We start from the raw sequence: 144,179 nt of genomic DNA, 5'->3' as shown, positions 1-144,179 counted from the left end.
ACTTATAAATGCGGGCGATAGTTACGGCAGCCCCCCTGCCCTCAGCTCTCATCAGGCTAGCACATCTCCTAAGAAACCAAGGGCAGGAGAGGAGTAGATATTGCAAATTACATTATGGGACATGAAATTAATCCACCCTCCCGAAACATTTGGCCTTCACACAGTTTAACCTTGAAACTGCTTTTTACTCCCTTGCACGAGGGCTTGATAAACCCCCTACATAACATCCAAAAGAACGAGTCCGACATTACAACAATAGCTCTGCCAAGGTAATTATTCAATAGGATCCTTCACCGTGCTGATGATATGTTGTAATTTCATTTCACTTACGTCTGTTTCATAATATAATACACAATTGAGCAGGGGCACTTTAAGTCCCAAAAGACCACTTCCTCCTTAAGATAATAAAAGCCTTTTGTGCATGCCTTTGAGAAATCCTTGGTGGATTATGTGAGTATGGATTCGGGAGCACATCAATTAATATGCATTAAATGAAAGAGTATTAAGTTGTAAGAAAATAATTAATAACTATAATTGCTGTGCTGCTGCTTTGCCTGACAAAATCATACTTTAATGCTAACATAACTGACTTTGAAATCACCAACAGGGGCCAATGTACAAGAGTTACTTGACCTTTTACATGGCTGAAAGATAATGCATTTCCACTTTATTACATGGTCACCTCACTCTCCCCTGATACTTATGTGGAGTGGTGAAAGCACCAGCACAAAGTGACTGTTAGATCCAATCCAATAACTGCAGAACAATTCCTATCTGGTAGCCAACGCTAAAACCACATGAGGTTCAGCTCTACTAGTTTGAGCCAGAATAAAAATACATCTGTTTGTGTTAGAGAACAATGTAGATCTCTTAAGCAAGCCCTATTGCTGGATCTTGCCCCTTTGTACGGTACAGAGAATAGTGCTGGCACAGGGTTCCACTTTCCCGGTTGCCATAAGAAAGACATTCACAACTCCAATTATCCTTTACCCCTGCGTAGCTCCAGAAAACACAATCGCTGCCACTGTCAATGAAATTATAGCAATGGAGGAGTAAGCAATGACAAGGGGGGAATCTGGTGCCCTCCCCCCCCACACACACACACACACACTTCAATGTGCCAAAAAGTGAAGATGAAGAGTGCCTCAGGAGAACAGAGAAGCAAAGAAATGGGAATGACAAGCAAAATGTTTCTTTGAGATACATTTTTAATATACCATTTCTAAAGGTGAGATGAGTTTTGAAGCCATAAGACAGTAGCTACGGCTGAGTGATGGTGCCTGTAGTTGCTCTAAGTAGCGAAGATACTGAGTAGTTTCCACTGCAGCGCTCGGTTTCTGAACTTATTCGTTCTGACCAAGGGCAATCGGCTGCAAGAATTCCCATCTTGATCAGTTTACAGTCATACGCAGAGTTTGCGGGGGGGGCAGGGGGAGCACTGCCCCCCCGGTGGCTGAAACTGGGACATTGCACTGTTTCAAAAATGAGTGGAATAATTACGTCTGGCATGACCAGATCTTTTATAAATATTTTAAATAACACAAAACAACCAAATGGTGGTAGGTAATACATCTTATTTCATATAAAAAATAAAAAAAAAAGTTCACCTAAGACCATTGTCGACGCATACGCAGGACACAAAAAATGAAAATTACTGTTGCACTAGTCTGGACATCTTTCCGTGCCAACATTGCAATAAAAGGTTGCCTAAATGCCATGTAGCCTATATAAATTTGCTGTCAGCTTACTAATTGATTGCGTGTTTTGTGTAGATTTGGACTTTTATAGTCTATGTTTTATTCCACTTTGTTTAAACGGCGAAGTGGAGAGGCCTCGTTCACCCGTTTGGAGCTGGCTGGTGAATGTGACGCTCATATCGGCCTTGCTGGATACACCGTGACTCTGTTTGTGGATCTACTGATCGCTGTGGATTACTTTTTTTTCCATGTCATTGGATTACGGCAAAATACGGATCTTTTTTCTTAACGTGTCTTAACGTTTTATGGTGAGTTTGGAGAGGCATCTCAACAGACTGTAGGTCGAACACTGATTGTTCACTGTTACATTTTAGTTGAATTTGTCTATTGTGTTCCAAGACAGCCGTGCCGCGATTGGATTTCATAAAGGCGGATTGTTAAATTGTTACAATGTAATTTAAAATCTGCTTTAAAAATAAACATATACATTTATTTAGCATGTTTGTTTTGTCCATATGTGCTCGTGCTGTGTTCCCCAAGTGGTAGGCCAGGGCTCAGCTGCTACAATGAGTTTTTTTTTTTTTTGTTTTTTGCCCCCCCTGGCTCGAATGTCAACCTCCGCTTATGTTTACAGTTCTACCTCCATGGTTTTTTATCAAAATTGCCCCAGCTTTCAGCTAAATCAATCTTGCCTTTGGTTGGAGATAATGAGCATGTTCACCGGGCTTCAAATGAACACCGCCGCTCCCGGGTTCCTCAGCTCAATATAGTCACATCATGCAGACACTTTTGAGGAATGCAGAAAGAAGAAGTTTTAGCCTTCAGATACCAATTAAAAACACATATTCAAATGGACCTAAAAAAGGAGCACACTGAGGCATTCATTTACAGTGCAGCCCCATCACTCGCTATCAGATTCATCCCAATTGTTTTCAACTCTGACAAACAAACACTCTCATCAGAGTGGAAAGACTCAGAACAAAAGACTATCTCATCTCTGCAGGATCAAAGACTATATAGAGAGTTAGTGTGAGCACACACACAGATATACTAATTTTTACACAACACACACTCACTCTCATTCAAAAGGGCATTGGGGCAGGATTTACCAGCTCAGTAGCACTGTATGCATGCATAAGATGATCCTTATTAAAGACTATGGTGAATATTAGATCATTATCGTTATTATCTCTGCTGTGAGAAAGACTTGCTACAAAGGAAATAACTGCACAGGAGATAGAGATATTTTCTTCATCTGTTGCCTTTTTAATGCTGTAAATATTGGATTTAAATTGTATATCCATTAGGTATGTGATGTATGGTTACATTACTGTAATATGACTAAGGATTGCACTGCATCTTCTGCTTGTTTAGGTAAAGCAAACTAGGGTTGCAACGAATGATTACCTTAATTATCTATTAATGAATGTTTAAAATTGCTTAGCATTGAAAAAGTCAAAAGAAATTATGAAAAACTCCCTTCACAACTTTACACAGCCTAAGGTCACATCTTATTATTGCTTGTTATGTCCAACCAACTGCCCAAAATCAAAAGAAATATTAATTTAGCAATTATATGCAAGAGCGATAAGCAGCACATCCTCACATTAAATAGGTTGGAACGAGCAAATGTTCGGCATTTTAGCTTGATAAATGACTTAAACAGTTAATCAGTTAGCAAAATTGCAGATTCATTTCCTGCCAGTGCACTAATTTGAGCGCTAAAACATATTTAGAAGACAAACTTGAAATGAAAAAAGAGAAATTCAGGCAGCTCTTCAACCAGTCAGAATTTTATCCATGACATATTTGGTACCACAGCCCAGCGGGTGTGCAGGGACTCTGAAACATGCTCCGTCTCGCTTCCGCAGCACTTCCAGGGAAGCTGCTCCCATAAATCCCTCTTAATGGTTGCTGGTGAGGGAACTTTTTAACACAGAACTTAGCAGCCACTGTTATTCACTCGTAGAGCGAGAGTCTTGGGATGATGGATGGTAATAAATATTGCACGGGGCTAACAGAGGTTCCCTCAGAGACGTTCAATTGCCTTGAGTGATAGGGTGCTGCTCGGCAACACAGGAGAGGATGGCAGAGGGCAGGCTCTTCACGGGGTCGACTAACTGAGTCTGCTCAATTTCCTCTCTGGAAATACGACAGTGACCATTCTTAACGATAACACGGTTTCACAATGGGGGAAGGGAAGCGGAAAAAAGGGGGGTATCTGCAAAAAGTATGTCACTATCTCAACTTATGTATGGCAAGTTTGTTGGTTATGAATGAAGAATGTATTGTCTCAAAGAAAATAACGATCCTCTGTGGACCAGTAATGATTGGGAATGTACCTGGCATGTGAGGGAAAATGAACACTACTCAGTGTTATGACCAGTTCCCCGCTGCACTTGTGACTGGAACAGTTTAATGGACAAGGGAGCCCTGTTGTGCCGAGCTGCCCACCATCTTAACAGCTTCCTTGACAATGGCCGACAACAGAGCAGATGTCCAAGCTGCACACATCTGTAGTGGCCTTATATTCCTTTAGGCACACACACCCCCGTCCTCATCCAATACACCCATAAAACAGACAAAGAGCTGCTTTACCAAGGTCACCCCCTATTCAGCTTGCATGCATTGAAAACAAATGTTTTGTTATTATTGTTAACCTCACTATATTTTGACTAACAATTCAAGTTCTTATTTGTAACTCATTCACTTTGATTATATTATGATAACTTTTGTAGGTGTTACTCCAAGATAGAAATCATCTTTGTTGAAATGACTGATGATATTTTTGATGAGTGATAAAGATAACTCTAGTTCTTCGTTAATCCAACACGTGTCCTGTTGTCATATTTTCAGAGTAATCCGTGAATTAATTAGCCCAATAATGTGTAAGAACACTTTAGTATGTGCGATTAACAAGTTAACACAAAGCAATTAGCGGCTCATTTATACACTGTCGGCACCTAGCAGTGGCTGTACACATAATATGCACTTTCGTGACCATTTTTTAAGTTGACACAGTCAGCTAATGTGCTAAATCCCAATTTCAATATCAGCTCTGCAACTATAAATACGATTTTAACAAATGAGCTTGAGTAAAATGCAGCAAACCGCCCAAGAGTGGGAACTACAAAAATCAGTCCATTATTCTCCTCCAGTGGTTTTAAAGTCACATCCTGGGGGGGGGCATCCCAAGAAACATGAGGCTCAGTTTCACTTGCATTTCACTTACAACAAGAGACTGCAAAAGGATGAAGTTACTATATCCACACTTTATTTGCCCACATGCAGATCTGCAACTCTCCACACTAAACCACAAAATCCTTTCAGGGGATATTCCTCGAGGCAAAATGTCATCAAATGCAGGTGTTTGATCCACTAATCACTTGTGTGTCCCTGAGATAAAAAAAAGAAAAAAAAAAAAGAAGAAAAGTTTAGGGAGCCTATGATCTTCTGTAATTATGTGTGGCAGCTTCTTTAAAGTCTTCTAATTGTGGGGGGGGAGAATCATGTGAAAGGTCAGTGGCACTGTGATGCAGCTTGGACAGCAGATGTGCTCCATAGTAATTTGTTTAGTTTTTTTTCAAAAAGAAAAGATGCCCAGGCTAAGCAGCAGCAAGCGGCGCTGAAGATTACACAGGATGACGTCTTTCACCACACTATTTTGCCCAAAAAACTCAGTCAGCCTGGTCAAATGTGAGGTATTAGAGGCTTTAAGAACAAATACCCTCACTAGAAAGCATAAAGTCGCCCACACAACTCCACAAGCATTCAACAAACACTCTAATAATGCACTTCCTATTTTCTTTTAACCTACACACTCCGTGCGGGGTCTCGTTGTAAGCAAAAACAATACAGTCTCCGAGTCTTTGCCGAATACCCTTGCATGCATAAAGGGGAGGTACACGAATGGCAGCATTTGGAGGAAAAAAAAGAGGGCTATTCGTGTTAACATTGACAGTTACGCCAGGTTTTACGTGGTCAGAAATAATGTCCGTGTGTGTGTGTGTGTACAACCCACCCGACCATTCCCCATCTTCATGGCGCAGTAAGGTGGACACACATGGTCAGAGCTTGTATGCGGACCTGAAACCCGACGGCAGCCAGTCATAGCTAACTCTCCTTTAAAACACTACAAACTGAATTAAACGTGAAAAACTGTGTTGCTTTTGTAATGCAGTCTTACCTGGATGAATGACGTCTAATCGCAAGTTGAGAAGCCGACTTTTTAGGCACACGTCGGCGGCAGCATCATCCTCTTTGGGCAGAAATGTTTCATGTAAAGATTTGGAGTAATTCTGATTCCACCTTATTAATCCTCCGCGCGCTACAAAAGCGGCTTCTTTTAGCAGATGGGAAGAAACGGTCGGATAGAGAGGGGTGATAACCTTACAGGGAACAGGCTACAACGTGTTATACCCTACGCGTCCTTGTTTATTAAAATACGGCCGAGCGTGTTTGCGTAAACGCCGAGTAACCTAGGTGTCTGCCCAACTGTTTCACTGTTTTCTCTCCCCCCCCCCCCTCTCACTCTCTCTCCCCTCTCTCTTTGGCTGTAGTGTCTAACTCTCATTTTTTTAATCAAGGCGGGGTCTTGGGTCGTTTAAACCAATGACATAAACCAAGAAGAAGAAATACCCCTCCTGCTCCTCCACACACACACACACACACACACACACACACACACACACACACACACACACACACACACACACACACACACACACACACACACATTCTGCTATTAGGAGGTCAAATAGGAAATGTTGTTACTATTCTCACAAATGACCATGTCTTCCCCCCCCATCACCTCAAAGGGTCACTTCATCCAAATCACAAAAAAGACATCTCACTTATTTGGCCATTCAGATTCAGTTTTGGTTTCATGTGCTAGGGCATAGCAATCCTTCTTTTTGCTATATAGCAACACAATAAAATAGAGGGGGGTGAAGTTTTTGTTGTGGAACTCACAGCATTGATGGCATTGAAGACTAGAAAAAAACGATGTCCCTGTTACTGTGACTAATCCACAAATGTCCCTGTTTTTCTGTTTGATCAAAGACCTAGTCCCAATGAACACTGTTGACAGTGAGGTATGTGGAATATTCAGAGTAAGTAGGACACTGCTTGTGGAAAGATTTTTTACTGTTGAGTTTTAGTAAGTAAATTTAAAGCTGCGCTAATCAATATTTTTATGTGAACAATATGTCATATGACAATGTGTAACATGATGCAGTCTACGGAGCGCTTTAGTATCTTTAAAATCACTTTCGGTTTTATGGCCTTTTTATGGTGTGTTTTTTTCCTTTCTTTTGTAAAGATTATGTTTTTGACTTTTTTTGTTAGGTCACAGTAGAAATTCAGACAAGACATTTTGATGTAGAGAGACAGGCGACTTGAAACTAAATGAAACTAGGATCATCGTGATTACAGTATATTGTAGGCATTTTAACCAGTAGGCCATGAAACCCCAGCTTTACTGTCTTAGTTCAGTCCGTAAGCTCTCATAAGAATTGTTTTCAGATGATCCAGATGACAAAGACTTACATGCCTGGCACATGCAAAAAGTACAAAAAACAAACTTCCACTGATCTTTATTGTATTGGATGGTGGTCGAGGTTTTAGAGATGGATATTTGGATGGATCTGGGCAAATAGAACCAAAACTATCTGCGTGTGTCAACTATGTGTCGAGTTTAATACAGAATCTTTAATAGGCTTATAATGTCCCCACATGGAATTAGGTATGTGTCAGCGCAGCTCATGTCTGCAGTGAATCTACAATTTATGGTATTGCTTTAACATAATACTCAGATGTTAAGAGGCCTGTACAAGCCTGTGATATTTGTGTTTCACCCTTTTAGATTCTACAAATGATTATTGGTTCTGGATCACAGTGGGATGCTGCTGAATGAAAGCTCATAAAATAATAGTCACGTTAGTAAGCCTTGTAGAGATGTGCTTACATTTTACATGTTTGATAAGATCATAGAACGAACTGTACGTTAGGATTTATTTTGATTTCTCTACAGGGATTGTTCTGCAAGTAGTGTTTTGTCTTCTGTAAGGGCAGACAATTTGATTTAAGCAATGCTAAATATAGTTTGAATGTGTTATACTCTGTATATACAGTACATGCATGATTGATTTACATGATTGACCATACAGCAAAGCACGTGACCCCCAATGCTTTGTGAACACAAGGGGGTCACAGATGACATCACATGATTGATATTTACTGTCCTTTTTTAGAACTTGTTGCACAAAGAACACGCATTGATCCACATCATTACATTTATGCATGAAGGATTTGCCTCTGACATGCATTTGGAAAGGCAGACCTGAGACAGATTCAAGCAACCGCTGTGGGTTTCAACATTTAATTTTCTGCCTCATTTCTGCACTTTGCGTGGTCACTCTGTGACGTCAAGTAAATGGCAGCAGATTGTGTGATGTGCCAGTGATGGTGCTCTGAGTGCAATTATCTAAATTCCATTTTCCACTTTTCATTTCTATATTCTGCCTGGCCTCAATATGCTCCAGTATTGATCTGTCCATCACTGATTGTCCACCTCTCATCAGAAAGCTGGTTACGTGTGGGCTTGAGTGTGTATAGCACAATAGGCAATCCCTCAGTGGAATAATTCTCCCGAAAATGGATGTTTCAAAATTGTGTTCTTTTTAGAGTTTCTGTTTAGTTTGTCCATGCACCTATGTGTTCTCCTTTTCTTTTTGTCTGTCATGTAACCTTGTCTACGTACCTTTTGTCTGTTTGTAACCAAAACTGTAAAGCGTCTTTGAGTGTTTAGAAAAGCGCTATACAAAATAAATGTATTATTATTATTATTATTATTATTATTATTATTATGTTTGGGGTTGATTGTATATTGTTTAAAAATAAGAAGATGGGGGATTTCAGATGCTCTTTGTTCATATTAGGAATCAAGGAAAAAGATAGCTAGGATGTGAGGGCAAAAACATGTAGATGATCCTTAAGGCACCCACTTCTTATGCATTGCAAAAATGGTGCACATGTTGAGCAACACAAAAGCAGCTAATTTAATCTATGTGAAGAAAAGAAAAACTCCCACTGCTCATATGCTATCTGAGAATATTCTCTGTTTTCTTAAGTCAGATCTGGAGTGAAAATCAAAGCCAGCCATTATATTTTATCAAGTCTCTTATCATTTTTAACTAAAGAATCAGCATTTCCCCTGTTGTACTCTGAGGCAAATATCATGGAATTAATGAAGAGCATAAAGATTACAGATTTAAACAACATTGTCAATAAGCTAGAAAGTGCTTCTTTTTTTTTACATGCAAAACCATGACTGCGTGTGCCCTGCAGTCCACATTCAATTCACCGCTGCATCAACATAAAACATCCCAGTGGAGATTGAGAAGAAGTCTTGAGAATTGAAGGAATTTGTGCCATCCTATTAGAAGAGGAGGTATGGGGTCCAATGTAATGGCATATCAGACCTTCTCATGTTAAACTCTGACCCCGATCTCCATACTCACAAATTCACAGGCAGAGTTCACAGCGAGTCTCTGCTGAGAGCTGAGCAACACACACTATCCACACTGCGGTCTATGGAGACACACATCTATCAATCTCCAGATGAATTATTGAAAGCACATCACCCCCACCATGTTTCTTACATGGGATGGAATTAGGGGGCTATTCCAGAGTTAGGACCACGTTGCATTAGAATTCGAGGGGCAAATTTGTTCAAAAAGTTTTTCTCATGCTATGTGTGTGTGTGTGTGTGTGTGTGTGTGTGTGTGTGTGTGTGTGTGTGTGTGTGTGTGTGTGTGCGTGCGTTTGTCTCATCCCCTCTTACACCTCTGTTGCTTTCCCTGGGCACCTTTCTCCCACCCTGCAGGTTCTTATCCAAAGGATTTTCCTCCACATGCATTGCTCAGGCACTATTTTGATGCTACACTTTCCATTTCTTGGAACGTTTCAACAATTATTTGGTTGAAGTAGTAGAAAACATAAGATAAAATGTCACAGCATTATGGTCACAGAAACATGTAACATTTGTCTTTAAAAAAAATCAGCATCAGTCCTCTTCACCCCTGCCACAGCATGACCCGCCAATGGCCTTCACAATGTTGCAGCATTTGAGGTTGTTGTAGAGGTCGGAGTGCCACAATGACTTCATCTCCCTTGTTCAGCAGCTGAAACATGCCCTACATGCATGAAGGCTGCATACATGCACCCACACACGCACGAACGTGCGTGCATGCACGCACACACACACACACACACACACACACACACACACACACACACACACACACACACACACAGTCTACCCTTTTTTGATAATGAGGGGGCAGGGCCTCCTCATGCAGGGATAAATAGAGGTTGAACGGCTCAGACCCCCAATGGTTTTGCTTGAACCTGTGAAATAGGATTGACACCACAATCAAAATGAGCTCCCGCCATGTAGGAATAGCAGACTGAAGCCCCCCAGGAGGCTAAGTTGAATCAATTCTCCTAATGATGTTTGTAATTTAAGAGGCTAATGACATGCACTATGAACTGGAAGATTATGTCTAGGAGATGCATCTCAAAGTCAAGTGTTAGAATAAATGCCTCAGAGAATCACACACCTACACAGAATGTGTAAAGAAATGATAAAATCCCAGAGATACACTCAGGTTATTTTTTCCAGACTGTGGCCCACAGAAGACATTATACAACTGTTTTCACAATCTGAGATAAAGTCCCAATGACAATAAGTAAATGGACTGCCATGTTAATTTAGGGCAGTGCTCCTTTATAAGTCTGACTGCAGTCCAAATCTTATGTCTACATTTTTAGTATAAAAATAAATTTAGCCTGCAGGTTATGGTAACAGCAATTTGTGTTAAAGGTTATGAGGAGTAAATACTGTGGGATCTAACAGATGTTTTATATCCCCCCTAGATTTGGCCCAGAGTACTCTTGAGCTGCTAATTTTGTATTTACCCTTTGGGTGTACTGAAGCCTGCTTCCTGTGGGATGAGAATGTCTCTTATTGTACAAGATGTTAAGTGCCGTGTGTTTGTGGTGTTATGGATGAGCAAGTGTACATGTGCACGTGCACGAGTGTCCCTGCATTAGTGCGTGCATATCTGTCTTGTGTGTGGCAACAGTACCAAACATTTACAACCGCATAGGATGCATATGGCGACAGCACGCAGCATGATATGCATAGGCAACATGTTGATATGATTACTCCACAGGCTGCTCAGTGTTTTAGGCTGGTCATTAACAACCTATTGGAAGACTTTGTCAATAGGTGACAAGACAACAAGAAGCAACATTGCCCCCCCCCCATCCACTTGCCTTTCTTTTCTCTTATTAATATGGAAATGAGTCGCTCATTGTTGTTAGTAGGGAAGAAAACTGTCATGTCTTTGGTGACAAGCTCAATGGATGTGTTTGGATTGCAGGGCTTGCTGTTTTCTGAGAGCATGTCTTATCTTTGTTTAGGCAGCGAATCAAAAATGTAAACATCACTTCATTAGCATCTGTCAGGAAGCTTAACGGTATGATTTTTAATACATGGCTAAACCCTCTGAATAGGCAAACAGGCCCTGTTTTTCTGTCTCTTCTTTTATCTCCATTTTGTACAGTAGTTAATTTCTCAAATGGAAACTTACTTAATCCTCTGCGTTTGCTCGTGAAAGCCATGTTGTGTAGCTCTGCTTTCTCCCTCTGCTAGAACATTACCTACCAGAGTTGCTTTATTGTACTTTTCCTGCTGGTTGGTGGTCAGTTTTATAGTTTTTTTCTCATCTGCAGACCAAAAGAAATCATACATTATTTCTTCAGTGAGATGAAAAGCAGCTCCCAAAAGAATTTCTGCTTTGGATAAACAAATCACAAAATAAATAAAACATGCACTATTCTTAACCTTTAAGAGAGATCAAATAGACTTGTGTTCGAGCCAATCACTGGCACTATCAAAATCACACTTCATCCACTTCATTCATTACTGGGATTTGACCAAAAGCCGGAAAGATTAGATAAATGCAGCTACTTATTTTCAGTAAGTGTTTTGTTTATGTCCAGGTTTGCATGTTGCAGGGGTACATGCACGTCAGACCTCAGGGGAGTCATATTTTTCTGTCTCTCAAAAGGATTTGAACTCATCGTGGGCTCTGTAGGCGTCATCAGTGGGCTGTTTTTGCAGCTGCGATCTCGTGGAGTTCACCACTAAGCTGGAGCACCCCTCAAATTTGGTCACATTGGAGGCAAATATATGATAGAGGCCAAAGTTCTCCTAAAAAAACAGAGAGAAACAGTGACAGAGACGACAGAGGAGTACTGAGAGGATGTGATAGATTTGAGTGAGTAAATGTCAGTTGCTCCTCAGGGAGGTTATGTGGAACAAATTGCTGTAATTTTTAAAGCTTTGGGTCAATCTTTGAGTTTATCTTGAACCAACGGGACAAAGATCGGTGGCTGAGTGAGACGAGCAGTGTTGGGGAGTAACAGAATACATGTACCGGCGTTACGTATTTAGAATACAAATTATGAGTAACTGTATTCCGTTACAGTTACAATTTAAATAGTTGGTATTTAGAATACAGTTACATTGTTGAAATCAATGGATTACATGACGGTACTTCTCTGTTTCACGAGTTTATTCACTCTCGCAACTCCATGCATTTCCCAGAAGCCCCAATATGAAAACAAAAAAATGAGCTATTTGCGTGATCACTGATAGAGGTAAAGATGGAGCCGGAACCGGCACAACAGAGCCAGGGCAGGAATGCGTTTCTAACGAAATATAACTGTGCTTTTGCTTGCCAGCAACCAACCTCCTTTCAGCGTCCAAATTACTCCACCTCCAACCTGAAGAAGCATCTTAAAGTAAGTTTTTTTTTTATTAGCCAGGGGTAGTCGTCTGCTGTAGTTTTACTGGTCACCTTGCTATTTTATAGTTGACGTGCGACTTATGTGCTCCTCCTATGTGCTGATTTACTATCCCCAGAGCCATTGAAAGACTGTCTAGCCCCGTTTGACATGTTAGCTAACGTTAGCTAAAATTAGCTCATGGTAGCTTAGACTGCGGTTAGATTTTTGCAGTATGCAGTTCGGGACTACAAATCCAGAAATCTATCTGCTTGTTCAGGTACACATTCAGCCAGTTGGAACAGAAGAACACACCAGAATATGCCTGCTAGTAAGCTGTATGTGATGGCCGCATTCCTACTTATAAAATGCAATTCAACGTGGAAGTAATCCAAGTATTCCGAATACGTTACTCAGATTGAGTAACGTAATGGAATACGTTACAAATTACATTTTTGTGCATGTATTCTGTATTCTGTATTCTGTAACGGAATACGTTTTGAAAGTATCCTTCCCAACACTGGATACGAGTACACATGAGGTGAAGGTGACGGAAGTTTCCTGCACCAAGTTTATTTTCTGGATACCTTGGAGTATTAACACGCTTCATAGCTCAGGCAAAAAGAGAAGCCGTGTTCAAATGGACAGCCATCTTTATAGTTTGTTTGTAGTCAGTTTGCCATTTCTCTTGAACTTGGGTTCTGTTCCAGAAGTAAGAAAACCTCATTCAACTACACTGATACCTCAGTAGCATGTCGTGTGACTTGCTTCATACGTTTAGATAAGGATAGATAAATTAAAAAAAAACTATGTAAAATTGTTGTTTATTCAATATTTATCTTTTTTGAGCAACCTGTGACACACACCATTTACCACAATCCCTAGATGTGTTTGGCTAGACTATTAGCCTGTAGCATTCAGAACCATCCACCATGCGAAACTGACGGAAAAAAAACAGGATTTTTTTTAAATGATTAAAACTCATGGCCATAACACAAACACACATTATTGATAAATTATTCAGAACACTCCCATGTTTCTTGATAAACTTTAAGAATATTATTTAAAGATGTGTATGTTGTAGGTGTCTAACGATTTGTGTCTTATGCTATTTTGTATACAATTTTAGCTGCCAGCCAATGAGGAATTAGTGTTATCCGTGGCCAAGGTTAAAAGATTGATTATGAGGGGCAGGAGGTTACATACTTACACAACCAAAAGACAGATATAATTGTTGTCACAGTAATCAGATATCCATGGCTTTGTCACAATTTAACAAAGAATCGACGGCTTGGTCCACATTGATTAGCTGAAGCGACCATCCTGAGAAAAGAAGGCAACTCAGATGTAATTATGTATAAGAGTCCTCTCAGGTATTTTTTTTTCTCCTTTTGAATCACTTCAGACTTTTGCTGAATTCCTAATTGTCTACTCAGAAGTTGTTCCAATTGCTGAAGTGCATTTATGTGAAATGGGGGAGAAGAGGAGAGGATGAATGTGTGTAATGTTTTTGCATTTGTATTCCTCTATCCATCTCCCTTTTTTGTCAGAACAGTTTCATTTCCACGTCAGTGATTTATGTAGGGAGATAGGAGCGAGCCTGTTAATGGGATATTTTTTGTTGTTGCTCTCCTCATGAACAACAACATGTCAAAATAAAGATAAAAACCAAATCCAAATGCTTGGCGAGGGAACAAATTAGGTCTTGTGGCACTATGAAAAGAGCTTTTCCATCATGCTACTCTCAACTCATAAACATCCAAGCATGTTGGATTTGATGTGCGTCTTCTCATTTAAAAACACTGTGCTGTAATTGAAATGTATGCCTTTTTTTAAACTAGAACATTTTACCTTGAAAACACATAACCATTCCTGTTAAAGATGAAACAAACCATAATAGAATACAACACTATTTGTGGATATTGCCAACAACTAAATAGCACAGCAAAATACAATATATGGCTTTTATTCTGCAAAGTAGTCTCCCAAACAACTAAGGTACATTTTCTTTAGGTTATAAGGGTCCTAACATATTGTGATTTTAAATATTTTAATTTCTTACTCAATCTACATATCTTTGACTGTGTGTCTTAATTTATTAAGACAATGCTTAATAGGAATACAAAAGAAATAAGGATGAATAAGCCCTTTTTGGGCTAGATCAATCATGCTAAATGAAGCTTGAGTTCCTACAGGCAGGGATATAAATATTTTGGGTAGTTTTTTGGGTAGCGTGAGTTTATTTTGGATGAAGAGGAAGAAATCAAGCACTGGTTCCCCAGTCTGACTGTGAGGCTGCTGAGTTTTCCTGGAGGTGAAGTGGAGTGCCTCGGATGATCGCGGGTGGTGCTGATAGAAGTGGGTCGTCCACTAACCTCAGCCCCCTGGAGTACGGTGGGTCTGGGCCAGAGTGGAAGGGAGCGGTGTCCTGCAGAGACGCAGAGTCTGGTCTGAAGGTAATGGGCAGAAGGGAAAAAGAGCCTTGCCTGTGGCGTGGCACAAAATTAATTACTGACATCTTTCTGCTCCTCTGCCTCACAGTGAGAGTAGAGTCTGGAGGGCCAGATAACAAGGCCACAGAACCACAAACGCAAGCAAAATGGCCAAGAAATAAAAAGCTGTCTAGCAGAGTTAATATCATGCCATTTATGATGATTTGGCTGAACGTATGATGAGGTCCTTCTCATTTCAGTGTTAATGTCAGCCCAGACGGTGGAGCAGGGTGGTGGCAACGACTGGAACATTTTCTTTTATTTCTCAGCTCTCACTCTTCTCATTTTATGTTAACAGAACATGGTATGAGTCATTTTTTCTTCTTCTTTTCTTTCTTTGTGTTACAACACTCTTGGACCGGAGTGATGTATACAGGATGTGTACATGCTGGATACAGGATGATAGCATGTCAAAAGTGTCTGAAATCTGTATTTTTTCTGCCCCTAATACAACTATCTTCAAGCTAATACATGATAAAGCCTCCAATTATTCTGCTATATTATCTATTTTTGTGTCAAAGATTTGAAAAAAAATAGTGCTTTGTTTTCCTTATACTGCAAAAGTACAGAGTAAATAAATCATTGACCTGTACACCAACTTGTCACCAGTGTGTTATGGACCAAATTCAATATTTTACACTCAACATCTATGTTTTCTCCCTTTCCACCATGCATGTGCACATGTTCATCTAGGTAGTTCCGTGTCTGTGGGTGATCTAAGTTATTTCCTATATGAAGATGATTTAAATTTCCTCAGGGTTCAATAGTCCACCATCATGAAACTTGCCCTCTTTGAAGCTTGTTTGGTCTACTGCCCCCTGGGTTTGTATGTTGTGGTTACCGTGGTCAGGATGAAAATGTAAGACGATATGTCCAACCTTAAGAGCATTCTGAAGAGGAAGCACTCACTAATACAGCCAATCAATAAAGGAAAAGGTTCTCTTTAGACTCTGCTCAACTTAAGAAGTTTCTCTCGCAGATGTTTTAATACACGTTACATCTTCCAGTATATTGAAGGCAGCATAACTACAGACAACCAGTGAATCAGCAGAGACTTTTTCATCAAAACCAATCCAGAATAATATGTTTGAATGGGATACGACTAGCCGATATGGAGAAAAAAGGAGGCAGAAGAATGGGTGCATAATTAGGTCAAAGCATTAGGAAACTGTTGAGTTGCATTTTGATTCATCTCACCTTTCCCCATTTGAACATGTCACCTGCATGCAAATGATTCCCTTTCTTGTCTACCCGAGAGTGGGAAAAAAAACCTACTTGAATTCATTGATGCCATTGTCTGGTATTAGATACAATCAATCTGGTGAGTGGGTGGGGAAGCAGGATGAGGGGCCTGCGGAGATTAAACAGAAGCCTCACCATGGTTGTTCCAAAAACAAAATAAATCCATTCATCCAATTAGGAGCTGCGAAATATTCCACACACAAAAAAAACTGTTGGACGAGAGCTTCTCTGCTAATTTACTCTCCGCTTCGATCTGAATATCCTAATAGACTGGACAAGATTACAGGCCACATCCAAACCTGCAGGACTTAAAAACAAATAAGCCAGAGTGACTGGGTGGCACAACATATTTAAAGCAAGCCGAAAAGATGCAAAACTGGGTCCACAGAATCAGCTGTGCTTGCATAATAAATTCTTGCAATATGAACCACAGTTCACATAAGAAAACTGTTGCGATAATTATCCATTTGCTCACTTTTATGTGACACCATCTCATCATGCAATACGTTCTTCGCACTCACTGAGATTTTTCTATTCACCCTTTTGTGCACAAGACAGAAGATAAGGTTTGCACGATTACTCCCCCACAATCTGTCTTTCTGCCTTTGGAATAAAATGAGTTTAGCTGTTCAACTTTGATTAACACCCAGCGTTCCCCATCCTGCAGAGCAACTCCCTCTGTTTGATGAATCTGGCCCTGTTTGTTTCCCTGCTCCTCCTGGTGTGTGATGCATGACAGCCCTCCCCCTCAAAATGCAGCTTTAGTCCACACAGGGGAAAAGGGAGGCAGAGCAGGCAACGTTCCACACCCCTACCCCCCTCCCTCCTTTTCACAGAGCACCTCAAAAGCTTGTGGAATAGAAAGGAAAGGCGCAGAGATGAATGCCACTTTTTTGCAGAGGCAGGAAAGTATTTTTCAGTGGCCATCCGGTACCATCGTGCTGCATGTAGAAAAGCAAACAAGAAAGGCATGTGTACTGTACCTTGGAGCTCTGGATAAACTCGTAACCTTGCAGGTGAATTGGCCTCACAGACACACAATGGCACACAATATTAGACTCTCCACTCTGTCTTCTGCGGGCCATTTGATTTTATTTCACCCACGGTGGGCTTATCTGCTGCTACCTACCTGTCAAGGCTTTAATGGAAAGTGCTTTGGGATAAACATTGTTTATACAAGAAACCCTATTGAGACCTCTGTCTCATCTACAACGGTTTCATGTTCACAGGTATTTTTTTTAAATATGATAAAAATGAATTGATGAAAGTACACAATGATAAGGTAAATAAATACTTTCATACAAGTGACTTGTGTTCATGGAATCCATAAATAATGACAAATAGAACAATAGAGCATAGGCAAACACATAGGCAAACACGAAAAAAGAACCAATTTCATGTCAGTCACGGTTCATATAAATGCGTCACATGAAACAAGACTTTCACACCTTTTTGGAACTTGTTCAAAGTATCCAAGAAAAAACAATGATATTTACACAGTACAGATAGGCTAATAATGAGACTGTCCTTCTACCTGGAGAGCTTGCTACAGGGGGGTAGTGGTGTGTGTGTGAGGAGGGGGTCTTGGTGCACGATGAGCCTTCTGATGTCATGCTGCTGGTAATGTGTTCTGAAACAAGAGGGGAAATATTGCTGCGCTTTCACTGCAGTGTCAAGCCTCACACTGCAGGATAGATTTCGCTGACACGTCGTATCCTCTGGAAAAAGTCACAACTCAGTGCTATTATATGGGAAACAAGGTGATTACACTTACTGTACATTTGAGCAACAGTCACTAACTTTAACACTCTGACAGGGTGTCACATAAGCTACCGCTGAAATACAAAGAGGCAGTAAAGCAAGCTGCGGCTGTGTCTCTCCAAAGAGCAACGCCCCCTCTTCATGTAAAGGAGCCAAACAGAGCCACCATCCAGAAATCAATGAAGCTGTCCTCATAAAGCGATTGTTAAATTCAAGTTTGTGCAATTTGTTTTGTGATAACTCTGCAGGCTCATGCATGGAATCAATATGAAGGCCCGTGGCAAAGAAAAGAAAGGAGAGGGGGTTGAATGTGTATTGATTCGTACTCAGAAGCATTAAAAGTACAGAATACGGAAGTGTTAACCTTTGATTAGGTGCGTTCAGATCAGTTTTAAAGTTCATTTTATTATAATATTATTATTTATTATTATTATTATTATTATTATTATTATTATTATTATTATTACACTGAAGGGTGAATTTATTCTCCACAAGACAGAAAGAGTAAATGGCAGTAAGTAGAGTGTTATAATATTGCCATCCACTCATTTGCCCTGCAGCTTGCCCTTCTCAGACAACCACCCCACTGCTTTTTGAAACACATAAATCACATGAACAGACTCGGATGGTTGGCTAGTAATTGTGATCAAAAGAGGAACCTGCAGAGCTGGCCTTATAAAAGCTGAAAGAGCCGCCAACAACAACTTTCCAGGCAGGAGGTCATCGTCTAAATCTCCTGCTGAACTCACTTTTCCTGCTCCGGTTTGAATATAATAACGACCCCTTGACTTCATCCGTCTGCTAAAACGCTAAGTCATAAACACACTCCTAGAGAATGAATATAGAGCACCTCAAGCTTTCCATTATTTATGCACTATCAATATCCCCTGCTGCTATGTAACATCTCACATGCATTGTGTTTTTTTCTCAGTAACTTGAGATTCTTGGTCCCACAGTTTAACATTTTTTTGTAGCTACAGTTGATGTTGAAGTCTGATACACATATACACACAATCAGGTAAGTGTTGGTTCATATCTCCTCGGGTAGTAAAGCATTTGTTTTTCCTTCTGACATGGAATGTCAATTGTGAAGGATATAAGTCAATTAACCCAAAGCCACCTCGTCACTCCATTAAAAAAGAAAAAGAAAACCTGCAATGAGAAATAGCAGACAGCCCTCCCTTTCGTGGAAAATCATTACACAATCTGAGAGAGAATAGAATATTCTGTGCCCAGGCTTGCCTCCTGTTATTGCACCATTAATAACTTTTGCGGCTGCCAACGAGACAACACCAAGCTCGGTTGGAGAGGAGCTGACTAATGCAGTCAGTAAATTAAAACCATCGGTGTTCGTTTTCATAATACAGGCCGATCCCTGTTGTCAGAGTTCTTTTTACTTCTTCTTCGTCCTCTTTTTCTCTCATTGTCCTATCTAGTGCATCTATTTGTGTTGCACTTTTTGAAAGAACTACTGCATTTCTTCTCCCACAGAGCAAACAAACCCTTAAAACTGCATGAAACATCCAACTACTGTGTTTCACACTGCTGACTTGCTAACCTGACTGCAGGAATGAAAAGTTTTCAGTAGAGAAGTTGAAATTACAAGGATTGTCTGACAAAAACACATAAAATGTTTCTTCTTGAAAATGAATTAACATCACGCGACCCTGATACACATTTAATACACATTTATGTCAGGAATTACAATGAGGCGGCAAACAAAAACCCCAAGATAGTTAATCTTGCAATCAACTCCACATACTCATTAATTACTGTTTCTCAGTTGATCAAAGAACATTTTACAAAAGTTTTAACTTTGTAATTAAAAGCAAATGCCTATATCCCATTAGTTCAGTATGTTCGTACGTGCAATTTAATTATGTAGGCCGGGTCTCCAGCTTCATAATGATGTATGGTTGTTATAGAAACTAGCCTACACTTGCTGTAGCAAGGTCTTTCAAATAAAATAAGCCTGGTTTATAGAGCATATAAACAATAGGTATCAGGCTTATGTGACCTTCATGAATATTTGTGCACAGGTTGAAGAGAGGGAAAATATAATATATATGGATTATATATTAAATGCATTGCATTTTTTCCTGCTTCCCTTTTGCGTTATGTTGGTACGTGCATCACAAATTAAAGCAAAATAAACACTAGGAGTACAGCTGAATTTTGAGACCACAACTGAGACCACAACTCCTAAATCTGTGAAATTGGATAAATTTAACTTGCCTACCAAATAGGATTAAATTGTATTGGCTGCAGTTTGCTAAGAGGGGGGCATGTGTGAAAGGAAGGGATACGTATGTTACAGTATTAAAGAGGGCCCTGTATATTTCACCCAGGAAACACAGTGGTGAGGATCCAGTGGGAGTCAATGGGCTCAGGGAGGCTGAAGTGCAAGCTCAAGAGAGAAGGCTTAACAAAGGCTGTGTAGGAGGGATTCTGTACAGTGTGTGCTCATGAAGTGAAGCGTTGTCTCAAGTTTTCTCCCCAACTGCCAACCCACACGTGTAGTCACAAACCTACCACCCTAGATACACCTAATCACCATGAAATGGCCTGCCTTCCCTGAATGTCAGTAAACGGTGTAATTTTGCACATGTAGACAGTACGATAATGTGAACTTAACCTCGCTAAGTGCAAGAGTACGGTGGCCGACAGGGGCAAACGCCCTGCAACTTAAGAAAACACACACAAATAGACAAAACACAAGCAAATTAAGAAAACAACTTCATTAATTTGACAACACATGCGCAGCATTCAGCAAACGCGCTGCAAATACACACAACACAACCAAATACATAAACACACTGCAAATACACACAACACAACCAAATACATAAACACACTGCAAATACACACAACACAACCAAATACATAAACACGCTGCAAATATGAAACGATGCAAAAAGAAAAGCACACAAACCCTGAAAACAAAAAAGGCGCATTACTGAAGTATAGGCCTACTCAAGTGTAATATTGTGATTATACAACAACGATTACCAACAAAATAAGTGATCAATCTGTATTCATATTGTGGAGCAATTTGCTCTTGAAATACAAAAAACAGACAGGATGTATAGTCCCTCCCTGTTTAGTAAACCAGCCAATTTACCGTGGGATTTATCAATCTGAATAAATCCTGCTCGCACATATAAACACAAAACTGCTTTGCTAACTCCATCGTGTTGTAAGTAAGACATCTGCTGAAAAAGTTATTGTATTCATTAGCATGATTGCCGTACTGTTTAGTTCACAAACATAGCGGACCACACGCAGGCTTTTATTTTGAAAAGCCGAAGCTCGGGGACGGCACCAGCCGGGAGGGCATGAGACGGGAGCATAGACTGTATATTATTAATATGTTATGTTATTAATAATAATAATATTAATGTAATATACAGTCTATGGAGTTCTCCAGGCTGCAGCCATACCTGAAAAAGTAAGAGTGCTCTCTCTCCCCGTGGGGTCGAAAATCAAGCTGTTCCACTAGCTGCTCCCTCTAGAAGTCTGGAGAACTTCCGTTGTGTAATCTGGATGCTGCGTTTTTGTTGCATTTGTTTTCTGGGTTTGTGTACTTTTCTTTTTGCATCGTTTCATATTTGCAGCGCGTTTATGTATTTGGTTGTGTTGTGTGTATTTGCAGTGCGTTTATGTATTTGGTTGTGTTGTGTGTATTTGCAGTGTGTTTATGTATTTGGTTTGTTGTGTGTATTTGCAGCGCGTTTGCTGAATGCTGCGCACGTGTTGTCAAATTAATGAAGTTGTTTTCTTAATTTGCTTGTGTTTGGTCTATTTGGGTGTGTTTTCTTAAGTTGCAGGGCGTTTGCCCCTGTCGGCCACCGTACAAGAGGGCTCGAACTAAAGCACTTAAAAACACACATTAAAACGCACAAAGCAATAATATGTTCTACTCTTGCAGTACCTTGTGTGAGCGGTCTCAATAATGGGGGGTAGTTCTAGATCTTAGTTGGTGGTAATTTCCTTGTGCTTGTTGGCTGATGTTTGAAGGGGAATTAGATTTTTACAAATCAAAAAAGCATAAGGGAGTAACACTCAGCCAAAACAGTTGTATAATGTCTTCTGAGGCTCTAGAGGAGCTTTGTTAAAATAAGGGTTATCTCAGGGTTATCTTGGCTTAGGCTTGGAGACAAATTCTAATGGAGCCTGTGTAACAAACTGGGGACATGGAATTTCAAAAGCATTAGAAGGTCAAACAAAAAGACCACGTTGAGTTGCATTATGGGAAGAGTAGGATCCAGTGTTTTTGGAGCTTGACTCACACCATGAACTAAACATTAGAATATCTCGACCTCTGCTGCAACAATCTTGATCGCTCTTTTTAAAATGTGTTTCCTGTGAGTCTCCAAAGCAAAACCAGTGCTCTTTAAAAAGGTCAGCTAAATTATACCAACAACGTATTTTATAACTTTGTTTGTTTTGGTTTAATGGTCCCAGGATTTGAGATACCCGCCTTTGCACATAACCCAGTACAAGAGAGGTGAAGAGAATTTCATTTGTGCTGCTAAAATTTCATTTGAGAAACTCCCAGCAGTGTGTCTAACTAACGCATTAATCGTCATTTTCAGTTTCCTTTATGGATACCTGCTATTTTATAATTATAATTTGCATTTTTTCCTATAACGAGCACTGTGCTTTACTGTCTTGTCTTTGACTGATGTTCAAGTGTTTACACTCGTGCTCTGGTGTCTTTTTGAGAAAATATTAACTGTAAATAAGATATTAACTGAAAAACAAAGTTGCCAGCACATTTTATTTAGCCCTGAATAGTACTGCCTGCAGGCTTTCAGGCTGCAAACTGTAGAGCCCCATCAACCTTCAGCTATAATTTGGAGCAGCTTTTGTGTCACCTGTGGCAAAACATAGGGCAAAGAAAGCCTGTAAAGCACTCACTGCTGCTGCTAAAGCTTATTACTTTGGGAGTGCGACATTAACTGAAGTAGGCTCACATGAGTGTATCAACATCTTTATCAACTCAGATTTTCTCTCATATGGATAGATTTTGAATAGTTGGTTGAACCGACCCTTTAATCAATCCAGAACATTAACAACTCACATGCCTGACAACTTCAAAAAGGTACATTGACCAATATGTTTATTTTTTTAAGCCTATTCATTGCTAAACATTTACTTGATTCAGGCTTTCATTGCGGGAGTAAGCAGCAGCAGCAGCTAATCCAAGCATCATAATTTGTAACACTCCATGCTTATTAGGTAGTATCTCAGGCATTATGGGCTGAAGTAATTAACTTGAGCCACCCAAGGGTAAAGGTGTTCATGGTACATATGAGGGCTAAGCCAGTCAAACTGGGACTAATAATGAAATCAGATACAGTCCCTGTGTTGGGTCATGTGCTGCTCAGCCTGGTCATGGCTTTGCATGAAATGCCCTGCTGTCAATTAAAAACCCTGCATCAAATAGTGAAATAACCCACCAGTAATTACTTTGTGCTCTTTACAGGATCATAAAAAAGGATAATTTTGTGTAGTTCATTCAAGGAGCTGAAAAGTGCAAATATATAAATTGTATTTTCCTCAGTGTAATTTTCCAGTAACATGATTATTCTCACAATTAGCTAATGTTATTAGGAGATTCAAATCTCGACAAATGGACTTTGTCGGTTCCCTTCTTATGTTATGTCAAAAAGAACACCAGCATGGGCATTAACTTCCAAAAATAATGAGTTTCTCTCTTGACTTGATAATTGAAGATATAATGAGGGAGAGAGAAAAGACAGAGAGAATGCACGCGTGTGTGTGTGTGTGTGTGTGTGTGTGTGTGTGTGTGTGTGTGTGTGTGTGTGTGTGTGTGTGTGTGTGAACTGCCCCATATTTTTTTGTCATAGCCCTGGGGGCTGGGTACATACACCCCCAGCACTGCAACCTACTTTTTTTTACACCCCTCCCTGGAAAAAAAAGGCCCAAAATGTCCTGAGCCCAAATCCAATCTGTTTCTTGTGACACCATTGTCATTTCCTCTCTGTGCCAGCCCTGAGCGCAGCTCTGCCACTTCCCTAAATGTTTGTCTTCATGTTTTAATGTTGACTGTGACTCGTGAGTACATAAATTACTGCTCAGTAAACACGTAGACATGAAGTAAAAAGCAGATAAACAAATCATAAAACAAGGGGCAGCTGTAGTCATACAGTAGATGCATTTGAAATGTCCTTATCTTTGAGCAGCGTTGGAAATGATTATTGTATGCCTCCACATGCATTCTTTACTAATACACTTGCTGATGCTGAATGGCTTTTTGTTTAATATAAATGTTTTATCAGCTCAATTCATATGAGAGACATATAAAAGTAAAATGATGTTGCTTATTTTTTTAATTATTTCTGCCTACCCTTTCTTGGGGATTAACCTCCGTCGTCACTTATCACATCTTTATCTGCATTGGAAATTAAATTGAACAAGGGCACAGCATTAGGATGCAAATTGAAGACCTTCCAAAGAAAAGCATTCACATAATGATGGGGAGCAGAAAACCAAGGGGGCGTTTAGAAGAGTATTGAAGTTTTGCTTGGCTGCCTTTATGAGGCCCTAGTAACCATATTCGAGGACTTCTGTCAACATGTTGATAAAATATTAGTCTCATTTACAAATGTTGTCCTCTGAGAGAAAGTGTTGTTTCCAAACAAATATTGACTCATTTGAAATAATTGTTTGGGCCTCGAACTGCTAAATTTATTCCACCATCACACATCAACTCCTCCTGCAGCAGATGACACATTTTTTCACAAAATGAGACTTTCAGTGGTTGAATTTGCTACATTGTGTGTTTCAGACACAATGTAAAAACATATATATCATCTTTTATTATGGCTGATGTTTCTCATTTGTCTAGATGACGGTGCATCTGCTTACTTCTCCATTTGATTTCCTCTCTAGTAAAGTGTTCCACATGCGTCCATGTACAGATGGATATCTACATTAAAGTGTGATGAAGATATATCAGTTTTATGGATTGGTCGCAAATGTAATCTTGGCATCTTTTTTTAATGTTTGCAGTATGAAAGCTATCACTTTAAGTTTTGCACAAATATTGAGATACTGCAACTTTAAATATTAGCTTTGCAGAGCTCAGATAATGGGTTTGATGACATAATACTGATATGTAATTAAAGATACCAGTATAAATATGAACCCAGAGCTCTTTGGAAACAATTAACCACTGCCATTGAACAGTTACTGGCAGAACAGATTCCTCTAGTAACCTTATAATTTATATCTGAATCACTTTTTATGACAGGAAAAGACACGTCGCGTCATGAGGAATCCAATTGTAATCTAATTCAAATGAGGCTCAGTGCAGCAAGTTGTGATTTATTGTTCATAAATCTCTTTGTATACATGCAGCGCCTTATGTTTACCGCAGCTATCATGTCTATGTCAATCATGCCAGAGCCATGCTACTTTTAGAGTACAATAAGCTCGAAAGACATAAGAATCAGCAAGAGAAAGACTAAATATTTCCCTTCTTTCATCTGTTTTCTGTCTCCATCCATACCTCTCTGCAAGACGGTAACACAGTCAATCAAACACCGTCTTCTTGGATTCTTGGATACAAGCAAAACATGTTTATTGCTTTATAGTATGGATGGACTTTTATGCATCTGAATATACTGAAAGGCACCATTCTGCATGTTTTGGAACTGGCGTAAGAACATTCAAACTGAATTCAATCCTAGACCTTTTTTTCTCCTGCAGCAGCCTTGTACTGCTTTAACAGTCAAGAGAAGCAATTAAAAGCTGGCAGAGGGTTAACTTACACCCAGCGGAGCAAAATCGATGAGTGGCATCCTGCTTGAACTAATCACAGTACTGAGGGTGAAGCCAGCCAGCAGACATGAAAAGTACAGGAAGCAATGACAGGGCTAATGGTTTGGAAAATGCAGGTGATGAATGAAGAGAGAAGCTTGTGACTCTGTCTTTACCCTTTTTTATTTACCTTGCTTCTGGACATTATAATGGCTTAAGTCTGATACTAAAGATTCTTTTAGTTAACATGGCTTGAAGGACAGTTGGCTGTATTGATGGGTTAACATGCCCCTATGAACGTCAGATACTTTTATTTTATACTAATATTCATCACAGCCAATGAGAAGACTGACTACCTAAGGTAAACAAACTGGCAGTTGTTGTCATTTAGATACCATTTTCTTTAATCTCTTCTCTGTAAATTAATACTAACAGCCTGTGAATTACTTTTCCCCCCACCCACCACACAGAGTAGCATCAGCTATCATTTCGGAAGCAACGAGCAAGCTAATGAAACCTCTCAGCATTAACAAATAGGACCACTGAAAAAAGTTCTATTTGCTTCAGGTCATTGTTTGATCCGTAAAAGAAAGGGTGGGGGGAGATAAGGGCACAGGAAAGAAAAAAAATCTACATTTCCTATTGAAGACTGCACTCTTGGCAAAAGAGTAAACAATGCAGCTATGCATACAGCTTGGAGACTTCATGGAGCCATCGCCATGGCAACCCCATTTTCTAGTCATATCTTTAATGAAAAGGTAATGAGAGAAACATAACAGTCCCAACTTCATTACAAGAGTAAGATTCTGCAATAGAAAACTAAATCAGAGCGTCTGTCATTTGAGGGAGCAGCAGCAGCAGCAGCAGCAGCAGCAGGTCTGCTGTATATAAAAACAGACATTGAGCACAAAGGAAACATGCCCGGTCAGCTGCTGATCACAATTGTCTCATTTACTCAAACTATATTCCCAAATCTTAGCTATTCTGCATTTTACTTATACTTACAATAAAAATGCTAATCGATAATACCAGGTAAAAAGTGAAGTTTTTCTCTAATCCACTATGTTTCAGGGGGAATATTGTACTTCTTATTCCACTAGACTTATCTGACAGCTATAGTTACTTTGCACATTCAGATTTCATGTAGAAACCATATGATTTTTAAGAAATATGATGCATTGTTGAGGAGCGTCTTCCTCCGAGTCCTTATGCTTATGCCATTATGCTTTCTCGCCTCACAGATTTCCTTGGATTGGGGTGGCACCTAAATATTGTTTGCAGCTGCTGCCGTGGTCCTGCTCGATGGCCTGCTACGCCCTGTACTGCTACTACTATTAGTTCTAGTCATAGTTCTATTATCCTTATTGTTACTATAATTGCCACTGTTCATCATGCCAACTGCTATATTATTATGAATCATGTTTCTGTATATCTGTGTCCCAACCAAACCAAAACCAGCTGCAAACAAAACAATGACATCTTATCATATGACATATAACACTGACATATATTATATTACATAGTATATCTTTTAAGTTGACATGGCAAACACAAAAGTACACATCCAGCATACAGAGCAACATTAGCATTGATTTTGAGTCGTGTTTATGGCCAACTGATGAATGTTAGTCCAATAAAGACTCTCCGTCCAGCTCTGTTTTGCTCTCTCCACCAACTTATGAATGCAATATCTGGCTCATTAGCTGCTGAATGTTCCACTTTGTTCACTAGCTAGTCGCCAGAGCTTGTTTGCTGAAAACAAAGCTGACTGCTCCTGCTGAATAATTAGGTGACCAAAACAGTTAAGTTGCAGCTGTAAAACCAAAACAATGAGCTATAAGACGCTAAGGGGAACTGCGCAGTCTAGTGTGTGTTTGTGACTTCTTCGCTAAAAGCAAGCCCTTTCCCATTACACATTCATATGAACCATTACAGTAATATAAAAACATTGATTGATGCAGCATTAAGTAAAGGATCTGACTGCTTCTTCCAGCACTGTATAATCTATAATATAGTATATATAGTGCTAACCCTGTAAGTCTGAATAAAATTCATTGCTGAAACATTAATTTCAGGTACAGGCTGAGATGATTAAATGTACATTCAGTGAACAAACACACTTTAAGTCTAATAGTCCAGATCACATTTCTTTCTGCAGGAATACAGCTTGAACGTTGAACGTTCATCAACGTCTTTAGCTGTTGCTGCCATGCAACAGCTATGTGCTTTTTCTCAGGGCATTGTGTGTTAGCTCTCTTTACTGTCCCATTACACACATATTTGACAAAGATGATATTACATACGTGAGCAGAGGGGAGGGGTGGAACGACAATTTCAAACGATCAAATCCTCTTTGCATTTTTACACCAGGCTGGGGGATTGCCTCTTTGCATTTTACACATGGGAGAGAATCCTACATTCCTCTTGTTTGTTTAATTGGATATGACCTCTGGAAGGGGTCACCCTCCAGAAAAAAAGATGTGGCCCTCTTTCCCAGCCCTGTAAGGTAAATATGCGTCATGTTTGAATCTCACTGCAGCAGTTTACCTTGTCCTCCTCTCCTCATTACCACAGTAACCTTGTGATCTGGCCAATTTGCCAGTCGTAATGATGCATGATACTCTGAAAGTAATTTTCATTTGGAATGGGGCGATCCAGCTGCCAGGTATCAAAGTAGACTTTGGCTGCCTTCAGCGGTGCACTCAAGCCACACAAAGTCCTCCACTAGCCAGCCTTTTCTCACTTCCTCCCCCCACAGCCCTCAGACATTTTCCATGCATAATTAGGTAGAGTCCAAAGAGAATAGAAGAGATGTTTTTAAGATGAGGATTTTAAAGAAGCATAGCTTATGTTGTATTATTGTTTTTATGAGAAGGGTTTAAGCCAGGCACCGAGGGAGCCCCGACTAATCTCTGTCATAAGATCACCCAGATTTAGCATTTTGTCTCAATGTTGTGATTTCAGAGGAAATGATAAGTCATGGAAAAAATAAAAAATAATGGTAAGAATGACGCCATGGGCTGCATCCCAGATCTGCGACAAATACATTCAAGGATAATTGTGCGGAGGGACTGGAATCCTGTGTTTGCAAAAGCACATTAATGCCAAAGCCAAGACAGTCCAGGAAGGAAATAATGTACAGTGCAGCAGAGGGGTCTGTCTGCATGAATACATTCTTTCCTCATTGTCCTTTCAGACAGGAGGATCATTACTGGCTGGACACATGCTCTGGCAGCACCAGGCTTCATTATTATGCAGCAGTCGACACAGGTTTAACAAAGAGAAATTTTGTCCAACATTTGTTTATCTGAAAGAGCAGAGTCTGGCACAGCAATGCTGGAAGCAGCAGTAGGCCAAAGCGGACAGACACTCAAGTAAGTTGGTGGCAGCTCACAACCCTGCAGTAACCCCCCCACCCCCTAGCACCATCCCCTCTCTACCACCATCACCCTCTTATGCTGCACACAGGTGCACAACTTTTTCTACCTCGCACATCAAAGAGACAGCAGCAGAGTGAGAGATGTGAAGTGAAGTGCAGGGTGGCACATAGTTTCATCTTCAATTGTATCCTGTATTCAAAAGAAGATGCTATATTATTCATTTCTAGTATATTTGGATTTTATTATTCATAGGTGAACTATTTAGAATTTTGAAGGCCAGAGTAAAATCTAGCCAACAGAGGTTTGATTCAGATCAAAAGATTCTGTTTATCATTCATGAAAAACACTTAAGATATTTAGGAGAAAATTATTTTAGTTTTTGTTGATTCATGACCTGACCAAATGTGTTATTCAATGCCATGACCTTTTAGCAAAATAAGTCTAATGTGATGCACAAAATCACCAAGGTAAAGTACAATACCAGAGTTGACTTTCTTCTCTAAGGAGTGGGTGTGGCAGCTTTGAGTTATTGACAAGCTTTGTTGCAGGAAGAGGGTGGGGCGTTTGGCTCGTCCTTGACCTTCCTGTGAACCAAATACATCAGGAGTCTGTCGCTGAGGAGATTAAAATCATGCAACAATGGGACGTTGCAGGAGCAAAAAAGGCCAGGGTTTCCTAAATACACCAATCTAAAGCGGTCTGTCAGTTTTGTCTGCACACCGCGGTGGTTTAATCTTAAGGTGCAGAATATGCCATGTTTCCTGTCAGGGCAACAAAGAGGGTCATGTTGAGTGAGACTTTGTTTCTCTCTTGGAGGATTTATGGAGACTCAGGAGGAGATCAGAGATGTGTGTGCAGTGTATGTCTTTGAGGCATCATCACAATCAATCGTGATCATACATGCAGGGAGAGCTGTGAGTGCTGCACCCTTGTCTTGTTACAGACAGCAGGTGCAGATGGTTAAAGGCAGGTGCTCGGCAAAGAAAAAAAAGGAAAAGAAGAAGAAGAAAAAAAGAACAAGCACCTGGTCCCTCTGTTGTAGCAGTCTGGGGCTGCTCTCACTATGATTAGCTTTGTTTCTCCAACAGAGCACAGCGAGGAACAAGACCTACAACTTCATTAGGGTGGAGCACAGCACCCCTTCTTTTGCTTTTGTCCTACACTTGACTGCACTAAGTTAGAGGAAGACGGGGTGTCTGCGAAGATCAGGCTTTTATTAAGAGACGCAGCTCTGTCACTGGAGTGGCGCCTCTCCACAAGAAAAGAGCTATAATCTGATGCATGCTAGCTCTACCGAGTCACGATGGTACAAGCACCGAAAAAGCACTGGCCTGAATTCACAAAGACCTATGCAGAGAGTGAAAGAAAGACCTCAAGGGCTGACCTGACTAGCAGCAATAAGTTCAGTTTGGCTGGGATTCAGCATTCTGATCCGTTTCTAACTTTGTTGTTTGAGCTTCAGTGTGCAGGCAGTGAGTTTGAGAGCTCTGTATATAATAATCACCAACCCCTGCTTGTAGCGACCCATTTTAAGGATGCTATGGTGTATCTTCAAGGACGAGCAGAGGAAATGAGGCTAATAGTGTGTTTGTATTGTCAGAGCTCATATGCCCACAGATTTGCCTTATTCATGCACTTCATCTGCCAGCCAACCATTGAATAATTGAAGGAACTATCAGGCTAGGGGATCCAAAGCCCCTCAGAAATGTGTCATGCCCCTGAGCAAAAAGGAAAAAAAATGAGAAAGAGGGGCCTCTTTATTCAGACCTGTGTGTGTAAGGCCTCAAAACACAACCCAGTAGTGTTCCACCTACATACAAAAACACACATAGAAAGTTAAAACACAGAGGTTGATGATGCCACAAATGGCAAGCTTTGACTGGCAGAATATCAATAGCTCATAACAGCGGGAGCCCATGCATGTCAGATAAATTTATGATTCTCTCCGAATGCTGCTCTCCTATTTTCCTCTGCATCAGAATGGGTGTTTTTGGAGTAGCTAGATTTCACCATGCAGTTTGGCTAGTGTCCCTCATACAAAGAATGTGACTGACGCAACATTAATCTCCAAACAAAGAGACTGGCACAACTACTCCGCACAATTTCAGGGCTATGAGGTGGCAACGTCAGTCTCAATTTCTCACTGCTCCTTCACGAGCTGTTCCACTTTCTCCAATTCTCATTTAGATCAAACAAAACACTCCAGAAAGGAGGTGAAACGGTACCGTTTAAATCTGTGACACACATGCACACAGGGGACCTCCTTCTCATTTTCTAAACAGAGAGTCATGGCAAGAACTTTTAAATTTGCCATAATAAGGTGTGACCTACATGGGGGCGAGCCAAAGCTCAAACTCCAGCTTCCAGCAAGATTCCTGCCTATTGAGTATTCCAAAATGTAATGCATGGACATTAAGGAGGAGAGCTTCTACTCTAACGACATCTTTCTCTCACTTCCTCGAGCATAGGTTAGAATTCATACCACATCCTTCAAGGTGAAAAGCGTGTAATATTTATTTTACTGATGTACTGTTTGGCACATTAAAAAAAAACGGTTACCACACCAGCCAGAGGTTGTAACATAATATAATCTCGATGACAGTGACATATGAAATGCATCCCGTAGCTGACATTCATGAATAATGGCAGCTGTTTGGAAAAAAACAACTCTTGAGGTCTATTTTCAAATAGGTTTCAGCTGTGGTGCTGAAAAACAACTATCCTGCTGTTTATGTTGAACAGAAAGATGTCTGGGATGCATCTTTCATGAACACGGGATAGTGTAACATGTACATTTAAGAAAAACACATACACACTACAGGAAAGAGAAGACTTTAAGATTACGATTTGACTACACACTTACTGACAAATAAAGAAATGGGTAAATTGCAACATGTTTCGTCATGCATCACAGGATGGAAATGTGTTAGCTACATGATATTTTGATTGTAGAGCAAACGTGTCAACCTTTTTTGAAAGGTTCCCCCAGAATAGAATCATTCACTGTGTCCAGTGTCAGTGTGAAAGGGTATTCTCTGTGTGGGCTGGGGGCCTTGTTAAGGGTGGCAAGCAAGCATGTGGAGAGCACCAACAGGCAGTTCAGAGAGAGCTGAAGCCCTCACAAGACCAAGTGAGGACAGCATACCAGTGCTTTCCACAGGATTGTAGTTGTTGTTCCTACACTCCAAAAGACCTATAACATATCAAAAATGTCTTCCAGCCCAAATTAAAGCTGAAAGTGAAACCTGGACACACACACACACACACACACACACACACACACACACACACACACACACACACACACACACACACTGAGACTGGCATGTACCACAAAGTGTGACACCCTTCCCCCCAGTTAAGTAAGGGACTGTTCATACCCAACCATCATTCCCCCCCAAGTTAAACCCCATCTGTTCCTCTGGTAGAAAAGGGAAGAGAGAGGGAGGGTGGAGGAGAAAGAGGGGTGGGGGTGCTGAGATGACGGATCTGGAGACATCCATAGGAGAGAGATGAAGGAGCAGGAGGAGGAGGAAGGGACAGGGAGAGGAGCAGGGCCAGTCAATGATGATGGTGGTCGTGGTGGGTGAGAGGAGAAACAGGCAAGGCAGGAGGAGAAGGAACCCCAACGCTCGGCCACTTGACGAATTCCTTGTTTGGTGCTCCTGAATGTACAAGTGGTCTCATAAGCAGGTGCGTTTCTGTGGCCCAGAAGAGAATAAAAGATCGACTCATCAGATAAAGGCTATTTTGTTGACAGGTGGTAACAACACCATGCCATATTTTGTGTGCATTGAGATCAAGACTGCAAAAACAAGTCAATCAAACAAAACCGATATGAAACTTTTCATGTTTCCTCATTTTTGACAAAGCTTGCCACGGCACGTACGTTTCCTGTCACTTTCCCAGGCTTGAAACGGAGGCAGCGGCGGAGCAGTGACTTCTGTGTGGCCATGCGTGGGACGGCCTCATCCCTCCCCCCCTTGACCTGCAGCTGCCACTCAGACTGACATCACCAGAAAACCCCTTGTTTTGTCTCTAAAACTCTTCCACAACCAAAGGTCAAGGTTCAGTTTGCAGTGGGTAGGAGAGATTCCTCTAACACATTTGAAAGCAAATTAGTGGACCAGCTTATTGCGCCGATTGCTTGTGACATGACAAACATATCCTTATTTACACCCACACTATTTGCTCATCAGGTATTTAGTCAATACGTGAATGCTGCATTATGCATGAGGCTACACAATGCTTAATTACACTTGCATGATTTGGATTCGTAATTCAAATTAGTCTGTTTGATACATGGACTATTCTCAAGAGAAGACATGTAATTACTGTACTATTTCCATTTGGCATAGTGACTCTTGCTTACATGTGTAACCAAGGAACGATATAAAGTCAATAATACTTGTTCTGTCATCTAAAAACTGCTTTATACTGCAGACTTCTTCACGGTATAATGATGGCATGAAAGCTTGGGTTTGTGAATTCCAAATCCTATTTACCTCTCCTCAACATTAAAGGTCCTTAGTGAGGAGCACTTTGCTTGAAACTATTTGATGATAAAAGCTTTTGAAATATTGATTTGAATGTGAAATTGAGAGGCAGTCGTGAAGGGATCAGTCAGTGTTTTTTCCCTTTTAATCCAAACTTCTTTATATGAGGGCAAGTAGAGAAGCAGAAAGGGAGGAAGGGAGAGAGACACATGCGGGGGAACATCTGTGTGTGTATGAGTGTGATTCTTGTGAGAGCGCACGTGTATGCATTTGTGCAATCGTGGGTGTATGTCTGTGAGTGTGTGTGAAACTATGTGTATTCCCATGTGTATTTTATGTGCGTCTATTGCTGTGACTGAGGTGAGAGACTGCTTGATTTTTGAACCATTGTAAACAAGCCAGAGCCTTGTTAACAATGCCACTCAGAGTTAATGCGCAAAACAACTTTCCACTCAACATCCGCTTTTCAGGAAAGTTTGAATTCCTTGCTTATTCCTGCAGAATAAATGCTGATCCGCACTCTACCTCAGTATGCCAGCGGAATCTTTGGCATCAGCTACAAATTCCCTTTCAAACATAGTGAAATGTACTGAAACATAGCACATAGCGTGTGTATACCCAGGTAAATGTATTTCCATAACTTGTCATTTCAGGATAACGCACACACACACACACACACACACACACACACACACACGACAGCATTTCCACAGTAGGTCTCTGACAACTGGGGACACATACAGAATGCGGAAAGAATCCTCCCCTTTCTTATTCTGCTCTCAAAATACAACTAACATATTCACAAACACACAGAAATGCAACAATACAATGCAAGATACCTACCAATAAAAGCACAAAGATACCCCAAAAAACTACACATTAATAACCCAATATTGGTATTTGTATTATTGCATTCATAAGAATTTGGTCCAAAAACACATATTTCTCATTCTAAAGGTATATATATATATGTATATACTCAATACGTTGAAAAATGAGAACCAATGTGATATACAAAATAGACACTGACAATTATGGGTTAATACAGCAGTCCTGAGGACTAGTTGAACCACTTCTATGTGTTGAGGTTGCCCTCTACTGGCCTCTTTTTTCTGTGGCATAAAAGATTAGTTTACCTACTTGAAGGCACAAGATGGTGTATTCCTATGAAATGCTACATCCCTGGACTCCTGAAACACCACCTGTTTACCACAGCCTACAACCTCCTTTAGCTTAGCCACAGTAATTCTGTAAAGTGTCCTTAGGTTTCTTGAAAGGCGCTATATAAATAAAAAGTTATTATTATTATTACATTTACATTTTTATACAGCAATTACACCACACTTCACAGTATATATGCTAATCTATGGCCTGTCAATGTGCAGTGCAGTTTAGTGCAGATTGTGGTGTTTTTTATATATGGACATGTAAGTACTTGGAAGGGTACGTATAGAAGCATGTAAAAAAACAACACATGAATTGTAATATTTACTCCAATCTTTAGGATGTTGTCTTCTTATTACTGTTATTTTTATTTGTTAATGTTTTTATACTATAGTTTCATAGACTGTATGTATAGTTTGCATTTTTTTTTGCTTGCTAGTTATGTAATTGAAATAATCCAGAATATTAAAGGAGCTCTCTATAAAGCTCAGTTTACTGGGGAGTAGTACTTAGCCTGTTTAAACAGTTGTATGTCTTCTGTGTCTGAGGAACTTTGTCAAGTCTGAGGCTACCTTAGCTTGAAGACTACACATTTATAATCTGCCTGTGTTAAAACATAGGGGCATGGCGTTTGAGAGAGGTGGGCTTTAACAAGCAGAGAGGGTTGAACAAAAAGATATGTCCGAGCTGCATTGTGGGAAGTGTAGGATCCAGTGTTTTTGGAACATACAGGGACTAAAAGTTATAAAGATATCTCAACCCCTGCTGATTCAATTGTGTTCATTCTTTTTTAGATTTGTCTCCTGCAAGTCCCTGAACTTTATGGAAGTGCAATAATAAAACACTAGAGTACCCCTGAATTTGCCAATATGTTATCTGAGAAGGTTACATGGCATTTTGCCCATTCTGTTACTGCCTTATAATGAAACTTAAATTGTGTTAGACCCTTTTGACAGCAAGACACCAGGAAGATAAATGAGTTTGAATTCCAGTTGGTGGGTCATAATGAGTGAGGGATGAGGAAATATCAAGGTACACCAGAGTGGGGTAGGGGAATGGGATGCAGGAAGCTGTTGCATCCTCCATGGCTACTGATCAATACTCTTGAAGTAATGGAATTGTTTATTCCTTTTCCTGATGAGGTTGCCACTTCACTCACTCTGTTCCTACAAGGGCAGACAGGGCATAAAAGATTTTCACGGTGCTGTGTGAATATTATGACTAGTACAATTATCGTTACTCAACTCAAGTGTAGCCTATAATAAATTGAAACTATTCAACATCCTTCACAAGGTGTGAGGATAAAATGCCATAATTTCTAACATAGGGGAAGTTGTGGAAATGTTCTCTTTCTATGAACATATTCAAAGTGATATCCTTGAGTTCACTATTAAAGGTCCAGTGTGTAACGTGTTTAGTTGTTCATTATCAAAATCTGTGTTGCCCATTCACAAACTTGTCCTTTTTCATGAATATTTACCACCACCATCAATTCCAAGTATTCCTCTTGGCTTGAAATTTTACATTTGCATTTGCATGAACTGGAGTAGACGCTCCATATTCATACGCCATCTTGAAATACGTTAGTCGGGACATACAGGACATACAGCTCCGCCTTTTGCGTTTTCGCTGTCACATGATAAACTCACAGGTGCTGCTAATGCTGCTAATGGGTATCGTAGCTTCCCTGGCCCCGGCAAGTTTGAAGAAGGAAACATGGAGGACCACACGTATTCAAAATCCAAATTTCAGGAACAGGAGTCTTCTTTTTCGCCCAGAAAAAGAAAAAGGATATTGAAAAGAGCAAGAGGCCATCTTTTTGAAGCGTGAAGGCTACCGTAGCTGTAATACGTACTTTGAACTGCGTCGTGCGAGAGACTTGATTGCGATATATGATCTCAACGCTAGATGGGCCCTTTAAAGCCATAGTGCGCAACTATTCTATATTAATGAACGCCTGTTTCATTCAAGGCATTGCCAAGTGAGTTGATACGAAGCTAATTAAGCCACAAAACTCTCTCTGTATTGCTCAGTATGGCTAACTATGTTTACAAAATGGTGTAGTCCGGTGACTTTCTCACGCAGAAGCTTGAGTGATGTGTTTTACGTCCCCGCTGAGAAAGGACAATAGCGGACATAATAAAAATAAAAATTACAAGATAATGACCTTTTCTGAAGAGTCCATCATGTTTTTTCAATCCTACGTGTCCTTGTTGATTTGACGGGATAAACGCTACTAGCAACTGCATGGAGGAGGGGTGGGGTTGGTGCGTGATTACCAAAGGCTTGCATCATGTGGATGCGCCGACAGTGTTGCAGTGTTGCAGTGTTACTTAGAATTCCTCATGCGGTTGACAGAAACTACGCATCATAGCTTTAAGTCAACCCTGGAGATCGGGGTTACGGGACAACAATGTCGTTGAAAGACTGGAGCTCGCAGAGGATACATTTAAATGCAACACACCACTGCATCTACATGCAGTAGTTTGTTTAAGGGTAATTTATATGGCAAACAGGACCTTATTTCCCCATGCATGTGTGTCTAAGTGACTAATACGAACAAAAATCTTTGAAATTGGTCCAATATTGAGCAAGAAAAAAACGCAATTGTGCACCGTCAATGTACGTCAACTAAAAGTGCTCGTTTTTGCCACTGACAGTTACATTACGGAAAGATGAAGAAGTTGCCCTTATCCTGCCATGCTTTCTGATGCCAGGTCAACCTAGCTAATAGCATTAACGTTAGCTTACCTTCACTCTGTCTGCAACTCTCTACTGTTGGAATGGCATTTTTTCTTTAGGAAAATGTGCTTTAGTATAGGATTTCTTCTCCTCTTTGGCTAGCAGTAGTCATTAGAGGATGGATACGGTTCGGACAGACATTTAGAAATGATGTTCGGGTTCAGGTCAGACTCGGTCACATCGCATCACATTGAACATTTTAAATTTAAAACAGCTCATTATGTAGGTAGCCAATGGGTAGAGAGAGGTACAGAGAGGTAAAGACCTAGGCCCACAGAACCTCTTGTGTTATTTTTTGGGATTTTGTTCTATTAGCTTGGGCCATTTTTGGTAGGCCTATGTTAATTTAATTTCAATTGGCTATATGATTGGGCCTCTTGTGCGCGCCTGTGTTAACGTGCTCTTGTTGCCCTGTGTGTGCTGATGCGCTCATCTGTTGACATTTCCAAATGCCTTCCTACAGTTGCTTAATAAAAGCTTTCTACACAAACAAACGTACATGTGTCATTAGTATGAGAAAAAAAATGAGATTTTAACTGTGTCGGGCTTGGGTCGGGCTCGGACATAAATATCTTAATGCCTGTCGGGCTCGGGTCGGGTTCGGTTACTGCTCTGTTGAAAGCGGGCTGGGCTCTGACAGAAAAATGCGGCCCGATCCGCACTCTAGTAGTCATCACGCTCAAAATGGTCACTTCAGACCCTAAGGCGCAGTGTATGGACTGAAGTGTTAGAATCAATTTGTAGCTATATAGCACAACTAGTCGCAACGTCAGCCTGTCCGTATCCAAAGTAGGCCTAATGTCTATGGAAGCTGCTAAGTGCAGCTCAACAATTTTGTTGGGACAATTCAGAAATGCACAATTGAAAATCTTTTAGACAACACAAAGCTATGCTGTCTGTGGCCTACTCCAAAACAACAAACTCCCCGGACACCTCGCAAGATTTCAGAACGAGACTTCACCATCTTCCCATAGACACTTATAATGACAATCTGATTCTGTCAGAGGCAAAAACAAGCACTGTGTACACACTGACGAAGAGCATTTGCATTACATTGCAGCCCAATTCGCAGCCGAGGGTTACAGCGTTCTGGAATACATCCCTATGTTCTCCACACTGCTCTGAGACAGACATGACGCAACAGCACTGCAAGTTATTTTCTTGGCAGAGTTTAGGAGATTTTTTGTTAAATGAATGTGCTGTTTTGTCAGATTCTCCTGTTTCTCAAGTGCCTCCCATGTGAATTCCTGTGCAATGACACAGGTTTTTGAATCTCTCTGAGGCTTGGGCTCCATCAGCATGACTGATCTCATTTATCTTAGTCGCATCCAAAGAGGCCCAGGGTGTAGGGAAGGGAGCTTCAATAGCAATACTGTTAGTGCAAAAACACAGATCATTGAGCTTTGCAGTATGGCAGCCGGGGACTCGCATTGTATTTAGGATTTCTCTGTGTGGAGAACTCCAGGGTGCAGGAGATGTATGGTGCTTCATAATGAGATAAACAAACAGATCACAAGCCTCCACAGTACTGCAACATACTGGATTCAATATTAGTCTATCAATAATTCCTGCTGAGATGTCAACCACGCAGCAATGTACTGCAACATGGCATATTAGATTCAAACTAATCCGACTTCACGCTGAATTACAAGATGTTTATTCATTCTCTTGGAGGGATAATATGTCTGTAAAAATTGTAATAATAAAAAAGAAATCTCTAAAATTGTAAGTGGATTTGAACCAAGAAGCAAGACATGATGCCCATTGCAATGTAGTCACTCAAATTCTAAATATATCATGAAAATTACAAGGAATGTGTGATGGGTGCAGGGAATTAGAGGACCTAAATGCAGGGAGAGGCAGGCAGGCAGAAGAAGGGTTGAACGTGAAGATTTATTTTAACAAACACAGGATCAAACCAACGGAGTCCTGAGGCTTCAGCAGACACAAAACAAATCCAGAGAACTGACACGGGGAAGGAACACGAACACACACAAAATGGCAAGGCACGAACACAAGGGGTGTTTCTCAATCTCAAGAATGCAAAGAACGGACTTGTGTTCTTGGGGAGAACGTTCTTGCTGGTTGTTCTTGGAAGAATGAACTCGCAAGTTCACAAGCACAGAAAACACTGTTAAGAGTTTGAGACGATGCATGCGTGCGTGCGTGCGTGCGTGCGTGCGTGCGTGTGTGCTTGTGGAGTTTAACTCCGAAAAGGCAGTTAACCACAGGTTCCCGTTAATCTTATGATGGACATGTGTTTATTTAAACAAACGATCCGTCAACGGCGAAATAAAAGTGCCGAAATGAATGTTGGGATACAGGTGCTGCGAAGTTCATACAAGTTACCAACCAACGCATCCTCAGTAAAATAGGCGTGTCAAGAACATTTCCAGGAATCTTAATTGTTCTTGGTGAAATGCAAACTTGTGTTTTGGGACAGTACTTTGGCAACACGAGACACCGTTTCACAGGAACACAAGAACACAAGTCCATAGAAGAACACAGATTGAGAAACGCCCAAGGACTAAATACACTGGGTAACGAGGTAACGAGGGGCAGGTGACACAGCAGGTGAAACACATTAGGAGAGACAGAATAATCAAAAAAGGCGGGAAAACACAGGAAGTAAAACAAGACACAACAAGACAGAAAACTAGACTATCAAAATAAAACAGAAAACAGAACATAATACAAAACAGGGATCAGAAATATATAGAACGAAATACACAGAAAATATACACAATGAAATAAACACAGTCCACAGAATACATACAGAACAAATATACAACACAGGAGACAGCAACAGAAATAAACACACAGGCAAAAGAAATAGAACAAAATGCAAAGCAAAATACCGAAACCATAACAGAATGTTATCTGAAGAAGACAAGCACACATCTGCCGAAAAAGATGAACAAGGGCAGTTATTTGTATGCTGTTATTGCCTTCACAATAAGCTCATTCTGTACATACGTGAGCAGATTCATCATCTCTTGACATCCGTCTCTGTAACCCCACTTACCATGACATTTTGTTCCTTTGCTTGTAATTGATTTCTACTTCAATTTATTAATATAGCCTATGGAACGCCTGGAGCACAACGCTAGTTATCTGAGGCCCACCAGGAGCTTAATCTTCGAAGATGAGCTGAATTAATAAGAGTGTTCAAGTAACATATTGATTACAGAATCAATGTCTGCTTCTTTGCACCGTGCTCAAATGATTACTTCAATCTCAATTTGAATCGGGTCTTTTTGGATTGATAGTGTGTAAATCATTTACCATACACTTCTTAACAAGAAGGAATTCAAAGAAATGGATCACTGGTTAGATGTTTTCCACCAACTCCAGGTTTTTATTGATAAAGCTTATATTGTTTTCTTCCAGGTCAGACCAAAAGCTTGTTGCACTGCAGGGGATCAATCAGAGCATTGAATGGATTTTTGTAAAGGGGAGTATCATGGTTTTCCAACCCCTTGAGGCAAATTTGTGATTTGTGATATCGTGCTATAGAATTTAAATTGACTTGACTTTAATGAATTGACGTGATATTCTTTCCTGCCTGCAGGCAGCTATAGATTAGAGCTTCTGCAGGTGATTAAGAGGGAAGCGATAGTTTCATACATTCAGTGCAGATGTGCTGAGATCAGACAGTCAAGCTACAAGAGGCCATGGGACCACATGGACCTACACTTCTATCATCATCACAGGGCAACGAGTGGATCTGGTTATCATTTTGTATCCCTCCCAGCAACATATTGCGCAAATAAGAAACCTGAGGAATCTGGATCAATGTTTCCATCCATTGTGTGTAATATTTCTGATGATATATGTTTTAAACCATTACATAAAATGTCTTCTTCAATCTGTTACTTTACCCAGAATACATTTACATTTTTATTCATGCATAATAGTACAGATACCTTTACGCATCTTTCTTCGATATATATAGGTCCAATATATCCGACAAGAGAAGTCACTATAGTTCTCAATATGAAGTTGTATAAAGAATAAGTAACCATTCTATAAATAAGTATATTTTCAGTAATGCTCTAAATATCTTAATCATAAAAGGTCCTTTAGGACAGTTTTCATGCCAATATGCATTTGGCACCTCTATGTGAGAGACAGACAGAGCAGCTGATGTATTAACAACACCTCATTGAAAGTGAGCCAACAGAAAAGAAAAACAGTTGTTTTTGTCTAAGATCTTGAATTATGGAGAAATATAAAAAAGAGAAGACAATTGGTGTCTACACACATATGACAACATGTATACATACCACAACAGGTGAATATCAGTAGTCCATATCAGTACACATCAGTAGGGTTTAATGGATCTCTGCTTCAGCAAACTCAGCGGGTTAGTTTGAGTGCAGTGGGATGAACGTTGCAGATGTCGAACCAGTGCTGATCCACATCCTTGTGTGGCAGCAGGCCATTTCGTGGCAGAAAGGGCCGGCGCCAGCGATCACGGCTGCCCACCACCTGCCAAAAGCGGGTGCCCTTGAGTAGAAAGATGGCATTGTGGGTGTAGGAGAAGTAGGCAGAGTCAATGTTGCCATCTGGATGGTCTCCACTCACCACTGGAGGGAAAACATCTCTGATGTTTTTGGGGAAGCCTCTTGCCAAGCTGTTGGCTTCCACATTGAATGCATACACCTGTTTGAACAGATAATTGTTTTCCCTCTTATATAGAAATCAATTCAATTACAGCACACAAAGAAATCGCTGAGGAAGTGTAGCTGCTTTGTTTGCATTAATATGTTCCCTCATAATGCTGAGAAACAAGAAATTAGCTTGGACTTTGGTCTCACCAAGACTTTGCTTCTGTATACATATATAATACTTACTGTGTATTATGTTTGTGCCTTGTTGCCTCTTTGTTCCCATTGAGCACACAGTAGACTATACATGGCAGCTAAATAATATGCCCAGAAACCAACAAGTAGTCCAATGCTGTAATAATATGTGTGGGCAAATTCTTGACCAAATTCTTGACCAGTGCCATCAAACCTCTGATTGCAACCCAGATGCCTTCCTGTGTGAAACATAGTGTGTGCCTCAGGTTTTCTGTGTTTCAATTAATTTGTGGTAATTAGATTATCACAATGTAAGGAATTCTTAACAGATTTTGTTAGATTTTGACAGAGGCTCCCTTTACAAGACAGGGCCGCAAAATGATTAATAGTAAGGTAATAATGCAGGACTCACCTTAGTTGATATTCCCGAACAAATTGACAATTAATTAAACTGAATAACCAATTAAATTAAATAACCAAAACTTGTCACACAGTGAACATGGGGCTTTTGCGGTGGTCTGTGACACTATGGCAGTTGCCCACATTGCCTGGTCGGCGATCCAGCCTTGATTTAATCCCTTAAACTGTCACCTCACTGGCCTTCTCTCACACAATCCCCAAAGCTATTGTGATTTCTAACCTACCTCATCTAACTAATCTGTGTCATGTGTCAAAGGGAAGATAAGGATGGATTTCTTACAAGAGTGTTTTTGAAGAAGTAGATGCGAGAGTCCCTCCTGTCATAGAAGGCTGTGTCAATGGGACTGAACACCCCTGGGAAACCCTCAGAGATTAGCCTTGGATAGCGGTGGCCTTCAGGGTCCTGTCTGAACACCTGATCATTCTCATTGTCATACCTCCAGAACTGAGCACCTGTACACAAAAAACACCATGTACCAAATAGAGCTATATGACGAAAAGTGAACTACACAACATGTTTGTACATAAAGTATTAACTTATGTAGGCTTCTCTTTGGGGCTTACCTTTAAAGAAGTAAACAGCATCTTTTTTTCTGGACCACACATGCACATAAGCATCCACTCCATCCATGGGAATTCCACGCCAGCCAACCTGCAGTGCAACTGGATCTCCATAGCGCGTTCGGTTATTTCTGTTCTCATACAGCCAGTACCAGCCGTCTCGCAAGAAATAGGTGTTAAAGCGGATGACCACCTCCCCATAGGGCGTCTTCTCCTTTCTAATCCAATCAAATGCTGTGTTGAATCGACCTTTACATCCTCCTGGGTTCAAACAAAAGCATATAGAAAACAAATTGGTTTTGTGTCATTCTGTAAGTATGTAAATCAGGAGTGTCAAACTCAACTTCTCTAAGGGCCACACTGGAAAAAGAGAATCACATCGAGGGCCAGACATGTATAGTTTATTGACAATGAAAAACATTGAAAATAGCATCAGAAATGTCAGAAATAGCATAAAAAATTTCGGAAAAAGCACCAAAAATGTCCAACAAAAACGCCAAAAGTTTTGAAAAAAAAAAAGTGTAAATAACATTAAAAAAAGCCCACAAAATGTCAAAAATAGCGTCAAAAATGTCGAATAAAGCGCCAAGACTGAAAAAAAGTTATTGTGAACCTGAATTGATCTACGGGCCGGATCAAAGTTTGCTAGGGGCCGGATTTGGCCCGTGGGCCTTGACTTTGACACGTGATGTAAATAAACCTGAATCTATTTCTGTCTGTCTGTCTGTCTGTCTGAATCTATTTCTGTGTGCGTATGTGTGTGTGTGTGTGTGTGTGTGTGTGTGTGTGTGTGTGTGTGTGTGTGTGTGTGTGTGTGTGTGTGTGTGTGTGTGTGTGTGTATGTGTCCACTAGATGGTGCTGTAACCATGTACCATAGAGGTGCTGTATGGCCTTCCTGTCCATCCAGTCCATTTCAAAGCCTGACTCCTGGGGCAGATAGCTGGGCTGCATTATCGAGCCAGCTCTGTATGAGTGGGGGAGACCCAAAACATGGCCGATCTCATGAACTGCTACCTAATACATAGGAAATTAAGAAATCTTTTTAGAATGAAACCCCAGATTATTCTTTTCCATTATACACCTGATGATTCCTTTGACCATGCTTACTTTGAGAAGGCTGATCCCACTGCCAGCATTGGGAGCAGTAAAATGTTCGTCGTCATCGAAGTGTATATCACCCAGGAACCAGGCGTGGGCAAATTCTTGACCAGTGCCATCAAATCTCTGATTGCAACCCAGATGCCTTCCTGTGAAAAATATAGTCGCACAGAAGGAAAAAAAAATTATGCATTAATTTCTCAGTCAATTTGATAAAACATTATCAGCACAGTAATTCACACGACGGGCTGCTTTAATGTACCAAACCAACATATTCTCACACATCCTGCTGTATGGAAGGCTGATGATGGCCATTACAGCTAAAATATGTTGGTTCTTAACATTACATCCCCCCCGCAAGAATGAATTATAAAATGTGAATTGTGTATTTTCTGTAAATATCTGACTGAGTGAGTGAAAAACCTCTGTACTGTACTTTAGTTTTCGTATACAGTATAACTCCAAAGAGAAGTGATGCTATCTTGAAAACAGTAGGCTAGTAGTAAAAGATAACTAAAATATAATAATAATAATATAAAATAAAATAATTTTCACTAATTCCCTAAAAAAAATAATATTTTGCAATAAGTGTGTATGTATTGAGTCAGACCTACCTGTGCCAAAGCCTAGCCTGATATCAACATCCTCCAGTGGGGAACGTGTATCCTCCGCAAACTCCAGCGGAGACACTTCACTCCACATCCTGAAGGCCAGTCTGAAGATGTACCTCTGGTCTTCAATGGACAACTGACTGCTGTAGCCTTCTCCTATCAGCCTCCATTTCAACATCTTCTTAGAAAAGGCCATGTAACCTGTTTCACTCAAATCTCTCTTGTGCCTGCTTTTGGACACAAGAGTGGCGAGGTGACGTTTCCTGCGTCGCACTGCTTCGCTCCGATGGGCGTTCACGCTGATATTTACCATTTGACTGTCCATTTTGATATCATGTGAGCTGTTTAGAGAAGTGTTGTTTAAAATGTGATCAATTAAGTTCAAGTCTGTGTAATTCATGCTGGTGTCATTGGAAACACTTTCTGTGTCATTAACATTGAATATGTCGTCTTCAGAGGAGTTAGCAGTACCAAAGGAAGAGTCACTGATTGTGTTGTTACTATCAGTCTCACTGAAACTGTTTTCAGTATCTGAGGCACTGCTGTTCTCAGGTGCTACAGGGGTGTCCAGGTTAATCTCCTTGTCAGGGACTCCACACCTCGGTTTGTTCATTGCCACCTTGGTGGCCTCATCAAACACACCTGTGGCAGGCAGGCCTGATACTGTCTGAAACTCTTTAAGTGCTGAAATAAATGCTTGGCTCTCAGTTAGACTGTTGTGGTCATTGTGTTCGCCATCCTGAGGACCATCCCTCGAGTGATGCATTGATGTTCCTTCTTGGATCGTGTCTTGAAGATCATCCAGGAAGTCGTCATTAAAAGAGGCATCTGAATTTTCAAACTGGATCTCCTCCCAGTTCACCGGCTTAATGAATCCATATCTAGAGAGAAATAACTATAACAAGACATGAGTGACATTATATGGCTCCTTTAATCAATCATAAAATGAAGTTTTAAAAACAAAACAGAGCAATTGAAAAAAATGGTAAGATTTGTACCTCTGCTGTGTACTTGTCTGTTATAACCTCAGCTTGGTGAGAATTAAAGGGCTGCACATCAGAATGATCCCGATTGTGGAAAAGTTTCTCTGCATCAGCTGAGCTAATGCTCGTCCAAAGAAGCAAAATCATCAGCTGGATAAAAGTCAGCATCGTGGCATTGGTTATACAAGTAAGAAGCCACAGTGCTTTATAGGCAGATCCTGAGTTTCTCCACACCCATCTACAGGTGTGACTATATGGACGTATCCCACTTTCTTCAGCTTTGTGTGAAAAGTAAACCAGTCTTTACTGTCTCCAACTGCTCTATTTGACTGAATTGTATGGATGTGTTATACACGCTCCACTGGTTTTAAATGCATTGCTGTTGACCTGTGGAAAGAAGTTGAAACCTTAACTTTCATGTGGACAATAGGCCAGCCATGACTTCTGCTGACACCTGTTTTAAATAGGACACACACACACACAAGGACACACACACTTACACACACACTCTCTCACACACACACACACACACACACACACACACACACACACACACACACACACACACACACACACACACACTGGTTTACAATGCCACTGACCAAACCTTCCATATGAGCACACTGACCCAATTTTATTTTCAAAATATAAATAGATTCACTTACATTTTTTATGGCAAAAAAGCTAATTACCAAGTTAGCTGACATACAAACAAAACTAGTACTGTAAAAGTAAAACAGACAAATGACAATACATAATAATAAAAATAATAAGTATACAGAATACACCAATCATACAGAATACACCAAGAAAGAAGATAAAGTGGATGGACTTAAGAGCTCTCTGAGGGTGGTTACTGTAGAGCTTTGGCTATCGCTGCAGCCAGGTGTTCAGCTGTTGGCTTTTCTGCAGTACAGCTGACACACAGGCCTTCTGCTGTCATTTCGTCTTGTGTAGTAGGCCCTATGGCTGCAAACTGAAAACAAAGTAGTTAAAGTGACTGTCAGAGGCACTGAAGTACTACAGATTCATGCATTATTTTATGTGTGTGCCTACGAGGAGAAGGTACCTTTATTTGTGTCAGCTGTTCACCTGACAGCCTCTGTACCATTTCTAGGCAAAACTTCACTCCCGATGGACTGAAGAAAGCTATGCTGGCTGGAGTGCCCTGTAAAAGGCACAGACAAATGAACAGTTGCTACATTTAGAAAAGCCTTCTCTAAAATAGCAGAAGGAGTGGAGTTTTACCTGCTCTATGAAATAGGTCTTTAGATTTTTCTCGAGATCTGGATGTTCAGCTGTTTGATAGACAGTCAGGGTCTCTAGGGGCACTCCTGGAAACAAAGAAACAGATCCCCACAGTGATAAAGGTAGCACAATTATTATTTTATAATTAGTGTAGCCCCAGTGGGACTTTTATCACCTTGAGTCTTAATCCTGAGGCACAATAGGGGAGAATGCTTACCATTTTCCCTTAAAGCCGTAGGCAAGACTTCTCTTTTGATTGAGCCACAGGGGAAAAAAAGTGGTGAAATATTTTTGTCCTCTCCTATGATGAGAATTAAGTATAAGGCCATATCAGCAACAACAATTGTAAATTTCCCAATAAACTGAACTGTGAAGAATGTGTGAGTATAAAGTCATATCGTACGTTCAATGATAAGACGTGATAGCACATCTGCTGTCCCTGTGTCCTCGCCCAAAGGGTTCAGACCCAGATTCTGTACTGTGCAGGAAAAAACACAGAAAGGATTGGGATTATATTATGAGATATGGACTGTCGATATCAGCAACATGTTACTGAATAATTACACAAATGAATGATTTAGTAAACTGTTTCAATTACTAAATACACAACAACAACAAAGAGATCAAGTGTCACTAAAGAAAGAAGGTGAAGCACACGTCAGGAAGATGCCGCACCTCGCAGTAAACTGTCACTTGTGTACAACCTATTTTCAAATGACTGAGGGTAGTGACATCACTTCACACACTTCCGTCAGCACCAGGTGCCTGCCACACTGTTATAGAATTAGTATTAACATAACAAGGGTTCATAAAAAGCACAATTTAAAAAATAAAAAAAACATTTAAAGAGTTTTCATATGTGACAATAACTCACCTAATGCAGCAGTTGCCTTCCCAACCACATATATGGACTTGGTGTTCCATTTGTCTTTCACAGAGCTGTTCCATTCTGAAATAATAATTAGGTAAAGGATAACATTTAATCAAGGAAATTGTTCCAAATCTTATTTAGCAGTCCAGCAACACAGTACACAGCATTGATAGACATTTAACCAAACACATGCTTCCAGGGGATTTATTAACGAGGTACAGGGTGCAAAAAATATTATTATTATTATTTTGAAATGAAGTTCCTTTGCATCCTCTCACCTTCCCTTCTTTCTTCTGCTTCTAAGCACATCTTTACAGCCTCCACTGCTCTTGGACTGGTAAATATAAGACCTCCATGTTTTTCTGGTTGGAAAAGCTGAAATAGGAAGACATCTTAAACAACAGATACAAAAAAAGTATAATATGTAAATGAATAAAATAAATACTAATCAAATAGTGTAACAATGGAATTTACCTTGTCTGACAAGGTGTTTAATGAGACAAATTTAAAAGACAGAACAGGAATTAGAGTTGCTTTATGCCCATGTGATGCCAGTTCCTGTGGAATCAAAATAATACATTTCTGTCAAAATTTGCTGTGAAATGCAAAGCAAAAAAAGTGGAGTGCTGTAATGACATACGCTGAAAATACATACACAACACTGTTAAAACAAGTGCATCTACCTTAATGTAAGGATCAGGTCCAGACTCTCCATCTCTTGGCTCTTTGAGAAGCAGTATGTGCATCTTGACAAATACCTTAAAAAACAGAACAAGCCAGGATAAAATATGAATGCTGCTATCGAAAATAAAGCCAAGTCAGAAACTTAAACTGCACTGAGGACAGAGGGTGTGAGCTACACCCTAAAACTGTCATTTGCAACCTGCTGATAACAGTACTGTTGAGTCACGATTGTTGGACTGTATATGAGAAAAAAATGGAAAGCAATAATGCCACACTTTATCGTTAAATGCATGTATTGTGTAACGTTATATAGCTAGCATTAGCTAAGACGTGGCATGTCTTCTGTGTTATTGTTTACTTTAGCAAGACATACTGAATGACAGTTTAGCTAGCTCGTAACCATCCCCCTAAAACATTTCCGTAATGCCTAGCTAGTAATAATAAGCGGCTAATTTATCTGGCTTGTATGGTACATTTATATGAATTACAACGGATAATCAAAAAAGACAAAATATTACACGTAATTCATGTACCTTTAGTCCCTACCGCTGAGTGCATGACAACTTTCAGCCACGGCCAAGAAGGGGGGAGTATAACATTGAATAGATGAGAAGGACCCACAATTGTTAAAGTTAATTGTATACAATTTTATTTATTCCAACAAATATAGAATCAATAGGTAAACTATATAATGTAACTTATCCCTATTTATAACGGAAAAATAGTAGTTTAGGCACATATATATGCAATTTATAAACTATCCCTTTTATCTAAAATGGTTTATTCCATTTTCGCGACGGGCGACAAGCCAACATTGTGGCTCTTGAAGGTTGCTACAGCAAATGGCAAGTCGTGTACAGTGGGAGCCATAATGGCGGCTTCAGACTTTCAGTTTCCTACCTCTCAGTGAACTGAACTTTAACCGTTGCCCCGCCCACTCAGTTGACACTCGTGTTGCCTGTTTGCAAGCATGGCTTCTTCTGCTAAGAGGAGAGCAGTAGGTTTGGGTGAAAATCCTGAGGAAAGTGACAACAGCTCCGATGAGAATCCGGAGAAGGATGATGATTCCGGGGAGGAGGACAGCGAGGATTCAGAGGAGGAGATTAATGAGGTAAACAACAAACAATTCTTTGAATGTGAATTCTGTGCATGGCCTAGTTAGCTAGTTAGCTAACGTAAACTCAGCTGTCGGCTAACCGTAACAGGAACCACATTAGCATCAACGTTACTCTTGCTGTCAGCCAGGATTGAAAAGCTTAGTATTACTCACCTAACCTGAGTGAAACTAAAATAACTTCTTTACTCAAAAAGTAACGTTACATGAAACACTAACGTTACTTGATTAATATAAAAAAGGACATTCATTAAAAACTTTCTACACAGGCAGGTTTCTGTTTTGTTAACTGCTCTCTGCTTTGTTATTATTTCGCTTTCAGGAGGTCATGGTTGACTTCGAAGCCCACACCATTTCAGTCAACGACTTTAATGGCGTCAAGAAACTCTTACAGCAGGTTTGAGACTATATTCGTCTTTTGCATCTAAATTATCATGTTCACATGTCATGTGTTGGGTGGAAGCGTGGCCTCACTGATGTCACTTAACTGATATGTTTGGATACAGCTCTTCCTGAAGGCTCATGTAAATACATCAGAGATGACAGACCTCATCATTCAACAGAATCATGTTGGAAGTGTCATCAAGGTGAGTTGCTCCTTAGTTTAACTCCATCTCAGATTTTGCAGGTGACTTTTCTGCAGTATTGGCTCTAACGTGTATTCACTTGTCCCTTCACTTTGCTCCAGCAAGCTGAGGTGCCAGAAGACAGCGATGATGACGACCCAGATGAAGTGTTTGGCTTCATCTCTATGCTCAACCTTACAGAGAGAAAGGTAACCCCACTGGCACCAACCTTACAGACTAATTGGCTACTGGGGGCTCTGATAATGGAGGAAATTAACATACGCGCTGTTATTTTGATGTTGGCAGGATGTGCAATGTGTAGAGGAAGTAAAGGAGCTGATCATGGATCAGTGTGAGAAGAATGCTACACACAGTGTGACGGAGCAGCTAGAGCAGATCTTCAATGACACCAGCAAACCTGTGGGGCTACTGCTGAGTGAGCGCTTCATCAATGTGCCCCCACAGATCGCCCTCCCACTGCACACACAACTCCAGTTAGTTCTTCTCTGTCTTAATTGAATACTTGACCTAATGGTGGTTCGTAGAGGGAAAAATAAAACTTTGAAGATAGGTTAACTTACTTTTAATGAATGCATTTAAGTTTGGAATAGCTGAAGGAGTATCTGTAGTATGTCTGGGGTTTGAATAAAAAAAAAAAAATCATCCTTGTTCAGGATCAAAACTAAATCAGTCTTTTGAAAGTGTTGTGCAGGCAAATAAACAGAATTTCTGTCTGTCCTTCAGGGAAGAAATAGCTGAAGCTCAGAGGACGAATAAGCCCAGTGGGAGGTGTCACTATTGTCTGATGATCAGCAAGACCTGCAAAGAAGCAAGCAAGAGTATTCCAGCCAGAGGAGGAGCTCCCAAAGACGAATACATGTTTATCAATGCAGAGGAGGAGTTTTTCTATGAGGTAAAGTCAAGTAAATGCAAGCAGAGTCTAAGATGCTAAATACATGTTTGATAATATAAGAAAGTGCCACACATACAGTATTTGGATAACACTTTTTTGTTCTTTAGATGTGAACTAGCCCCATATAGCTTGGTTAAAATTATCTGATTAGCTGAAACACATGTCTGTATTCTCCTTACAGCAAGCCATCATGAAGTTCCACTACTCCGTCCAGGAAGAGGCAGACTCCTGTTTGAGCGGCAGGTGGTCGTTTGACGATGTACCCATGAAGCCTTTCAGGACAGTGATGCTGATACCAGCAGACAGAATGCCTGCTATTATGGCCAAACTCAAAGAATTCCTAACTGTGTGAACTCCACAATAAATTTAAGGCACCCACACTGAAGACCTTCAGGCTCATGGAAATGCTTCAATATTCTCGTAAGAGACTGTGAAAGAAAATGTTTTGGTACTGTCAGCTACAATAGTGCCAGTATTATAAACCTGACATTTACATTTTTTTATAGTAATTTTAGAGATGCAGCTTTTACAAATTTCCTGGTCTACAATGCAAAAGAAAACCTCCACATACCCTGCTTATACTGCAGAAATATACAACTGTTATATTATGTGACTAAAAATAGAAACACAGCACTAGGTCATGTTTTATAAAAGGGTTTTGTTTATAACAAGATTATCAACCAAGACAGTTAAATGATAAATCGTGTGTTAATGACAACAGCTGATATGTGGGAGCTTGGAATCCAGTATCAGCAGATGGAGGGAGAGAAGGGTGCATTTGCCATTAAGTCAGATTACTGAATGGTAAAGCTCTATAAATGTACTGAGTTGATAGTACCACATTTCCCCTTAAAAGGAACACGCCGACTTATTGGGACTTTAGCTTATTCACCGTAACCCCCAGTGTTAGACAAGTCGATAGATACCCTTCTCATCTCCGTGCGTGCTGTAACGCTGTCTGACGCTCCCAGCATTAGCTTAGCCTAGCACAGATCATGCAGGTAACTGGTTCCAACTAGCCGACTGCTCCGAATAAGTGACAAAATAACGCAAACATGTTCCTATTTACATTTGTTGTGATTTGTATAGTCACAGGGTGTACAAATAAGGTCACATGAGACAGCCATATTCTAACCGTATACTAAGTGGGAACTACATTATCAGAAAGTGGAAGCACTGCTACTTGGGCGGAGTGTTTAGCGCAACAAACGAAAAGCACAGTTACTTCCGTCAACAAAACGAATGTGAATAGCTAGTTAGTAGCGAACGTGACTGGTGATCATGGCATTATTTGTACACCCTGTGACTATACAAATCACAACATGTAAATAGGAACATGTTTGCGTTATTTTGTCACTTATTCGGAGCAGTCGGCTAGTTGGAACCAGTTACCTGCATGATCTGTGCTAGGTTAAGCTAATGCTGGGGGCGTCAGACAGCGTTACAGCACGCACGGAGATGAGAAGGGTATCTATCGACTTGTCTAACTCTGGGGGTTACGGTGAATAAGCTGAAGTCCCAATAAGTCGGCGTGTTCCTTTAACATAACTTGGTAGAAAGCGGATTTTCACAAATTTGATCTTTGATTTTTGACGTGAAATGGAAAATGGAGTATACAATTTTCATTTGTGAAAACAGGAGCAGTAACTTGAATTGTTGTGCCAATGCACCATTCTACCGAGGATTTTCTAGCATTTCTGTAGATTTCTTGCCGATTAATAAATGCTTTATACATCTGCAGTCCTTGACAATCATTTGCTTTCTTAATCTGGCAGCATGTCAACTCGTTCATACATTTTAAAACCAGACCTTTACTTATCACAGTAACCTGATGAAAAAGGTCTGAAAAGGACAGCTTTGCATAAGAAACGAGGGAAAAGAAGTACTTTGTACTTCTCTAGCAGCTTGTACATGCATCAAATTGTTGGACCATCTCTTTGAATCTGAATCTTCCTGGTTCTGTGCACAGGTGGTGTGATGTGGTGTTTTCTTCTGCTTTTAAAGTACAGCAACAGACAACATCCATCTGCAACCCCTTTGCTGCTCATTCTAAAAATCAAATCTAAAAAGCCATCAGGATACTCACATTTCCAGACAGAGTGCTGAAGGGGAGAGCAGAGCAGGGATGTAGGTAAGAAACAAAACTTCAGATACAAGTACTCAGGAAAATACAGTAGATGTACTGGCACAAGGGAGCTGCAACTGTTGTACTGGACCCGGTTTATAAAGATCTTTATGATTTACTACATTTTGTGATGTGCTGTCATGACATGAGTCAGCCTTTGCTCATGTATGCGTGGCCATCAAAACAACTTAAGCAATGTAATAAGTTAATATCACAGTTTGCATTTTTGATTTTTAGATCATTGAATCACACATCTGTCATAAGTCTGCGGCAACACTGCACAGCTACTATTGGCATCGCTGCTGACTGCGATGGCTTTTTGTTTCCCGTCTTCACGTTTTCTGGATCCGTCTGGGTCCAACATTTCTTGCAGTATGTCTTTGCTTTCACTAGGGGGTAGATTGTAGAAGAAGTACAGCGGTGCCATTTGAATGTACCTAAAATGACAAACAGTATTTTTATATTTATAAAAAAAAAAAAAAAAAAAAAACAGACACCTCCTGGGGAGATTTTAAGAGGATTAAAAATATTTGACTTAAAATGGGGACCAAATGGCTCAGTTTTTACTGTAATAACAAAAACAATCAAAAACACGTTTGTCTTACCAGTGTAGTGCATGAAAACATAAGCCATGAGTACTCAATTCTAATCTGCTTGCAAGCATGACATTTCTGATAGTGAGCTGGAAAAAGGGGTCGACTTACACTTGAGGGGAAATTTCAGAGACAGTTCTCATGCAGTTGTTGTCTGACAGGGTGTACTCGTGGAAAACAACCCACTCTGGCAGACCCATCTTCTGTGACTGAGCCCCGTAGCTGGAGAGCGGGTGCACCTGGGCCATGTGCTTGTGTGTCAGAATGAAGTAGTTTCCTGATCCGTCTACGTCCCGAGCGATCTATGAATGGGACAGACAATGCGATCTTCAATACAGTTGAAATACTGGAGGCAAATTCATCAAAACTGACATGTAGTTTCCATATATACCTGCATGAAGAAGCCGGCCAGCAGAGCTCTTTTGATGTTGTGGGTGTTGGTCTTGGTTCCAAAGGAGGGCTCAGAGATGGGAAGCTCGATCCTGTTCAGAGTGTCGGTCAACTCGGATCTAATGGCCTCAGCTGTCTTCAGGGCGGAATAATCCAGGAAATAGTCCTGGCACCACTTTTCAGCGGTGAAGTCTAAAAAACCCATACAGTGAAATTGGTCAAACTCAAACACTGGGCAGCAGTATGTACCTCATGAAACTCATCTGTTCAAACTTGGACACTCTTTAATTTTTTAAATAATCTCTCTTAAAATAATCTCTCTAGTAATGATTTGTCTGTTTTTAATTCCTTGTAAAAAAAAAAAAGAAAAGAAATGTAAAGCACTTTCAAAGTACCTCAGTGTATGGATTGTCCTTTATGAATATACAGTGAAGTGAAGAACAGATTCAGAAACACTGCTGTGAGGATGATCAGAATAGATTGGTTCTGTTCACTAACTGGGTCTTACATTGTTCTCTCTGGCTTTGTTTGAAGGCATTGTAGATGTTTATGAGGGTGAAGTGATCGCCTTCAGGGTGCTGGAACTTTCTGTGACACTGGACTGCCTCGTGGGTCATGCCAGCAGGTGGCTCTGGGAAGCAGCTTGACGCTAAATGAATAAGAAACAAAAGAGGTCAACATCATTACATTACATGTCATTTAGCTGATGCTTTTATCCAAAGCGACTTACAATTGCTATATATGTCAGAGGTCACACGCCTCTGGAGCAACTAGGGGTTATGTGTCTTGCTCAGGGACACATTGGTTGATATATCGCAGTGGGAATTGAACCCAGGTCTCCCACACCAAAGGGATGTGTCATATCCACTGTGCCATCACCACATCACTGAGATAAGCCACTCTTACCACAGACCATCTGATTGTGGGTCTGAGAAAAATTGCAGCTTTGTACATCTGCAAATGAGCTATTCCAATGTCCACCTGGTAAATCTACAAACCAATCAAAGGATCTTGTTAGGAACAAATCTTATTCTGATTGGAAACCTAAGTTGGAACGCATACGTACCAGACAGCATCGCTGCGATCGTTAACATCTCACTCACACAGTCAAACTCGCAGGATGCCAGCAGGGCTTTGGCCATCTGAGGGTCCAGTGGGATTTCAGACATTATGATGCCAATCTCAGACAAGTTGCCATCATCATCCAAAGCTGCGAGGTAATCCAGCTCCTCCATCGCCTGCATGAGCCCCTCGGGATCTGCAACAAGAAATGAAACAGCATGAGTTTGAGTCACTCACTATATGTGGAATTTATGTTATAAATGTTGGGAATTCCCACTAGGAGGCTCCCAATGCTTTCCAGTGGTAGTATCTAAAAAGGACACCATGGTAGACACTAAAAACAAGACAGGCTGCACACATTTTCACCAATTTATGTGGTCGCAATAATTTTAAAGTTGCTCTTATCACATGAAATCTCTACACTTATTTGCTTTAAGCTGTACAAATTCCACATAGCTCTTACACAAGAAAACATTAAAATATATGCATATTAGGTCAAGTAACTTCCATGCCACATTCTGCAAGAATATGGAGATATTACAGTATAGTTGGCCTCTACTTCCTCTTCATTGTACTTGGTCTGATGCTGCCCTAACAAGACACATAAAATGGTTAATGAGCTGGCCTCTTTTAGCCTGTTCTGTTCATGTTAGGGGTGGTTAGAGCTCAGACAATAGTAGCAGGGTCCTGTCATGTCAGCTAAATCATGGCTGACTGGGCCCAAACAGCTACACAGAGCAAATTCATTCGTGCTTCCTCTAGCCAAAAAAAAACCCTCCCGCATACACCTCTGTGGCTCTGTTTTAGGGTGGGAGAGAGACGTCATCTGTGGGAACCAGTAACCTGGGAATAAAAAATACTTGTTCAATGATAACCATATGGAGTGTCCACTAGCAGGCTACGTCACCTGGTCTGTCGATGAAATCACACTGTCCAAGGCCGGCTATCTCCATCCTTTTTAGGAATAAGACTGTTGGTGTAATGTTGGACTCCAAGATCTGTGGGGAGTTCTCTGAAGGAAGCTGGCTGTCTTCTGGATATAGGCAGAAACATTTACCTATAAGAAATAAATGGAACTAAATTCAGTAAAAAAATAAAATAAGCTACTTATTTGTGGTTTTACATGAAGTTATTTGATTAACTTATTAGTCTTCCTCCAGCATTGTTACAGTCAACATACCTGGATGTTTTTACCAGTTGGACATGGAAAAACATAAGAAACATTTTTTTGACCTTTTAGTATTGTCCAGCTAGCAGACCGTCAGACATACCTGTTGGTCCAGACAGCCGCCTGCGTATGTCTGCCTGACATTGACTGATGGGTTGAAGTACTTCCGAGTTAGCTCTTATTCTTGGATTGTATACCTACAAAGTCCAAACCACATGCCAATTAATATCAGTTTATTACTCATTTAAGGCAAGTACGTTTTGTTGGAAAGAAATGTACCATCTTTTTTTGGACTCCTGTGTCAATGACAAAGTTCACAGACTTGGTGGCCCACCAAATATCCTCCCCCTGTTTGGTAGAGAGGAAAACCATCCTGGACCTCTTGGAGCCTGGTTGGTCAGTGAGGGCAGGCAGTGGCCCTCCTTGGCGTGGACACAGGACCACAGGCACCATCTGACCCAGCTCGGCTCCCAGCCTGGTGCCTTCTCTCTGGAGGATGCTGTGGGCACAATGAACCTCCTGCAGAAGTTATTACAAGCAAAGTAAATTTGTTAAACCAGTCTCATCTTTGGTCCAATAAAAGCACTCTTAAAAACATGCAACAATCGCTTACCTCAGCTGAGGCAAAAAACACAACCACATCTCCATCCTCTTTGGTTCGATGGATCTCCAGCACCAGTCTCAGCGCTGAGAAGAAGTAGTCTTTGTTGCCGCAGTTGCTGTGGACCGCCTCAGCAGGAGACGAGGCTTCCAGACTGATGAGCGGGATGCTGCCGTGGTGACTCAGCAGCTTGTCGGTCACGGGTGGGATAGCGAGGACCACCACTCTGAGCTCAGGCCTCTGCAGCAGGATGTCCTTTAGGAGACCCAGTAGTATGTCTGTGCTTACTGTCCTCTCGTGGGCCTGGTCGATGATAATGACCCCGAAGTGTTCCAGAAAAGGGTCTGACATCATTTCTCTCAGCAGCATATCATCAGTGCAGTACCTGAGTGATAAACGCCATGAGAGGGGTTAATAGTGGAGCTATTATAAAGCAAGACTATGTAACTATGTTGCTGAACAGCGACCATTAAGTGGCAACTTCAGAATAATAGCTTCTACATTTCATCCATGACGTGACTGAGGAAGACCGGCAAAGGAAAGATTAAGAGTGACAGAGATAGTTTGTGGGTGATAGAAAAGTGTCATTCAAGTGTGCGGCTGTTAAACAGCTCAGTGATCAGACCTCAGAACAGTGTCGGAAGAGCAGCAGGTCTCCAGAGGGATGGTGTAGCCCACTTCATGGCCTATATTGACATCCATTTCATCTGCCACGCGCAAGGCCAGATCTACAGCCTGCTGTCTGTTGGTCTGTGTGCACACAACCATGCCGTGCTGGTACTGGGCAGACAGACAGAACTCTGCACACCACTGAGGGATCTGAAAGACAATCACTAAATGTTGTTCACCTTTTACATTTCATTGTATGTCTTTAGTGGACAGTGCTTCAGATTTCTCTGTCAAACTATTTTCCACAACTCCTTTTCTATTTACGTAACCTCACTTTTCAGTGGCAAGCATCCTTTTCATGATTGTACCAACAGCTTTTGTTAAAGCACACAGCAAAACAAACAGTGACAGGAGATATCCTATGGTATTATCGCTAATAATGCAAAATTGCTTTGACAGCATGAGGTGGCTCCAGCGGATCAGGGCTTAGCAGCAGGAGGTGCCCTAACACCCCTGCTGGAGCCTTTGTGAAGCATAGCTGTCAGGCTGGAGCACAGTGACACAACAGTATCTGCAGATGGACAGCCTGTTCACACAAGCTCACATTTTCATTCATGTCAAAGTGAGAAAAAAATAAATAAATCAAATGAAAAATCCACAGCATCAAAACTATTTTAAAAGAGAGAAGTTGTTGCTGTTCAGTAGATAAACATGGCGATGCTTGGCAGAAAAACAACTTCACATTTAAATCAAATCAAGGGGAGCAGACGTCTCAAATTTGCTGTTGACTGAATAGGCTGGATTGAGCATGTAGCAATAAACTGCATGCAATTCATACAAATTTGTTTGGGTAATGCTTGGTATTTGGATCCAGACTGGAAGGAAGTGAAGATGTCCCTGAGCACTGAACAAGTTGGAAAAGTAAAGTAAGATGCACCATTATGTAACTCTAACGCCCCAAGGCCATGGAAATTGAAACATCTAATTCCCTTGGAAATGAATCCAAATTGAATGTGAATTTCTCTTTAGTAGCCTAAAAATCTCTCTGAAAACACATTTGCCATAGTTTTCATCCTAGCTTCTTTCCTTATTAGATATTCATATTATTGACAGTCTTACCTGTGTACTCCTCCCAGTCTTTGCTGTCCCAGACACAATAACCAGTTGGTTGTTTACCAGAGCATCTTTAAAGTCGCACCTGACCTTCCACACTGGCAGACTATTTCTCTCTTTTAGTAATTTGTAGTAACGGGAGGAAAAGGGCAATCCATCGAACTGATTTAACTCCAGATCATCTCCGAAGCCAAATGAATCTTCCGCAGGACATTCCTCACTTCCAGGACAAATGTTTGGCTCCGCTGAATTATTTTCATCCGACATGACACATATAGTTCTCAAACCGGACGAGAGCCCACAAAGGTTTTCCTACCACTCTAGCTAAGGGTCCATTTCGTTTCTGTCGGAAATATTTAAAAAAAACTATCAGTCTACCACATATTCTATGTTCGCGAACTTGGACGGATTATGTGAGAAATGAGCAAAATTCCTCCACTCGGTTTCTTAATTGCTAAAATTATATTTATTAAGCTGTTAAAAGTTTGCAGTTGTTCTGGCTGGGGCTGGCTGACGCACAGTGCGCACCGGCGCGTAATTTCTTCCCAGCGTGGCTTTCACACGTGTTTTGATTTGCACAGGGCGTCAGTGCCCATTGTCATAATCGCCTGATTATCCAAAAAAATAATCACATGTAAAGTGGCAAGGACTGTGACGGTAATGTCCCCAAATAGCATTCTAAAAATATGCTTAAAAACACCTTCATTTTCTAATCTAATGTTTTAAAGAATGCCTGTGTTTTGTTTTTGTTTTTTTAAACTAGGCTACCTATTAATTCATGTGCAGTAGGCCTAGTCTCTAGAGTAGGCCTATCCAGTAGGATGCAGTTGTGTGGAAGCTCATTAACGCCATTTAAACATAAATAAATACACAATTACTACATTCCTATAAATATGACATGATAGTATCTCAAAATTATAAAATATTATGTCAGATTTATAAAGGAAAGTAATAAAAACATAAATAAAACTCAAGAGGTGGATTCTTTTTTTTAATATGGGCTTTCGTAAAACCATAAGTAGTATTTTAATTGATGGCTTTTTCATTAGATGTGAAACACTTAATACTTGAACTCATTCAAACACTTGAGTTCAGCCATTCCCCTTCAACAGGCTGCAGCTTCTCCACAAGGGGGGGGCTGTTGGGTCATTATCACTCCCCTTCGACACATGTTGAATTGAATACATTTCTAAATATCAATGAAGACTGCTAAAGCTCTTAACCATCAAACAAGCCTTAATGCAACTCTACTGTAAAAATAAAGCTTACATGTCTGATAGTAGCATGGAATAAACATATATGTAAATGATGTCAATCGCACCCAAGTGTAGTTCAAATATTCAGCACTAAACACAGAATTTAGGCAACATACATGCCAATTTTTGTAAATCGTTTTTAGACTTTGCATCCCAGCCAACTCCTTTTTTGGGACAAATAAAATCTGTCTGCAGCTGCGACCTTGTAATTAGATGATGTTGGCTGAGGCAGTTTTCAGGAGCTTCTCATCTGTGTGTTATCATGTAGGCCTACTCTTTTTTGAACATCCTTTTAATCACACACGCACACGCACGCACGCACACACACACACACACACACACTTGACTATCAGGTCAGCACCAGGGAATATGTGCAACAGTCCCACACCTGAATTGATTGAAGCAGTATCTGTGTCCCTTACAAAGACTTGTAAAGTAAAAATGTCAAATTGTTTTTAGGCTCAGATTGTTGACATTAGCCTCAGATGTCAGTGTTAAATGGAACAAAAAGCTATTTGAAACCCTGAAAATAAAGACTGCTTTAACATGTTAAATTGCACTTATTACTGTATTCAGTATTCAAGCTCCTGGTTGCAGTTTGGCTCAAGCATAAACGAAATGCCAGAGGCTCTTTGATACAAATAAATTGTGGTTTTAAAATGTGATACAGTATGAAATCTGTCTTTGTATTCTTACAAAATAGGAAGTGTGAAGTTGTCATCGATTGTGTGCATATAGACTGTGTTCTATTTTAACATTTAAAAAAAAAAAGGAAATAATTGTTCCTCTCACATAATAGATCTTTCACATGACGCCAGTCTCCCTGAAAACATGCATAAAAAAAGCACAAAGATCATTAACAAAAAGTATTTGAAAAACTGTTTTACTAATACTGCACGGGTGTTCAAAATACAATGACCAGACACAGACACTTTTTTCTTTACATATGATGTATCAAACAATCATTATAAAAAAAACATTCTCCATGGAAATGTGTTCACCTGTAACACAACATACAAGGAACATATGGACATAACTTACAGTCCGGTGACAGGACTCAAATACTGTCTATTATATTGGACATATAGCATAGCATTGAAAAAGCAAAATAAACAAAGCACTGAATGTAAAACTAGTGCATTATTAAAAAGATAACAGTATCAAAAGTAACAAAAGTCCAAAGTCAGTTTTCAGCCTAAATATTTGTGAACAAGAGCTGTGCTTAAAGGAAAAGTTGCTCAGTGTGAATGTATATATGCTGCATTGCAATCCAGTAAAACAATAATTCAGCAAAAATAATAAAACACTGTTCAGTAATTACCACAAATACAATTAATGTAGGCGTGTGTATCTGGCATGTATACTGGCTTTAAAAAAACCATCTCAACAGCCAAATAAAAAATGTTTTGGTTGAAACTTCATGTCAGTGGCAGAGAGAGATCTAGAAATCTGTCCTTGTCAAGTGACAGAAAGAAATGTTAAAAATCCACACATGAACACTGTAGCCAGACACTGGCTGTTTACATGTGAGTGCCTCCATGACGCCTGTGTGGAAAGTCCTTAGTGATTCTGTGATTTCATCATAGAGTTTCACACAGAGTCCTCGGTGTAGACAGGCACACAGGGAAATACTCAAAAACACACACGACCTTTAGCAGAGTGCTATTTCAGAGACGTTTACTCTCTCTGACGAATGAATGCTTCCTTGCTCTCAGCTCATTTTAGATCCATGTTCAGTTCATACCTCAGTACCCATATCCCTCAAGTGAGCCTTTTGGGTCTTGTTAATGAAAAGGAAATGGCAAATCAGTGACATTTCACAAATTGACTTGTTACCTGTCCGAAATATAAACGCAGAGGAAACAGACCTGAATTTCAGCGGTCTGTGAAAAAAACAGCTCCTCTTCCCCAATTGCAGAACACATTGCAGAACTGTTGCAGTAATACCACTTTTGCTTTTTCTGTAGTTGTTTCAAGCCTCATCAGATTGGCTCAAAGGTGCTACAGAGAGCATTACCCTTCAAGAAAAATGAACTACGTGTTGTCTGTTCTCATCTGTCATTGCACAATACTCCTTTTCAACTCTTCCTGTAGTATACGAACAAAACCATCATGTGAAGGGTTCCCTTCTTTAAAACACAATTCATAAAAACATTTCTGCAATTAGAATGTCACAGATTGGCTTTATTTTTTCTTTATTTTTTTAATCTCCCTTCACTGTCCTTGATAAAGACCAGTTGATGATAAATAACAAATTGTGAAAGTGATGCAAAGGACAAATTTAAGCTTCTAAGTTGCAACCGTGTAGTAAAAGTGTCTGGCACAGTGCACTGCGTGGCAATAAATACAGAATATAAATACTTTACATGTACCTGAGCACAGACTCGTAGCACCAGTTAGGGACAGAGCACCAAAGGGACACGGCAAGATCTCCTGATACAAAACTCAGAGGAGCCGCCTTCTTTTTAAGGTTTTCAGAGTTTTTATAGTGCAAATTCTTTAGTGTATTATCACAACATTGTCCCATCTGGCCAAAGTCTCAGCTGCTGTATTTCACGTTGGCGATTATGCAAGGCTTTGGTAGTGTTGGAGGTTGCTTGGGACTGGGTCTACAGGAGGGAGAAAAGTAATATGTAAAAAATATACAATTACTCTCAGTAAGTGATACCAGCTTCAGTAGGGTAAAAGAAAATATATTGTAGCATAGTATCACAATATGTTTCATGGCAATACTGTATCGATACACGGACGCCAAGTATCAATCTTTTTTTATATAAATTTCACATTTAACCTTTTGGTACTACATTAGATTAATAAGTCCACTCATTCAGTCCACTTGATGGAAAATTTAAGTGAGATGAACAAACCAGATACATTGTTTTTTTGTTGTTGGACAAAACAGATGTTGACAAAGTTTTGCTTTGGGGACATAATTTGAAGTTGGAAAAAAAGGTAATGGAAATGCAATATATCGCAGAATATTGCAATATGTTTAAAATCACAATAATATTGCGTTGTGACATAAGTATCGTGATAATATTGTATCATGGGGCCTCTGGTGATTCCCACCCCTACAGCGTTGTTTTTAAATATATCTGGCAGAGGTTGGAACTCACCTGTTGGGGTGTGGTACAGGGCGCACAGGTCTGGCTACGCCAGGTAATGGTGTAGGGCCGCAAACAGAAGAAGGCCCCTGGACTACAGAGGGACTTCCAACCAGACGAGAGCTCCTTGGATCAGCAGGAAGGGGTTTCTGAGGAGGACTGGGCTTCTCCAACTCCTGACAAAGAAGACATGCATGAAAATAATAACTGAGAATCTCCAGCAGGTGGCACTCACAGCTCAGGCCTGCTTGTCTGTGTTTTCCTCTTTCAGACATCAGGGCAGCCCTGCCCATGCAACTTGCCATGAGAGGAAGTGTCATGTGGTTTTAATCTTCCCTAGAAGACTGAGATCATGATGAAGTCCTGCTACCTAGCCCCCATCTGGTCTCCATTCACTTCCTCCTCTTCTCCTTGGTTGAAGAGAAGCCTCCTCAAACATCACAAAGTAAAGGAGCCAAACAACTGAACCTCAGACCCCACTCGCCCATACAATCAGGTCTGCAGACTCAAAAAAGTCAAATTTGACACCCAAATTAAAGCTGTATGCTGTCAGTGAAGTCTCTTATGCAGTGTCTCTTCTTTGCATCCATAAGGTCAAGTACTGCTACCAAGTCATCGCATTGACAGCCAGATATTAAAAACATATCAGAACAGTACTATTGGTAGTAAAGTGAAATGCAGGTAAATGAAAATAGCATGTGTGATAAGATGATTAATAGGCACAACATGTTACTTAGAAAAACTAAACCCACATCTCACAAAGTCAAAAAGCCTACATCAGGTGAAGCTCTCCCATTGGACAGCGCTAACATGTCCCCAGCAGAGAGCTTTCTCTGTGGGAGGAAAGAAAGGCTTTGTCAACGTCTCGGAGCTGCCAAACAGCTGCTAAAGATACTGTCGGTGAAGTCTGCTGCCAACAGGCATCACTTTCAGTTTCACACTTGACATTAAATAGGAGCAGCTGAGAAGGAAAATCTACTTCCTGAAGTCAAAACAGTGCCAAGAGCTGCTGCACTTCACCTGTTATACAGGTGCACGACAGCCAAGAAGCTTTGTAAAACTAAATGGAGTTTTTTTTTATTTTTTTATTAAATGGCTCTGGAAAGTGCATATTCTGAAGCAAAGCACCTAATATATATTTTTTTAGAAAACAATTTTCACAGATGAAAGTGTTCTGTTAAAGTGTTACCATGACTATGAATGAGCACTATCCCTGATAAATAGTGTGAAAAATAAGTACAGTAATAGAACATTTTGAAAACACATCTATCAGTGAATACTGAAGGAGAGTATTTTATGTGAGGCTCTTTATGTAATGCTGATATATTCCATCATATGCTGTCATAACATTTATTAGCTCCAAAACTGTTGATGTGTTTTAAAGCCAGACCTCCTCTGTGACCCCTCCAGTAATCTGGACAAGACTGGAATTATAAATGTCATTATCTGTTTAACACATCTCTAATTGACACTGGTGTGGCATAGTTTTGACCTCAGCTCCCCCGTGGTGTCATTTTGACTGTCCTTTGGCTTTTTTACAGTCAACTCAGGACTTGTTTCTGGCTTCTTTTTTTTTTTTTACGTATTTGCTAATTTGCACTTTCTTTTAGAGCTGAAACTAAGGCCACGTCCACACATACCAAAACAATCTTTTTTTTTTTTTAACCCGTCATCCCTGGATTCGTTTCAAGAATAGTTATGTCCAGACGGATCCACTTGTAAATGACTCAACACGCTACTTCATATTCCAGGCCTATAGGCGCCGCTGCTTCTGCTACAGAAATTCACCAAAACACGGAGAAGAGCATAGTTCACTTCCCATCATAACATGACTAGCTAGACTAACGTTCTCTTAATACATCCATGAACTAGCTATAATAACGTTCACCACTCCTCATTTTATAAAGGCCGCCGCAAGAAAACGTGTCTTTGTTTACATTGTATAATGTGCTGTTGGATTGCTTTTTATTTTGCAATTCTGTCTGCCATCGGACATGATTGCAGCGCGCTAGCTGGCAGAGCTAACGTTAGCGCGCTAACGTTAGCTCTGCTACCTAACATCGGCAGTCAAACAAACAAACAACAAAAAAGTGCGTTTTCAGGCAGTGCGTTTACTGGATCCGTGTGGACGACGGGCCCAAACGATGCAAAATGTGCTTTTGCATCAAAAAGCGTCTCTGTGTGGATGGCCCCTAATTCATTTTTTCATGGGTGATTCATCTCATCTAAAAAGGTCTAATGTTAAAAGTGGTCATCACAATTACCCAAAGTGACATCTTCAGATTACTTGTTCCTTGTTCACTCCAAAACCAAAAGGTATTCAATTTACAATGACATAAAACAGAAAAAAAACAGCACATCCACACATTTAAAAGCTGGAACCAGCGAATGCAGTTTCTGCTTGTAAAAAAATCACTTTAAAAACTGTAATGATTAAACTAATTAAATGAACTGATTAAACGACTTGTTCCCTCAAGCCTCCCTTTGTCTTTTGATGACTTTGTCTTTCTGTCTTTTTGATCCTCTCTGCCTCCCTTGTCTACAGTGCAAAAGTCAAACCAGATTAAAGCAAATAACAGTCTTTGAGAATCACTGAGTGAGAGGGATTTAACACCAGGATCTTCTGGCTTTCTCTTCCCCTCAACTTTGACAGCCAGCAATGTCATAACTAAACTCCATGGAATACCAGTGGCAGCAAATTTACCACCCTGTGATATTTGGACATACTTGCTCACTCCAGTTGCCATTTCATCTTCTCTGTCTCCCCCTCTGCAAGTCTGGCTCCATTTCCATTATTTATGTGGTGGTTTGTATTGTAGAATTGAAGCCTAGCTTGGATGACGCTACCTCCCTGGTTAACCTCGTTATTTTATGACACTGTGCATAACTGTCAACACGCATATACTTTAATAGGACACAAAAGAACCATGAAAACGCTCGACATCATGACACCCGTCTATAGGTGCAGTGAACAACATCATTTTTTGTATTATGGGCTGTAATAGTGAGTAAAAGCTCCCATGACCAAGCTGAGAAATTACAGTGAGTAACATCATCAAATAAAATGTTTCCAACTGAGGGAACAGGGAACTTACTCACCATGACCATCCTGCAAGAGTTATGGTGTGACGCACTGCGAAACGATGCCCCCCTTGGTACAACATGGATGTGAGGAGGAGGCAGCGGGGGTCTCGGCAGCCCGGGGCCAGGGGAGAGGGATAGGGTGAAAGAAAGAGGGACAGGGTGACTGAGGTGAACCGGAGGGCACTGGGGCAGTCTGTGTAGGCTGTGGGAGGGGTAGGGGGCTGGTGGTAGCACCGCCTTTGGTCCCCGGTGAGGAGGCTGCAGAAAGATGAAAGACAGAACCAGAAGAGTCAAGGGTATGCACTGTTTAAAAGATAAACCGTCTGCTTCCTATTAGAAACAGTCATGTTAACCTCCTCCTCTTTTTCTGCTGTTCTTCCTGATGCTGTCAACGATGTATAAATCAAACGCTCCCACTTGCCTGCCCACTATTCCCCTTAACTCCTCTTCAGGTAAGCTATCAAAGGGAAAAACCAATACTGTGCCATAAGCACCCGCGTGGCCTCATTCAAAGGTGGACACAGCTAAAAGAGCCCACACACACTCCCGTTGAGACAGATCAGACATAGAATAGAGCCAAAATATGAGTCTGCCTAGTATTAAGACCTGGCCACATGTGCACAATTTAAAAACACACAATGTAACACATACAAAAGCACGCACACATGCGCTCATGTGGTGGTTTAACACAGCCTGGGACAACTGGAAAATGACCTCACCTGCACTGTGCTTACATCAAACAGCCTTACATCCTTTCTCCTCTTACAGTTGACCCCAAATGAAAACCACATGCTCCTAACTAAAACACCAATCTCATGGTAATGCACAACAGCTTGACTCACTCGTGTGCCACCCTGCTGCACAAATGTCAATTCTGACACAGCTCCTCTTATTTCAGCACCCTTAACTCAATCGATCACAGGTCTCTTCCCATTACAAGGCACGTCACAGCAGTAATGGAGTAGTTAAGGCATAAAGTGATGTAGACACACAAGTCATTGCAGCAAAAAAATCCTGCTCGGTCTTACAATTATGTGTTACAGATAGACTTTATATCTCAAGGACGTAAGCTGCCGCATCAACATTCTTCGTGTAAAAAATGCGCAGATAAATCAATTTCTCTCTTAACAGGCAGCTGTTAACGACAAGACATGTATTCAAGTGCTGTAAACACACTGCTCGCCACATACTCCACTATCACTACCTCCTCACCATGTCCACATAGAGAGGGATGTTTTAATTGGATTTGAATGAGCTGCCATTTGTGTGAAAACATGTCAATCCTTCAGAAAATGATTTGTGCTAATGTGAGAGCTGCAGCATTCCAGGAAGAATATTACTAAAAAAAAGTCCCTCTGCAAACGATGCCTATCTGTTGTTTGTAATGGGCCTGTCAAGCTCAAGAAGTATGATTTAGTGACCTTGAAGATGGTGGCACTGTGTGGCAGAGGCGGGGCCGGTCGAGATGGAGACGTCGTGCTTAATGACCGAGGCTGGTTGGGAGTGGATGGTCCACTGATTGCAGCGTTTACTGATCTGGAATTTAAAGAGGAAATGATATATCTCTAATAAAACACTTTATTATATTTATCATATGTCAGTTACAATGGTAATGTATATTCAAATTATGAAATCAAAACTTATTATACTCAGCAATTTTCTTCACAGTGTGACCAATTATTAAAATGTTCCCACTCAGCTGCATCATGATAAAATGAAATGTTAAAATGATAATGGCAATTATGAGGTTAAAAAAAAGCACCTGTGCTTCTCAATTAGGTTCTTTTTACTTATGAAGAGCAGACCCAGCACTGTTTTTCTCTTGATGAAGATGATCAGAGCAGCTCCCAGGACAGTAAGGAGAGCCACCAGGATGCCCACTGTCAGATTCAGACTGTCTGCTCAGAAACACACATGGAAACAATAGGTAGGTTTAAAAGACAAAAGTCTTCTAGTACTGAACATGAAAGCCAGACTGCAGCTGTCAACATTTCTGCAGACTTCAATCGATTTTTTATGTAGTAATTCTCAGCAAATTTGATGCATTCTAAGGTTTCTTTAAAGCTTTTAACACTGGTATTTCCTACCACAAAACAAAAGTTTTGTGGAGAAAATCATAGTTTTAGGACTTGTTGTCATTTATATATTACTGTTGAAATGCTCATACATTCCATTCCTAAGACCTATAACATAACATGACTTACTTGCTAATCTGATGGGACCACTGTCCACACTCCCTCCAAAACCTGCCTTGTCACAGAAGGGAGGTGCCCAATGAGCCTCGCAGTGACAGTTCTTGTTGTTGTTGCACACCTGCAGTATATTAAAATGACAATTAACTGTTAGATGAGCCAGAAATGCTGTCGTGAGCTTGTCTTTTTCATGCTACTCTTGACTATTTGCCTAACACTACAGTCCTTTAATAGCTCTCATTGGGCTACAGTGCAAACAATTCAGCGTTTAATGATACAAATCAGAGACAAGCTGCAAGCCCTCACATTCTGGAATTTGGAATCAGTGAATGTTTGGGATTTTTATAAAAATTTTCTGTCTGAGTTTTTTCACCACTAGACACCACAGTCAACACTTATGATGCAGATGCTCTCTGTGCTGCATGGAGTAAGACAAAGTAAACCACCAGCCAGCACTCCTAGGTTCCACATGGCAAAGATGTCTGGTATAAAAACTAGAGCAGACATTTTGCCTTATACCACATTCTTCTCTCTCTCTCTCTCTCTCTCTCTCTCTCTCTCTCTCTCTCTCTCTCTCTCTCTCTCTCTCAGAGGATTCTCCAGCAGGGTAGTGTAGAGCAGGTGAGGGCTTCTTTCCAAGGCAACATCTTGATCTAATCTGTGCCTGTAGGGGTGCCCTATCTCCAAAAGGAGCAACAACATTTTATTTCTGAGTAAAACAGTCCTTAGAGCTTTATAGATATGTCTTAATTGGAACTGGACAAACAAATGTGACCGTATTATATCTGGAGACGTTTCATTTTAAGAGACCGTAAAAACAGTTTCCTCTGTAGCTTTGATGAAACTTTATCAGTCACAGTCAAAGCCTCTGGTACCTACCAGTGTATTTCATCGAAATACCACACATATTTTTTCTCAAACAGGATCAGCCGTAGACGTTTGATGGCTGGTATTTAAGAAAAATCCAATATCCATGCTCACCAGCTCAAAGTCAAACTGCGTGTCATTGCTCCTAGTGTTTGGCCAAATAAAGCCTGGCCTTCAGATTTCAACACAGTTTTTTGGGACAAGGACGAAAGTATGATGGATGGCACTTAAAGCTGAGCATAAATGAAGCCATTATATCTAATTGATTGAACCTTTCAGCATCCAAAATGATTGATTGCAAGGCATTGTAATGGCACCCTAGCCACCGTATACTGGTCATTTGAACAAATTACTGCCAAAATGAGCTTCTGTGTGAAGGAGGAATGGGGTATTAACAAAACAACTAATCTGGGTGGGGGACTAATTTGAGATAGACAGCTATCACATCAGGTCCTGACGTCACTGAAATAGGATGAAAGGTGCTGTACTCACCCCTTGACTGCTGCACTTGGCTGAGCACTCATGCACACCAAAGACACTGATATTCTGGCACCGACGATTCAGACACATCTGAAGCACACAAAGATATTAAACATTGACAGGCTGAACTAAAAAAGCAGATTCAGTAATATTCTAAACTCTTTAATATTTTAAAGGGAAAAGGCCAACAGATCCAGCTTTCTATTTCTTTTAATTTGCCACTGACAAACCACTTCAGCTATAAAACAGCAAAGCATGAAATATAATTAACACTGAGTTTTTCACGAATGTTTTAATGTGGCTTTTTAAAAGTTATATGATGTGGACTGTGAGCTCCTTTTAAGGCACCACACCCAAATATATCCAGGCTGAATGTGAAGATGAACTTGGCAGCACTGGGTACAGAGAGGAATGCCAGAACCCTTGACAGATGAGGGCAGAGGCTGGATCCTCTTTAAGGGTGGAGACTCAAAGAGAAAAACAGTAAATTAGACTAAATGGAGCCACAGTATCATTGAAGTGACCAATGTCTGACTTGATGACCATTGGAAGATGCCGAATAGACTGAATAATGGCACACACACCCTGAAGAACCTCTTAGAAAGTCTTAGTCATGGCCTGTCACTCCACATCACTTTTTCCACTCTTATTTCCCAGAATGTCTTTTTTTACAGATAGCTACCATTGCTATATAGCAGTGCTTAGAGGTATTCAAATCCTTCACCTAACTGTCCCATATTGTAAAAAGTGAGATTCCATGTCTTTTTTTTAATTATAAAGCAGGTCGAGGTGCTAAATAAATACTGCAAAAGTATCAAAATGTTCAATCCACAAAGAAATGCACACAGCTCATATTCAGAAACGGTGCCTTTAAACTGGACAAAATCAATTCTGTGCAGAAATGCAATCTAAAAAATTCCCTCTTTGTGGTGCTATCTCTAAACTGAAGCTCAACAAGTTATTACTGTCTGGGGAAACACAAAGAGATACTAAAAGGTTTTATTTTAAAGGGATAGGTTAAGTATTGAGAGAAGGAATGACTACAGCAACCAATAAGTCATTTAATGTACATATGGGCAGGTTGGTATTGTATTAAAACTGTATAAAATGTCCTTTAGGTAAAAGTAGCAATAAAAAATACTCCATTACAAATAAAGGTTTACAGTCAAAATTAGTAGAACAGAGCACAGAAGTCTTACCAACAAATGTACTAGTATCTATCTATATATCTATATATCAAATGTAGAGGAACTCAACATGTAGAATAACCCCTCTGATCTTAGACCTTTCTAACATTCTTGCTTGTCTTGATTTACATATTTTTTCAAATGTATTTGTTTCTATTGGGTATGTTTTCTTTATGTACTAGTTACTAGTTAGGACCAAATGCTTCCTCGTGGGAAACAGTTGGGTCTTTGTAAATTATAGAGTGTGGTCAAGACCTACTCTATTTGTAAAGTGTCTTGAGATAACTCTTGTTATGATTTGATACTATAAATAAAATTGAATTGAACTGAATTAGGTATAGTACTTCAATAAATGTACTGTTACTTTCCACCACTGCTGATGAGTCAGTTGTACGCTGGATTGATTTGTATGTTGCATGTGTGTCTCTACTGGCTGTATTTAACCGTCACAGGCTTCAGCACTCACCAGTCCATCTCCACACTTGGTCCCCGTCAGGACCAGGCCGGGGTCGGGCATGTCGTCACCCAAATAGACATGTGTGCCTCTGCACAGTATCCTTCCCCCTTCCTGCATGGGAATGTTTGTTTCTATGGAAACAGCGTTGGTACCAATTACTGGGCGGTTAGCTCCTCCTTGACACTGGATTTTGCCACATTTAGCATCTCTGTAAACAGAACGAACAACAGGGGGAATAACAATGGGATAATTAAATAAAATGTCAGTGTTGTCCCAAATGTGTATGGATGCAATTATTTTCTATTTCCATTTATGTTTCTCACTCTTGCTGTCCAATTAGGGAAAGTGCAGCAGAGGCAGTTTATTTTTGGCTGTTTTCAGACGACAACCTGAGAGATTTTATCTGCATTTCACCAAGTGACTATGTAACCGTCAATTAGGGCTTGCCTAGCCAAGATGAGAACCAATAAGTATTTACACTGGTTAATGTGTCAGTTATTTTTTGGATTAATAGTTTAGTCTTTAAAATGTCTGAAACATTATAAGGGAAAGTACATCCCAGGTTGTCTGAGCTTGAAATCATTTTTTTACTGGTAAAATACCTCAATATGTGCTATTTAAAATTATATAAAACAGAAATGCAGCAACTTCTCACATTTCAGAGGCTGGAACCAATTTGGCATTTTTTCTTTTTAAACAATTATTTGATCAATCAACAGATGTTTTATGTTTCAGCACAAGTCAAATTACATCCATTCTAGTCTCTAGCATTAAAAAAGTCCAGTCCATGTAAGAGTGTTCAGTTATAGAGTAGAGTAAGCACAGTATATGCCCCACAATGCATTCCACAACTGACATACAACGAAATGCATTTGTCAGTTTCTATGGGAACGTCAGGTTTTACCGTGCTTCACATTTGGCAAAGGAGCCTTTGGAGTCCTTGCCACAGTTGCCATAAGGGTCTCCTGCTGAGTTGACCCTTTGGAAGCAGATGCCTGGAGCTGCCTTTGCTCCTGCAAAACACAATGAAACACATTAAAAAGCTGGCGACCATCACTGAACCATTCACGCGTAGCCAGGAAAGGGGCCTTCCACATACCTTGGCCCCACAGTGTGATGCATTGCTGCTCGTGAGTCTGGCAGATGCCGTTATAACAGTAGCCGTCCACATTTTGGCAGGCATGGCCGTCGTGCAGGTAGACGTTGGAGGGGCAGTGAGGGCTGCCGCCAGTGCAGAACTCAGGCAGATCACAAGAGTTACTGGATTCACGGCATGGAGTGCCTGCTGGCTTCAGCTACACTCAAATGTTGACAGCAAGACAAAGACCCAGAGTGAAGCTTAGAGAAATATGCGGTGAGCTTTATGTCAAGATGTGCCTTAAAAAAACTATGTCATGGCTGGCTAATCAGGATACATCCTACCTGACAGTCCTGGCAGCACTGTCCATGTGCACAAACAGCATCCCCCTTCAGAGTGCAAGTAGTAGCATTGCAGCACGGATTCACACATTCCTTCAGATGGAAAATAATGGAAAAGGAAGGCAGGCACAAAAACGTAAGTGAGGGAGAACAAAAGTAAAGAATAACTCAGCACAAAAGAGATCATATTTCACCTCAGAGCAAATGCTCAGACTTTGTTATCAGAGGGGATGCAGCCCTGGCAGGGCTGTATTCCGTAGCCACTAAGAACCCTGGCAGAGGAAAGGAAACAGCAGTTTCTAGTTCTCTAAAAACAACGTTTCCATCTGACAGGACTTACAAGCTCATTCAGAGCCCTGGAACCATGAGCTGGACGGTGAAGGAAACAGAAAAATGAGGAGAAGAGAGAAGAAAAGAAGGACACAGCAAAAACAAACAAAACAGGTGAAATATTGTGTAATCTAGACAATTTGGTTAGAATCAAACAAGAAACTGCCAACAGGGTAGGCAAAATACTATTTGAACTAATATAGCAATCAAGCCATTACATCAGACACAATCTGTCCTTGAAATGAGTAAAAAAGACTTTGACACCAGAGATTCACAATGACGGTTCTTGAAACTAGACTTTTTTTAATTCAGCGTCATATTCTAAAACAGTACTACAAAGATTCTGAAAAGACCCACATTCTTTTGCTTATTCACGTTAGGCTGAGGACCTTCACCAGTTGTAACACAGAAATATTTTCACTACCCTCCCCCAACTAATTACACAACATCTGTGCAGGTAGGAGTAAGTAGTGAAGAGACTCACAGTCAAGAATCAAACCCATACATGCTACTCTGTCATAACATGAGGCTTACTCAACCTATTTCAGGAATTTTCTGAAAACAATTGTCATTTTCCTCAATACTAGTGTAGCAGTCTGCCCAAGTTAAAGCTGTAGTGCGTAGTTGCTGTCGCCCCCATGAGGAATTCTAAGTAATGACAACAACACTGTCGACGCATCCACATGATACAACTCTTCCGTGATCTCGCACGCGCCCCCCTCCCTGCCCTCCATGCAGTTGCTAGTATGCAAGAAGGACACGGAGGATTAAAAAAACATGATGGACTCTTCAGAAGAGGTATTTATCTTCACTCAAGCTTCTGCGCGGGAAAGTCGGCAGACAACACCATGTTCTAAACATAGCCATCCTAAAAATATAGAGAGGATCTCTATATTGATAGAGAGCTGATAGTCTTAATTAGCTTTGTAACAATTCATTTGGCAATGGCTTAAATGTAACGGACGCCCATTAATATCAAAAACGTATGCACTAAAGCTTTAAACCAGAGAGACACACATTTATCTGTATACCATCCCTGTAACATTTAGCATCTCAGTGTCTGTGTCATTTAGCCTTTATAATGAGCCATGCCCTGCACCAATCAGCAACTGTATGCCTTCTGATATGGATTGAAGCTAGCATTCAATCGAGGCTCAGCGCAGAAGATGTGTCTGCATATATGCTTGTGCATTGTATGATCTCACACTGAGGCAGGCTGACTGAATCCTGGAGGTTCAGCTCTCTCCGTTTTTCCATTAAGCAGCAGGCAGAACATACTGTACAGCCGAGTGCAGTGAGAGACTCAGGAGGAAGTAGATGGACGGAGCTGGCAGGGGACACAGCTGACATGATGGGCCTTCCAGAACTTCTTTCAGCCTGAAAACCATTAAGGGCCTTTCCCATGGTCCCCGAGGCCAAAAGAGGCAGAGAAGTCATGCTGAAAAGTAGCAGCCTGTGATTGTTAGGAATAGGAACCAGGCTTTTTAATGAGGCTTTTTAATGGTAGAGAGAGGTGCTGTCTGAGCACTCTGATCTGGCTTGGGCTGGCATGACGCTTCTCAACTCTGTGAAGAGCGTTATTATCGCTGCTGGCCCAGGCCTGCAGAGCTTACGTCAGTTCAAGTCAGACAAGTCCACTTTCAGAGTGACCCCGGCTAAACCCTGAGAGCACAAAAAGACTCGCTGAGCATAAAGGTGTAAACAAATCCCGAGAGACAACAAGGCATTCTCTCACGTAGGCTATATAATTATAATTATCTAATTCAAAATATCCTTCCAAATCATAATAGATGTCTCCATATTTCATAATTCTGTTATTGTCAGCCTGCCTATGCTGATTGTCAGCTGCATCATGATTAACTGTTTTATCATACCACAGTGGCAGCAGTTAGCAATGTGTGTCACCATTACGTATGTGCTTGCCAATGCAGATTCATTTAAATAATTCACCGGCTGACAGGGCGAAGCTGTCAGCGATGTTTCCTCTCAGTGAATTGTATCACGATCAGACAATCCTCCTCCCAAACACCTCCTCAGTGCACAGAATGAATAAATTTACACTCATATCTCTAAGCTTATTTTCTGAAGATAGTGTTTGAATTACGAGAGCTGTGCACCGTTAGCTTTGAAATCGAGGTGAACAATTTGTTTTTACTTTGGGAAATATTAGTTTGTGTCATGCTTCTGTCAGGAAAAAGCTACAGAAACACCCACTAGCGCTTCTGTTTATTTCATTTCTCAAATATGAAAAACATGATTAACAATGACTTATGGGTGGCAGTTAAGGCAGAGATTTCAATTTTGATAAAAGGGCTGTTAAACAAGAACGCTGACGAATTGTAGGAGGTCTATATAGTCTCACCTCAAGTTCTCCACAGTCACACTCCTCTCCCTCCTCCACGTAGCCGTTGCCACATTTTTGCCCACCGTAGAGAACCTTGACCTCAGGCATGTTGAACAGACACATCCCGACACCCTTTTCAAAACTGGCTGTCAGGTCCTTCTTGCTGCAGCTGCTGAACACTGTGGGGAACGGGTACCTGTGAGAAACATATTTTGTGAGTGACAAAGACAGAGAGAGAGGAGGAAGACAATTGAGATCCCCCACAAGAGGTCCTCTTCAGTCTGATGTAATCAGTGCTAATTGCTGCTAATCACAAAATCAATTACCCACTAGATCTCTGCAGCCCCTTCAAAGCTCCATTAGCATGCAAAAAGCACAGGGCCCCAGTGACGTCTCCCTCCATGGGGAGAAGGAGACCTGATAAGGCATATTTTATGAGACAGGGAATCATAAAAAACTCAAGCCAAAATGTGCTTCCTTCGCAAGACTTGCAACACCTATAAATTTGGGAGAAACGGGGGATGGTGTGTTTTTAATATTGTTTTTGGAGCGGACAGAGAGGGTGGTCTGCTCCATGGGGAAAGCACACAGCCCATTTCTCTGATAATATAGTGTCTAAGACTGTATTTTGTTCTCTCTGTCTTAATAAAAGAAAGCACCATATGAGGTTTTAATACCTCCGCCTACACCATAAAGGACAGCTTAACAAGGCCAGAATGGGTGAATCTGCAATGCAATATTCACACTTATATCTGTGCACACAGATTAGTTAATGTATGAGACAATATGTGGAAGATCCAGGTCAACTTAGATGCCGAAATGTTTCTTTTAACAGGCACAACACACTCAACAGATGGAAGTCAGTAGACGCAGTCAAACCGCATGTTTGCTCGTAAAACCTTTGTAGTCATTCATTTTAATGATTTTTTTATATGAAATGTGTCCAATTCAGAGTCGTTTACAATTCAGAGCAGCATGGAAAGTGCCTACAGAGTAAATCAAACACAGGCCATATATTCAGTCCATAATGTACTGTATTCTCCAAAATGACAGCAAGATAAATTGTCTAGTTAGCTTGTGAAGTGTTTCTGGTCTGGAACATGACAGGGTTGAAAAGGACAGCAAACATGTCATGGTTGTAGCACAATTGGTAATTCCTACACATCTATATAATAAGCATATTTCAAGAGGAGCTTGTGCATAAGGCCGATTCATACACAGCCTGAGCTGCTGTGGCATCAAGTGGTAACTGGGGTACCTCATATAACGGTCCTTGGCAGCCTGTAGAATGCAGCTCATTGAGGTGTTTCAAGTGATACATAAATTTAAATGTGGTTTCAATTTGTTTTCAGCTGAGCCTTAAAGTCAGACCTATTGGCTGTATTGATGCAGAAGCTGTTAAATAACCACTTTCTTCCTGGAGTTTTTCATCTCCGAGAAGGAGGCATTTCTATGTAGCTCAGTGTCGACACGTCTATCAAACAGGGTTTTTTCTCTGATTGGGTTTCACATCTGATACGGCTCTAAATATGTCATGACACTATGTGAATGTTTTGACATGACCTCATTCTCAGCTTGCCTTTGATTTCTGTCATGTGAGGAGGCGGCTTACATCAGCTCCTGCTGCTGACCCCCCTTCCCAAACACACAACCTGCTGCTCTCTAATGTCAATACTATCCAGAGGTTGTGTTAGGTGAAAGTGGAGTACCTCAAAGCAGATCTCTGCACACTCTGGATTAAAGCAAACGACCAGAGTGGATTTGTAATGACATTAAATGGCAAAAGGAAAGAGCAATAAGTAAAGCTGTAATAACAGCCATTATTGCGCCCTCTTTTTCCCTTCCTCCTCGCTGAGCACCTCAGGGGAATTTGCTATGATGAACAGCTGTCAAGGCTGCTGTTCAACAGGCAGGCCACTTCCTTAGCAACTGCTGTTGTTGATTTCCTCTTTGCCCCCAAAAGCCCGAGCCAAAATTGCTTGCTCAAGTTGCACACCCCCTGTTTTGCTGCATTCAACTCCATGAACTCAGCCCTGTTTTTCAGTTACAAGCCCATGCAATCCATGACAAACACTCACATCCCTGAGATACATGAGTGGCGCAGGATCCAGCTGTTCTTTATAAGAGGCAATACAGAAATAATTGGTCTACCCTGCAACAGTGTGGGGGTGGGAGAAGGAGTAATGGCTGTGAAAATGCAGACGCACCGATGAATTACAGTGGATGGTATTTAGCAGCTGCAGGCCCAAGGGTAAGTAAAGCAGTGCCAGGGCTAGTCACGGTGGGCACATCTGGGGCTCATGGCGAACTAAAGACTCTCTAGACAACCACTAGGGAGTCTGGACCACCACCTCAAAAGAAAATACCCACTCTGTGACCTTCTGGCTTCTTCTTATCCTGTTCTTGCTTAACAAAGGATGAGCGGTGTACACCTCTGCCTGGTCTCTATGACTGCTCTTTGTTCTGTCTCATACTGCTGCATTGTTTTCCACCTCATCGTGCGCCACTTCCACTATGGGATCAATTATTCTCTGTCCTCTGTGTTCTTTTGTCCATCTCTAACCTACAGTCAGTGGTTGACATTTGGCTCCTAAGCTTCAGAGGTAGTGCAGTTGATGGTTGATAAGAATGTAGCAATCACTTCAATTAAGCTGCAGTAATGGCCAGACAGGGCTTTAATTGATCTGTGGGAGGTCTGGTGAAAAGAAATAATTCCCAGATCTATTACAGACCCATATGATCTGCCCCACACTCTCATCTCAAAGCCCTGCTGCTACTATAAGGGGGTAGATGAACTGTGACAGTAAAGACTTAGAGAAGAAGTCATCAGTAATAACATAAAAAAAGAATTAAATGGAATCTCTGACAATTCACAACCAAAACTGCATACATTTCTTTTGGCTTTATTCCTTCTGTTCTGTCTCTACTTTGCATTGCCCAGCTGTTTGTCTGACCAACCTTTTCAATCTTTTTTTTTTTAAGATTATTTTTTGGGCATTTTTAGGCCTTTATTGACAGGGCAGCTGAAGAAATGAAAGGGGAGAGAGAGGGGGAATGACATGCAGCAAAGTAGGTTGGAGTCGAACCGAGGCCCGCTGCGTCGAGGAGTAAACCGCTATACATGAATCAGTTAGATCAAACTTTTCAATCTAATTTAAAGACTCCAGACTTTGGTCAGAGATCCAGAGAACCAGGAAAATTATATTATGTCAACATATTTTTGGCAATTTAAACTTTCTGCATTGCTAGATGACACTCCATTAAAATTATGTGGTTATTCAGTGTGTGTTTAGTGTTGAGCATGCATATCTAAAAAATCTTTTACAGGTGAAGGACTAAAAAACCAAATGAAACTAAAATACTAAATTACTACTTTTAATTACTATTATCTACTAAATTAAATGTATTGGGAGCAGTACAGTCTGCCTTCAGTAATGAAAAAAGATACATTTCTTGTTAAAATGTTGCAGACCATCATTGAATCCAAACCTATTTCACCTGCGATAAGAATACTCTTAAGGCGAAGTAGCACATTAATACACAGAGCCCTTTAACCCAAATTTTGCTGGGCAGGACTCTCTCCTCCTAGCCTGTCAGTCCTTGTGGTTCAGATCACACAGAACGCCGGGAAACCCATCCAGCACATCCTGCACAGCCAGTTCATGTCACATCTTTTCAGCCATAAAACACTGATCGGGCTATGAATCAGATCTGCCGGCCGTTCCAATGACGCATCTGCCAAAACATTTTTCCCCATCCTTGAGAACGTTTGAAGAGAAAATATAAATTGTGGAAACACTGATTGTGACCCTATCTTCATTCTGCTATCACAGTTTTATAAAATTTTTTGAAGACAGATCTTCTGGCACGAATGTGAATAAAGGTTCATTCAAACCTGACTGTGACAACTGTAACTATGACAACTATTTCATACTTGCTTCAGTACTTCAAAATCACAGGTGCTTCACAACACAAATAAATATTAATTTTATGGTTTCCTTATAGCATGTAGAGCCTACGCTCTGGGCGATGACATTAGGTAATATGATCTGTTGTGGCCTTTGGTGCCTGGCAGTCTGGCCTACATAGATACTGAAGAGCATTTTCACATTGATTTCCCTATGGACCCAATTAAACAAGGCATACTAGAAAGTTCCCGTTCTTCAGCGGGGCACAGGGCACATTTCCATGGCACTCTGATTCACTTCCTGTGATTCCTGATTATTTTATGACAAGGGAAATACATCAATCTCTGTCTGTCTGTGAGTGCGCCCAGCAGTCATCATTTGACTCAGGGCTTGATGATGGGCTGTGTTTATTTTCATGATATACATTTTATATACAGTATCATGGCATTTGTATGTCATCTGTATATATCTGGAAACGAGCTTCATGACACAATTCAGAACTTTTCTTCAGAAACTGCCGAACTGTGGTTTAGTCAGAATGCAATTTGCACTCTGACAAGAAGAAAATTCCTTCCTTTTACTTCTTTAAGACTAGAACTGGTGGCCGGGCTCCCTTCTGTCATGCTCACATGTCTCTCCGCCCGGAGTCCATTTACACTGAATACCTCACACAGGCACCAATATTGTTTCCTGGCAACTGTGGTAATAAGCCACACTTTATTGATGAAATAACTAAACAAGAGACTAAGCAAGAGAAGTGGACCAAGCATAGAACCCTGTGGAGTTCCTGATGTGTATGTGTGTATGTGTGTGTGTGTGTGTGTGTGTGTGTGTGTGTGTGTGTGTGTGTGTGTGTGTGTGTGTGTGTGTGTGTGTGTGTGTGTGTGTGTGTGTGTGCGTGCGTGCGGTTTAAGCAGTTTTAATCACAAAGGATGGAGACACCAGCCTGTTCTCATTTAGAGCTAATGGGGACATAGTGGGATGGATGGAGAGGGGGACGCGACAATTGACCGTGACCAATGTGAGCAGGAAACAAGCAGTGCTCTGTGCGGATATGCAGCTGGCACTGGAACATCTTGTAGTTTTACTGCACCGCACCACTTACCCCTAACCCCCCACCCGCACCCCAGTATAATCATGATGAACTGGATCCCATTATCTCCAGCAGCAAGGCCAGCAGAGCTTGATGGGTATAACATTAGTGACAATGAAGACATTCCTGTACTCTATTTGATTAAAATGAAAGATCAATCAAAACTGCAAAAACAAAACTTCTCAGTGAGTGAGTGTAGGCGAGTTACGCCAGTACTTTCAATTATTGAATGCAGGGGCCGGTAAACAACGGGGCTTTTGTACCAACTCATCCAAGTCCTGGCCTTGTGAAGAGGCATTTTGTATAATCAACATTGTGCTTTAAAAAGAGCTGGTCACCTGCCTGGAAACATGGCAGTCAATGCTATAAACTAATTACAGTAGCTGCCGGGTGATGAACAACGTTCAGGGGATTGCAGCAGAGCCTATGTGTGTGGCCACACGGCATTTAAAAGCATGGAACTATGAGGGGCTTGAGCTGGACTCATAGCAGATGTAGTACTGCCTCAGGCAGAGAGTGTATGGTGCTGACCTGGAATTAACCGAGGAAGCAGAATGAGGCAATCCAGAGTTCTTAAACATCCTTATTTAAATGTATTGCTTCCTTAATCCAGGATTAAATAGCAGAGCAGAAATATGGAGCAATAAGGAGGTGTAGAGGGGATTATTTTTTTAAACCAAGGGCTAGATCTTTTCTTTATTTTGTCAAATGGAATGAAAAAAGCACAGTCTCTGTGAAGAGCAGAACAAAAAACTATAACTATAAATATTCATATGTTATATATTTCTCACTAGCCTATGTTTGGTAACAAACTACATTTTTTCACATTTAGAGAGGTTCGTCACTGCTATATTTGACTTCAGACAGACTTCAGATATTTTAAGGGAGAGGTGATACATTTTCCCTACATAAAAACTGTATAATAGAGCTGCAGAGATTTTCCAAAATTAAAGTTGCATGTATGTAAGAATAGAATCACTCTAACTGGCTGTGAATAAAGAGGAAAAGGAGAGAGCCAGGGAGAGACAGGAAGAGAAAGAAACTTTCTTGCTATATAGCTCGTATTTCTTGCTCTTTATTTATGTGTTCATATTGTTGCCAAATTTAAGATAAAGTCCTCGACCAGGGATACCCTTAATCATGGTTAAATATAAATCTACATCTTACTGCTGTGTTGTTTTATGAGTCTATAATCAAGAATAGTGTTACCCTGTTTTTAATGGGTCTGGTCCAAACCAAATACAAAGGGATGTTTCCAACATAAACCCCAATCTGAGGCTCCCATAGACCACTAGACCTTGAGTTGGAACTGATACCCAATGCTTCCACCCTGAGCATCCCAATCCCTCTGCTCGGCCTAAGATGTTAAACATTACAATTCATAGTGAGCAGCTATAACTACACCTCTGTCTTGATATATTTTTAGATGCACGCTTTGACAACAGACACTTTCTGCTCTGTTTTTTAGTCTATTGCAGATCAGCTTTATTGTGTCAGGATAAGTCAAACTGTACCGTTTTGGCAATGCACTGCCACCGAACCATTGGTTTCCCATTCTGAATGAGTCATATTGCCTTAGGGCATTAGAACAGCTGTTGCATCTGACATAAACCCAACGGCCCAGCAGTTCAACAGCATTATTTGCTTACCGCTCGATAGACAATAAATAAAAAATGGAGAGCATGTGGAATAAGGTTTACATTATGATCACAAACTAGGCTCTTTTAAGCGACACTCACTGTATTTAATAAGTTACTGAGCTAATGCAAACTTAATGATGGCCTTAACAACATGATGATGCATTTCAGATGGTTTTGGAGTTAGACGTCATTTGTTAAGCCGTACCAAAAGCGGCCTAACTGCAGTGCACTGCAGCAGTGAATTACTGCACATGTCCCAAGGCTAATGAAGGCAGCTAGCTGAAATAAAACTCCCGCAATCTTGGATATTGCATTATGAAGTAAGGAGTCAGCTATCTTGAAGATCTATTGACTCTTAATTGTCGAGATAGAGGCTGTGACTCACCCGGTGGAGGGAGTCATGATGCAGCCTCCACGATCCACGGTCACCCTGCAGCCACACCCCCTCTCTGGGGTGTCATGGTTCATTCCAAAATTGTGTCCGAGCTCGTGGGCCAGAGTGACTGCAGCACCAAGGGGGTTGTCCGAATGGTCCTACAATAAAAAAGATCAATCATGTAGAAACTGAACTTGCCATTGCCTCTCACCAATATTTGGTCTAAAACCTCTTTACTTTATAAGTCCGATTTATCAAGTATATTTCTAGTCTGGACATGATGCTACAAGCAATGTCTTATGATAAAATTAGTTCAGTTTATAGCTCTGATGTAGCAAACAATAGCTAATTAAAAACAGACGTTTCTGATTACATTCTCTAAGGAACATAACAAATAATAAAAAATGTATTGCTAGCCAAATTGTTATTCCCCACAGGACTTACTGGAGCAACATTACTCAAAACAAGTGAGTGTAATTGCATATTGCTAAGATTAAACAAACAATGCTGTTGGATCTGTGCTTATCAGAGCATTTCCTCTGCTCGACATTCTGGCACTGAAATGAGAACTGAAACAGCAGACTGCGGGCTGTCACCTTCAGCTTGCTTGGCAAACTTTGACAGAGCCAGATGTGGTACTTCATCCGCACAAATAAAGACATGTGCCCTCCTCTGAGCAAAACTAGCAAATGGGTTGAGAGACAGAGAAAAACTCTCAAAGGACAGCTTGAAAATCACACAGCAAGCAAAGATAACAAAACAGATAATGCTCGAGGATGCACTGTGAAGAAGAAGCTACAGTGACACAGAGTGAAAGCTTTGTTGGCTGAGGTGCCGAGATTTCCCGCAAGGTGTGTCAAACATGAACACATGAAGAGGCCGGATAAATAAGCTATCAGCCCTTCATAAATGCAGAGCTGTGTGTCAGAACACCTTGCCTTTGGAATCTTCCGTCACTGTGCATTATTCAGTAGCGCTGTGCAAGTCGAGCTCAGACTGATGAACTGCTCTGCTGGGGGCTTTTGAAAATAACGGTCATCATCAGCTGTCAGCATAACTGCGCAGCCTGGACTCATGCAAAGAAAAGCCTCTGATTCTGTTTCCTGGAACAACCAAGACACCTTCACTGACTGATGAGGCTGAAGCACTATATGCCACTGTCTGTGTTTCGCCACACCAATGACATTAATGTCACATTCAGGGCTGGTAAATGGATATTCCAGATGGTTTGAGAATGGATGTTTAGGATTTTTTTTGAAATAATGAGACCCATAAGAGAAGTTGGCTAATAAGTTCAAAGGTACATTGTGAATGAAGGGAGACAACAGGGTCGTGATTTGCCCAGCAGAAGAGTCTGCGGTTGGAGGCTAATCCTTTATGTCTCTGACCTGATGTATGTAGAGCTCTATCATAATGACCAAGTCCTCACTTTACCATCTGGGAGGACAAAAGTAAAGAACCATCTGGGGACTAGCTGTAAGCCTTACCACCAGCCAGCCAGGCCACAAGACAAACAGCCACTCCGGGACATAAAGTATAAAATAATAGCATGACTTGCGCTAATACAACATGACTTGTGCACATAGTATAGGGTTGCAGTTCTGCAATGGGTGATTCAAGCGGGGATATGTGGTACCCTTAAATTCACTCATTTGTTGCACCTCATTAAGAAGCAAAGGTTTCCACTCGTGTAATCGATACACACTCTGATTTATCAGCACTAAGTGGAGGGTACTATGCATACCAACTTGGCTTTCCCTGGAAAAAGACTCAATGATGTGTGTGCCCTTAAGTTAATACAAGTTAATATCAACTCTGGAATCCTTAGCTCAACCCTTACACAAGAGACTCAGGGGAGAAATATGAGAGCATTATGTCAGACAGAAGGGAGGTGGAGAGTACCAGGCAAAGAGCGGAGGGCAGGAAGAGGGAAATGATAAAATAAGCTTGCTCTCCTTTCTGGAAGACAGAGACACACTAAATATTTCATTTGTACTCCTTTGCTTTAGGATGGATTAAAGGCACATGGAAAGAAAAGGTTTATGTACCATGACGATTCCTCCCGACTGCTCTGCTGTGCACATACTCATGATGGGTGCCATACCAATGGTGGTGCCCTGGAAATAAACCCCACTAAAGGGGAGAAAACAGAGGTTATCACATCATCAAACTTTAACTGTCAATCTCATAACTTGTTATGCAAATTAATGGACTGACTGACCACCTGAAAGACAAACTAATTCTAAAAACTCCTGCCCCATCTCCTTGTTAAACTCTGTTCCTCTAGCATATGTACAGTACATGAATAGGTTTAGCCTTTCTGTAAAAGTAAATACAAATATCTGAGTTGTTCTGTCCATATTCACTGGTAAACTGGTCTCTACATCTGTACTGGATAATAAACTTTACAAACAAAATATTTTTTTGAGAGAAAGATGTGTATTTTGTTAGCATTTAGACAGCAGTCTGCATTTTGTTAGCATCTCATGAGGATTTTGCAACTGTATCATGAGGTAGGAAATCCAATTTGTTTTTCCGGAAACAAAACCGTGTCTGTTCCACATGGTAGGGTACATTTGAGGGTAGCTCTAAAGAAGAAGAACAACAACTCATAATACAAAACATAATATTCAATTTAGCTTGGGGTAAATAAAAGACCACTCCAAAACTATTATGTACCATTCTCTTATTTTGTGCTCTCAAAATGTTTGGAATTAAATCATAACTCTCAATTAGTAACATGCATTGTGGAACACAACTATTACATGTGTATGCACCAATAGCAGATCTACCTGATTAGCTGGGCGTTGTCATGAGGCTTCTGAGGCAGCAGCTTGACTTTCCTCCAGTCTAGGAACTCGTGCAAGGTGGTGAACGGGTCCTGGGTGATGGGGCACTTGTCCACATCACTCCAAACCTCCAAGCCCACCAATGCCACACGGATATTCAGAGCCCTGTAGAACTTAAGGTTGAGGAGAGGTATAGGAGAGAGAGATGTGTTTTTAGCTTAAGGGCTTATGATCCGTCTCTCCGAACATTTCTGTTACTCTCCTCACTCTACATTACCTATTAAAACACAAATGCTATACAACGGCCGCTTAAAAATGACGAGGGGCTCTGAACAAATCCTCAAACATTAATCAATGAATGACTTTCCATATAAATAAATCATGTTTCGCTTTGGTTTTATGGTTTTGGTTTTATTATTTATTACAATGCCACCCACGGCATGTTTTATCAAAGAGGGCCTCTTCACAACATTTCTCAGCCAAGTTATGGAATTGATTATCCATTCATAATCCAATCAGCCTCTGCTCGCAGGTCGGTTAATACCCCACAGGCTTGATACGACCTCTAATAAATCACACGCCTATAGCACATTCCCACACTGTTGATTTGATTGTTACCTTGTCCACGTAATTGGCGATCTCAGCCAGTCGCTGCTTGACCTTCTCCATGTCCTTGCCTTGCTTCTGAAACTGAACAACACAGGCACAATAAAGCAAGGAGAAAAAGAGGTGATCCGCCCTCTGGAATGTTTATTATCATCAAAGGCATTATTTGGTACATATCAACACGGCGTCAGCTCGAGAAAAGTTTTCACAGGGTGTCATGTTAATTCCACTGGCGCTCATGCTGCCACTGCCATCATCAAAGAGCTCCTCAGTGGAGCTTTGGGAAATGAGATAACCTCAAACCACCTTGTCTTATATGCAGCATTTACTCACTGCTCTAAAGCACGTGATATACATGTCTCATGTCACTTTCTTCTCTTTGCCTTCTTTAAGGTCTTAAGTCTGAGATTTGAAATACTTCAAAGCACACATAAGGGAAGCCTATTTGTCAATAATGTTTGCAGAGAGATGTAGCTGGAGATGGACAGTGAAATGGATGAGGAAGTGGACTCATCAGAGGCAGAGCCCTCTTATCTATGTCTCAAAGGGATGGAGGGGCAGCTAAGTATGTGACCTCTGAGCCAATTTCCTGTGGAATTCAGAAGCAGAGGGTGAAGAGGTCGAGACGGTGCTTACCTCTCTGTTGTCGGCCACAATGATCAGCTCCACATATTTGGTCGTAGTCTGGACGTGGCGTTTATGCTGCCAGGGGTGAGTGAAAAGGGAATGGAAAGGGAATAGGTTGGTGACGAGGCGAGAAAGAGCATTAATAGAAGAGGAAATAGAGGGTGGTAATAACAAAGTTATAAACCAAGAGATGAAGAGAGATGAGGAGAAGAGAGAGGAGAAGAAGAAGGACATTAGGAGGACACACTTAATCGCAGCTTTCTGGAAAAGGGCAGCCTAAAATTAGCAGTTGGCCACGCAATATGGCTTTTCACCTGAACTACACTCTACACAAACCAAAGCAATCAGCTACACTTCACTTCTGACCCAATAAGAGCTGCTAAGTATGTTATCTGATATACCTACCTCAGATAACATTCTCTACTGGAACCAGCATATTAACTAATAAATCACTGTTTTTGGACAATGCTGCCTGCACTGTTGGCAGTATACATATACATATATTTTTTTTTCTCCAAAATTCAAAGAGCATGTTATCTACTCAGTATTGATTTATGTGACAACTTCACAGTGATTCTACAAGCATTGGAGTACAGTGGAGTTAAGCTAATGAGCATATGTTCAAATTGAAGCAAACGCAAAGGAGTTTTCAAATGTCATTTGTTGTATATTTATCTCTTTTGGTGTGGTCAAAGATAGTCACTGTCCAATCTCTTTGGAATTAGTTGCAATGAATTATGGCACCAACAAAAAAACACATGCTGATGCAAAGCAGGTATAATGTTTTTTCACGTTTATCTTAATTTAGCGTGTTGGAATTTACTAATTATCACTAAACACAAAGTACAGCTGAGCTTGATGGAAATGTCATTAGTTTTGCATGTATTTCGTCATAAACCAAATACTGGACAAACTAAGATTTTGACCTGATGATGGCTGGAAGAAAAGTACCATTAATGTTTCAACGAACCGACTGACATTGCCATGCAGCTATGCGGCCAGCATGGCTAAAAAATAAAATGATGAAAAAGATAATAAATAACAACAAATTTATAGAAAAATCAAAACAATTGAAAGAATGTATAGGGAAATAAAAGTAAAAGAGAGAGTATAGAGCTGACATTGTTTTGGGGCTCTTCCAAACCAAGACAAATACAACCTCTGGCCATGGAGCAGATGCTGCTCTCAGACTGTAACTCACTTCGACCACACAACGAGCTAGGATCTGTCTCACCTGCACACATGCACACAAGCTCGGTCTTTGCACAAATACACACGCAGATCAAATACTATCCTGCTGGTTAAGCGTTCGGCCTTCACTCCATGGCCCACTTTCAACCTGAGCTTCTTTATCCGTGCTGCTGGCCTGGCAGCCTGGATCCTCTTTGCTCTTATCTGCCTCCTCCATAGATAAGCCAGGATGGGCAAGTGTGCTCTAAATGTACCCTATGGTGATTACCAAGTCTCTTGGGGGCCACTGGAGACGACACACACACACACACACACACACACACACACACACTATGTTTAATCAACTCAGTGAAGAGCATCCCTGTTCCTGAATAGAATCCGATGAGTTAGAAATATATAGGTGAGACATATTTCACAACACATTTTTTCTTTGTCTCTATAAAACTAAAAATACAACTGGAAAATTGGAAATATTGGTTTCTGCATCCAACATAGTGGATGTGTAGAAAATAAATTGACTTTTAATATATCTTCAAATTGTATCAACAACCCCCAAAACCCTAAACTTCACATACATGTTGAACACAATATTCCCCCTCTTCTTCCCTCACTTCCTGTTTTACACACCACTTCTGCTTCAATATCAAATAATTAAGGTGAAGAAACACCACCTATCTGTGTATCTCTTTGCATTGACTTGATAAATCAGCCGTGTTCATTCTCTACTGTCATCTCCACCAGTCAGATAGAGATCACTGGAGTCTGTTTTCCACGTATCAGCGCTCGTCATCTTTAAATCCCTATTCCCTCTAAAGACAGAGACTCCCTGTGACCATGGTCCTCATGACTTATTCCTCTGCTCAGTGAGGTAGTAAGGGGCTGAGTGTAGGGTGTTGGATGGAGATGGGGTGGGGTTTTAATAAAGCAATCTTTTTAATTCTAGATGGACAGGTCCTGCTGAAGGCATGATGTACAAGGCTGCAGTCTGATCTCACTTTTGGAGCAAACGGTGTCACTTAACAGCTAATGTGCTTTTCACAGGCATTTATCAACCCTGGCTGTCCATACATTCTAGATCACGAATGGACACTGTTAGATCAGATGGAAGGAATGAGTGAATAATTCAACAAGTAGTAGCTTCTAAAAGATGCGAACAGGCCACTTGCCAATATTTACATTGCAAATTATCTTTTTAAGGAGGGTAAAGGTGAGTAATGTTTTATATTCTACACAGTTGGAATCACCTTTCATTAACATTTGAGTGACAAACACAAATCAAATTTACTTCCAGTGGATTATGGATGGTCTATCGTGAACCAGGTTTGATCAATTTGACCTGTTGAAGACCTGGTGGGGTCAAAGGCTTTTAAAATATATGTTCTCTCTGAGATTGCCCGAAGAACATTTCTTCTAAGTAGCAAACCTTGGAGATTTGTTAAAAAAAGGAAAGCCGACAACAAGCTGCAACTTGGCAGCCGGACTGGTTCAAGTCCGGCTGGGGACCTTTGTTGCATGTCATTCCCCATCTCTCTACTCTCAACATAGTAAAGTGCCCAACAGATACTTACAGAAAAGAAGTAAGACATCTTTAAGATAGATACGTTTTTCCAAATCACATTGTCAATATAGACAGGAGCTGTGGCTAAAATGCATAGTTTAATGATCCTTACCCTTGTGCCGAAAGCCTTGAACGGACTGCTGTCTGCATGTTCAATGGGGTAGGATATGTTAAATTCATGGCCACAGGTGCCAGGTGCAAAATTGAGGTGTTCAGCTGTGTAGATCCAGTGAGTCCCATCAGAGTGATCAGCAGATGGTTCCAGTACATAGGATTTGCCTTCAAGAGTTATGAAACCTCTGCAGAGAGAGGAAAGGTTAGACAAGGTGCCTCATCATATTCAATTCATTTTTTTTCCAGAATTCAAAGACTGGAATGGCACTGAAACGCATCGGATCAGCAAATAAAGAATGTCAATCTGACCTGGCTGAAATAAAAGGGATCCTGGCTAATGTGTCCTAAAGTAATCAAAAAATATGATAAATCATTGTGATGAGTGCACTAAAGAGCAGTATCTCCGAGTTTTTCCATTGATTCCGCTTTCTTAACTTCTCATGTTTAAACTGTGATTTAAAGTGACATCCTCATGCAGTGAGTCTGGATAAACTGTGAGATTCTCACAAACCTTGCGCAACATTCACAACCACATGAACTCATACTAAACCTCCCCAAAAGTCTGAGCATTGCCAACCCAAACAAAGAACAATTCGTGAGCTCTGTGCAAAAGTTCGGTGCATCTGTTGTCAGACAGGTTGCAGAAAAACTGAAATGAATATATATTAAGACCAAGGGCAAACACAAGGGCTTCACAATCAGACGGATCACTCCGCAGAGGGTGTCAACATTTGGCTGGTTTGTGAAAACATTCCTGAAGGTGTCCAATGATATTACTGCAACCATTACTCTGGTTTGACATCTGCGATTTCAGTGTTTTCAAATCTGAATTTCTTCACTTGTCTCAAGCCTTACAATATGTCAAGTTTACTGCTTTTCAACAGTATAAACAGGGTGTCATCTCAACGTATTAATGTAGCAAAATTCATTACTTACTGAGTCCTGTTGACGTGCCATTTCTCAGAGTTGTACACTTGAGACTTATGACTTGGCTTCAAGTCAGACTTAAAGGATAATTACTGTATATTACAACCTGGATCGGATTTCCATAGCTTTGATGACCATTTTAATGGTTTCGATGGCATTGTGCTAACCAAAATAATTGATCAGAGAGGTTGTACACAAGCCAACAGTTTAGCCACATTACCTGAACCACTTTGTTTGGAGGTTAAGCTGAAAGTGAGTACCAGAGATGGTACTGCTGGCAATAATCACTTGTAAATATATGTATAGGAAAAACTGTGTGCACGTGGTGCAGCTATGGAAAGTATTTGCTTTGGAAATGAGGGAGAAAGTGTCTGACACACTTACTTAATACCAGCACAGGTACTGAGGCTGACGTCCGAGTTGACATGACCCTCCACCTCACCGTGGTAGTAGCAGTTTGCCTGAGTGAGCACAGAGAAAAAGTATTTAAAATTTAGGACAGGAGGAATGGGACCAATGTGAAACTAAACTGGTCTTTAGGTTCAAGCACAGCTCAACAACAGCCGTCCCAACTGATCACTGTGAAATATGAGCAAATTTCCTCTGGGGGGTCATCTTTTGCAGTTAGCAGCAGCCCACAGGCTGATGGTGGTTGAAATCAGTGCACAATCTCACATCTGCCAGCACAACCTTTGCGTGCTGCTGCGTTCCCAGGTACCCACTTTCATGGACCACCTGTAAAGCTGCAGCAGGGAGTAACAAAAGTGAATTAAGCCTCTGTTTATTGAACTGGCGAGAGGATGGGGAGGAAGCGTCTGGTTTGGAGTAAAAAGCCCTTCTGCTACAGTTTGACGGCCTAGCTCAGGCGAGGTCTGACCAGCGGTCCGTCTGCCACCCTGTTCTGGAAAACAAGGAAATGTGAGTTTTCCACCCCTCTTTGACTGCTTCTAAATATAGAGTGCAGGCAGTACATTTCAATGTCCAATGGCCTCCTTCAAGGCCTCCTCGAGAGGCTGCTGATTTAGCATGTTCAGTGTCTGAATGAGTTTCTGGTGTTGAAGGTGATCCTTGCTACAGTAATTCCTGAATCACAGAACTTTTTCACAGTAATTCTGCAATAAAACTATGATAATCCAATTCAAGTTTTCTCACTAGTTAAACAGCATTTATAAATAGTGCCTTTAAGGTTAGGGTTCAATAGCATTTTCTCAAATCTGGACCTAGTATAGAATCCACTTATTATCTTTTGGACTGGAAAGAAATGTTACTAGTGAAGATAATCCATGCAGCACTTATATTTCATCCAAAACGTATTTGACAAAACACTTACGTAGCATATAAACATAATTTTTCGGAGACAGGGTTGAATGGTTTTGGCTATCAGAACCCAAACCTACCGCCCAAGGGACAATATCTTATTCAGAGGACATTCAGGAAGTGGACCCAAAGCCGTCGTCGGTTTGGCCACTTTCCATATCTCTATCTGGAGGTGTACTAAGAGAACTATCCATTATAGCGAGGTAGAAAGGTGCAAAGAAAGAACAGCCCATTACATGAAATATGAAATCTTAGTGCAGAGAGGAGCAGCAGTGCTGGATTTAGTGCGCTGAGTTAATGCTACCACCTCATGTTTCTTTGATGAGATCATGACTGTGATGCATCGATATAAAGGATATGAATAGACTTTTTCTTTCTAAGGTTTCTGCAGAAAGAAAGGAAAGTGCTTACACCTTCATATCTGGAATAAGAAAAATTAACAACTAATACCCAGATTATTGTGGGAGGCAACCCCGGGTGTGAACATTACATTGTTTATCATAACTATGCAATTATTATTCTAAGTTCTCTTTCGTATCTATGCTAGTGATTCATATTCCCAGTAGATGGCTTTTGTTACAGCACATGGCACTCAATTATTGTATTGTGGACTTTAGTGAGAAAGGGAGAGGACGTGAAACAGACAGAGGGAACCGAGGGAGGGCTGAAGTCACTCCCAGCACTACCTTGCCTTTGACTCACAACTGAACCCTCCAGATCCCTTGCCCAGATCACTATATCAGTCTCCTCCCTGCCGGCAGGAGAAATAAATTAACTGCAGATCACTCTCAAAAGATTTGGCCGTTTCCAGTAAAAAAGTGACCCTCCCATAAAGAACTGGCTGTGGTCATGAGAGAGGAATGAGAGGAGGGATGGAAGTCGGAAGATTCTGTTATTTCCCAAGCTGGTAAGACACTGAGCAGGTGGATACATACAGGTTACTGGCACTGATCCTTTGGTCCATACATTTTTTATTTTTAATCACAATCTATCTCGTTTGCTGGTTCAAGTTTTTTTTAAATGTGAAAATGTTCTGCTTTCCTCTGTTTTACATAATTTTCTTTTGAATGGCAAGCAATACGAAGGCATCATCTTGGGCATGTTTGAAATTGTGATGACATTTTTTAATTATCTTCAAATATTTTAAAGATTTAATGATTAATTAAGCTTGATAATAAAAACAATTGAAGAAGCCCTACACCCATTAATCCATCAATCTAACCATCCCTTCATGTCAGCAGCCAGCAATCTCATTTGCAGCCTCTCAGAGTCTCAGAGTCCACCATGAGCTGAACTGCTAAAAGTCCTTCATTGTCTTTATGCTTTGGAATGGCAGCAATTCTGATGAGCTGGCCGAGCCCAGCCAATGATGGTCCCGCTCTGGTCTCACAGCAGTCTCAAGTGGAAAATGTTGTTCATTTCACTGTGTGGGCTGGCCATTATTGAATTAATTTAATCTCCTCTTTTGTGGATTTCAGCATAAGTAGGCCAAGCGTTCTGTACAAAGACCTCACAGGATGTCTATTATTATGCTTTCTGAACAAAAATTAGACGTTTAATTGCTTTCCAAACTGCAGATGATCAAATCACTGAACTCAGGCAAGCAGGTGGAAGCTTTGAGGCTTGAAAAACTGTTCTATGTGGCGCATTACAGTTTCCCAATAGTCTCGCTGTTTCTGGACCTCGAAATAAAAATCCTTCAATAGAGGGATATTTATGGATCCATGGAAAGATGTTTTCAAAGACCCACTGTATTTGAAAGCAGAACATATTTTGCTGAGAAAAACCCAACTGAGCTTAATGAAGATGAGAAATATGTATTACAACACTAAAGTAAATCACAAGAAATTGCAAAAAAGAACAAACCCCCACCGTGATTGATTGGAGAAAATACAACTCTGGAGGTTTAATCTAGAAGTGATTAATCATAAACAGCAAAAAAAGAGGATATATTTTTGTAAGTTATGAAATTAAATAGCTGACACGTCACCCTGTTGCAGCAATGGTCAAAAAACGATGTAACTCTCTGAGTCAGAATAAGTAAAAACTTGCATTGTCATTTGAGAGACTTTCCAAATGTAATCAAGATAGTGTGCAATCTCAGTTTAACAAGTACAAGGCTCATGAATGCAATGATAGGTGCTGAATATTTTACAGTCAGTGTGACGTCTAAAGTGCACCTAGATGTTCACTAGTTTCATATTTTCTTGCAGACCCACGTTCCAAGTAATTTGGTGGGATGGTTTGAAGTTTATCTATTATAAAAAGCTTCTCTGACCTCTGTCCGCCTTTTATTTAATCATATATGAATCTGCTAACAGAGAAAAAAAATGGGCCCACTCACCTATACTATCATCTTAATGCGCAAGACTACCCAATTCCAGGTGGCTTAAAAGTCTAACTGCGACATCAATTTTTATTTACTTCGTCGCTGACCCTAACAAGTGCACAATGGAAGGGTTCCACAGAGATTTGCAACAGCTGATGGGTGGGTGCTGAAGAATTGTGTCAGCAGAAAATAAAGAAACCGAAAATAAAAGGTTGTTAACATACCGTGAAGTTGTGAGAGCCTGTGACCGCAATGCCATCTTCCAGGTAATGGGTTTCTGTATAGTTACTTGCAAACAGCCCCCTAGAAAGAATAAACAAAGACAACAAACGCTCAGAAGTGACCTTAAGGGGCTTCATTCTAAAAAAAAATCAATCATTAAATCATTAAATCAGACTTGCATGGAAGATAAACAGCCTGATGTGATTTAAAACGTAACACTGCTTGAGTATAAATTGAAGCTGTAGGCATCAAGAAAGACATTTGATATAAAAAAAACTAAAAGATGCTGTGACGTTTTCTATTAAGCCAGTTTCACACCACATGCATGCACCATGAAGAAGCCATAACTCATTCCATGAGATATGGTAGAACAGTAATAAGCTTACACATTGCGACAATTAATGAGCAGATGGACATAAAAGTATGATCTGATAAAAACTTAAATGGCGAGATTATATTGACAGGAAAACAGTAAAGACATCATTTTTAGTTACAGATGGGAATCAGTAACACTATAAAGTGACTCTCTGAGGTTACCAAGTGATCCATTTACAGTTTATATCTAGAAAGCACAATAAATCAACACAGGGAATCTCTGCTGCATGCGAACAGAGGCATTATGCGCTGCTCTCTTTCTGCCTTTTGATGAAAGAGCAACATACATTCAGCGATCACTACCATGTAGGGCTGGGAAGATTACCACAATACCTTGGTAATGTGGAACCTACTCATTTATCTCCATTATAGCAAACTCAAGTTTTGGTATCACTGCTTCAGAATTAAAGCTTTTCACTAGGCGTTTACTATGAAGCAACCACTCCCTGTAGTCTAAAGCCACCTACACATGATCAGCAGTAATTTCAAAACCTACTGGTAATTTATATAAATATTCTTGACACAAGGTGTCACTCACTTCCTTGTTGATTTAAGATTTAAACCATATCTAATGATGGAGTTGCTAAGTTGTCATGGAGATGGTTCAGTTGTCATCATGTGACCAAAAACAACAAGTAAGTAGGATGTTGTGTTGAGTATGTATTTGTCAAGCTGCTGTTAACACAGTCAAGAATGACCCTTCAATATTTTGTCCCCAGCGGAAAAGCATTTACGGCTGTCTCACTCATTCTGAACATCCAGCATATAAGTGAGTTATGCTACACAATTTTGATGCTTTTCAGTTGTGCTGTGGCTCTGGGTCACCAATGGAATCCATTGGTTCAATCCAAGTGTTCTACAGTTGCTGTCCTCCAAGAAGCAGCAAACTACAAACCTTTCAGACTGACTCCTGACCTGTAGACTTTATATATATATATATATATATATATATATATATATATATATATATATATATATATATATATATATATATAGGGGTGTGATTTATTATTTGACACTCAAAAGATTTTTGGTTGGGTGCACCACATAACTGCCAAACTGTGCTGACCTGTCACTGCAAAAAGAAAGCCATCACAGCCATACTACAATGATGGCTGCCCTTCTCGTCACCTACCGAGTTCACCGAGCGCTGCTCTGGCGGAGGGAAGGACACTCAGCAAGGGGGAAAGAGGATCAACAGCAGAAATAGATCAACAACTGAGCTGAGATCCAAAAAAGCTATGTGGACCCCTCCTGGGTTGATTATTACAGCATGAGCATGTGTATTTGTGTTCATGATTTGTACAAGTGAGTCCATGTATTGTAGATACAGCGAGTGCATGTACAGTATTACACCACAGGACACCAGCAGATGGTTGGCTGGTGCTGCTAATCCACAGCAGAGGAACAAACCTCAGCAGGCAGCTGGATTCTCTTACTGACCTCACCGCTGACAACCCAGCCGGGAGTGTCAGCTGTAACAACCTGGGGAGGGGGGTTATTTTGTTTGGGAGCTGTCAGCATGAGACACAATGCTTCCCCACCCTCAACTCCTCTGCTGAGCCAAAGAGCTGGTAATAATCATTGGATCAAAGCGAAAGCCAAAGAGGAGAGAAAGCCAAATAAAATGACGTGTTTCTTCAGTCTTAATTAGGTCTATGCTCTCGGTCACACACACAACCTCAACATCTGCCCACAAAAGATAATCAAGTGTGGTGAGTGTATGCGTATGTGTCTGCTCCACTGATTGCCTGCAACACTCTAGGAGAGTGTGGGTATAAAAGACACTCATGTGTCTGCAGCAACCAAGGAGCTACACTGTAGTCTGTCTGCAACATGAAACCAAGAAACCTCAGTCCACCATTATTGGCATTCTTGCATTGTTAGCAGAATGGTAGTGGAAGACAACTAATATTCTTTTACTTCTTTCCTACTTCTACGAGTTTCCTACGTATAGACATGGCAACCACTGGCCTCTCTTGTCTTATTTCTGAGGTCCTTTCTGTGTCAAACAGATGACTAATCTAGTTACTGATGGACCAACAGCAGTAAATGAGAGGCCAGTGGTTCTAAATGAGACGTTTGTCCCAACCATTCTTTGGTTGGTAACCTATATTCCTGTCTCAGCAGTACACTGGAATTGCAACTGACTTGGCTTGTCACTAGCGTTCCTATGCTGCTAACTCACATGGTTAGTAGCTTCATAGCATAGGTTGCAATGGGTGCCAAGATTACAGTAGACTGTTTCCTGGCAACGGCAGTTAACCCTAGTGCCTAATGAGGAAAGTATGTCCCCCCATCACTTACATTGAAAGTGATTTAGTAAGGAATCTTTTAATGGTCCATATAAACATAAGGGGAAACCTGTTCCAACCTTTATATGTGCAGCCGGCTATTGTTTAAAGACAGACTTGGAAATTATGAACCTATTCTTTAATGGGATAGAACATGATAAACCACCAAATCAGAGTTGCAATCCGAACTGCAAACAAAAAACACCATCCAGGAGTACCATTTTCATCATTAAGCCACAAAAACACATAATGACTGCAAGTGTGACACGACAGGAGGTAAATATCCCTGAGATGTGTGGTACTGCTGCATTAGTTTGTCTTAAAACTGACAGAGAAATATTTGTTAACTTCTCTACATCTGTTAGACAGGTACAATACCTATAATTACAGTTATGTATTGCCATGCTGTCTCCAGGCTGAAAAACTTTTTTAAAAGAAAGTATATTAGGTTGGGGGGAAGAGTCAGATTTGCCTGTCAGTAGATTTGACAACACAGACAAAAAGACAACAACGTCACTTCAAGCTAATCCTGAATGCCAGCAACTAAATGTCACTTCTGTTCTTCCTGCATTCAATTATCATATTTATTCTGTTGTATCTCTGTTTAACATTGTCAGCCTTTCTCTCTCTCTTTGTACAGGGAAATGACACCGGGATTTGCACAATGTCTTATCAAAATGGAATATATTCGCATAGAGAAATAAATGTCAAGGCTTACTATTCAAACACACACCCTGCTGTGAACATTCTAAATGAGAGAATACAACCATGCTAACCTCAGAAAATTGATCTTTTTGGTGATATCTCAACAAATTTGGATCATTTTTTTACATGTAGTCTTCATTGCTAGGGTTTGCTCTGCTTTTATGCGAGTAAAGCAAATGTTGCCTTGTGAGATATATTGATTGCAACAGGCTTGATGAATTGGAGTTAGTGCCTAATCAATCACCGGCAAACAGGAGGTCTCATTTGTAGGTGAGTGCTGCATACGACCTAGAAAGAAAGGCCCTTTACAGCACATAAACAGCTTTTATATGCTGATGTAACATTGGTTTTCTATTGATAACGACACACAAATGGACATCTTTCTCTCGTACAGAAAACTTGTGATGTGATTACCGCAATACCAAAACACTGAAGCATACAGAAATATTGACAACTGAACCAAAGTCACTCCCAGGCCATTATCAGTGTTATAGAGGATAGAGGAGAGTTTGTACTGCTTGAGACACTTGAAAAAAATCTTTCTAAATTAAAAAGTGTAATCAAATTAAAAATTAAATTATGTGACAGGCAAAGTAGAGAAAGAAAAACTTTATTGTAAGAAAAAGACAGTGTTTCCTACAAAACAGCTTGCCCATGCTGTAGCATCATGGATCTGTTCTATTCGGCTGAATATAAAATAGCACATTTTTCAGTCAGTAGTCACAAATGGGTTTCCAAATTTAAGCTCTACAGGACTCTCCCTTTTCCCTTGATAAGGTATCCAACTATAAGTATAATCGAGCAAAGAAAAGGTTAGGGCAAATGGAAGTATGTTAAAAAAAAAAGTGCATGAAGAATATATCCTTAATTGACTTGCTATGACTCGTACATTGACACCACAGTCTTCATTACTATTGTTGGAGAACAAGCTGGATCAATGTGCAGCGATTTCCCATTCAAAGGCTTCGATATGTCTCATTAAACTCAGACAATCTAATCAGGAACTTCTGGACAAATCCTACAGTTAACGATGATAAATGAAAAGCTAGGCATTAGGCCTTTGGAGAGCAAGTATCTCTCTAGCACATGTAAGCCCTGCTCTGTAAGGGAAAGTTATAACAGATGTAAATATAAACATCTAGAGCAGATGAAATCATCATCAAAGAAATACGTTTCTTGTAAAAGCTAATCTAGGAGCTCCAATTAGTACATTACATTTCAATGGAGAGACTCGTGAGGCAATGTGGTAGTAATAATGTCCCTTCGCTTTTATGTGGCAAGAACCCAGCTCCGCGTGGAAAAAGTGGGATCATGTGCATGGACCCCCCCCCCCCCACAGGCCAAAAAAACCTTGTCGCAGTGTTAGTAACATTCTTTTTCCAGGCGCAAGGGAAGAGGGCCAGTCTTCCAGTCTTCCTGGCTGTGATCTGTCTGACATCAGGCAGTGTTGCAGGCCAGTGCCAAGTAGAGCAGAGAAGCAGAATTCCCCCTGCTTACCCTGAGCTCATTGCAACTCCCAGTCTTCACCAAGCATGTCATGAACTGAACTGTTAGAGCATGCCAGCCAATGATTTCTGCTCAAGTAAGAGGGAGGAGGGGGATGGGGGAAAGTCAAGGCAGACGGTTTTGACTTGCTTCGTATAAGCTGCCATATTCAGTAGCGAGCAAACTTGCGTGTGTTGAAAATGCAAAAATGAAAGCTTTTCATAGAAAGCAGAGGTTTATCTTCGGGCTTTTGTACAGTTATCATTACAGCCTCATTATGCTTCTTTACACCTGTGTTGGTGAGCGAGATGGTCAAACAGTAGCCATTAGTAGCAGTGGCACGCAATTATTGCAGTGACAGTCACCTGTAGATTGATGTGGTTAAGCCCAGGCATGCCCCGTGAAATCAATAAAGTGTCATCACTGTGCAATGTCTGTGTGATTGATGACTTCACAGGATCCCAATTACAGCGACTGGATGATGAATACCACCCTAACAATGGACAAGATAATTGGAATTAGGACAGAAGTGCAACACTAATCTTTGATAAAGTGTGAAGATAATGCCGCAGACTATACTGAGATACATAGGTCTGTTAGTTTATATCAAACAACAGATATAGTTTCTTAAATGTTACGAGTACAAAAAGTACACCCAAGATGGTCCTAACCAGAAGGTCTGCTGCTGTTGAAATAAAATAGACTTGTATCTCATATACAGTAAGAAGCCAGACATCCTAACATTTGGATCCTCACTACTACACCTATACAGCTAAAAAGACTGAGTATGTATATAAAGTAAGGCAGTGTGATCAGCAGACCAAGAAAGAGAGAAAGCTCAGAGAGGAACCAGGGATGTGCTGTTGTGTAGATCCCATACATATCCAAAGTCTGTCCTCACCCAAAAAAAGAAGGGCATTGGTCGAATCTTCACATGCTTAGAATGACTTATACTTTCCCATCAAGAGGACTGGTGGAAGCCAGGTGGAAGTGGCGTGATACTGTTATATGACCACAGAAACTCTCAGGCAGGAGGTCAGAGTGGACGGTAACCATGACCACAATCTTAACCTAGCAGTTAGTTTCAGTTGCTGAACTTAATGACACTTCAACCATAGTGAGGGCAGACCAGGAAACGCTTAAGAATTATTATTGGACATTAAGCAAACATGCTGCTGACTCACCATATTATGGGACCACTTTGTCTCTTGCTGCACCACAATTCAGTATGGAGTGACACATAGTCCAGCCATTCCAGTCTGACAAGCACAATGAAAACTTAATAAAATGCCACATTTGTTTAACTTCCTAGTGGTTGTCTGGTTTTACAATGATCTATGTATGGTCGTGTTGTAAGATTCACAAAAACATAACTTCAAACAGTCTCAAACAGGATAACTACAGAAAAAGGGCAACTTCGAGTCAGATGTTTTCCCACATAATTGTTCCCTCTTTTGTTTTTGCGCCTGTTGTCACTTGTCGACATGTAGCATCAAGTCGCATCTGGCTCTCATGTGTTTTGCTTACACCACAGTGTCTGTCGCCCAAATGCATGCATGCATATGTGACAAATTGTGTCTATGAGAGGCCAGCAAATCATCACCTGCTCACTCATGATTTATGGCAGGGCAAGTCGCTTTCCTTTCTTCTAAAAATACATTAATATCACTTTATTGCTCATGATATCATGATCCCCAAGGGCAAGGGAAAAGTAATCCCATGTGACTCATCAAAGGCAGTTGATTGGCTCAGTGTGAACTCTAAATGCTCCACTTCCGGTCACGTGGAATATATGGATTAAATATGTCTCATGCTCGGAATTAGACAAGTGATAACAATTAAATCTAAATTGTAAGAAAACAAATAAAAAGTGAAAGATCTTGGCAGTTTGTCCCAGGTGGATATTTATTTTTCTTCTTTCTGTTTTTAGTGGCATGGGCCAGTGACATTGTTATCTGAAACTAATTATGCCGGGTGCTCAAATCGCCTTTGGTGCTGTGGATCACTGGAGGGGAGATCCTTCATCCTGCTTTCTACTCCTATCTGCCCCCGGGGCTTCTGTTCCTCTGTGGCAGAGAGCGTGCCTCTTCTCTGCCTCTTCATCTCCCTCAGAACGTGCCCTGGTTGTGTGTCAGCGTGCGGGGGTGTGGGAGAGAGAGAAACAGAGAGTGTGTCCCTGTTTGTGAGCAGGAATCGCCGAATGTGCTGGTAGATTGGCTTGATTTATGCGCATGTCCGTGTGGGCGCATGTGTGTGTGCCTTGTACACATGCAGGCATCGCTGCACAAGCTGTTTCTACAACGAGGATTGTGTTTGTGCTCCCCACACATCAGGCTTATGGCTTAGAGATCATGCAATACATTCTTTTCTTTCAACACTATCAGCAAACCACACCACTCTACGCCTGATTTCCTAAACGTCTTATTCAACCATTCTTCAACCGTTGAAAAATCAGTAGGGCATTATAGAACTGTAATGGTTTTCTAAAGTATTTTACAAACTGTGAAACAAAATGTTCTTCTTACTTTCTACCAAAGAATATTTCAATGCTTCTTTTTACAATATTGTAAGCACCACAAACTTGTATTGTATTGGGGTGGAGGCAGAAATCCCAGAGATATATACCTCATGTCTTCTACCCTGTAGCAAAATCAGGAAATACTGAAAGCCTGCAGATGGAAATTGACTACATTCCTCACTGTTGATACATTCAAAATGGAAACAATACGCTTTATATGCAGCCTCAAAGCAATTAATTGCATCACATCTTCCTGGTCTGTTTTCTATATAATTTTCTTTCAAGATCATTATGTGCGTTAAGGCTGAGAACTGGAGGATGTACTGAGGAGGAGGTGAATGCAAAGTCATTTTCAGGACGGGTCATGCTAATGCAACAGCTTTGAGCATTCCCATTAATTCAAATGGCTTGCAAAGAACTGGCCAAAAGCTCATGCATCTATATTCATTGCAACCTCGTGCTTGAACTAATAAGCGGCTAGGGAGCTTCAAACAATCAAGCCTATCATTCTTTACACAAGGGCAAATGCACATACAAAAAAAAAACAGCAATTCAATTTATTAAGTCTGTCTGTACTTGTACGCCCTCCCCCCCTTTCTTCCTGCCCTTCTCCCCTGTCTTGCACGCCCTCCGGGAAATCAAACAATTAAGGGCTGAATACTAATTTACTCTCCCTCCCTTTATGTCTTTCACCCCTCTGGTTATGTCAGTGAGGGAGATGTCCTCCCTCTTTCTGGTAAATCTGCTTTTTATGTATTAGGTGGACTTGGTTGTGCACCCTGACCCTGAGTTCTTTTGATTGACAGAAGAAGAAGATTACAAGATTGGAACCAGAACCAAAACAACAAACTAAATTATTTAAAGAGAAATTGACTTTAGCGTAACGTGCAAGGTCAGAACCCTTATGCATTTGCAACAGGTATGGTGTGTACTAAGACAAGGAACTAAATGTCCAATTTATTAAGCAATACGATACGTTTCCCAACCGCTCAGCATTCATAAATCTCTACCAGCTTTCATTAAAGTGGCCATATTATGCTCATTTTCAGGTTCATAATTGTATTTTGTACCAGAATAGTTCACATGGTTTAATTATCAAAAAACACCATATTTTTGTTGTACTGCACATTGCTGCAGCTCCTCTTTTCACCCTGTGTTCAGGTCTCTGTTTTAGCTACAGAGTGAGACCTCTCACTGCTGTAACATCTTTGTTGGCAGTCGCATATGCACAGTAGCTAGGTAAGATCACATCATCTAACTAGCTGTTTGTTTCTACAAGTTCAGTAGTACAAGGCAGGATTAGCTGGGAGACTTCTTCTAAACGAGGGCACACTTCCAACTTTGCGTGGAATACCTGCAGAATAGGGACTTTTTAGAATAGGGATTGTAGATTATGGTGAACGAGTGTGTGTTGTAGTAGTGTTTTGCCATTCAGAACGAGCTAGTATGCTAGCACTAGCATGCTACGTTTAGCCACCTCGTTTCGGCTAGCGACGTAAAAAGCCCTGCCGATTTTGAACAGCTCACCCGGAGACTGAAGGCAGGACACATTCAGAAACCCCTATTTCACTCAAAACAGCATGGATGTTTTTTTTCCAAGTTTGTATGCGTGTGGAAGCACCAGAGATACAAAATAACAGCCCAAATCCCAGAAAAAGTGATTTTTTTCATAATATGGGCAGTTTAAAACAATTTTCTGTAATGAATGCTTACAAACGATTAATCAGCTTTCAACATCATTTCACCCTGTTTCTAAAGTTGTTGATTGATTTCCAAATAATGCTGAATTAGCTCATCAGTCATCCATGGTTCATTGATCCCCGGAAGGAATATAGCTCTAGTTCAGCTGATGCACCCAGGAAGTGGAATATTCTTGGCTTTCTCAAAGAGATTGTTTGTAAACATCACATCATACATCAGAGCGTGCAGATGGAGCACACAGTTGGGGCTCGTTCATTTTTAGCGCATCGATGACCCATGGAGCATAAAAAAATAAGCGTGGTTAATTTGTATCCACATCCATTTATAAATTTCCATCTGCATTTTAAACAAAATCCATTGCCAGACTGCCAAAGCCATGGTCGTGGAACTTCTGAGGTCATCCCCCCAAACCACTGCATTTTTCATATTTTAAAGTGCCCATATTATGAATAAAACACTTTTTCTGGGATTTGGGGTGTTCTTTTGTGTCTTTGGTGCTTCCACACGCATTCAAACTTTGAAACTTTAACTTTAACCATTCAGTTAAAGGACAATTCCGGCGCAAAACGAACCTAGTGGTTATTAACAGATGTGTACCCACTCGATCGCTCTCTGGGACATGTTTTCATGCTAATTGAATGTGTTTGTAGCTTGAAAGAAGCTAGCGCGGACTGCTGATTAGCTGACAGCGCTAGTATTTGGGGCAAAAAGAAATCGCTATTTATACCACTAAAAAGGCTCAAAATATCACCAAACTTCAACGATAGCATAATGAGGGTCCCTAAATGTTAACCGAAGCATTGAGAACATTGTAAATGTACACACCGTTTATTGAACGAAGAGCTGCGGGAGCTCCGTGAAAGGGTTACGAGAGAGAGAGAGCTACCGGAAGTCAATGCCGCAACACAGCCTCATACTTCGGGAAACTGGTGGTGTATCTGCGGACATTGTGAAGCTATGGCCACCAAACAGGAGTGTATGTGTTGCACGGAGTGGGACCTGTTGCATCGCGACACCCAAGAGACGCAGTGTTTTGTACAGTCTGAAGATTTCCCCTCTCTGATAAACAGGGCTGTACTTGAAACTTTTTTCCATGTCCCGAAAATAAATTGGAGACGGCGACCCAGACCAGAGGGACCAGATGGACAGTTATCCACCGAGTAAGTACACTAGACAAGTTATGTTTTACATCGGTGCGATTATTTCAGGTATATTGAGCAAATTGCTTTCGATTTTAGTTTGCATCGCCATGTAAACATGAACGCGATTGTCTTTATAATATATCTTTTCAATAAAAGTCTGTACACTTACAAAGTTCTCAATGCTTCGGTTAACATTTAGGGACCCTCATTATATTACCGTTGAAGTTTGGTGATATTTTGAGCCTTTTTAGTGGTACAAAATAGCGATTTGTTTTTACTTTCCCTTTTCCCCGAATACTAGCGTAAGCTAATCAGCGGTCCGCGCTAGCTTCTTTCAAGCTACAAACACATTCGATTAGCATGAAAACATGTCCCAGAGAGCGACAGAGTGGGTACACATCTGTTATTAACCCATAGGTTCGTTTTGCGCCGGAATTGTCCTTTAACTATTCAGTTGTATTTTGGGTGGATTTTATATCCTAAAATGAAGGTCTGAATGCTATTTCAAAGCCCTCTCCACACTGCTCTTCTGTGCAAATAGTGAATCTACTGAACCATGTATATACTAATTAATTGGCTAATATGAATATACTGTATTTCAGTCTAAAAATACTGGAATCAGCCAATCAAATTTAGCATTACGAGACATTAGTAATAGTATGTATAATAGTATAATAGTAATGTTAAAGGAGTAGCTCGATACACTTAAACACTTGTCTGTTTTTTTGCCGAGGGTCAAATGAGAGGATCGATATCACTCTGATATCTGTAGGTACAATATGGATCAGTAGCTAGCAGCTGGTTATCTTAGCTTAGCATAAAGACTGGAAACAGGGGGGGACAGCTATAGCCTGGCTCTGTCCAAAGGTAACAAAATCTGCCTACCAGCACCTCTCCACCAGATCACGGATTAACACGTTAAATCTTAAAAGTTTTTTCAAGAAAGAAAACTTATAGCTTTTCTCTCAGCTCGTGTGTCAACAAATGCAGTTTCCTGCTGAACCCTCTGTGAATATACAACCTGAACGTGACCCCTTTGCTCAGAAACTCTGTTGATGATTTTAAGGCATCTGTGTCATGGAATCGGGCCTCAATTCCACAGGGTCCCTGCACCCCGAAGCACAGCCTCTTTATCAAACCCTGGCAGCTCCTATTGTTGTTGGCAGTTCACTCCTGTCCCCAGTGCTGGAGGGATTAGGTGAAAGTGAGTGAGGAGGAATACGTGAGGCCAACCAAAGGAGACCCTGCCGTGTCCCATACCCTAACAGGGAGTTATTAATAGTTGCTGACGGCAAGAAAATACCTAAGGAGGGAGACACATTGAGGCAGGTAGACAGACGAGGAGGAGGTCTGCTGTCACACCTCATCTGACAAAGCAAAAACACCAGAAACCTTGAATCCAGTCATCACACATCCTCCCCCAGCCTCCGTCTACTCCCTGTGTGTCCATCTTTCAACACTGTGGGGCCTCAGACACATAACCTTAATGACAAGTGGGATGGGAAAACAAAAGCATCTGCTTTCTGCATGACATGGAGACAGGGGAAGAGTCCATGCTCCAGGTTCCTGACTTTTTCCGCACCATTTCCTTTTATCACTAAGCTAAATTTAGTGATGAAAGAGGCATCTGAACTCTAACTCAGAGTGTACAGATTTGAAATTTTAAATCAGTAAAAAGCATGAATACAAGAAGGTCAGCAGCGCAGATGCTACCTTTTAGGGCAAGAAGGCAGGGGGACTGCTGGATGCTGCTGGAACTTTTTGCTGTGCTAGTCAACTGGAGCGGATGCTGTTTTTGATTTCCATCCAGCATTAATTTTTTCACAAGGACATTGCTTTGTATGTGCATGTATAGGACAACAGATGGGGCCAAAAACTCCTAGATCACCTAAAAGAGACAGGCTTCCTTCAGGCCAGATCTGACCGTCTGACTGATGACCACGCGTGGCTTCTTCTCTCAGTCAGTGACCCCCACACGCAGGGAGTGTTGGTCATAGGAAGGTCAGTGGACTGTGAGAACGGACAGAACAGGATGGAGAACAAGTAGAGCGAGTATTCCCTCCCGGCTTAACTCACACTGTAACTCCGGGCAGATCTATTTGTCTGTCTGTCAGAGGGAGGATGGAAGCCAGGACTGTGAGCCTGGACTGATTATCTTTATGGTCAGCAGCCACAGAGGTCAAAAACTTTGGCTGCTTTTGTTTATTCCCTTTGGCACCCCAAAGCCTTGAGAAAATTAGATTTCACTACAATTTATGGATAACGTTTGCTTAAATAGGTGAAAGGGAGAGATTGTGAGCCAGGAAACAAGACAGAAACACAAACAATCGTATGGAAAGGAAGATAAAGATAGAGAGCCTTGGCTGACGGATGCAAAAACTAACTTTTGTAGTCCAAGATCCTCAAGAACCTCTACTAAAGCCACATTTCTGGCAATTTCGGATAATTAATATTCAAATAATTCTGTCTTACACTTCTGCTACTGTTTATTGAGTTTGAAAACAATGTATTAATCCTTATAGGCATATAAGTCAAATATATAAAGAAATGGAGTGTGTTTATGCATATTACATGAGCCCCAGAAGGTAGTTATTTTATTTAGCTTGCTTATTTCCCCCATTTCTGCATACTACCTATGATGACTAGCTATTGCATTATTGCAGGCATTTTGGGAAGACAGGGGAAGACAGCATGGTTACAGGTTCCCAGTCAAAAAAGAAAGAAAATTGCTGGAATTTTTCTTAACACATTCACAAGATGAATGGGATTTGGAAATAAAGGAAATGATATGTGCTTAAACTGTATCAGCTGTATGGAGTACGTTCGAAATCGTGTAATAAAAGTTCTTGTGAATATAGCTTTGCATTATGCTCTATTAAAAGTTAAAAAGAAGTTACATAAAAGGTCTGAAAATGAAACTCAAGGCTTAGTCTACTTTCAAAACCCCCATAACTTTTAATGCAATCTAATCTTAAAAGGCACACAGGCAGAATGGCATTTCTAGGTAAAATAAAATGGGTAATTGTTCAGCGAACAGCAAAATATTGCACACCGGGTTCATAATAATGCAAGAAAGGGCTCTTAAAAGATGACTCATACAGAAGATAAAAAACAACAGGGTGAGGGCTGTCTGGCTGTCTCTCTGGTTGTCGTCATGTCTTCCATGAAACAAAAAACAGTCCACTTGTTTCTAAAATCCTGAGCACTACATGCATACAGTAAAAGCACCCAGTAAATTGCAGCTCCTATGGCCTCTGACAGGTTGATCGCAATGGTTAAAGAGGCAAGTTTGGATCCCAGCTGTGGAAACAAAACCCCATCCTCCCATCCTCCTTCCAGCTATCATCAGGGTACTTGTGAGCAAGGCACCAAACCCCTTGTCACGTAAATTGAAAGCATGATCAGAATGATTTTATTTTGGTAATTTAGTATTGACCTGATGAATTACTGAAACAGAAATCAGGAAATGCATTCATATATGTTTAGACTGCTAAACCCAGCCTCAAAAACCTCTATCACAAAAATAGGGCATCTTTATCTGCAGGACCGTCCGTAAGCTCTTTGGTGAAGGTAGGTGGTGAGTGATGGCTCGTCCCCCAGAGAGAAACTGCTGCTTGCAGCAGGTTTCAGTTGGCTGTGTTCTTTGTGGTGAAGGGAGGGAGGCTGAGGAATAGATCTAGCAGCTGGAGCCCTGAGACCCCCGTGGTCCGTCTGGTAAAAGGCTTAGAGTGGAGAGGGGAAGATCCCTATCACTGCATAAAATGTCTTTTTTTTAACAAGCCATTGAGTCTGATACTCAATCTTCATTCTCTTCCGTTTTATACTTAAAGTGCCCCTCATTATTGGGACTTTACTTGTTTGACCTTCACTGTGCAGAATGATGTATGTGCAGAATTTTACACTAGAAGGCTGTTTTCACTTTATCTGCTGAAGAGGGAACATTTCTCTGGGCTTACCTTAAATCAGTGTTTAAGGCGTGTACGTATGATTTTGTGACATCATAGTTTGGAAGCCAATCCTGGCACAATTTGCAACTTACACAAGAGTGATGTGGAAACATGAAGCCTCCAGTGCACAAATACTGAAAATGGATTTTTCAGACATTTTATGTCCAGAAGTTAAACTTTTGAAATGAGAATACATAGTTATGGATTCTGGATTTCCAATGACAGAGAAGGAACAGATGCAAATTTAAGAATTGTTAGCACGGTCATTGAAAAACATATATGAGACAAAAATTATTATTCAAGGCTTAGTATGTCTGTTGGGGACAAATTTAATATTGAGGTCAGACGGTTTTCAGCTTTCCTATTTTATTTCAAGGAAGTGACATCTTGGAAAAGAAAGTGTCTCGCATTACAAAATGCTACTTCATTTCTAACACAAGAATTAATGGGGGGGGACTAGAAAGCTAGACATAGAGAAAGTGACATCAGGTGAGCGGGTTGAATTGTTTTTTGGGGCTTTAAAGTGAGCTTGAAGGTTGGGTTGGGATGGGAAACTTTGAGTTTAAAAACTCATTTATACAGACGCACACAAAACAGAACATTAAAAGGATGCCGTGCATATGCATCTCACTCTTCTTTATCCTGCAAGAAGAGACAGGCTGTACAAAGAGCTTTCCAGTTTTACTGAGTGCCTCCTAATTAATTGGGAACATGGAGTGGCGAGTCCACCTTATTAATTACTGCTCTAAGCTTGAAAATAATTGGAGCTTCTAAGAAGTCAATTCAAAAGAGGGAAGCTTCTTCCAAAAAAATTCCCTTTTGAAGGAAGTAGTTAAAAGGTACAGGCTCTGGACACAGATGAGCCCATTTCCAAGGCTCGTCTTTGAAACTAATGAATCACAGTGTACCATGGCCTTGCAGCAGCAAGGGTAACAAAGGTACAAAAGCTGGAGTTAACCTCAGTGCATCCTGAGTGTGTGTGTGTGTGTGTGTGTGTGTGTGTGTGTGTGAATTTGAATTTTGCTGATGAGAGTGTATGTTTGTCTGCAGAAGAGAGAGAATAAATGAGCATTGGTACAATCGTGCAGTATCTCCAAGTTGCTCCAAGTGATGGTTAGTGGGTCGAAGTCCTAGGCTGTTTGTGCCCTCTCCACAATTACTTTCACTGTAATGTGCAGTACACACCTGTCAATGACTCATTCGCCCACTATCTTACTATCCATGCGTCTCTAATTTAACGGGAATGCTTGGCACACTTGATCAGATAATCAGGAGCAAGACTCTAATATAATGTCATGTCAACAGTGATAACAGGAGCATAACAGCAAGAGCACAAGCAGCATCTCAAGCGTTAATGCCTTAGTGGATGGAGACTTCAAATAACCAGTTTTATCTTAAAAGGCATACTATGTAACTTTTCCCTCTTCGGTCCCCCTACAGGTTGTCTCATTGGAACTACAGCTCGCGCGGCTGTAGTTCCAATGAGACAACCTGTAGGGGGACCGAAGAGGGAAAAGTTACATAGTATGCCTTTAATGCCATCCCTTTCCTTAAAAACATCTTCATATCAGCTCCCCTTTCTCATGCTGTGCTCTTCTTTATCCATGTGTTGTTACTCTAGCTCCAATGATGGGACGTAAGGATGCCGGGCAAGCAGGTTAATATGGGAACTAAGTATTTAATGGGATATTAAAAAGAGGAAGCTTGGATTCTTATCCAGTTAATAATCAGATAATTGGAGACTCGGACACATTCGCGGTTCATAAGAAGTGTTGAGAGTTTAAAACTAAGATTTAAAAGTAGGTAATGCCTTGTTATTTGTATTGTTGGCATATTTTAAGACTTTGTCATACTGGTATATAACTTGATTTCTTTAAACTGATTTCAATCTGAATGTAAGAAATACCTAAAACTGAAAGCCATTTTGAATTACTCCAAACCAGACTAGGCACAGAAACCGTTTCGGGTCAACCAGTCATTTGCACTCCAATGAAATACTAATGAACTAACTCCCACTAAACGTGATTCTATTGGTCAAGCATCATGTCAATCAATACAAAGATTCACCTTTAAGGCATGAGGGTAAAGTTAAGAAGTGTGTATTCAAGCAGTTATTTACAGACATTCAAATCTGTAATAAACACATTTTAAACTGTTTAGTTTGAGTAAGCACTGAGGCCCAGACTTGGGGAAGTATTTGATACACCCCTTGTCTCACTCCTGGCTTGATGACAAGAGGAAGGATTTCATACAGATGGGTCACACAATGCGTTTGACGTTCCTTAAACAATCTGTGTGTGGCTCAGCAGCCGTGGACAATAACTCTACAAAGGAAGTCACAAGAGATCTTCTTTTTTCCAGAAAGGGTTGTTTATTTGTGCGGCGTCTTTAGCCTTCTGTTTGTCCAACTCCCCAGGAGAGGCTGTTTCCTGCTTATGTTTTCAGTGAGACACGAGGAGGTCTTCATTGAGAGAAGCAACAGGTCACCAACTAGCAGCAGTCCAGCCTGAGATATGGAGTTAAATAACATCCTTAAAACCCAACACGCAAGTGGGACAAATTGTGTCTGGATCCTGTCCAGACTGAATTTTATTGTTCTTCCAAACACCAGAATGATGGAAGATGGTTGTAGCCAGGCCTTTCACTTAGGAAACATAGCCTCTGCCTGCCCTCTGTCCAGGGAAAAGGCCAGATTAAAGTGTATCTGTCTGTTTGTCTCGCAGCACAACAGAGTCCAAAAGATGAAAAATCAAACCTCCAGGCCCCTTACACTTAAGGCTAAACAACATGATGAGCAGGGAGAACCCCCCAGTGCAGGCAACCGAGAACATCCTCCACCCAGCTGATGAGCCCCAGGCCTCCTTTCAGTGATCATGCAGTTCATTAGAAAGGGAAGCACAGATTGAGCGCATGCTGCCTGCTTAGCTTGGGACTCATCTTGATATGCCTGGAGGCTTCGCATTCAAAGCCACAAAGCAGCTGGAACAGCTTGGCCAGAAATGTTTCCATACTCAGTGGTCACAGCTCAACAACTCTTCCCACTGGTCTAGATGTACACACTTCAGGGTTTCTCTCATACAGTAGGTTTGAGAGTCTTGCCTCAACATGATATAAAGGACCTTAATGGGATAGTTTGTATTTTTGGGGTTGTATGAGGTAATTATCCATAGCCAGTGTGTTATTTATAGTAGATGGCGGCAGACAGGAGTACCGACATGGAAGGAAGGGGCAGCAGCAAAACATTTTTTAGCCTCATAAAAGAAAGCCCACCTGATAAAATCAATATTGCTTTAAGTGTATGCTATATTTAGAATACTTTCACCGCTTTACCGTGCCGCAAGGACGCCCTTTCTGACGGTGAACTGAAACCGTTATATCCATCTATGCTCTCCTTAAACCACCAGAATCCAATTAAAACTATAACAGTTTTATAATTTGTTTGCAGAACACAGGAGTTGCTGGTCTACCTCTGCCTCGATCGACCAGTTTGTTTGTGTTATTGTGTGACTTTGCCATCAACAGCAGAACACTGCTTAGCTTCCGTGCCGATACTCCTGCCTACTTTTCCAAACTGGGGGCTTGTCAACCGGCATCAACTGTGTGTAATACACTGACTATGGATACATTCCTTATAACCCCAAAATCTGTACTATCTCTTTAAAATTCAGTTAATAAAGAACAAAGGTGCTATTTCACAAGGCCATCTGACGATTCTGTTTAGTCATCGACTAATTAAAGTGAGAAGCTGAGAAGCCACCAAGGATCACACTCAGTGTAGCAGATGACAGTAATCAGGCTTACCCCATCAACAACTTGACTTTTCCAGTCAGGAAAACTTTGTGCAAATCTAGGAGGACATGAGCAATACTGCAAAGCTAACACTGCTTTGAGGGCAATTTAAAGTTTAGTTTTCACCAGCTGGACTTTGGCATTTTATCATCAGTACCTTGATGTTGATAGCATCATCATTACTACCTCTGTTAATTAATATCCTGGGTGAAAACCTGAGCATACTATGCCTGCAGGATCTGCCTGTGGTTCAATCAGGTAGCTTTAAATGCCACATTTTTATGGTATGGTCAAAGAACTGACTGACTGAATCTCATCCTTAATCCTTGATGACATCACCCTGACACCACATTTTAAGATTTATAAGTCTGGCATTGAACAGTGGACTCAAACTACTCATTAAAGAAGTGCTTTAATATCAACATGCATTTCAGGGCTTTATTCACTGTTGGTTTTCCCGCATGAATGCTTATCTAACTCGAAGTACAGAGGACTACTAGCTATTGATAAAAGAAGACATTGCTTACAAAATACTGGCAGCTAAAACCAATTCTGTCTAGAGCATGTGCTCTTTTCTTGTGGGTAATTTGTTGACTATTGCCCATGAGGCTCCAATTGATTGAAGATAGAAACAACTATGTCCTCCATGTCTGAGTGTCTATGAATCTGTCTGTAAATGCCTTTTTTATGCAAACACACATCTTGTTTTCATCATTCATTGCTGAGTCACACTAAAATGTGTTCATTTGATGTTGATAATCTACTGTGATTGGATAACAGAACATAATCAATATTCTTACTTGCAATTTTTGAATGTGAAGATACAGCAATACACAGGTGCATGAAATGGCAGCCTTTCCACATGGAGAGGCCTTGATCTTTCAGGCAGACATATTTTCAGTGCCAGTTCGCAGGGTTGACATGTTGCTCCAGGCAGCGTGTGCCCTTTCCATGCCGACAAAAGGCTGCTTTCAAAGCGTGTCCGGAAATGTAGGAATATCTGACGCCTATGTCTCCTGCTTTCGCCAAAGAACAGACACACCATACAATGCTCCATATTGGCTCACAAACACACTAGCTTTGTTCGATCAAGAATAGTTTTCATCATGTTCCAGGGTTTCTAAATGTCATCGGTGACACTGACACTACACAGCTCACCATCAGAGTATAAAAAACAGTGCTTTATTATAAGCAGACATCCAAAACAGCATACATTTTCTCAGATATTGAATGGAAATACTATAGCAATACCTAAGCACAGGGTAACAGTAACAATGTTACTCTTACATGTTTATTTGTAATTTTATGTTTGACCATTGACACTGACATTGTCACTAGGAGGATGCCACAGAGGAATATGACAAATTGTCACTATACACAAAAATCATGAGGAGAAATAATACAGTGTATATGTATTTGTCTCCGTTATAGTCTCTGATTTATCATAAATGTACTGATGGTGTGTGACAGCTCAGCAAGGAACTAGTGTCAAATGACTTGAAAGATGAGAATATCAGAAAATGAATGAAACTGACTGATTTTTGCTGCTCAACAGGTATAAAAAGTCATTGTAGCAGAAAAACTTTTTGTTAAAAGTGTAGTTCATTGAGGACAAATTTAATTCTCTAAAGCTGTTGACTGGGCTTTCTAGGAATAAGTTTAGTTGGGTCAGCACTGTTGCAACAGGGATCAAGCTGAAGGTTAAACATAAGACTTTCAAATGTCAAAGTTCTAGCCTTCACAGTAAGTCAGTCATGAAGCCAAAGCAACATATTACAGAAACTTAATGTGAGATGTGTTTGAAATAGTTTGACTGGCTTTTTCAATTGTCTTTGGCCTTTAGTAAAGCCATTTAATGCATAGAGTTAAATAAGGATGACTTAGCTTTTGTAACAAATAGGCAAAACAAAAAGATATAATATTTTCACGCCGGTATATATATATATATATATATATATATAAACTATTTATGCACCCCATGCGACCTCTACTACTCTCTATTACACTGCAGGGGTGATGCGAGTTCAGACACACACTGAGCGTGTTCAGCTCTACATACAACAGAAATAATCGCGTTCAGCTGTGCAGAACCCCTTATGTTTCGTTGCCAGCGCTATTTATTAACAAAGACCTGAGAAAACAAAAATAAATCCGGGAGTTTAAATCAAATCATTTAATTCTGGACAGCATTTCTTTCCTCCTCTACTGATGCCGGCTGTGTTTGAACAACTGGATTTCATCAGCGGCATGCAGCCAATCTGCCAGCAACCTCAGACAAAAGACCTTCCCTTAATGTCAGCACAGCAGGTTCGGTTCTGGCTCTGGTGCACTGATCCGCAGAGCAAACTCACTCAACAACACACATCCTCGACAAATCCACATCCTATTTGCGATTCGTCTGGTCAAACATGCATGGCATAAAGTAGCTTCTATTTTGATTTTAAGAGGTATTTTGACTTTTCACAGAAGTGTGTGGAAATCCACAGATGATGAAAGTTCAGCCCTTGCCAGTAATTAAACCGTGTTATCCAGACTCGCTGTAAGTGTTGAGAGTAAATTCTGACAGATTGGTATTTGGAATGCACGGAGGTTTGTTGGAGCGAAGTCTTTCCATCCTGCTCAAGCTCATTAGAAAGATCTGGATTGCACCTCTCCATCGTTTTGGTTTGTTCCTTTTGGCTCGGGGTTTGAGCTCAACTGTGAACTTTACATTTAATGCTATGGGACAACAATGACAGCCATGCTGGATGAGGATCATGTGGGCGATGCATGGGAATGTAAGGTGTTTTTCCACTGTAGCTGATCACAGGGGAATAGTTTGGTTCCCATTTTGAAATGAAATGTTTTTACTGTAAGAAAACGTAATTCCCTGCTATAAATGGGGCTGGTGAAAATTTGACAATCTGCAAGTCAGCTTTGCAAAATCCCCACCTATGCAAAGCAGGAATGTTATTCGACGGAGAGACTGAGTGTGATTTCCCATCAAAATATTTTCAAAGTAGGTAAGCCATAAAATTGTGGTCGCTGGTGTTGAAAGCTTTGTCCCACAGTCTGCAGGTGGAATTTACATATATTAAGTCTGGAAAACAAGTGAGATTCATGGCTGACTGACACAAAAACCCATCCGTTCTCTCTTTCTTTTTCCGCTCTGTCACACAGACAGCTCTTCTTGTTCCTGGTTGCTCATGTGTGGCAGCAGAGCTGGTTGGAAAACATATTGCTCCATCAATCACGTCCCATTCTTCTCAGCAACACATTCGACTCGGAGGCCACATTCAGTCAGCCCTTGTGTAAAAATTCAAAGATGACAAATATTCCTCCGAACAGATTCAGAGCTTTGTCAAACTGTAGCTATAAAGATAATCTGATCTCTATCAAATGATGTTTCCCCCCCCCTTGCCAGTCTCTTGACTGACACTGTGTTGACAGTATCTTAATTTACAGCTCTGTAAAGAAGGAGTGTGTGGTGTGTTCAAACAAAGCCTCCTTCTCCCCTGTGTTATGCCAATAGATCAAATGAAAAGATAGAGGGAGAAGAAGGAGGAGGAGGATGTCGGTTTTCATCAATGTCTGGCTGATGTATTCAGGAATTCCTGTCTTTCAAGTGTTTTCAGCACACGAAAAGACTAAAGCGCGGAGAGCACTGCCATGCACGCACTAGCAGAGCAAGACAGAAAGATGTCCTCCTTCCCTTTGCCTGGCTGTTATGTGTGACACACAACTTGGCTACAGCCCCTGTTGTGGCCCCTGGGCAGTGCATAAAGGCTGTCACCCATTTGTACTGCAGAAAGCACTAAGTTCCGAGGAAAGGCCCAGTATGAATGGAGGGAACACTTACTCGTTTTTCTCCAGAGCCAAGAGCAGCTGCTCACCTTCCGCTTCTATCAGGAGCTTTAGTGATGCAGGGTGACGCTGAAGAGAAAACAGACAGGAGAGGGGGTGAGAAAGATTGGTTATGGAGACAGGCAGGCAGCATTTTGATTGAGGAAAGATGGTTCTGTTTCTCTGGTGGATAGCATGATTTCAATTAAAAACAAAAATAAAATGGGTGCTATGTGTTGGCAATAAAATAAAAAAAATAAACTGTTCTTAATTACAATCCTGATGAAACTTTGACTGAGCCACCCAGCGCTGTGAGAAACAATGCGAGAATGCTGTTTTCAATTGAGTGGTCGGAAATCCTTATGAAGCTACTTTGTATCTTAGAACAAGAGCTGAGAGGATTAGCTTTTTGTTTCTATTCCATTTGACATTAATCCTGCAGAAAGCCACGGGTCTTCGCATCCCTGAGTTACAACACTGATAGACCATGTGTCTCTGTTAGAGTCAGATGAAGTGGCACCAAGTCGTAGATCACTTCTGTCAGTCGTGCTGCGCACACTAGTACACACGCACAGTCGTCGCATGTCAACACATAACCTCTCTCCTCTTGTGTGCTGCACTCTCACTCAGGCACAGAAACACCCAGAAAAATCCTCTGTCTCACATTCTCCATCGCTTGGCAACCACCCACACAACAAACATTTCACACACGTAGTTCAATCTGGGTCAACTATGGCCAAGAGTGCTGCTCTGGGTTAAGTCATCCATCACCCCCCGTGGAGAAGAATGTCTAGTGGATCATAAGAGGATATGGAAGCAGGCAGTATCATTGCACAAGCCATGTGGTACTAAACTTCCTTATATTTTCTGTTCAGACAGCTTTGTATGCATGCTTTGACCTCCCCTCACACTGCATAATGTTTATGAAAGCTGCCATTTCTAACTTCAGGGAAAACATAGTGAACTGCACGTTTGGTCTTGTTATTAAGGGAGAAATAAATTAAAAGAAGCACTTAATTTCACCTTCATAATGAAGCATTCTTTAATTTGCTGATCTGTTTTGTCTTGTTTTTCGGGTAATAATACCCCAAAGAAACCTTGTAGCACCGTGTCTGTTTGGTTTAGCCAGAACAAATTAATTCACTAATGAATTGACTCAATAACACAACCTGGAAACTCAAGCTGTGTTTTTAAAATCTGCCTGGCAGCCGTGTATTTTGTTTTTGTAAAGTCTGGGATTATAACACCAAACAGAGCCAAGGATCCCAGATTTCAAACATTTTCGTTAATGTTCCAGCGGGTTGTGTTGTGTGTTGTGTAGTGTTTTCCTCCTTTCTAAGATGCAGACAGGAAATGAAATGAACTGAACATAGAGAGGCAATGACTGCTGTCCCTGGCGCCCTACACCCTTTAACTTACCTGACTCTTGTTTCTGACATGTGAGTACGATTCATTACATTAAAGTGCTCATATTATGCTCGTTTCCAGGTTCATAACTGTCGTTAGAGGTTGTACCAGAATAGGTTTATGTGATTTCATTTTCCAAAAACATTTTTGTTGTACTGCACATTGCTGCAGCTCCTCTTTTCACCCTGTGTGTTGAACTCTCTGTTTTAGCTATGGAGTGAGGCATCGCACTTCTATTCCATCTTTGTTGGGAATTGCATATGCGCAGTAGCTAGGTAAGCACTGCTAGCTAGTCAGTTGCAGAGTATGAGGGCATGCCACGCTAGCAGCTAGGTGAGCATTATAACGTGTGTCACATTATAACACACGTTCATCATGGAAGTAAAGGCTGGACTACAATAGAGCTGTTTGGAGCAGTTTATGAAGAGTGTTTTCTGTTTGGAGTTGGGCTTTTTCACTTTGTAAACCTATAACATGCACAAAAAGATATATAACATAATAAAGGAAATGGAAAAAGCCTATTCAAAAAATAATATGAGCACTTTAAGACTTAATTGGTTGAAGCAACATTTTTACTTCCACAATTAGAGTTGGGTATTTCTTGTGTACAGGTGGAAATTTTGACCTTAATGGTTGCAGCTAATGATCAGGTGGCCTGATTGCACTGGACCGAAGATGAACCAAAATAATTAGGAATCATCTGCAGGGGACCATGAATATCAATGCCAAATTTCATGCCACTATGCTCAGTAATGTCAAGATATCTGGACCAGTGTAGGATAGACAACTGGAAGTCTAAAAGATTAAGCATAGCAACAAAAACAAACAAAAAAGTGTTTCATTTAATCAACTATACTATTCTTCACCTGGGATTTGAGCTGGCTGATCGGTTTCCAGTCTTGTCCAACAAGCTGAAGAGGAACTGTAGTCCCATAGTGTTTCTGCTTTGCTGTTGGTCTGTGTTGAACAGTCGTGCTCAAAACATTTCCTGTAAAAAAAAAAAAATATATATATATATATATATATTAATGCCATGTGAGAATACACAGAAAACAAAGTGTTCCTCCTTTATTCTAAATTCTTTCAACATCTGTAAAACCAGACCATGTCCATCTTTGTGGACATAAACATTGGGAACATGTTCTAAACTCATTTTCTACAAACAATGCCTATAATTAATTCCTCCCCGCTATTAAAGGCCTGGTGTTCATTAACTACATCAGAACACAACCTAATATTAAGTCTCACATAAACAAAATCACAGTACTTGTATTTGATGGCTTTTCTGTGTCATGGCACACAAATAATGCTCTCTGGATGGTTTTGTTTTTTATAACAAACAATTATCTACGCTGACAAAAAGCCATCTTCAATACGTCCTCGTCCTTCCTGAACATATGTTCAACTCCTTTTTATGGGCTGTCAGTAGAATGGAGCCTGTCTCCACTGCCATTAAGACACAAATACAACAGCACTAATCAGCACTCTCAGACATCAAGCAATGAGAACCGAAGCCTGTAGTGAAACCGTAACCACCCCTTCTGCCAATCAAGCTGCATAAATCTCCATAGTTCAGGAACAGAGAGTTTTTAGAGCATGGAACCAGGGTAGCTGCTGCTGCTGTGATAACTCTTAACACAGGTCTAGTGTCCAGGATGCAGTGCAGGGATTAGACGTAGCTTTGGGGCATTGTTCCCAGCATACTTTTATCTCCTCTCTCTGTGTTCTGACAGGGTGTTAACTGAGCCTCAGAGTGGCTACAATTCTCCGAACTCTGCTGTGTTGCCAGTCATTTAAGAATATATTTGTCCCTAAATCCAATACTGTTGTCCACAAATGTGCCGCCAGGAGATGAAGTGTGAAGAAAAGAAAAGAAAAAAGAAAAACACCCACTATCCCAAGGAAAACTAACACTTACAACTGAGACAGAAGCTGCAATCGCCCTAAATAGTACATCATGAGCACACAGTTGGAGAGTCTGAATGCAATAGCGAGCCACTGGAGGACATTGCTAACAGGGTTCCTGCGGTAATCAGCTCCCCACAGCAGGGAAGCTATTTCAAAGCCTGGGTCTCTTACTAAAACAGCAGGGGTTGTTAACACCATTTGTTTCAGTGCAAACATCCTAAATCAAAATGTTTGCTTGTGTTTTGGTTTTTCCCCACTGATGCTCCATTGAGCGTTTCCAAACAGCAGGGAAACAGATTTTAGTCAGAGGGTGATGTCAGTTGGACTTGAGAAGTTTTACGTGTGGTCGGAGGATAATTCACAGTATGTTTTGAACTTGGAAATTTGAATCCCATTTCAAACACATATAAACACACTCAAGGGGATACAGATTATTATTACCAGCCGATTCAAGGTTCTTCCTTCAAGGTTCACATCACTTCTGTCTCTCTATGCATGACTCACCCAGCTAAATTGCTGAGTCTGCTTATTATCTGGCATTAATAACCCAGGTCAGGCACAAGACCCCCCCCCCAGCTGAGCTTTGTTCTGGTTCTCCTCTGAGGAAACCACCATTCTGGAGTTCATCACAGAGCGGCTCCAGCTGATATCGGAGACCCAGAGGTGACCAGCTCAGCGGCCCTCATCCAGCTCCAGTTTGATGATGAGAAGCAGGCTCCGGCAAAGGAGGGGACGGCATCACACACACACACACACACACACACACACACAGCAGCGGGAGAAGCATCCTAGCCTCATTAGTCCTAGAAAACCACACCGTCTGGGGGAGGTGGGCATGCTGAGTAAGGGAACGCATGACAACGTCTGTGAAAAGCACGGATGGATAAACACAACAGATGAGGGGAAAACACAGAGAAGTTTTGACAGAGAAAGGTCAAGTCCACGTTGTGGTTAGCCGATCTATGAGGAAACACACACAGATGGAACGGCCTTTTCGGTCGCATGCTCCACATAAACTTTAAAGACGAGGTTCACAACCATACTGCGTTTGGTTCCTTGACTTCAAAGTCCACAAGTGAATGACCATTTTGTTAATGTGGTGTGCTATGAGGTTTAATTCCCGCTTATAAATGGCAAATCGTGGAAACAGTCTGTAGGCCCTCTTTTTTTTCCTATTACTTGGGAGAGACATTTGGTAAAGTTGGAACATAGCGAGGCTGCTGTGTGTGGAGTGTGTAAGTGGCTTTTGTTAGCTAGAATGTTATAAGAGCCACCAGAAGCATTAAGGGAGCGGTAAAAGTGGCACCAGAACCCAAAGCCTTATTTATATGTTCAATAAAGAAGAGTGTAAACAGAGGTCTTAATAAAGCAGAGTTCTGGCCATGATCCGCTCCCTTTATGCTCCAGCGTACACAAGGAGAGTTTGTGCCATTTATATTGCCTCAATAAAGTCAATGCTAGGTGGGAGGATTGTGTGTCTGTGTACGTGGAAATGTGTGTGTGTTTGTTCGTGTATGGGTGACTGAAATGTGATATAGACCTATGACTGGATAAAGTGATTCATTTGGCTTTCCCTAGCAGTGTTGTTAAGTAAAATAACAAAATCTATTATGTACTATATATACAGCTAATCGTTTAGTTGTTTTAGTGGTGTAGCATTTTCACAAAAAGCATGGATTAAGTGATTTGCTGGTCAAAAGGCATCTAAATTATGTTAAATTTGATTGCAACGTTTTTTTTTTCCAGGTCAGAGGTTCCCAACCTAGAGATTGGGATCTCCCAAGGGGTCACAAGTAAATCTGCTTTGTCGCAAGATGATTAACATATTAGGACAGAATACCTAAAAACTACTATAATGAAACAATGTGAAAAAGGAACATTTTAGTTTGAACTCCTCACAGCTGAGCTCACAGACATGAAACCTGTCATAGCTTGGCCATAAAGAAGCATAAGACAAAAGGAACCTTTGGTCTTGGTCAGTGGTTGGCTTTTTAGTTTGTGACCCCTTAACAAAGCATACTTGTCGCCCATCATCACTGGTTGCATAGGTCTTTGGGTTATGAGCAGATCAAACAGGAATGTTTCCCTGTTTTATTTTAAGTGATGTCTGGAGACACAAAGAGGCAACATTATCAAGTGATTCACAAGAAAGATTTGAGTTTTCAGACACCATGACTATATTTCTTTCACTTTTTAACCAAATTCTGGACTGTTTTAACCTTGATATCTAGCCGTGTAGCCTAGTAAACTACCCCAGCAGTGCTTGCTGGGGTAGTTTACAGTTGCTGATGTTATTTCCCAGTTAATCTTCTCCTGGTTTTTATCAGCGCTCCCAAATCAATGCATTCTCCACAGACTATGAACTGTTGATGAACAAAACATGACCTTCTTCAGTTCTTTACAGATGTCAAGACGTCCTTTCTTACTGCCCTCTCACAACCCCAGCCCTTCTCTTTCCCCCTCACTAGGTTCTACAAAAACAAATCAACAACTGTTCAGCTTTATTAAACCCCAGAGCCTGCAAACCACAACCACCTGCAACTCACTCCTTGACAGGCAACTAGGAAATAATGTATTCATAACAGTCTTGGCTTTTCCAACACAAATGGCATGCTGTTCTTTTTATCGTCGCAGTTGATGAGGCCGTGCCCCCCACATGAGCACAGGTCCTCACTGAGATGGGATACAGGCTATACATACGTGCACGCATGAACAATGCACACTCACATGCTCCCTTGGCGCAGGAAAATACTCAAGGACATACTCCACAGTCACTTTAAGAGCATTTGGGTTGAGTTACTTTTGCTTTGTATTTAGTTGTTACTTGTGGTATAGTTATATTGTGTTGAACTCTTTTAATAGGCCAATCTCTCAACGTCTTGGTTTATAATGTTTTTGCATCTTTTTTGCAACCCAGGTTTTCATCTATAACTGCCGTTTCCTCGTCGCCTCACTGCTTCGTCCCTAACAGTCGGATTGAAAATGAAAACCAATGCCTTTCGCAGCTTGAATGACCCTCTTTGACATGCAAACTCCCCTGAATGGTACAAAAACAAGTGTAGAGGAGACACACTTGAGATGATTCCAACATTGTTTGACACTGGTGGACACTGTTTAGTTACTTATCAAACCTCTGAGAGGAAATGGGCTTGAAATAAGAGCATGTGGAATTAATTAGGGCAGAGTGATGAGTTTAAATTGGCCCGTTTCAAGAACTATGACACAACAAAGACAAAAAAGGTATAAAAAAAATAAAATAAAAAAATGTCTCTTTGCCTGGTTCCATATGGAAATGTGTTCTTGATCAAGCACATCTAATAAAATGATCACTTTTTCTCCATCAAGAGCATGTATCCACATTCCATAGCCATTTTTATCCAGATTTGGTAGATGTTTTTAATCAGAGAACTGAGTGGATTGGAGACATAATCCAGCAAAGTTTCTGAGCCAAAAGTTGGTTCTGACATCACCCCATAGGGGGAAACTCGTTTAATGTTTATGGCTATTGTTCATTTAATAATAGGGGATTGACAGGCATACCACGGACTCAATGTATCCCCAATCAGAGTGGGCAAATTATGCTAATTCAAACAGAATGGTGATTGGGAATAGGATGATGAATGATTATACATTGGGAGGAAGCAGGCACTCTTTCATAAATGACCTTGGAGACAAAAGCAATGAACCCCGCTGCCTTTCCTCATCTCTTTCTCTCCATCATTTTCTCTAGGCCTGTTACAAATCATTATTGTCATTAAAGACTGCTATTAATCCTTGTTTGATTAATCAATGAATCCTTTATTCTAACAAATGTCACAAAATAGTGAAAAAAGCCCATCTCAAGTTTCAAGAGCGCTAGACGTGTTCAAATTGCTTGTTTTGATCAACCAACAGTCCCAAACCCAAACATATTCAATTTATTATTGCAGAAATATTTAGTCAATCAAAAAGTAATTAATACATTGATTCAGAAAGAATTAATCATGAACAAGTTTAGTCATTTTTTAATAGAAATTCCAATAGTTAGCTGGTTCCAGTGTCTGAAAATGGAGCACTTGCTGCTTTTTTATATACTTCTAAAAAGAATATCCTTGAGACAGTTGATGCTATGAAAAAAGGGAACTTGTGATGAGCATTTATTTTCTGACATTTTATAGACTTAAAAATACACAAATTATATTAAGTATTACTCTGAGCTCTGATATATATATAACTGATGATACAAATTATATAAAACAGAGAAAAGCAGCAGATGTTTCATATTTGGGAAGCAGGAGTGTATGTTCTTTTGATCACCTGGTCGACTAATGTGCGCCTTGCTCCCTGTAATTTGTTCTTCGAGCCACAGTGCAGGGTTCATGGGGATTACAGAGCAAAGGTGAAAAGTGCCTGGTAATCTTGGCTTGACTCCACAATAAACATCTGACTCATTTGGGGGACATTATAGCAACACCCTGAGGGTTGCAGGAAACACAGAAACCTGTAGGTGACATCATGGTAATAGGAATCTGCACCTACTGGAGAGAGGGTCTCCTTAAATCAAATCTAATAAGGTAGCAGTGTGTCAAAAGTCACAGCAATGAGAGTTGTTAATGGTTGGATTTATAGGTGGATGAGTTTTTTTTGTTTTTTTTTGCGCATATTTAGGGTCATTATCAAGCCGTTTAACACTGGGCTCCCTCTACTGGTAAATAGCTCTTTTGTGTGCTCTCTCTCTCTACCCGTCTATCTACCCCCACCTTGTATACTGAACTCATTTACTGTCACACTAGCATGATGTCAGCACATAATTACTCTATAGGAAATGGATGGTCCTGCAGCAAAAATTCCCCTTGGCTCAGCAGGAGGTTAATGTTGTCCCGAGAACCGGTGAAGTTGCGCTGCTGCAAGGGCTGTGCTTGCTGCCTGGCATGGAGCCTTAGCAACAAAGGCCAGAGTCAGAGAGCTTACGGAGCAGATAAAGATGGGTAAAAGCTTGTTAATATGGTCCCTACGATGGATTTCATTTACAGCGCCCTGGAACTCCTCTCTGTCATGGGAAGCACATGTCTGGCACACATTCAAAGCACACGCAAAAAAAACTAAAAAACGAAACCTCAAGCCATGGGGGGGGGGGGCAGCTGCTATATCATACAGTAGATCCTCAAGTCATCATAGTATGGACAAAATCAGATATCACGATATTCCTGACCAAATACCTCGATGTCGATATTGCGATGATATTGTAGGCTTGACAATTGTTGCTTTGACAAAATGTTTTAACAATTAGATTTTAGATAAATAATCATCAATAACGTGGATATAATGACAAAGTGGGTAAAGGCAAATAATAACACAGCTAGAACAGTCTGGTAAGTCAAGAAAATTACATTAATTTACTGTAATGCAGCCTTTAAAACCAGAAAAAGACAACACTTATGCCATATCCCGATATTATGATTTTCAAAATCTAAGACGATATCCAGTCTCATATCTCGATACTGATATAATATTGATATATTGCCCAGCCCTATTATACAGTATGCAGTGGAAGCAATCTCATTACCTCAAAGACCGATATCAGTGTATGATGAAACTGAAATCGCTCTGACACAGTTAGCCGATTAATCGATTAGTTGATCTTGGTTCATTTAAGTTATTCAGCAAGCTATATTTATGTAATTTCTAAATTGATTATCTTTGTTTTTGGGTCAAACAAAAGCAACTTTAAGACATCAGCTTGAGCTCTGGATCTTATAATATTAATCACTAATTGCTGTTTTACTGGGAGTTGGAAAACCTGAACCGACCTGGACCAACTGGTCAAGGTTCTACTTGAAACTTTCATCTATAATGTAGCTATTCGATTTGCTTCCTGCTCTGCTTCACTTAAAAGTACATCACAAGTCCCCCATGTGGAACATAACTCAGACAGACGCGGACAAGTAAGTGGCTGCAGCAGAGTCTTCTTTGGGCCAATTTGTAAGAATCCTACCCAGGTAGGAGGTGACCTGTCTTGTTCCTGCATGTCCCTTCTCATTGAAGTGTTGGGAGGTGAAATCTGGGCAAATGCTGTATGCCAGGCTGGAAGCTAGATGATCTGGATCTAAGACATAAAATTCTCTGTTTCAATTCTCAGCGGAAGACAGGACGTACATATGGAATCTGGTCAAACAGGGGAAAGTTTCCCTTTGCACCTACAATGCAGTACAGTATGTTAATCTGGAATTGCAATTGATGCCTGTTTTGATTCCTATTCTCTGCTCTGACTGGACTATAAAAAAGGTAAATGCCAATGGGATTTTTAAATTGCAAACTTGCAAAATAAATTAGCAAAAGGAAAATTGTACAATTTTCTGTTAATTAAAAATGTGTGACACAAGGTGATATCTGCTCAAACTGCCTGGATATGTATTATATTTAATCCCAGTCAAAGAGGTGATAAGGGGTAAATATTAAAAATAGACTTAAAACTCTGTGGGCCATAATCACTGAAAGGTCGACTAGAACATTCTGACAATGTAAACCCATATACTTGTAATTCAGCAAAACATCGCTGTCAGGCAGAAACCTTATATCTCCATATGTCATCATTTTAATTTTTTTTCATAAACCAATGCTATTGGTCACTCTTTACGTCTTTCTGTGGGTTTTTACAAATATTTAAACAGTGATGAGGTAGTTATGTCTGATTTCATTTGAGGGGAATGGCTCAATAAAATGTTTTCAAATTAGCCGTTTTTCACGTCACTAATGCTTAGGATGTAATGCAAGTTACATGTTGTACATTGTACTGTCGATTGTATGTGACAAATAAATAAAACGTCTTTGTCTTTCTTCCTAAAGCCATTCCAGTGAAGAAGCATGCAGAATAGCAAAACCCTGGAACAGCTAATATAAATGCTATGCAGTTATTACAGTAGTTATTCTTGCGGTCAGAGAAAGAGCCATCTGACATTATATAATGCATATGTCATTCATTATGCTACACCTAAAAGTGCTGCAAAACAGAACAAAAGAACTGACCAGCACAGGCTTATTTTTTTTTTTTTTTTTTGGTGAAACACTGATGGGGTGGAACTTGAACTAACCCAGATAGATTTGACACTGACAACAGATATCTGAGCCAACTGGGCCCTCTGTCCAGACGAGAGAGAAGACGCTCGGCGAGAACTGTGCTGAGCTCAACTCTGACCTGACTGGGTGTGAAAGTCCAGTGAGAAAGTCCAGAGCCAGCATCAGGTTTCAGCTCGTGTTAAGCTTTTGTTGGGGGGGGGTCAAATGAGTCCAAAGCAGCTTCGAAGAAATGAATGCAACACATGTAGGGTAAGGCCACATGAGCACAGTCCAGCTATTTCCCCCCTCCTAAGTAAATATCCCCACTGTGGAACAGCAACTGGTTGATCAATCTGTCTTAATGCACAACCACACATCAGCCAATTCTTCTTACCGGCCTCTTGGGTCTTAACTATCCAGAACTACTCATCTGGAAGATCTGAATCCATTCATACTGAAAAGATACTAAATGCCTCTGACTTGAGATGGGTCACGTTATGGCGATAATGTCTCTCTGGGGGAGGACACTGTTTGCTGAAGGAATGTTTTACTATAGTCCAAAAATATATTCTCAGCTCAACTTTCATTTGTCTGAGGGTGCAGCACGCAAGCTGCATGCAGCGCTCGAGGCAGACAGAGTCATGTTGGTTGAAGCAGTACAGCTGGCTAGTAAATACTGCCTGACACTAAGTGTGTCAACCATTGGAGAAAATAATTCACAAATGATTCCGGGCTAGAAACAGAAACATGCACAAGACAAACAGGGAGAGAAAAACCGACAAGAAAGCTCAAGGGGCGGTGTCATGAAAGATGTATGCAAACATGACACTGCATGGAGCTGAACTGCTCCATCTTTTCTGAGCAGCCTTGAATTCCTGACAGCAAAGACAAAAGTCTGCACAGTCTGTAGACAAAGTAGAGACTCATAAAAGGGAGCACTAATGATTCCCACTTCTCATGATTTAACATTTAGAAAGCTGCAAATCATTATTTTGATTAATCGAACAATCATTTTGTCTATAAATGGTCCAAAAAAATATGAAAAATTACACTCACAACATCTTTACTGCTTGTTTTGTCGACCAACAGTCCAAAATATGTTCAGTTTGAAATTACATAAGACAGCGAAAAACAGCAAATCCTCACATTTGATTTGATTAAATGACCTAAATGATTAATGGATTATCAAGATTTTTTGCTGATTAAGTTTTTAAACATCGGCTGATGGTTTCACCCTGCATTTCACATCATTTGATTCTTTTAAATGTAACCCCATCTCCTGTGCACTTGTTCACACCGCTTCCTCTACACATTTATCTCAATCAGCTCCAATTACCCACAAGCAGGTAAATAATCTACTAATACACCTTGGCTCAGACTTTCCCACTGAACACTCAACCCATGAGAACGAACCCATCCAGGCCGACTTCTGATGGCGACAAACTGTTAATGAATAAATGAACAAATTCCTTACACTTTGATTCCATTTTTACACATTTGCCCTTGCTGGTAGCCTAATTAAGTCCCATGATTCCACAGTGAGCGTCGTGACTGGCAGTGTGTTCAGTTCATAGACTGTATGGTTCAGATGTAAAAGTTTTCTGTAGGCACCAACACTCAAGTGCAACTCCTCTACTCATCACTGTTGCACATATAGCCTACTGTGTAGTGTCCTTGTTGAATCTCACCCATAGGGCATGGAACACTGGTGACTGAGACGTCATGAGCCCCAGCACAAAGGGTTGCAATCACAGTGTGAGACAAACACACAAGCATTGCCAAAACATTTGGACAGTTCCCCAGAGCTCTCAAGCAGCTATTTTTCACGTGTTGCTGGGATGTCATAAACATAATAAACAGTACAATTTACAGGTTTCTAAAAAGCTACGTTACTTCTTAAGTCCAAACCAACAATGTGACATTTATTTTATGTTTGCCGCTAAATTCATCCATAATTGAAAAATGTAAGTATGCTTGAAGCACCAGCAAAATGCCTCAAGTGCGACCACTGATTACCAAAGACAGTTTCAGCATCATCAATTATACAGCGTCTCCTCTCCTCTGAGGTGCACACTGGATGGACTTCAAGTTAAATTTTTAGGTACTGCTTTTCACACAGAGATCTATTGGAGAGAATGAGAGAAAGCCATGTATTTAGAAAGCTTGTTTACACTGGAGAGGTTTCATTCTGGCCTAACATGTTTTACAGATCTGTGGTGTATTAACGAAGGCTTTCATGAATCATGATGTACCCAAAACAGCCAAAGTCCGACATGAATGACGAATTAAATATAGTAGAATAGAATAGACACATAGCAAACAAAATGCACAATGGCAGATGCAGACAAGTTAATTTCAATATTGGCTAGGCCTACACATAAATAATTTTCTTCATGTTTTCAGGTGAAAAGACATAGCCTAACATGTATTTCAAATTTGGCATTCAGCAAGTCAATAAATCAATTACAAAAACTAATTTTGCGCATAGATCTTTGATATAATAGAAACATAATACATCTTTACCTCTTCTTCGCCTCTTACCTTCAACAGATCTGGAGAGCACACTGTCACGAACCGAGATAGAGACGGATAAAGCCTGAAGTGCTGTCAAAATAACAAACTTCAGACTCCGGCTCCCGAGGTTCATGATGCCCGGCTGAAGCGTGGACGGGACTGGCCAACTGTTTCACTGCAGCGCAACCATCATACAATCCAAGAACAGCTGATGTGCAGGAGACCCCCTCCCCACCCACCCCCCCCAAAAAAATTAAATGACTTCCTGAAATATGATCAATAGCCGAGTGGTGCCATAGGAAATCCCGAGGACAGCTGATTCAACTCCGTGCATTTCCCCCATTCACAGACGTTCAAGTCCAAAGCTGCCTCGCGCAAAATTGAGAAATGTCACAGAAATGAAGAGCAAGCGGTGAAAACATTAACAAATGCACAAGCCGCTGCTGTCTCCCACTGGAATGCATCAATTCCAGGGCAATTACTGGCGACAAGTGTTGTCTTATGAGTGGGGACCATGTGCTTCAACGCCACGCTCCGCAGGGTCCTAAAGCCACCTCCAGTTATTACCGTTATTAACGAGCAGCATAAGCTCCTAGAAACAAACAAAGTACAACTTCCGGTCCGAGCTTTCAAAATAAAAACACCAATTAAAATGATAAAGCACTTGTGCGATACTGTGTGCACAATACCACTAAAACAAAGAACGTTTTTAACGAATATAGGCTAAAATAACTTAAATGCTGTTTAATGACTATGTATGTCCTATCATTTGACCTTTCATAGGCTTAACAGAATACACTTTTTCTGAGATTAAGCAAAAAGGTCAATCTTGACTTTGGAAATAGCCTAGTAGTTTGAATTGAGTTATACTTATCCCTGAGCTTTCACCGTGAGAAGCAGTTAAACGCTAATGAAAAGGGCTATGTGGACTATTCTGGTCAATTTATGAAAACATTAATATAGATTACATTTTCTTAAAACAGAGAATTTGTTGATTTTCTTCCCTTTACATCATTGTTTTGGACTGTTGGTCAGACAAAACAAGCTATTTGCACCTTGCACATCAGAAATTGAATGTGGTGTCCCGAAAAAGCAAGATTAAGGCAAGATTATTTTGTTAAAGTACAGATAAGAGTTTTGCTTAGACCTTACAGAAGTTGAGTTGAACCAACATGACACGGCCTGGAAGCTGCCGGACAGAGAGCGAACCTAGCATTTTATTTTGAAGTCAAACTACTTCATTTCCGGCCTCTTTTTTGGTATCCGTTGCTCAACTTGACCCAACGTGTTCGATGGGCTCACAAATACTGTGGCAGCCCACACTGAGCGTAAATTCGGGTAATATAGCCTACACAGGGCTCACTCACAGATGTTATTGTGTATATATGTTGTTATTCAGTCAAGCTAAAAGCAGCATTATGTCAGGAAAAAAATGCAGTCTTGCAAATCCAGTGTAATGCATGCAGTGCTTGGTTCCTCACCAGAAATTGTTCATGACACTTACAACAAGCTACTCAACTTGTTATTAAGGCACCATGCACTAAATTATTTCTGTACATGGCCCATTCAAACACTGTGGCTCAGCTCAATTATGCTCTTCAGAGTGTGCACTGTGCATTGCACCACATGGCCACCCACTTCAGAAGGGATGCAGGCAGAACACAGACAGGTGTCAACAGGCCTGGAACCAGGCTTGGTTCCTGAAAGCTTTTTTCTCTCCCAACAGTAGAAAATTAAAGTACAGCTTTCCAGGTGCAGTGTGTTTCCAGCATGAACACTTTAAGGTATAGTCACAGGAGCACATCCAATCATTGCCTCACACCGTTTGAAATAGGAACTATAGGGTGCAGCCTAGTGACACGATGCTCAGAAACCTCAATTTCTCCAAAATGTTCTTTCAGGATAAAATATGAATGGATATGAAAAACTAGATTTAACTGGAACTCAATATTCAGCTATATAGGATGTTACAAAGAGCTGATCTTTTGCTTTTTTTAAGAACCAGAATGCTTGAAGAAAGATAAGGTGCAGGGAGCAGACAGTAAAATAGGACTTTCTGTTAGTGTGCAAGGACAGATAATACACAATAATAAATCCCAACTTCATGGAAATGATTTTATCTAACCTCTGTTATTATGTCGATGCAGTTGGGGGTAAAAAAAAAACACATCTTTTCACCAGTGCTTAGAGACAAACATTTTACAGTCACATTTGGAAGAAAATAATATCTAAACACAACTCAAATATTAAATACATCTAATTAATTTCAAATATAAAATACCGAAAGTTGAAGTTTAAAGAATTACATTGAATAGAGAAACCTTCTATGTAAAGTTGAATAGAGAAAACACACACACACACACACACACACACACACACACACACACAGTAAATAACCTTCAACCAGCAGTCATGGTTCATAGTTGTGTTCTACTTTCAAGTCTAAAATTACTAATTTAAAAAAAGACAATTATGAACCATGAGTGATCTCCTATAGTCTAAAGACACCCACACATGCATGGGCACTGACATGACATTAATATAAGGTTTACAAAAACCAAGGCATCATTGCAAATTTAGATAGATGAAACAGCTGGACTATGAAAGAACTCTGACTTTAAAGGCTAATCAGTAAAATAACAATTAGGAATAATGAAGAGTGTCTGCTCTTTTGTCTCACAAATAAATATTCTCACATCTCACTTTTGATTTATTCCCAGCTCCATCATGTTGGTGAGCAGCACTCATTCACTTTAAATCCCACAAATCTAAGTCTGCAATGGTGGGCTCCAGTCCGTCATGAGACAAAGATAGGGACAAAAGATCCATTCAAATCTGCACTGTCCATTAACAGGGCATTTCCAGTGAGAAGAGGTCACATTGCTCCATCTTAACGGGCAACTTTGAGTCAAGAAAATTCCCACGAGCCATCTTATGAGCTAATAGCTGGCACCGAATAAGGGCAGAGCCCACTTCATGCTTCCCTCTGCTTATTGGTTGTATAGTGAGGATGGCAGTTGAAGACTGTCCTGGAAGGGACTGTGAAGCATTATCAATGATTTTGGTTTGTGTCACTGCTTCACGTCACATGATATCATGTGAAAGTGGCTGTGTGAGGACATCAGTGCTTTATTGTACGATTAGAGCTTACTCTGCATCCCATTACATGAAGTATTCTGGAAAGAAAGACAATTTGCAATCAACTGAAAACAAGATAACACAGATACACTGCATACATTGCTGGCTTATATCTTACATCAAAAGTCAGTCAGTGTGTCTATATGATGCTCAGTGTGATACAACCAAAACAGAATGTTGAGACACCATTTCATACATTCATTTTGGCCATCTTCATTTGTAATTGCATATCACAAGGGCAGCTAGGACAGCTGAGGCACAAAGATCAGCATCTGTTTTTTCTCAAAAGACATAAGACATAATTTATGGCAATCTTTCAAAAACCCAGAAGCCCATTTAACAAAACTTAGCGCTGCTTCGACGGTATTTCCAGAATCCCTAAGGACTCCTCTGTCCGAGTGCATCAAGTATTTTCTGTCATCTGCCCAAGACAATTTAACCTGTCCTAAAATGCTAATTTGTGTCTCTTATCCAAGCAAAGATGGACATATACTCATGCTGGAGTTGTACATCACATTAATATTTAAAACTTCTCATTCATTTATGTTTAGTTAATAAAGTAGAGTTGCAATAAGGAAAACTGATTAAAGGTCTTCTTTTATTGTGCATCAGAAATATATATCTATTTATCCAGATGGGCAAAAGAGTCTTTGAAGGTTCTGGAAAACCTTCAAAACAGCGCTACAGTAAGCAATGTTAAATGACCTTCCGGGCTTCTGAAAGTTTGCCATGGTTTTATCTTTCAGAAAAACAGATGTTAAGCTCTGTAACTTGAATAATAAGTAATGGTAACACATGAGGGATACAAACAGGGGCTAAAGGACAGCTAGAGGTATATCATGACCTAGTCATATAAGTTTAACTTATATTCAGCACTGTCAAAGGTCAAAGTTCACATCATCAGTCTGTTATGCAATGCTACGGGCTTTGTCATGTCATCATCGTCATCTGTTGTCAGTCTTTTCAGCTGTTGCTCCTTTGAAGAAGCTGAGCCAACAGTTTCTGCAATAAGAAAAGAAAATACTCAGATTACTAAAACACTTGGTGGCTATAGATCACCAGTCTAGTCCTCACAAAAACCCATGTGGCAATACAGGCAAACACACAAACACACACATTCTCTTCCAGCTTTAGATGCGAATCAAACAGTTCTGCACAGAAACAGGAGCGAAGCCTCATCCCTGCCGTCCTCTCACCCAAACGTTCAGGTTTTCACCTCCTCTTTCAGGATCCTGCTTGATCTCTGGCATCGCCCCTCTTCCCTGTGTTTTCTGCCACAGCAGCAGTGTAGATGGAGCAGCTGTGTGTGAGCACCCACACTGTCTGCAGCTTGGCTGAATGGTGGCACTGCACTATAGCTATCTCTGCCGCTGAAGGGCCTTTTGTTTTACGAGGAACACAGCCCTCATACACTCAGCACAATGAGGCTGTTCACAGTTTCTCTCCATAATGAGGGAAAGGGCAGTGCAGTGTGAGAGAGAGCAACTACAATTCTTCCAGCATTTAAACTCTGTCCTGGGTTCTAATTATTGATCATGCAATAAAAACATAGGTCTGAAGTCACATGCTGAAAATACATGTGAAGCTAGAATTCTTTAAATAATCTTTTCTAATCAAACTCCTGGGAGAAGTGCAAGAAAATAGGATAAGTTTGGCAGCAGCGACCTCTAGTGGAATTATAAGCGTATTGAAGAAATCCATCAAAAGCTTAACTATTCACTGTAATGGGATTCATTTTACAAATAAGCAGAACTGACATTTACATATTTTCCCATCTTTATCATTTCTTTCTTCCCAGAGTTACATACAATCAGTACAGCAGAACACAATCAAAGATCAAAAGTGGAAGGAAAGGAGTACACACAATTAAATATTAATGCAAGCCTACGTATCTTATTATCAGATTTATCAGATCTTGGAAGATTTAATTAAAAAAGCAGAGACAGTGACACACTAAAAATTTGAATTCATACTTGAATTGCTTCATTAGAGCACTATGGATCCTAATCAATCATGTTGTGTTAATCACATGTACGTCAGAGAATAAAACTCCTCAGCCCTCAAGTCCAACTTGTCTGCTTCAACAGGAAGAATATCCAGAAATACTCTGTGCATCCCATCCACCCCCTTGATATTGTGTTTCTAAAGTTTTTTTGTATAAATATCCTTCAACCTCATGTGTTCCACTCAAAGTATTTTCAGTTAATACTAATGGACTTAGTAAGCGATACAAAGCAGTTCATTTCAGCTTCAGCTTTTTCTTTTCACAGCTGCACTGCTGTGAAGAGAAAAAGCCATTGTTGGCCATAACTAAAACATGTTTCACCTTTTGTAAGGTTTAATTGAGCTTGTAGAGGAAAGGTGTGTTATTACTTGCTTGATTGCCTGTGGGTCATATATACAATTAATGTTCTGTTCAGTGTCTCAGGGAAGTTGTTGACACTGTGGCAAGCTTTATTCCATATTTTAATGGATTTTGTGATTCAGTGCATCATTTCTGCATAAATATTAGTTTAAAACAACTTCAGGGAGATCAAAATAGGCCAGTGTGGAACATAAGAATCAGTCTGTTTGCACTAATTTAAGTTCATGTTGTTCTATTTAATCACTTAACATACACTCAGTATTATATACTGTATATTGTGTAACAGGTTGCCGAAGTTCTTCTCTTGCTTTTTATGGCTGCACTATTTAATCAAATGAAAATATTTTAGATGTCTTTTGCATCATTCTATACAAAAATCTTACAAACTAAGCCTGATTTGGCATATTTGGCGTCTTCCCAAAAATGAAATAACGAAAAATACAATGATGTGGGGTTGAATGTTTGACTGCAGCTTAGTGAGCTATTAGTTATTTATCTGTGTTTTGACAAAAAAAGATATAGAGATTACCTTTTTAAAAAGTTCAACTCGCTGTCTGTTGCTCAAACACGCCTCCCTCTTCTTCTCTTCCTGTTTTTTCTTTTTCACCTCAGCATGCGGACTGTAACAAAATGATCATTGTGTGTCTTTTAAGATTGTTGTAGAAAATATGGCAGTTTAGGGTTGATATTTAAAAAAAATTAGCAAACGTGTGTACAGTATCTATTATCCAAATACAGTCATTCACTTTCCATGCACCACTATTCACTGTCTATCAACTACATGCGGCATTATATTCTGTATAAATCCACAGTCTAACACCTCAGTCTAAAATGTCTTCCTGATTAATAGGCGGATCTGCCAAGAAGCCAAATAAACAAGTGATGCAAGGAAAGGGAGAAAAAGAACATGTCAGGATGAAAAGGCATGGCAAATATCTTGGCAGAGGAACAAAAAGCAGCATACTTTGTATGGACATGTCACTGATACAGGCTATGCCTTCACATGTGAAAGCAAATACAAGAGATAAGAATGCATCTGCCTACAAAGAAGAAGCATCTGACAATGGGCCAACTAACCGCTTAGATCTCAGCTGCATTTCTTTCCCAGTAATGGCTCTATCCCTGGGTTTGAAAAGGTTATCTGGAAACACAAGCGCACACACACACACACACACACACACACACACAATGCTGATTAAGTTGAAGGTTTTGAAGCATAGCAGTAAATCCCTCTAGCTTTTCCTTGTGTTTGAAGAGACTGAAAACCTGTCTTACAGAAAAATCATATTCAATCATATATCGAACCTCCTAAAAGAACAGACAAGATCATTATATACAAAGCCATGCATTCCACCTTCTCTACTCACTTCTCAAGACATTTTATGAAGTATCATTTCACCATGATGCAAGAACTGTTAGTTTTCATAAACATTTATACATGAACGCTGATGAAAAATGTGATTTCCTAGCTGTCAATGACCCACTGGTGTATTTTGTGTTAAGGCCAGTAGAGGGCAGGGAGAGCTACAAAATCACTGTCACAAATCTTTAAATTCTTTATTGTTTACTGTGAAGCCTGGCAATCTCATAAGACAGACCACTGCGTCGAGAGCCTAATGACATTTGAAGGTCACAGATATATTTTTGCTAAAATCCAATGCAATCCAAGGCAATCGCTCCAAACCTTGTTATTCAATAAAGGAGCACTTGCATATATAAATATGCAATAAAGCCATTTGTTTCACATCTTACTTCAAGTTCCTTTTATTGTATTAGTCACAGCTTGGCCCGGTGTGCCAGTTCTCTCTCTTTTTCTCTCCTTCATGTTTTTCCGTAACAATAGGCCTAAAAATAGATTTAGATGATATACCAGGCTGAAAATGTCTTGTTATTACATTTCAGATTCTGGCCTGCTATGTGAGTTTCTTCATCATTTTCTTTGTACCTTTTCATATATGTTTTATTTATTCATTACGCTTTTCTATGCAATTTCCATAAATTCCTTCCTGTACCAAATCTTAATGAGTTGTTTGCCTGTCATTGAGTAGTTGTGGTGGATCACCCTGTCTAAAACTACTGCTAAGTCAGTATTTGGGGTTTCAGTAGAGGACTTTAACGGATTGTCCACTTCAAGCAAATACTAAATGTGAATATTATGTATGATTGAGAAAAATGTTACTTATCAGAAGCATAAATCCAAAAATATCGCTCTGGCTCTGAGCCTTGAAAAAACAACAAATATTGGCTGAAAACTACCCCCCTTGCTTTTTGTTCTGTGCATGTATGTGGCTGATTATGATGTGGCAAACAGCCACTGCAGCTGCAATAGGATAATAAGCAGTACAGTGGATGAGAGAGGTGAGGGAGGCTGCTGGCACAGTACCGTTCAGAGAGGTACACTTGGCACTGTGGACTCTCCTCTGCCTAAGAGCAGCATCGGACCGTGGGTCTACCGAATCCGCCAGATCCCTTCTCTCCTGTGCTCTTCGCTCCAGCTCTTGCAGTCTGCTCTTGGAACGACTGATGAAGTCTGGTCTGGACTGCTGCAGTGCGTCCTGCCAAAACCAGAAACATATTGCTCTTCTTGACAAAACACTTAAGCCAACTTCCCATTTCCAACTCCCCCCACTCTAGAATATAGCTCTGAGGTACCCCATGGAAAACTCAAAAGCCAATAAAAAATGTGTTATTCCCTTTCGCTGACATTAGTGTACTACAGTGGTTGCCAGTCTGGGGGAGTCAAAATCCCTAAAGGGGTTAAGATAGACCTGAGGGGTCAGATAATTAACTACATAGGGATTTAAAAGCAACAAAATATGTTTATATTTCTCTAATGCAATTCAAGAAAACAACATCACTCTTTGGTTTTACTGGTCGTGCTAAATGCTACATATAGACATTGCATTGTTTTGAAGGGTCATATCTTTATAACATCATATCTATACATATATATATCTATACATATATATATATATATATATATATATATATATACATATATATATATATATATATAAGCATATATAAGCATTTGGAGAATTTGGAGTTTGTTTTATTGGCAAAATACCTCTGAACTCACCTGTAGAGAAAGAGTTTGAGGGTCAGGGCTCAGTGGAACAAATGGAGCATGAGGCTGGTTGTGGTGCTGGACTGTTCTTTGATCTGGATGTGGCTTCATACATTTCCCGTCCTGTGTCACAGCTAAGGCAGAGAAAATCAAATTGTTTGCATCTTATTTACACCTGCGTTGGCTTCACGTGCCTGGGCCCAATGCATAATAGCCCTCTGGGCCTGCCATAGTCTATATCCACGACGTTCCACTTCCGGGATTGCTCCCGTACCGGCGGTAATTCCACCGGATGTCCCCCTTTCGGCAGGATGTCAGATACCATTCGCTTTCTTTGTGTTGGAATTTTAAACTCCATTCGATTTATGAGGACTATGGTTAACTGCTCCTCAGATCTCTGCAGGGTAAATCCAGACAGCTAGCTAGACTGTCTAATCTGTCCAATATGAGTTTTCTGTTGCACGACTAAAACTACTTTTGAACGTACACACGTTTCACCAAAACAAGTTCCTTCCTGAGGCTATTTTGCAGCATCACCGTGGCTCTGTCCGGCACTTAGCACAGCCCATGACGATTGTGATTGGTTTAAAGAAATGCCAATAAACCAGAGCATGTTTTTCTCCCATCTCGGAATGCTGTGTGGACTAGCCAGATGCTACCCCACAGTGCTGTGGAGGAAGGTCTGGCAATGCGAGACTAGGCCTGCAATGACAAGTTACTTCTTGGTATGAATCAAATAGGCACAGTATGTAAGAGCCAAGGAATTTCACTTGATCTGTATCGATTCAATCAAAGACCATGGAAACAAAGTGTTGAGCTTGCAACGTTTACAGTTAACTGTAACAAAGATCAAAGTTTTATAAGGGGAGAAAATATGATTACATATGAGGGGAAGAGAGAAGTGATCATACCAGTATTTCCCTGGGGTGATGCAGCGGAGTCCTTCTCACAATTGCCATTTGGTGTCTTCTTCATACTAAGTTGTCTTTGGAGTTTGATATTTGCTATGATGGCAGCTGCATTGAGGGCAAGCACTTCCTCTTGAGACTGATGTGAATGGGGATCTAAAACGCAAGAGTACTTTGATGTAACTGAAGAGTAAGTAAAACAGTGTCACCGGCTGCCATGCACCACAGGCAGATTTTAACACTTTTTCATAATGTCCTGCCTCATTCGGAGGTTGACTGTATGAAACGTTGAATTTAAATTATGTTGCCCCAGGCCTCTGTAATTAATTGATAACATTCTTAATGAATGCGATTAAGGAATAATTCATAATTTCACACAGAGAAAAAACATCATGAATGAAGAAACACACTCGCTTATTAGAAACCTCCCTCCTCATATCACTAATTCACCTGAATATTTAGCATTCCCAAATAATAGCTTGATCTGGCTGTTTCAGTCATTTCACATAAAATTGCATTTTTTGTTGTGAGGATATTGTACTAACTTACATCCATTGAGAACTTTGGATTTGAAACATGGACTTGAGTCAGACTTAAGTCACAGAAATAAGGACTTGAGACTTGACTGCCTAAAGACTTGACTTTAGACTTAAAAAAAAAACATTCAAGTGACAGTTTTTAAAATCCTAGCGCAATAACAGATAAATAAGAGCCAGGCCTGGCCTTGCATGACCCTGCATCTTACATCTTTGATCAGTTAGCTAAAGCATTGAAAGAATTTCCATCTTGATGTGCAATTTATTTAACTGTATGACAACTTGGACTTACTAAGAAATAAGGTTGGACATTATTCATTTCGTGCCAAGTGTTAGAAGAGAGAGTCTATACCAGTCTTTTTCTTAGGTTGTACATTTATTATGAAGCTACAGCCAGGAGGCGATTAGCTCAACCCAGCATACAGACTGGAAGCAGGGGGAAACAGCTAGCCTGGCTCTCTCCAAATCCTTGCTCATCAATTAACATGTTTGATTGTTGTCACCGTGAGGTCGCCAGGCAACCAGCAGAGGCTCCAAGAAGTTACTGTGCCTGGCCAAGAAATAGTCCAGCACATAACACCCCGGAAAACCACAAATAGTGCAGACTAAATAAAGACGAAATAACGTGAGCTGTAGAGGTGCTGGGAGGACGATTTTTTAGTTTTAACCTTTCTAGAGGCATCTGTTTCCAATTTCCAGTTCTTTATGCTAAGCTAAGCTAACTGTCTTCTGGCTGTCACCTCATATTCAACAGACAGATATGAGAGAGGTATCTTCTCATCTAATTCTCGGTAAGAAAGCAAATAAGTCTGGGAGCCTGGTTAGCTCACCTGGTAGAGCGTGTGCCCATATATAGAGGTTTACTCCTCGACGCAGCGGCCTCGGGTTCATCGCCGACCTGCGGCCCTTTGCTGCATATAATTCCCACTCTCTCTCCCCTTACATGTCTTCAGCTGTCCTATATAAATAAAGGCCTACAATGCTCCAAAAGAATAATATTCGAGAAAGCAAATAAGTCTATTTACCAAAATGTTGAACACAACTCAGTTTGCTAAACCATTAAACCATAACCAAAATCCAAGCATCAATCCTAAAGTAGATGGGTAGATTTGTGAGACTGGATTTTCGTGTGAAAAGAGTTTTGTCCCCATAACATGAAGAAACACACCCAAATGCAATAGCTACATTGCAGGATCTGGATGCAAATATTGACTCTAACACATCCTAATACTTTATTTTCACCGTGTTTAGCAGCTTGTGATTTCTCTTCCTCAGTGAAAAGGGGTACTAGAATAGATTGTGCGTGCGAAGAGATGCATGGGAAAATGAAAGAAGGTGAAAATGAGAATGGGCCTCTGCGTCTGGGAAATGCTATTTCACATCAGCACAGATATCTGGCATGAGTGTCAATTGCACTCAAGGCATCAGATGAAGGAATCATATGAAAACAACCCTAAAACGCCCATCAATAAGACATCAAAGGTGAAAGACAATATCAAACTTCAGAGTTAGGCCCCAGAACGCTGCAGTGTTTCTAATAACTTCACACAAATGGCACAAAGGAGGTGTATATTTAGACATCGCCATCCTTTGAAAATGGAGATCAGAGATAAAGGGAGCATGTGTGCTGACAGGAAGACTGTCAAAGTGGGACCGAGAAACCTACCCGGAGCCTTGATGAGAGTTAGACAGGGGGATGCTCTCCTCACTGCAATCTCTGGCGGCAATCTTTCTTTCTGGCCTCCGTTTGGCTTCAGGGTGTCTGCCACTAGCTGACCTGCTTCTTTTGCTGCTGTTCGGCGGCTGATGAAACTACTGTCGGAGTTCACAGGGTTGATATTGGTCTCTTGTGGTTGCTCAAAGCTCCATTTACTGGCGGCTGGTTGTGTCACATTCTCCTTGCTTTGCTCAGTGTGTCCAAACATATTGCCATAGCAGCTGAGTGGTCTGTGCGGCCTGTCCGATCTCTGTCCAACAGCCTTTGGAGAAACCTCTGAGGGAGCTGGTGCTGCTATAGCAGGGAGGTTGCTCACAAAAAGACTCAGCGTGGATCTGTGTAGTGTTCTGCCATTTTTCTCTGGATCTGAAGTGGAGGCATTTGGTGCTTCAGCTGAGTTTGGCCCCTTTGTGAAATCCAGATGGTGATATGAAGGTGCTGCATTGTGTTGTGAATGGTTTCCGGGACTCCACATGCTGTTTTCCTTGTACACTCCCTCTGTGTAGCTGTGTCTGTACTCTGGATGCCTTGTCCCAGACCCTGCCTTGGCTGGACTGTAGCTCTCCTTGTGCGTTGTCACTTTGATGATGGTAGCCTTTCTTCTGTGGACCACTGTGTCCAAAGTATGGCTAGTTGGTTGGGTCCCCGCCCTTTTTGTGCTTGGGCTGGACGTCATCCTTTGCTCTGTCACTTTGACTATAGTGGCCTTCCTCTGCACTGTGACCTGCCTGGCGTTTGGGTCCATGGACTGGTGGGTTAGTGGCGAAGAAGCGGATTCACTGGATCGGGAAGAGTGGTTGCAGGTGTTGGGGCCAGGCAAACTGCATGATCTGCTCAATTTCCTGGATGAGATGGTGATGGAGGAGAAGCCGGCTTTGTTCTGAGGGATGAGTGTAGTCACAGCAGAGTTTGTCTGTATGTGTGAAAGCTGTGAGATACTGTTCGTTCTACACAGCGGGGCTGTTGCCCTTATAGGCTGAACACTGCCTGTTCTATGCAAAGGCCTATGTGTCTTGTTTGTATCTGTGCTGTTTGGCCTTTGCAGCAGAGTGTGTGAGGGTTTGAAAGAATTGGCAACAGTTGTTTGATGCAGAGGAGCATGCTTGAGGGGGTCTATGCTGGTTGTTTTCATCAGAGAGGACTTCCTGTTGGGGTCTGAGCTGGTGCCTGTGGGGAGATCAGTGGACTGACTGCCTCCAGGGAAAGCTGACACCCTGTTGGTATTCCAGCCTCTCCTCAGAGTTTGCCAGCCTACAGGTCTGTAGCCTTCGTTCGCAGGAAAGCTTTGTTTTTCTGGCACCTATAGCATGTGGATAAAAGAGATTCTATGTGATAAAGATCCTTAATTATACATGGAAACCCCATCCCACCCTTCTGTTGTTGTTAATGTCTCTTGCTAAATGTTTTGTCATTCATCAACACACAATAAAACATATGCTGTACGTTCATCTGTACGTGGCAAATACAGAAAATGGAGCATAACCTCATTTAATATGGCATGAGATATTGACAATATGACTGCTCTCTAAAACTACATTAAAACAGAGGGTCAGCTGGCTTATCTTTCCTCAGGGCTTTGCTGTTTGTTCTTTAGTCAGATGACTCTCCCCATGCTTGACACAGTGAATGCCCCAATGGAAGCAGCAGCAAGCAAAGCCAGCCACCACACAGCGTGACTTATCCCTCGCAGAATCACAATGAGACTCTATCCTCAATAGAAACTGAGAGTCAAAAAAAGCAAAGATTCTGAGCCAGAGGATTCTAATGGTATTATATTGAGCATGGAGAAATGCTAATTTGTCCCTGTTGTAATCACCAGCAGGTTTAATATGATGTAACATACCGCCCTGATCCCTCATATACTAATGTTGCATAAACCTCGTTCTAAACAAATGTGATGTGATTTAGCTCTGACCAGGCTTTTGCACACCAACTTTTGGCTCTCAACAAAATGCTATTCACCAAAGAGAGTAAACAGAGTTGTACAGAGTTGTACAGTAGTAAATAATTATAGATACTTTCTGCAGGCCACTGATATATTTCTCTTATGATCAAATTCAGATGTAAACCAATCAACTCATTAAATACCTTTTAAGATTATGACAGTTAGACAGTGGTAAGTAAGGTTGCAATCAATTTTAGTCCATTGAAATATTGTATAAGGCAAAAATTAGACATTGTCAACTGTATAAAACATCTAATTTGGCATTGCTTTGAAAGAATTGCTGCTGCAGCAGCCAGACAGACAGTAGAAGGACACTGACATCTGTGCTCATAATGGTTCATAAAGCAAAATCAGTGAATCTTCTGCATGAGGGAGCGAAACTTTGACCTCCTACATTTTTTCTCACATTTGTTAAGCCTCTCTTTCGAGTTCCATAGAGTATCTTTTTTTGTTTTTTAATCTTTCCCTCAGCTTTTAAACGGATGGCTTGCAACATAAGTGATTATTTACTGGCATTTCTTCTCGTTAGTGAGACTCTCTCGACACATAAATGATAGGTCCGTATGTGTAGGCGTCTAAGTGTCAAGGAGGCAAGCAAAATTAAACTAAATTAAGTACAAATGAAAAAGAATAACTTTCTTCTATTGTATGTTTTTCTTAGTAGAAGTGGATTTTGACCTTCTACAAGACACTGTTGTGGAATGAGAACCCTTGGTTTGTCCAATATTGTAACTGTCTTAAACTGAAACACTACATTTATCAGGGTTAGAAATTGGAGACGCTGGGCTAACCATCACAAAGTGTAACATAAGCATAACACTAGGATTAGAAGACTTAAAGTCATCTCAGTATCCAGGCAGATATTGTATGCACTCCCCAAACACACATAGACCCACTGATATCCATTATCTCCTGAGCTCAATGTGTTAAAAAGAAAGTGAAAAACAATCATACCAGAGGTGTTTTCAGTTACCTGTTTAATACTGGGAGAGCCTTGATCGGGTGTCTGCCACGTCTTCTCACCTAAAGCACTTTGACTTCTCTCCACCTCTCCATCTATGTATCAAGGCAAAACAAATGATTCACTGTCACATTCCTCAGAAGACATGCTCTCTCTCACATACACACACACACACACACACACACACACACACACACACACACACACACAACTCAGGTGTTCAGCCGACTGTGTGGCAATGTTGACACTTTCAATAATTGACGTTGTCACAGTAAAGTGAATCTAGCACCACCCCAGAGCCACTTCTCTGCTTCCTCAGGAGACGTAGCAA

The 144,179-nt window shown here is 40.7% G+C and overlaps 7 protein-coding genes across 14 annotated transcripts in view; 1 reads left to right on the top strand and 6 right to left on the bottom strand.

The window, feature by feature from the left end:
- Positions 1-6,208, bottom strand: part of ctbp2l (C-terminal binding protein 2, like) — a 97,262-nt gene extending 91,054 nt beyond the window's left edge. For all 4 annotated transcript variants that reach the window (XM_078278501.1, XM_078278500.1, XM_078278504.1 and 1 more), the window contains exon 1: positions 5,884-6,208. The gene's annotated coding sequence lies outside the window, so the exon portion shown is untranslated. The remainder of the gene's footprint in view (positions 1-5,883) is intronic.
- A 33,282-nt stretch (positions 6,209-39,490) lies between these two features.
- On the bottom strand, positions 39,491-46,615 carry mmp21 (matrix metallopeptidase 21). 3 transcript variants are annotated; one of them, XR_013503737.1, is made up of 8 exons: positions 46,111-46,615; positions 45,116-46,007; positions 44,511-44,650; positions 44,276-44,417; positions 43,406-43,663; positions 43,122-43,294; positions 41,903-42,281; positions 39,491-40,517 (listed from the first exon to the last, which is right to left on the bottom strand). XR_013503737.1 is itself a non-coding variant. In XM_078279364.1 (8 exons), the coding sequence occupies exons 1-8, from the start codon at positions 46,261-46,263 to the stop codon at positions 41,976-41,978; spliced, it is 1,986 nt and encodes a 661-aa protein (XP_078135490.1). In that variant the 5' UTR covers positions 46,264-46,615; the 3' UTR covers positions 39,491-41,975. The 3 variants fall into 3 exon arrangements, 2 of the variants coding, with proteins under 2 accessions (XP_078135490.1, XP_078135488.1); XM_078279364.1 differs by having other exon boundaries at positions 39,491-42,125; positions 42,204-42,281; XM_078279362.1 differs by having other exon boundaries at positions 39,491-42,281.
- A 93-nt stretch (positions 46,616-46,708) lies between these two features.
- On the bottom strand, positions 46,709-49,477 carry uros (uroporphyrinogen III synthase). 2 transcript variants are annotated; one of them, XM_078279365.1, is made up of 10 exons: positions 49,432-49,477; positions 48,898-48,972; positions 48,689-48,772; positions 48,493-48,589; positions 48,218-48,292; positions 47,747-47,821; positions 47,561-47,644; positions 47,344-47,429; positions 47,165-47,263; positions 46,709-47,071 (listed from the first exon to the last, which is right to left on the bottom strand). In XM_078279365.1, the coding sequence occupies exons 2-10, from the start codon at positions 48,958-48,960 to the stop codon at positions 46,949-46,951; spliced, it is 786 nt and encodes a 261-aa protein (XP_078135491.1). In that variant the 5' UTR covers positions 48,961-48,972; positions 49,432-49,477; the 3' UTR covers positions 46,709-46,948. The 2 variants fall into 2 exon arrangements, with proteins under 2 accessions (XP_078135491.1, XP_078135492.1); XM_078279366.1 differs by lacking the exons at positions 47,561-47,644; positions 49,432-49,477 and having other exon boundaries at positions 48,898-49,385.
- Positions 49,478-49,833: 356 nt separating this feature from the next.
- bccip (BRCA2 and CDKN1A interacting protein) lies at positions 49,834-51,876 on the top strand. The gene is made up of 7 exons (XM_078279428.1): positions 49,834-50,009; positions 50,335-50,409; positions 50,519-50,599; positions 50,701-50,787; positions 50,885-51,072; positions 51,323-51,491; positions 51,673-51,876. The coding sequence occupies exons 1-7, from the start codon at positions 49,869-49,871 to the stop codon at positions 51,841-51,843; spliced, it is 912 nt and encodes a 303-aa protein (XP_078135554.1). The 5' UTR covers positions 49,834-49,868; the 3' UTR covers positions 51,844-51,876.
- A 1,461-nt stretch (positions 51,877-53,337) lies between these two features.
- Positions 53,338-59,659, bottom strand: dhx32a (DEAH (Asp-Glu-Ala-His) box polypeptide 32a). Its single transcript, XM_078279427.1, has 11 exons — positions 59,159-59,659; positions 58,056-58,249; positions 57,443-57,815; positions 57,109-57,348; positions 56,933-57,026; positions 56,569-56,718; positions 55,666-55,857; positions 55,108-55,248; positions 54,601-54,791; positions 54,321-54,511; positions 53,338-54,053 (listed from the first exon to the last, which is right to left on the bottom strand). The coding sequence occupies exons 1-11, from the start codon at positions 59,417-59,419 to the stop codon at positions 53,855-53,857; spliced, it is 2,226 nt and encodes a 741-aa protein (XP_078135553.1). The 5' UTR covers positions 59,420-59,659; the 3' UTR covers positions 53,338-53,854.
- Positions 59,660-61,285: 1,626 nt separating this feature from the next.
- adam12a (ADAM metallopeptidase domain 12a) lies at positions 61,286-129,415 on the bottom strand. The gene is made up of 23 exons (XM_078279844.1): positions 129,239-129,415; positions 118,621-118,742; positions 116,364-116,437; positions 94,572-94,650; positions 91,086-91,162; positions 89,773-89,959; positions 86,921-86,986; positions 86,297-86,368; positions 85,682-85,851; positions 84,938-85,022; positions 82,899-83,047; positions 75,891-76,068; positions 73,202-73,291; positions 72,879-73,074; positions 72,684-72,792; positions 71,789-71,987; positions 70,148-70,225; positions 68,801-68,909; positions 68,359-68,494; positions 68,018-68,132; positions 66,612-66,854; positions 63,525-63,688; positions 61,286-63,017 (listed from the first exon to the last, which is right to left on the bottom strand). Exons 1-23 carry the CDS (start codon positions 129,342-129,344, stop codon positions 62,948-62,950), a joined length of 2,874 nt encoding a protein of 957 aa, XP_078135970.1. The 5' UTR covers positions 129,345-129,415; the 3' UTR covers positions 61,286-62,947.
- Positions 129,416-131,312: 1,897 nt separating this feature from the next.
- On the bottom strand, positions 131,313-143,967 carry c21h10orf90 (chromosome 21 C10orf90 homolog). 2 transcript variants are annotated; one of them, XM_078279562.1, is made up of 8 exons: positions 143,861-143,967; positions 140,892-142,242; positions 138,693-138,845; positions 137,794-137,915; positions 137,098-137,269; positions 135,792-135,855; positions 135,244-135,334; positions 131,313-133,351 (listed from the first exon to the last, which is right to left on the bottom strand). In XM_078279562.1, exons 2-8 carry the CDS (start codon positions 142,072-142,074, stop codon positions 133,313-133,315), a joined length of 1,824 nt encoding a protein of 607 aa, XP_078135688.1. In that variant the 5' UTR covers positions 142,075-142,242; positions 143,861-143,967; the 3' UTR covers positions 131,313-133,312. The 2 variants fall into 2 exon arrangements, with proteins under 2 accessions (XP_078135688.1, XP_078135690.1); XM_078279564.1 differs by lacking the exon at positions 138,693-138,845.
- Between the last annotated feature and the right edge of the window lie 212 nt (positions 143,968-144,179).

This window comes from Sander vitreus, chromosome 21 (assembly GCF_031162955.1).
Source record: "Sander vitreus isolate 19-12246 chromosome 21, sanVit1, whole genome shotgun sequence".
In the NCBI taxonomy this organism is placed as follows: Eukaryota; Metazoa; Chordata; class Actinopteri; order Perciformes; family Percidae; genus Sander; species Sander vitreus.
The sequence above is the reverse complement of the archived record's forward strand: the minus strand, read 5'-3'. Positions and strand labels throughout refer to the sequence as shown.

Bases quoted from the DNA above. Each gene is read 5' to 3' on its own strand.
- uros (XM_078279365.1), bottom strand. From the start codon at position 48,960: ATGCACATACTGCTTCTCAAAGAGCCAAGAGATGGAGAGTCTGGACCT. The intron at 48,773-48,897 runs GTAGATGCACTT...TTGATTCCACAG, and splicing joins GACCTGATCCTTACATTAAG to GAACTGGCATCACATGGGCA. The intron at 48,293-48,492 runs GTGAGAGGATGC...TTATTATTTCAG, and splicing joins AGCAGAAGAAAGAAGGGAAG to AATGGAACAGCTCTGTGAAA.
- mmp21 (XM_078279362.1), bottom strand. From the start codon at position 46,263: ATGCTGACTTTTATCCAGCTGATGATTTTGCTTCTTTGGACGAGCATT. The intron at 46,008-46,110 runs GTACAAATCTTA...GTCTTGTTATAG, and splicing joins CAGACAAGTACACAGCAGAG to TTATTTCTCTCTAGATATGG. The intron at 42,282-43,121 runs GTAAGAAATCCA...CTGTTCAAACAG, and splicing joins ACTTCTTCAAAAACACTCTT to GTGTATGCATTCAATGTGGA.
- adam12a (XM_078279844.1), bottom strand. From the start codon at position 129,344: ATGAACCTCGGGAGCCGGAGTCTGAAGTTTGTTATTTTGACAGCACTT. The intron at 89,960-91,085 runs GTAAGTGTGTCA...CTCTCTCTGCAG, and splicing joins AGTACCTGTGCTGGTATTAA to AGGTTTCATAACTCTTGAAG. The intron at 76,069-82,898 runs GTGAGTCACAGC...TGTTTCTCACAG, and splicing joins ATCATGACTCCCTCCACCGG to GTACCCGTTCCCCACAGTGT.
- c21h10orf90 (XM_078279562.1), bottom strand. From the start codon at position 142,074: ATGAAAACAACCAGCATAGACCCCCTCAAGCATGCTCCTCTGCATCAA. The intron at 137,270-137,793 runs GTGAGTTCAGAG...TGGTTTTGGCAG, and splicing joins CTCAAACTCTTTCTCTACAG to GACGCACTGCAGCAGTCCAG. The intron at 133,352-135,243 runs GTAATCTCTATA...TTCTTATTGCAG, and splicing joins GAGTTGAACTTTTTAAAAAG to AAACTGTTGGCTCAGCTTCT.
- bccip (XM_078279428.1), top strand. From the start codon at position 49,869: ATGGCTTCTTCTGCTAAGAGGAGAGCAGTAGGTTTGGGTGAAAATCCT. The intron at 50,010-50,334 runs GTAAACAACAAA...TTTCGCTTTCAG, and splicing joins CAGAGGAGGAGATTAATGAG to GAGGTCATGGTTGACTTCGA. The intron at 50,410-50,518 runs GTTTGAGACTAT...GTTTGGATACAG, and splicing joins TCAAGAAACTCTTACAGCAG to CTCTTCCTGAAGGCTCATGT.
- dhx32a (XM_078279427.1), bottom strand. From the start codon at position 59,419: ATGTCGGATGAAAATAATTCAGCGGAGCCAAACATTTGTCCTGGAAGT. The intron at 57,816-58,055 runs GTCTGATCACTG...TTTATCACTCAG, and splicing joins TCTTCCGACACTGTTCTGAG to GTACTGCACTGATGATATGC. The intron at 57,027-57,108 runs GTACATTTCTTT...TGGACTTTGTAG, and splicing joins CAGGAGTCCAAAAAAAGATG to GTATACAATCCAAGAATAAG.